Genomic DNA, 144,179 nt, shown 5'->3' with positions numbered 1-144,179 from the left:
AGGTATACAAACCATGAGTGCTAAAAGTAATAGAAACTGTGTATCAACATATCTTAAATCAAAATCATAATAAAATATTTAAAAAAACAATTCTCAGCAGTCTTATTTTTGTAGTTTTGGGCATGGTCTCTATTGGTTATGATAGCCTTTTGCACAAAGTGATTGCCAAGATCAGGGAAGAACACTGTTACAAGTCTGATAGTCTACTAGAAATGTTTTGCACCCAGTAATGTTTGTCCAGTAGGTCCAACAACTATTTTTACTTATTTATTTTACTTTTTTCATATTTTTCATTAACAGTTGTGTTTGTATATGCTAATGAGGGCTAGAAATATTTTCTAATATTTTATATGCACTACACAGTTCATTAAATTTCATTAAATCATTAAAATTAACTTATTCTGGGAAGTCTGTCAATTTTTGATTTTCTTCTTTAGTTTATCTCATAATGAGCTAATCATGCTCATTACTCAAATTGTTTGTCACATTATAAAATAAAAGCAGCCTATAATTAAGCCTTTTGTATAAATAGCAAAATAAATATTTTTACATCATGATAATTTAAATGAATGAATCTGAAAACTTTTTACTGAACCCTTGGCAGAGTGCCATGGACCCCTGGGGGTCTCCAGACCATTATTTCAGGAATCACTGGCCTTGCAGGTGATGTCAGTGGGAGAAGGAGACTCTTAGATCAACCTTCTAAGCTAACAAGAAGCAAAAATCAAAGCCATCTCCAAAGCAACACAGTTACTTAGCTCATTATGCCAATTACTTAAATTGTCCAACATGCAACTCCTAGCAACCAAACTTAATCTCATCTGATGAGCCTATATTTTAATTAGTTTATGGGAAATAACATTTCTGTGTTTTATGTAGGCCATATGATGACTGACAGATTAACAAACACAAGTCAGTTGATCAGACAGGTTGTTCACAAGCTGGCTAATAATGTTACTATACATGTTACAAATAAGTTTGGCCAATTTCAATATCTGTTATAAACCTGTGTGACTGTCTTATGTCTCTTGCCTGATTGGACATCCACACCAGCAATTCCACGTTTTGATTTTTAGTTTCACACAAGACACAAACCCCCGTCCATCCATCCATCCATCCATCCATCCATCCATCCATCCATCCATCCATCCATCCATCCATCCATCCATCCCAGCCTCCTCCCTGCAAACCTTGCTTTTTATACTACTCCCATCATAATTACTATGGCCAGTAGAGATCACTGCTTAACAATAAAAGCAAAGAGTTCATCAATGACTGACCACTTTTTGAGTGGCTGCGGCTGCATAAGTGAATTTCCTATTCATCACCATAAAAACATTTGATTCAGAGCAAATAAAATGGAAAAAAGGTAACGGTACAAGACTATTCATTGCATAAATAATTTCAAATCATATCGCCTCATCTTAAGTTTAACATTTGTTATTATTAAGCCCGCTACTCTGAAAACAAAACCCCACTGCTCTGAAATAACACACTCTGGACAATGAGTTAAGTGTCTCACTGCCTGCGAAACTCCATTAATATTTTGCTCAATTTAACAGTTAGAAACATCTATGCCTTCTACAAAATTATTAATGATCTCTTATGACTCAGGAACACACGCTTACTCATTCGGCAAACATTCACTATTAATTTGAACTCTGATAAATGTGAAACAGATATTGAAAACAGTTATTCCAGTCTGTAAATGGAAATTTCAAAGGAGGTGGCTGCAGTATTTTAAGTATTTCAACAACGTAACACGTTTCCTTGACCACTTACCTCTCATTAGGTATAATAAAGATTAATGATCCAAGAGCTACTAAACAAAGACTAAATAAGTGCTGAAACAATGTCAAAACCATCAAAATGGACCAATGGAATTAGCATGAGAAGTCATTCATTTTTAAGAATAAAGTTAGGAATTTTACTGAACTAAGTCAGGTTCTGCTAGAGCTTCAGGTTAACAGATTTATATGAAAATGCTAGGCTAAATTAGCATTTCCATAATGTTAAGTGACTTGTTCCTCCCTGTGTAGATGGGCGTCTGACAGTGTATCTGCCAAACAGTCTGTCTTCCCTGACAGAGAAACAGCTGGTGATAAATTCAAATATAGGAAGCAATAACCTGCTGGCTGTGAATATGGAGTATACAGAAGAGCTTTGGAGGTATGCTCATACTGTAATTATCACCATTGATCTCTGATTGCAAGATATCCTCTCTCTGGGATATTACTGCAGTATATTAAACCAGATCAGATTAGAGATAACGGGCTGAAATGAATATAGAAGGTATTGAAATGCACTGTTCATATACAAAGCCTGTGTTGTGGATTTTCATCACACCAGCTGCTTTTCATTTGAGGATTATGTTGAAGAATGAAGCAGATCGTGTTGACTGGAAACTAAGAGTTACATTTTGAAAGCGGTCAGCGTATTCAGACGATTCTGAGAAATGCAGCCCCTAATTATACCTGTCAACAGCTACAGCAAGGCAACGCAGAGAAAGCAGAGCGAGGATCTGTCCCAGGAAATTCATTCTGCATCGGGCTGGGCTTTTAACAGAGAATCATCTAGCTTTAAAGTATGGACTGAACCTTGTCACATTTAAGCCAGCAAGCAAGACTAATTAAAGAAACATAATGCTTGGATTTCCCATACAGATGTGTCTTTACTGTTCATCCAAATCCGTTTACTACATGTATGAATCAATTTAGCCTTGTGATAGCAAACAATTGGAGATCTCAGCATCTACTGATCATCAGGGGCCAGTATTTTAAAAAAAATAATCTAAATCAGAATTATCTAGATAGGATTAAAACTCAAGTTTGGGTATTTCAAACCCAGGAGATGTGATCCTGATCCTACAAAACTGGAACATGGATTTGAGATTCCAATCCTACCCAGAATCCAGATCAAATGTTGTTTTGATGCTAAAAATCAGGATCATCCTGCTCCCACTGGAAGGATTCATGGATTCAATATGGATGTAGAGCAGTGGTGGCCAAGTTACTGAAAATTAGTAACTGGTTACTTTTTGAGAGCAGTAGCTAGTAACTGTAACAGAACTACTAACTGGGTTACTGCATTATAAAAGTAAGTAATTACTATGAAAAGTAACTTCTGTGTTAATACTCTTATTGCACACATTATTATAGTGTTGCTGTGTCGTATTGTGAGACAAAACACCTCAAATATCTTATCATTGTAGCCATTATCACTATGATGAAAAGTAAGTTGTGGACCAGTAAAACACAATAGATATGTTTTAAAAGTTTTGATATTTTTGGCATATTTATTGTCGCCTCAACAGGCCTTCAAATCAAGCATTAGTATTAGTTAGAACTGGCTAGCTTAGCGATTCAGGCTAATCTTTAGCTAAATGATTCACATGGTTTTGTATATTAGTGAGTCAAATCATGTATAATAGGTATAGCAACTGTCAAATCAGAGCAAATTTATCCTAAAAATGACAAATGTGCACAATTCCCTAGAAACAGGGACTGGGACAGCATACCCACACATTCATCTTACCCCACTCTCCCCTATCTAAGAAATTTAAACCACGTACTACATTATTATCACACATTTATCTGTTAGCACACAGTATCAGCACTAATTAGTTTTTTGGTATTTGATCACTTTAAACAGGCTGCTGTAGTGCAGTATGACATCATATCCAGCCACAGTGTCATGCGTAATGACGCATCGCAGACCCTCATATGCACCCCAGTCGCGCAGCACAGTAGAATATCTAACATTCTGCATGATAGGGATGAAGGCTGAGAACAAATAACGCAGACTGTGCTGATAAAGCTCAGTTGAAAGTTGCGCACTGTAACAGTCCAGTGAAGAGCAGAGTAAGAAAAACGCAGCTCTCCATGCGCCAACAGAAAAGTCATTTGGTTCCGCGCTTTGCTGTCCCTCCTAATGTTAATGTCAAAACACTCGGTACAGATTGAGTCACAGAAAAACGGAGACATCCCACAGATAAAAGCTAATGCAAGAACAGGTGAAGACCAAGAAGCTGCCGTCATTGCTCCGCGCAAAACCGGGGAAGATTAAATTATTTTACAGTCACGGCAAAATAGCGCTCTCTGCGCAAAGGTGTACCAAACAGCTTGATATTTTGCAAAGTTGAACGAATGTTTGTCTAACATCATACAACTGATCATAGTAAGACAAACATGTTTGCTAACCGTCCAAGGTGCTAACAATAACTTTCACATTAACTTACAAAGTGACTCACCATCCAGGTGTGTCCAGGTGTCTGATCATGTTTGATGAGGTCGATCAGCATCTGTTATCCCCGCAGACGTTACATTTAGTCATTCTTTTGTTTAGGTCTGGCGTTATTCCCAACACTGCTTACAATCCAGTAAAACCTTTGAAACCTTTGATAAACCAGTAACATTCTGATCCTTTTTACATCACTGATGGAACAGAACACAGCTTTCATCCATCAGATATGACATCACCATTGTTGTGACATCACCATTCTAACATTCCATCATTTGAGTGAATTCTTTTAAAAATTCCATAGCAAAAACAATATTTAAAAGTTCCTTTAAAAAGTAGAATCTAAGGATTCAATTAAAGTCAATTATTGTATTGTGTCACACTCCTTAACCTCAACCCCGGTGAAACTACTGACAATAAAAACCTTTTATAAATAAACCATTTTATAAAAAAAAGTAAAAGTGGTCCAAGGCAATGTTCCAATCCTTAAACACATCACAGATCATCAATATTTGCTTCCTCCACATGAAAATGAAATGGACAAAACATTTAAAGAGACAGGGGACTCCACCAGCCACCAACTACCACATACCATCTGGTAGAAGTTTCCTTCAAAGGTTTTTGGTTTTATACTTTGGTAAAAGTAGAAGTACTGATTCAACATCTTTACTCAAGTAAAAGTGAAAAAGTACAGGCTCTGAAATGTACTCAGAGTTGTTTTTTTCACAAATATCTGTACTTGTACTTGAGTACATAATGTGTGTAATTTTTCCACCCCTGGTCGAGGGACAAAAATGACCTTTTAACAACACCAGTACGATAAATCAGGACCTGAACATTAGAGCCCATGGTGACGATTAGAAACCTTTCAGATTTGAATATGGAGTGTGTGATGAAGCAATCCTTCATGTGTCATCAACACACAGCAGATAAGGCACAGGCTCAGTACTTTCTGGCTTGATGCAGTCTGTGCTAATGTTAGCCAGCATTAAATCAATAAGCGATGGATTGTAATGGCTTGAATCTATTAACCATGACAGGCAAAAAACTCCCCAGCTTGCTTTTTGCACTCTCCCTTCACTCAGTGCAGGAACGTCGTGTGCAACCCTCCCCCAAAACACAACACTGGATGCTCTGAGCTTGATTAATCAAGTATTAAATAGGAATTATTTAAGCTAATGGTCCATTAGTAGGGACTTGACACACTGCTTACTCTCTGCTTCTCTCTCTTTGTTCGTCTCTGTGATGGACAGGGGAGGAGGCAGCGCAATCCAATTAAAACAGAGGAATAACAGGGAGAACTCTGTCCAGGGAAGAGACAGAAAAGTTTAATATCGAAAAAATTATTTCATCAAAACCATCTCTTTCAATGAACAAATTATTGGATTTAAAATCAATACCAATTTCATGGGCTAAAAAGGAAAATAAAAACCAGGCGTTTCAAGTGAGAGGGTGAATAAAAGAGATCAGACAACTTAAATGCACAATTTTCTGTTTCTGCCATTTAAGCAGTAACACTGTCTTGACCTAAAAATAACTTTAATTCTAAAAACTGCAAGTACAATACTAAAGGCAAATAAATGATACAACCCAAACTGGGCATGACCAAGTAATGTGAACACTGGAATAGCCAAGGTGGTCATTTTGACCATTTTCAAAATCATATGTGCAATAACTTTGTTGAATTAAAAAAAAATACAATGCTGCTGGTAGCTGCCTTAAAGTATCTTTTTTAAATATACTAATTACACAAAAGGCAACAATAATGATATCACTTTTACCTATTTCAGCCATAGGTAGTCATATTGACCCCTGGGAAATTGCCACTGTTACAGTGTTACTTCTAGCACAGCTGGAGATACATCTCGTTTGCTTAGCAACTATCATTGTCTCTGTCTATAAAACTTCACAAGTGGTCTTGATTTCCAGTTTCCCAACATTAAAATACAAATATTTAATACATTAGACTCAAGTAAAAATAAAGTAGGGGAGACCAGTGACGGTTGTGACACTTCGTCTCCGCAAATATAACTCACTGAATTTTTCTGTTAAAACTAACAAATTTTGAAACGCAGTACCCTTACTTACTAAAAATAGCAATGTTCGCAACTTTTTTGGTTTTATTTTTATATACGTTTCCAACCTTTTCACATAAGCCAGGGATCTGCAACCTTTACAATCAAATGAGCCCAAAAAGGGGGAAAAAATCTGTCTGGAGTCACAACTATTAAATTCTCTCTTTTCCCTGAAGACTTTTTTTTTAAGGCAGCCATAGCTTATTATAAGACTCAAGAAGACGAGCCACCATCACAATTTAGAGGAAAAGACATTGAGCCACAGACAGTCTTTGATATTTTAGTTGATGAAATATGAACACTTTTTTGAAATTTGCTGTACAACATACTGCAATAGATTTTTGAGTTTTGTGCCCAATTCAAACTTTTACAAACTTTTTGCGGACCTTTAGTTGAGATAATTTACTATTATAAATTTATAGTAAAAGTTAAAGTTAGAGAAACTCAAAAATCTTGTTTTTCAAAATTTAGTCACAGTTAACTGTGAACCTGATTTGTTACTATTTTGTTGCCTTAAAATGAAATGGTTTATGCTATAATTTGGGATTTGTAAAACTCAAATTTTTAAGTTAATCTAAAGAAGAAAAGTGAATTATTTCCATAAAAGAACAGTAGTTGGTAAAACTTTTTCAAAACTGAAGAATTTGACTTGGGCTCAAAACTCAAAAATCTATTGTAGTATGTTGGCTTAAAATTTTGAGCTTTCTCAACTTTTACATAGACCTAAAACAACGAAATATGATAGATATTTAAAAAATATAATGTTATTCATTTCCATATCATTTTTTGCCAAAGTCACAGGGAGCCCCTGGAAAAGATCCACATGTGGCTCTGGAGCCTCAGGTTGCAGACCCCTGTCATAAGCCTTAGGAATTCTGGTATATCTGGAGATATGAAGGACATTAAAGTAACTAAATTACCTCTATAAACACTACAAAGGTCATATTAGGCTGCATGTCAGTTGCAGAGGTGAAAGCAGGCCGGCAGGGTCTCATGCTCTGTACCACAAAAAGATTTTAACGCCGTATGCAGAACCAGGAAGAGGTTAACAGCAGCTCCTTCTCAAAACCCACACCATGTCACTATTGCATGTCCAACAAAAAATAGGTCTTATAACATCTGATCATATAAACAAGTCTGTTTTCTTACAAATCGATTCTGAAAAAAATAAAATAAATGTGTTTTTTTGCTCGGCACAGACCTGTGAGGATTTATTCTGTGCCAGAGGGAAACCAGCTGCCTTTCCAAAACTGTTTAGTTACTGCTGGCTAACCTCAACATCTACTACAGCTGATAGAGACTGTGGGGTTTTGGCAGGCAGCCGTTTCTTGCAAAAATCTCCCAAGTACAATGACAAACAAAATATGTTGTGTTGTTTCATGATGTTCAGTTTTATTCCAGCAGCACAGGCAGCAGGTCAAACAGATGACTTCCATGGGTTGTTCTGTTTTCTGGCACAAAAAAAACATCCACACTGAGAACGTTTGGTGCATCTGGAGTTGACTTCTCCTACTTTTTTTTTCTCTGAACAGAAAATTAAGATAAAATATAACGGAAATCTTGAAGAACGTTTCTGCACAAGACCCATTGTTAGTCTGGTCATGAAAAAAATAGTACAAAACAAACGTGTTTTGCTTTGATTGAAAAAATGCTTTGAAGTTACAACTACTGAGTGGCAGAAAGACTACTAAGTGGCAGCGATAGCTTTCAACTTGAATGCTGTGAAAAGATAAAAACATCCAAAATGAGACAGAGCTGTTGTTTGATTAACTGCACAAATAGATTCCACAGGAAATCAGAGCGATCTTTTTACAAACTAAAGCTAAAGAAAAGGGAATCAAATGAATTACTGCAATTCACTGAAACAACAAAATCCTGGAATCCAGACACTGAAATTGTGGATTTGCAGTTGCCACATTGTGTCAGGTATTTGGATTTTTGAATAAAATTAGACCTTGAATTATATCATGTATTGACCAATGATAATATTTAATATCTTTCATTTTTATCTGTGTAATAATCACAAATCAAATTGTGCATCCTCAGTGCTGCTGCATGTGAACGTCTCCTCCATAATGTCAACGCCAACAAATCCTGGCATGCCCCCCTTTCATCAGCCAAAAAAAGTGCCAAAAAAGTGCCCTCCACCCCACAATTTCTATCAATCATTAACAACAATCGGGGCTGGAAAAAAGGATTCAAATGTTGAATTTTAGTCAAATAAAGCTTAGCAGGATAGAATGACCAAACTCTTATTTGTTATATGCCTCCCACTGGAACCACTGCTCTATTGTGAGAGACATTTTGAGACATTTAACTCCTCATCATCTTTTCTTTCATTTATGTGCCCAATGTTCTGAAAATTAAAAGAAATAAAAGACTTGAAAACTGTTTAATTTTTGCTGATTTATTTAGCTTTTGTTAATTTTATGATTTTGAACATTTGGTCAACTTTCAAAAAATTGTTCTGTGGCATTTACACAGTTTAATTAAATCATTTGCTCCACATGATGTTCTTTCTGCACCAAAAAAAGAATGCATGTGTTCAGGGATACAAGAAGCTGGGGACAATAGGAGAACAAAAGTTTGGTTGGTTCCAAGAACTTCACTCTAGTTTCACCTCTGATTAGCAGTATCTATCAGTCTTGTCTAGCAATTAAACAGATTGACTTGAAGTTCATGGAATAATTATTTAATATCTCTTTTCAAATTCAAAATGATTTGCAAAAGATTATTTTTTGACAAGAAAATAGTGCTGATGATTGATTTTCCCTCTGTGTCATATGATGGCAGTTTTGTAATTGTAGTTAAACTAAAAGATTCGCTGAAATGGGCACCAATTACTTTACACGCCAAAGTAAATGCACTAACAGTACCACTCAGCCTGAGAAAGTAGCTGAATAATGTCTTTTGTAGCTCTAGAGGAGCTTTATCAAGGCTGAGAGACCGCTTTAGTTTTGGCATGGAGACTGCAAATTAATACCAGAAAGCCTGTTACAAACTGGGGTCAGGGAGTTGGAAACATGTGGCTGCTCACCAAGCACGGTCTGATGAAAACATGCTATCACGCTGAATTATGGGAAGCGAGGGATTCAGTGATTTTGGAGGCTGACCCATAAAAATCAGGATCCCTCAGCCTCTGCCGTTTTCAGTTTTATGATTCATTTTTAAATTTGTCTCTTGTGAGTCCTACAACTTTATGGAAGGGCAACACTAAATGGCAGGAGTGGCCCTTTAAAGACGAGTGTGTTTTGGAGCACTTTTGACAGCTGAGTCAGCCCACTGTCAGCAGTTGTGTTGCTTCAGCTGCACCCAGGCTTTTGCCTTTTCAACAAATCTGGATCTTCTGCCTCCTTTTTACTGAGCAAGTGATCCTTTCTTTTGTAAACAGGCAGTGGTTGAACCTTCCCAAGATGCACCTCATTCAGCACCTGCTAGAGGTGGGAAATAATTAAGTACAAATACTTAGTTTGTGCACTTAAGTAGAGATACCTGAAAAATCTACTTGAGTATTTCTTTTTAGAGCAACTTTAGATGTTTATTCTCTCCATTTGAACACAAATATCTGTCCTTTCTACTCCTTACAATTTAAAACTGACTTATTACTTTAGTTTTAATGCATTTGAGGAGAACTATTGAGAATTTTCATTTTGCATCATTCCACACCATCTTCCCAACATCAAGACTGATTTCAACCTGAATGGATGAGACACTGACACATAGAAAAGATAAATTCTTGATGTATCGGCATGATAGACATAACAAGATGAAAACAGCATATGGTGAAAAGATGTAACAGGACAAAAAACAATGTCAAAGATGTAACAAGGTGAAAACTGACATTAACAAGATACAAAATATTGTTAAAGAGATGACAGACGTAACTAGATGAAAAACAATCTAAAAGATGCAGCAAGACAAAAAAGAGAAGACGAAATAAATGAATTAAAGCTAAAAACAACAAAAGACGTAACAAGTTGAAAAAGAAACAGTAAAAATGTCCTTCAGAGTACAGCTTTTTACTTTTGTACTTTGAGTACACCTCAGTGCCTGTACTTTTTCACTTTAACTCAAGTAAAGAAGTTGAATAAGTACTTCCACTTTTACCAGAATCTTTTTTTAACACAAGTATCTGTACTTTTACTTGAGTACAGAATGTCTGTACTTCAGCCACCTGCTGATCAGACTCTTTACACGAAGAAGTTTCTCTTAATTCCGAAATTTATCCCAGACATCTCTAAATGATAACCTTCTGGATTTCGATCCTAACACCAAATGTCTAGTCTAAAGTTCTATCTACACTGTAATTAGCCTCATAAATCACCAAATGCTGGACCACCTAAGGAAAGTGTGGGAGCAGGATCTGGATGTGCACTTCTCTGAGGCTAATGGAATACTTGATGGAGTGCACAGGACTTATCCTGTTTAAAGTTTTACATTAAGTCCACATTACTTATTCTAAACTAGCTATCCAGATGTAAACCCTGCCTGCAGTAGCTCTATGTTCTCACCATGTCTTATGGCTCATATGATCTGGCTTTATCCAGCTCTAGAAACATTCTGGGAGGGTTTTTGTATTGCTGTTGTGTTGTTTTTACACTGCCCAAAATAAGAGAAAGATTATTTTAAAAAATGATCAAATGATGAGCAGTAAACAACAACTAAAAGGAAGAAAACAGGGCAGATGCTATTTGCACCTGGGGGGATAGCCAGTGTGGCCCTTTAAACCTGGGTCTGTATAGCCTAGCATGGCAGAGACTAACTAACTAACCCTAACCTTGGTGTCTGTAGACAGCAATGCTATTTGGACAGTGTCACTCTGATTTATCCAGAGTGTAAATAGCCAGCAGGCTGATCTATCTCTAAACCTAACCAAACAGTGGACTTATTATCTTCAGGTTTCAGGAACAGAAAGTCTAAAAATAAAAATCAACACTGACTCTATAACACCAGACTCAAATCCCAGTCACTCAGGTCATGGCTAGAACACCAGGGAGTCCTGTGTTTAACCCTTTCATCACCACAACCTCATCCCTACAGAGGTGTTGTCACTCATTATAGCTACACTAGGGACCAAGTGTAGATAGCTGACTAGTGACTAAAAAGAAAACACAGTGTACACAAAGAAAGTTGAAACTGGCTCAGTTTTTGCAATGCAAACAGCATTCAACAAGATACGTCAGTGTCAAGTACTGTACACTCTATAAAACCCATAAAGGGTTCTTCAGCTTGTCCCCATAGGAGAACACTTTTTGGTTCCTGGTAGAAGCTTTTATAAAGATTTCTACCAACAGCCCAACATAAAGGGTTATACCTAGAACCATCTGTGAAAGGTCCCGCCCAGAACCCCCTAGAAGAGGTTCTACGGAGAACCTTATGGTGTAATGGTTCCACCCAGAACACTGTCTATCCAAAAGCTTTCCACCTTCTAAGGGTGCCAACAAGAATCTGCCTAAGGTTCTACTGAGGCCCCATCAGGGAGCATTCTACCAAGAACCCTTTTATATTCCAAGAATTTCATCTAGAACCCACCCAGGGGGTACTACTGAGAACCCGTTTATACTGCAAGGGTTTTGTTTGAAACTCTACCAGGGCAGTTCTACTGAGAACTTTTTTATATTCCAGGGATTTTATCTAGAAGCCAAGCAGGAGGCTCCAAAAGCCTTTTCATATTCCAAGGGAGTCATCTAGAAATTACCCAGGGGGTTCTACCAAGAGCCCTTTTAGGGTTATCCAAGAAGAAAATAGTTCTGGGTAGAACCCAGCCCTCCAGGAAGAAATCTTTTCAAAGAACATCCCTGCTTTGTAACATCAGGAGGGGTAACTCTACAGTTTAATTTAGGAAATGACTGTCGTCATGACAACTTTCCACAGTTGTAAGATAGACAGTATTATAAACTGTGCAGTGTTTTTTGCATCTGACAAGCCTTTAACCTCTTTTTCATATTAAACTTACTGGACTCCATCTCCTTTTTTATAATGCAGGAATATTTTCAGACTGATTCCGTTACAATAGACATCACTACAGTCAGAGTATGTGGATGGGAGTTGCATTTCAATGGCAGCTATAAAACCAATCAAACTGTCTCATTACAATCAGTTCAGGCTGAAGGCCTCTCATACCCCACATACAGTATACAAGACCATTAAACAATTCTGCAGTAAACAGAGGCAATTGAAGCAAACCTGGTTAACATCGTCTTTATGGCAGAGTGTTGCAGCAGAAACAGACTGTGGCAGTTCTTTGTCAAATTCACTCATAATGTGACGTATACCTTTAATGTACCTTGTAATGTGATGGGTCTAGTCATCAATCATTTCATACCATATGTTACACACACACACACACACACACACACACACACACACACACACACACACACACACACAGCTTCCAGTGAAGAACTGAGGCAAATAGCGCATGCAGCTATGTAATCTGTGGTAAACACTTAAATTTGATTTGTGGAATAGAGTTTGAAACCTTTTTAGGCTGACAGAAATATTTATGAGGTCCTGCATAGATTCTAGCAAACACTATCAAAGTGATGCAGCCAACCTGAAGTCCTGTAAAGGAGTTAAATGGAAAAAAAGAAGCTCTTGAAAATACAGGGGAAGGAGGAACATCAATCCCAGTTTAGATCAGATTTACTAAACAAGCGCAACTTTTCATGTTTCAAATAAAGAGTCAGTATTGTGATTTAAAAGACCAATGTGCAGGATTTAGTGGCACCTGGTGTTGAGCTGATAGACTGTAAGTGACTTAAACCCTTTGCCTCACCATCTCCTTCCAAGCGTATTGGAGAACCTATGCTAGTCATGAAAAATGTGAATGGCTTTATCTAGAGTTAGTGTTTGGTTTGTCCACACTGGGCTACTGTAGAAACATGGTGCTGCAACAGGAGGAGCCACATCCTCTGTAGATATAAAGGGCTCATTCTAAGGTAACAAAAACACATTGATTCTTATTTTGAAGTAATTGTACACTGATGAAAACATACTTATGAAGATTATATTCCTTCTCTGCCATATTTTGCCAAATCCCCATAAATCTGACACACTGGACCTGTAAGTTGACGTGAAGACTCCTGCAGTTCAAAGTAGTCTGAGTAAAGGAATTTTGAAAAGACAAAAAACAAAGGAGCAGTAATACAGTATGATGAAAATTACAAACTAACATAGGTGGGGACTCAAGTGACAAGTCTTGCCTCAAGAATTTGACATCTTCGACTCTAAATCCAATAACTTGTGACTTTATGTGAAGTCGATCAATTTGACTTGAAAATACTTGATACCTCCCCAAGCTCAAAGATTAAAAGTGTGTTTTTCAAAATGTGTGAATCCACAAATGTATTCATTTCCTGAATCAGCTGATTTCAACACTCTTCATCCCCAGCAAGTCAAGCCTTAATTCTCCAGATCCACTTTGTTTGAACCAGTGCAACAGCATCATCAAGTTGCAGGAAAGACCCGTAAAGATCTAATGTTACGTTACTGAGCTCCATTAGTCAAAAAATTGTACCGTAGATAATTTCATTTCATGTAGTGGTCAATAAAAAAATAGAATTGCAGTATGCAAAACATGCATGCCAGGAATTACAGATGGAGACACAACACCTTCGGACTTTGTTCCACATTTAAAGTTGCACAAACACCACTTACTTTACTTGTGACTTGCAAAACAATGACTTGTGCCCACCTCTAAAGGCTGTACTACGAAGTGAGATTAATGTGTTAGCAGGTAAGCTGAGTCTAAAGCCAAGGCTTCTCAGTGTCATGAAGGTGTCTCTTTTTTAACCTTGCTAGATCACCATGGTAACTGATGCTGAACTCAATCTGGTCAGGAGCAGGTTATATTCTGAGTTTCAGATGAAATCAACTGGTTAAAGAGCAATGCTTTTTACAGCTATTTTCCTAACGAGGTTCTTTATGAGTGACATGGATTATAAACTGAGGAAAAACTTTAAAAATGAAAAGTTGCCGAGGTTGTACATTCATAATATCAATCAACAGAGCCGTATATTTGTAGATGTGTAACATAATGTAATGTAACAGCAGCACAAACTGTTTGCATCGCGCTGTCACAGGAACCTCCGTTTGGTGATTTTTGCTTCAGATCATATTAACACTTTAAATTTACAAGTGTATCATCTAAATAGTAAATAGTGTTTGAAGTGGTCTCTAGTTGCTTCATCATTTAGTGTATAAAGTCCATTTGCATCACAGGTATTGCAGCTCAGAACACTGATTATCAAGTTCATCAGTCTATCTTATTTATCACAGAAAATCATTGATTAGTTACATTCATTTTACTTTGAAAAACTAAAGTGATCTTCACATCTCTGTCATCATGGGACAGTGTCAGACTGACAGCATCATGTTTAAATCTGCTGTATGAAGTTTGAATGCGATCATAATACTGCCGTTTAATTCTAACATGACAACTGCACATTAAACAATCAGTCGATCAGTAATTTTCTGCAGCATTCTTCTTCTCTTGCCTTATTTGCTGCAACAGTGGTGCTTTTTGTTGTGATATATTTTTTGCATATTGTCCACGGGTCTTCATTAGAAGAACTTGATTAGCTTGACTGAAGTAGACAACTCATAATCACTTCACTTTGGTGTGTCATTTGACTCTTCTTCTGCACAAACGCCCCTTTTTATGTGTGCGCACACAGAGCCTGAAGAAGAAATCCTGGGTTAACAAAGCGAGCTGATAACCACTGTTGTGATACAGGTTATCTCTGACTGGGGTTTTCAGTTTTGTCAAGCCAGTTTATGCAAAGAAAGCCTGACTGTGTTAAGTTTCCTCTGTAGTACAGCCCTCTGGTGACTTAACAATGTCAACAATGTTTTAGCTTCATGAATGATTGTTGGTTCCAAAATATTGCCCACCTTTTGGCAGACACAATTTTCACCCTTAGAGGCTGAAATTTCAAGCAAGTGTATTTTCCAATATTCAAAATGTTACCAAGTAAATTGCAGCCTCTCTGTTAACTCCATTCTACATGCAGTATGTGATTATTGGTTCAATTTAGTTTTATTCTGGCGTGAAATAATACATACTTGCAAAAATATACACAAAAACACAGATTTCTACAGATTAATTGAAGTGAAAAGAAAAAGCCAGGACATAATCATTGTAAAATTAAAAAGTTTTTATATGCTCTGTTTCCTGAGGATTCATTACGTGTAGTGATTTCATACAAATCCTCCATGAAGTCGTGTATCTGGCTTCCATTCAGTCATGTTTCATAAAACATGGTAATAAGCAGAAGTTACCAGAATCGGTCTCTTGCCAAAACTCTCACTGTGAAACACCTCTGTGATGTTTATTCAGTGTTGCAGCTTGTTTTTCATTATGATGATCAGCAACTGGATGTCATAGTTTACCTCATTTTCATTTAGCACTACATCACTGAGCTCATCTTCCTCCTAACCGTCGTCACGCTTCCTCACTCCGAGCTCAGTCATTTCATCTGTTCGGAGACCCACAGGGGCAAGACGCTAAGCATGGATAAACAAGGAGATGCAAAACCAACAATCAAATTTTCATCACAAATTTCTTTGTAGAAACATATCGTCGTAAAAGCAAATGCAAGATTGCTCCTCCATGGGGCCAGCTGCCCTGAAACAGGGTCAAATTACAGGTGATTGTTGAGATAGAATCCTAAAACCAGAAAGGTGGGAATTCCTGATGGAATCTGACAAGACTTTTCTTTTTTGGGGGGGTAAACTGCTGTATATTTGGAAAACAGGAGTCTGCTGAACGCAGCAGCAATTTAGTCCAACAGGGCGGAAGAGATGAAGAGAAACAAGGCCAGCTGCTACCCACCTCACTCTCAGCACGCCAGTGAAGGATACATACAATTCTACATGAATGTAATTACGGCACACTGGCATTTGCTGTCATGGAAATGCACGCATTAGATAAGAGGTCTATCACCTGTCTTTCACATAAAATTCTTTACAGGTGCATATTTAATGTAGGACATAAGATGAGGGACATTACACAAAGGTCAGAATGCATACATGTACATCTAAATGGAGATAATCCAAATATTCATTTTCTAGTTTGGTGTCATTGTTTCAGATACATTTTACCAGGCCTGGGATTTTTAACCAGGCTAGTGACGTGACTTGATTGATGGCATCGTCACCCTGCCAGTCTGTCAGTTGGTCCACCAGTCTGGTCTAGATTGATTGCCTTGACATTTGATATAGAGATTCATGGTTCCATGTCAATGTGCTCTACGACTTTGGTGATCCCCTGACTTTTCCACCAGCACCACCAGATTGACTTTCATGGTCTTGGTAAACTTTTGTGATCTTCTGACAGAGTTTCAATAGCTTTGCAGAGGGAATTCAGACTGGCTTCTTGAGCAGCTCTTGTACAATTTTTCTGTAAAATTTCATTAACTTTGGTGAGCCTTAAAGGGCAGTTCAAACATATACATGCTTGTCTTTGGTCACATAATGAGTTTTTATGCAGATGATATGTAATTATATCGTCCTGTCAACCCTCATGATATTAATGGTCTGGTTGCCAGTCAAAGGATGGTTTAGATATTGGATATCTTGTAATTTTCTCCAGCTTAATGAGTACATGACTTAGATAATTGTATTGTCAGTTAAACATCAGCTACCACTTTTTAATTGACTTCTATTATTTTATGTCTTTTGCATCCATTATGCTATTTAAATTACTGTATTTTTCTTACCTTATCTTTATTTTTCAACATCATTGCCCTTTCTAATGTTATTTGTCTAAAGCTGCATTATTTAGCAGTTATTTTGGTAACCTGGGGGAGATGTAACGCATCGTAAACCACTGCACCTGAGGGACACATCCGTCTCTTTAGCTGCTAAAGTTGTGCTAAATGTTCCACAATGTTCAACAGCTGGTCATAATTTTGTCTGTCTGCTGTTTGGTCCTGGGCAGGTAGTGTACAGCCATTTTATCAGAGTTTTTATACTAAAGCTGCCTGCTGCTGCTCGAGGCAAAGTTGATGAGAGTCTGGGAACCATAAAATCAAAACAATGAACAATAAAACAGTGAACACATTAGTCATAGTCTCTTTCACGCAAATACTCAATTTTAGTATCATTGGCTGACCACTTTAGTGTATTATCTGGTGGTATCAATAATGCTATTTCAACATTAATCAACATTATAGTGAGTATAAATATAAACTGCACATGCTGCATGCAGCTTGACCTTCACCACAGCTGGAAGGATAAAGAAATTTATTGCCTGTGATCTGTCACTGTCTGACTGAACAGCCTAATAGAAGGGATATTTTACAATTCTTCATATTATAAACAAACAAAATTTGTTAAGACAAGTTATTTGGCATTTTTAAAGTCATTCTATTAAGTTGAGGTGGATTCCATATTCTGTTTGCGTTCAGAGGCTGCCGCTGCGACTCAAGCAGAAGGTTGGCACAGTGTGCAAAACAGTCAGCGTTACAAGTTCAACTAGGAGGACCCAAATGCAGACAACAGGAGGCAGAAGGGAGAGTTCAAAAGATATTTAATTAACTAAAGACAAACAAAAGCTTACATGAACGGTGCAGGGGAATTCAAAATCCAGGTAGGGAGAAAAAAACAAAAATCCATACACAGGAGGAATCAAAGGGCACACACAAACTGAACTCCAGGAAACACTGACAAAGACGGGACCAGACGAGTGAATAAACCAACAAACTAAGGAGGACAAGACACAGGATTAAATACACTAGGAAGGGGAAGGAAAACAAGACGCAGGTGAGGGCAGTCAAGAGACAGGTGAAAATAATTACTGATCACAAAGGGTGGGAAAACAGACAAAGACAGGAAGTAAAAACAAAGACACGAGGGAGAACCAAGACTACAAAATAAAACAGGAAGTGTCCAAAATCCAAAACCATGACAGTCAGCCTAATAAATTCAATGATCACTCAAAATTAAAAAGCAAAACTCACATGGTGTGAGATTTTGGATGGGTTCTTCAGGAACCTTTGGCCATCTTTCTGCAATGAGGGGCGCTTTTTCCTGCCACCAACTGTTGGAGGTAAATCCGCTATAGACTGCCATCTCTGCCAGTATTTCTCCCAGAAGTGTTTTGGATAAAGTATGGAGTGTTCGTTAAGCTTTGGGCTTTGTCTGATGTTCCAAATTATGCAGCAAACCTCAGTCCAACGCATTTTATCCCTTGTTAGAACGTGGCGCACACTTTGCATCCTCATTGTTTAAACTTTGCAAATATTCCCATGCAGAGCCGGTGGCAGACGCTGTATTGTCTTAGTCTAATTTACATGTTAGAGCCACAAGTTACTACGCTAACTCCATTACCAATTTGTGCTTGTTAGCTAATTAATTAAAGCTCTTGCTCAGCCAGTAACACACAAGATGCACAGTACGTCTCATCATGTGAATTAAATATGAAAAATAATGCAGCATATGCTATGATCCTGTTAGTGGTCCTTTCAAACAGTGTCAACATTTACAAATCTAGAGCAATTTTACAACTGCTTTTTTCTACTTTGCCTCAGGACTGTGGTGTCATTGCACCCCCATTGTGAACTCTGGGGGCCGTAAAACCCAATGCCCCTCGTAGATGTCGCCTATGGCTGTTGAAAATAATGGTGTTGCTTTGTGATGCTATGAGCGTTTGGTGTGCAAGCAGGGCTACACACTACCTGATAAGATACTGCGCAGACACTTCCTCAGACAAAGCTTCCTAAAAAGAATTCTCCAAACTGCGTCATCCATCTTGTTGAATGAAGCAGCATGATGGAACAACATGGTGGCACTGAAATCAGTGTTTGGGCCTCAATGGACAGGAGGATGCAGGAAAGTTTGAAGATTTTATTCACAGCACCTTGATCAAAGGAAATAGAACACTTTAAATTGAATTTTTTATTGCTCTGCACTTTCTGTTTTAGACTGATTTGAACAGAAAACTTTAAGACAGAGAGCAATGTAATGGCAGAGACAGAAAGAGGAGGACAGACTGAGAGAGATGAATAGAGACTAAAGCTCCTTCCTTTTAAAGAGCTGTGAATTTCTTCAGAAGGAACATTCTTTTCTCATTTTGCTAATGCAGTTACATAACACATCAGTATATCAGCAGTGTGGAGCGCTGGCACAATTAGCCCTCCTGTGGAATCAGTCACAATGCCGCTAATGCCTCACACATTCATCTGACTTTCACTGACTGATTTTTTTAATTAGAAGTAACTGACAAATCAGCTCAAAGCCTCCACCAGAAGAAGCTTGTGTGCTTTTCCTTGAACACATTATGGACTACAAGGTGATGCTAGGAGAAGATTTTTGTGGACCTGAAGCTCCGTCTGTGCCTGTTTCGCAGAGATAGCGGTGAAGTCCAGAAACCCATCTCACTGCTATCTGTGCCCAACACACACACGCTCACACACACACACACACACACACACGTAGACAAACAGACAAACGCACACAATGATGGGTTGTTGGAGGCAGCATTTACACATGGAGGGCAGGCTGCCCTGGACACACAGTGAGATTGGGTGGGTCACAGGGAATAAAAATGAACGGGGGAGAAAGGAAAATTGAAAACTGAGAGAAATGGTCGGGGGAAGCAGGAAGGCAGAGTGATGGCTGTGTGATATGTGATAAGAGGAGCCATGCTGAAAAGGCTTTTGAATTGACCAGTGTGAGGGCAGAGGAAGGTCTGGAGTGAAGGTTTTAGGACGGGGGAAGCCAAAGGACGGAGGGTGAGCGGCGACCTCACGATGAGGGAAAGCGTAGAGAAAACTAAACGGCAAAGGATGAGGATGTTGTGAGTGGAAAAGTCATTTCATGATGAAGTCTGTCTCCTAGATTGATTGAAGGAGCTATGGATGACATGGTTGACAGAACTCAATCATTATGAGCAAATTACTTGGTAAATATCAAAGCTCAGTTATGCAAAGCAAAGCGGAGACACAAATGTGATGCACCTTCAACGTCTGTCTCTTTGCTGCATTACATTTTGGTCTTTTTACTACTACTGACAACAGTCCCTGTAGTTGAGACAACTGCAACGTTGAGGCAACGTACTGCAATAGATTTCTGAGTGTTGAGACCAACATGAAATGAATACAGTTATAAACCAATTTATAATCTTTAGTTGGGATAATTCATTTTTTTTCTTTAGATCAACTTGAAGCTTTATTTTGGGAGTTTCTAAAACTCAAAGTGTTTCAAATGTTGTTCACAGTGAGTTCTGAACCTGACTTGTCATTATTTTGGTGCCTGAAAATCAAATGGTTTTAACTGAAAATATTACATTACAAATATTACATATATTTTCTAACTTTAATTAATTTACTTAATAATGTATAAATACATTTGCTTGAGGTTTCTAAAACTCAAAGAATTAAGTTTATCCAAAGAAGAACAGTAAATCATCTCAACAAAGGATTCGTAGTTGGTAAAACCTTTTCAAAATTTAAGAATTTGTCTCAAGTCTAGTGCAGTATGATGTTTGAAAGTTTAAATGTTTGTGACATTTTAACAGTCAATACCCCGTTAATCTGCTTCATGATGGCTCTGATAGTCAGATTGGTTCGATCAGATTTGATTGATCAAGGGAAAACACAGGCAAACAAAGACAAATTCATTTCTGAGTCATTGACAGTTTGTAGGACAGACGCTTTGTGAAGTATTGACTTGTGCTTCTGATAATTTTGCAAAAGTTTAAAGACTAACCTAAAATTAAACCTACTTTGCAAATAAATATGGGTCATGGACAATATATGTCTTATCTATATCAATATTGTAAAGCCAGTTGTTTATGAGAAATAATGTGCACCTATGAATGTTCAGAAGAGTCCAGAGTCCACAGAATCCTGGTCTTAAAACATGATCCCCCTCCTGCAAAATGACACAAAGCTTCTTAAAGTTTAATCAAATATTTGCTTAAACTAAAACAATCTATAATGTTCTTTGCATCTATACTTATTTACATTTTTCCAGAGAAGTAATCCCAATCCCAGCTGCCATCAAGTAATACCTAGAAATCTAGTAATGCTAAAACAATAAAGAAATGTCTGAAAAATGTATGACATTGGCTTGTAGTCCACCCCTACAAGTTCAAGGCAACATCTCGCTCACTTCACTTTATTCTCCCCCAACATATCACAAAGTCCCCTCACAGTTGCCATAAGCCAAGAGTTGTTGGTTCCACTTTTAATTTGTGGGAAAGACGCTGTTAATACTGGCCTTTATGTCTCCATGTCCCATTTATTACTTCCTTTTAAATCTGACCAGTAAGCTGAACCAAAGACACTCAGTTATATTGGAAGAAACACACTAAAATCAACCCGCAGAGAAGAAACACAGCTACCAACAAACATGTTGCTGCTATTTGCCTTATTGTTTTCTTGACTTCGCTTCTTTAGTATAGCTAGGCAGCTAACTTTGTTTCAAGCTTCACAGCCTGAACACAACTAAGTTACAGGCATGTGGTGTGGAGATAAAGGCAGGGGGGTGTTAATTACGACTGGTGTAGTTTAGTCATTTGCTGTTTCCTTGTTACATTTTGCTGACAGCTCTGTTCTGAAACACGGCCAGCAGTAATTGAGTAAAACACTGTCGTTGCAGATTGCAGTCAGATTGGATTGGATTTTTGCTGCAAGACAGATATGCTAAAATATCGTTTAATGCTTTTAAGCCTTAAAATGTGGTGACTGTTGTGGAAATCACATGCCCATCCAGTTTCCTCATATCAGATAACCAAAAAATAGGCAGGAATTTAAAACCAAAGCGGTGAGACAGAAAGAAAATGACTTTCACTTTCTTGCCTGTATTCTGGTGTTCTGGTGACTTTTATAGAATGAACATAACAAAATAATAAGTATGTATTTTTGGCAAACAGATGCCTGCTGATAACCTGTAACTGACACCTAGTAGCTGGAAAACACAACGGGACCGTAGCAATTAGCCTTGCCCAGACTGAGTTCAAATTTGATTACAGTGACACAGACAATGAATATTTTGCAGTTTACAGTAACTTTGCAAAAAGGTTGGTTAGTTAGGAAAAAGTGTGCTCCTTTCCTTTAAAAATGTCCCACTGAAAGAGGGACTGTTCTGTCTTTCTCTTCCTACTCTTCACTTCTCTCTCCGTCTCTCACTCACGGCTCTGTCTAGAAGGGAACCCCAGATTTGCGAAAGATCTTCAGAGGGCAATCATTGTAACACAACAACTTAAACAACACATAAAGATCTAGAGACGGTTTCGCAAATCAAGGGTCCCCTTCTAGACACAACTCTCACTCAGCAGCTCTCATCTGCACCACAAAATGTCATTTGGTGTAGCTGTATTGTTGCACAGGTGGAAACAACAGATTTTTAGAGGCTTTCACAGGTTGTATAGTAATGGAAGTATGTCATAAATCCAGAGAAATACAGGACAGTAGTGGACCAGTGAGGAAACTGGGAGAGGGCAATAAAAAACAAGAGTCTACAGGGAAAACCGGGAGGGTTGGCAAGGACTGTGATCAAAACATCACTGCAAACATACTCTACTGACACTCATGGAAATTCTTCTATGTGATGTCATATCATTTACCTTTTGGCCACAGAAATATGCCAGCAAACAAAAAAAAAAGTCCAGGAATCTAAGGTACACCTGCATATATAAACCCCAACACAGCAGAGTGGGTTACTTGAGTCTGCTATGTGCAAAATCAATCAGATAAGGAGTGAAGAAATTCCATCACAGTCTAAGCTATGAAGTGGTGATGTGAATTTAAAATACTGTGAGGCAATGAGGCCATGTCGAGGATCTCTGTCCTCGGGGGCTAAGCTTTGGCTCGCTTCAAGAGCTATCATGTTGTGCCCAATGAAGGAGAAATGATGCCTTTACTTCCACTTCCTGTCCTGGCAGTGTCACGCAGCACTGTCTGTCTCCGCTTCCCAGTCCCGCAGTCCTTCCAGTCCCCTGCTGGAGGGCGGTCAGGGGGGCTAAAAGCCTCTTCACATGAGGAGATAATACCCCCTCTAATTGGCTATCGCGTTGGGAACGAGGCTCGCTGCCCCCAACACCCCCCCCCACTGAACATTCCCTCCTGTTGACTGTTCCTCAGCCAACTCCCGAAGATTATTATAGATGACAGATGCCGCCATCTTATGGGAGACGGCAGGATTATCTTGTTGTGGCAGGCGGAGCATGGAGAGGCTGTCGGAAAATAGTTTGAAACAGAGCAGAGGAAACAAAGAAACAGGCCTGCGCCAACAGTCATGTGAGCCTATATACGCTGTCCAAATACACACACGGAATGGTGGCAGCGCTCGCACTCATCATAACAAAGCATTAAAAGCCACCACTGATTAAAACACCAGACTGATAAATAGAGCCTCAAGTGGTCATTAGCGGATCCAAGCCTCTGGGACAAATCTTTTGACACTGAGAATATAAGCTCCAATTCATCAACTGGGAAAGTTTTATAGCCATATCTCAAATTTGTGACTGATGTAGTAATTTGAGAAATGGCAGATTTAGGCCTGATGCTGGTGTTACTGAGAATGACCAAATGAAATCTGAGATTCAGACAGAAATATTCAGGATGGTTTCTGGGTGATGTTATTTTGAGTGTAAGTAATTACAGATGAACCTGAAAACAAGAATTATTGTCTTTTCATTACGTTGACAGAGTTCTTCCCGGGTTCAGTTTTGCAAATCTGCCCCAACCCACACAAGTAAAGCTAACCAAAACCGGCCTATTACCGACGATTATCTATCTGTTATTTATTAAGACCCGCACCTGTAATTAAACACACATACACAATTATTCGCTGTCCTCCTGCAGCTGTTGATATGCTTTATTCTCACAGTCTTTGAATGCACCAGAATTCTACTAAACTTCTGACTTGGCCTTCAACAACATATCGTCCACAATTTGGTGTCCTCTGCTGGCTATTTTTGCCGTAATGTCATCTATTTTAGCCAGCAGCTAGCTGTCATCACTGTCAAATAGTAAAGTCCCATTTTGGTTGACAGTCGATTGCAGGATGTGGGGTCAAAGGTTGTGTCATAGGTTTTCACAATAAAATCCTGCCAGCTGATTAGGCTTGATATTACTGTATTAGTGGATGTAAATGTTAAAAATACTGCACAATCAATTTAATTTCAGATTTCCTCATGGATAAAAAGCATATTGTTGCATTGTTATATTATTGTACTCACCTACTGTGGCACACAATTATTTTATTTTTACTTGTGTCCACACCTACGAATTTACATAAATATATCTTTTACCCATTACACGTTTTTGCATGTCACTCATCAGCTACCCATTGTGCAGGATACTATACCTTATTATGAGGCCTTGATATCTAGGAAGGGAGTGGCTCATCTATTCTCACTTCATCTATTCTCTTTTTTACATCTTTGATGTAAATTTATAGTGAATTCTATAGTATCTGCAGTATTCTGCTGCATTTATGTCATGCTGTGTGCAGAGAATGGCCTTATATACAGGAATTGACTCATTACTTTCTGGCAATGGTTTTTGCAGCTGTCATTTTACTTTTTATATATATACATATATATATATATATATATATATATATATATATATATATATATATATATATATATATAGTCTCTGTTAGCGCAAAAGCACAGTATATAAATTCACACATTTTGAACACCTTCTTTCGTACATTTTCTCACAGCAACCTCATTATGCGCTTTTCAAATTTTAATACAAATGTTCAGACAGTTATATTGTTGTTGCCTATTTACACACTGTGTGTGTGTGTCTCTCTCCCTAGAGTCAGACAAGTCCAGATTTTCAAGGAGCAATGAGCAATTCTGGAGAAAGATATTTGATTGTTGAGTTTCATTCTCAGATCATCACATACGGAGACTTTGGGTTGGTTGCTTGAGCTGAAATAAGAAGCCAAAGAAACCGAGGCACTAAACCTTCACACTCCAACATCTCAAACATGCAGAATCAACTTTGTGTGAAAGAGCTCATGGACCTCTGGCCTGTTCTTCATATGCAGTCTGAGGTCATGTGGTTCAGCTCAGTGTAGTTTTGCCTAATTTGATTATTCTTGAAATAATTAATTGGTTTTACTGTGAATGATTAATTTTTACTTTATAGATTTGTTCACAATAAGATATTGAGTTTATGTAGTGACTTTTATGTTCTGAACAGTACTAGTACTGCTACAAACAACATTTAGTCATAATTAGAATATTCTGTTCTAATCCTGTTCTGAATTTATTACTTTTTAAATAAAACAATAATTTAACGATACACAAACCTAGAACTTACTATACCTTTTCTTTTCTTAAATGTAGCTGTATGCAGAGTTCCAACGTCTACCAGAAGCATCCTAACACACTTTTACACTGAGCTTGATTGTCACACTCCTCGACTGATGACCTTATTCAGACTGAAGGCTTCCAAAACACGATGCACGATGAACAGGTGATTATGCATTTCACAAGTTCAATCTTTGTGTAATGTTTTATTTTAATGGTTCAATGGGTTTGGCAGTGGGTTTCATGAATAAACTTGTCACAGAATTTACACTATTTTTATCTTCTAAGGAACTTCATGATATCAACACAAGTTGTACCTCTGTTCTCCCTGCCCTTCCTGTTTTTTCTGTGTGAGGAAGTTTTTATAGTGTGTGGTACGAAAAATCAGGCCCATTCTTTATTAATACATTCGTATTTTAATTTATTTCTAAGGATAACCTAATCGACATTTCTGTACATGTGCCAATGTTAGCCAACCAGTAAGCAGGCTAATTTTCAACTTCCAACATTTTAATGACAATCAACCGTAATCAAAATTCTATGCTCACCACAGCCTTAGTTTCCATGGTTTTTCAGTGGATGTGATTAGTGAATGATGCTTCTTTCATTCTTTTAGGATGAATTGGGTGAGCCAGATCTTTGGGATGCATCAGTGGGACTCCGTACAACTGTTAGCAACAATGCTATGATTACCACCCTGTGAAAATCTGTCATGCTTTCATTTTATGTATTTCCTCCTTCTTGTTAATTGTATTTATTATATGGATCTTCTGTTTGAAGCACACTGAATTGCCCCTGTGTATGAAATGTGCTATGTAAATAAATTTGTGAGATGTTGAAGAAAGGTCGCAATTTCAACTTTGATTCATCTTTCAAAATCAAAACATAATCCAACGGTGATTCAACAGTGAAAAAATGCCAAAAATGCCAACCACCTTTGTTCATCCATAAAGCATTAAATATGTTAGGAAATCGCATTCCATTATCCTTGTTAAGGAAAAGGAAAATAATAATTATGAGGCTTTTTCCAGTTCAGTTCAGTTTCTAAAATTAAAGCTGTTAAAAAGCTTCATATTTCATAGTATCTTTATAGTGTCCGTTTACAGTAACATTAAAACACTACTGCTGCTTTTGCTGGAAGATATTTTAACTGTACTAACTTGTTTTTTTTGGTGTGTGTGTTTGTGTTTTCAACACTGGAATAAAAAGTTGCAATGTCCCAGGTTGCTACATTAATCCACACTGATGTCTTGCTTGAAGATCATTTAACTATAAGGATGTAGTTACCACACTGGCAAAAGCAGCCATGCAAGACTTTTCCTTCACAAACCTTGCTGTAGAATTCACAGTTTATGTTGTTTTGGTCAAATTGTTGCAGAGTTAGAAAATGTGACTTTGTTTTTTTTAATAAATTAGGTTACCGTTGCCAGCAAGTCAGGTTTCTTGGCCACATAGCACTAATGACAGAGAAATGAAATTTGCATTTGTGAGGCACGAAAATTCATAACAGTATCTGGAACTTGACCCTCAAATGTGCTCTATGTGAAGTGTTTTTAAAACACAGGTGTACAGAGATCACCCACCAAAGCACATGGGATGAAAGAGTCTTTCTCAGCCAGTGCACTGTCAATGGGTTTTTGCTGTGTAAGTGTGACAGTAGAGCAGTTATGCAGATAGAGTGTGTGGCTGATCATACTGAGAACACAGGTGTGCAAGAGAATGTTGAAGATGATGTTGACAGAGAGGAAGAGCAATCAGATGTTTTTTTCCCTTGCTGCTAAATCCCTCTTCTTAAACAGTTTGGCTTTAGTTTTACCTTTAACTACAGGTAAAACTGTTGCTGCCATCTTCAGTAATCCAGGCCATTATTGAGGATTTACAGGACATGCATGCTGTCAGCCAGACTCATCTATTTCATACACTCAAAGAGAAGCTGAGGGTAGTATAAATAATATTGTGGATGTCTTGAAGATCTTTTCTGGGCATGCAACATTGGCACATCAAACTGATAAAAGGAGAAAATCAGCTTTTAAAAGTCACTTCAGATACATTGAGCCGGTTCCAATGTGCCTTGGACAGAATGAGTCAGGAAAAGAATGCTTTGCTCAGTATGTACCAATTACAGAGACTCTCATACTGTGTAAATCAGGCAAGCAACAAGTGTATGCCCATAAGCAGCAGGTGTTTTCCCCAATTCAGCCTACAGACACACTAGAAGATATATTGGATGATAACTATGTTCAAGTCCTTAGGCCTACCTTGTATCAGGATGCCTTTGAGGTTACAAATCTACTAGGAAGAGCAGGGGTCTGCAACCTTTACAATCAAAAGAGCCATTTTTATCCAAAAAAGGTGGGGAAAAAATTACATTCTCTCTTTTCCCTGTAGACTTTTCTTTTTTCTTAATTCGGCATCCACAGCTAGTTTATGTATGCTCAAGAAGATTAGTCACCACCAGAATTTAGAGGAAAAGGCACCAAGCTGTGGATGTAGGCTATGACACACACTTCAACTGAAAAAATATTACAACTCTTTTAAAATTTGGTGTATAGACTACATATTTTTGCAGTTGGAGAATGTAAGAGTGTTGCCAACCTATAATCTTTAGTTGAGGTAATTTAATTTTCTTCTTTAGATTAACTTCTTTGAGTTTTAGATGTTTAAAAAAACAAATAAAAGTATTCAAAAAATTCATCACTGAGCTGTGAACCTGATCTGTCATTATCTTGGTGCCTGATAATGAAATGGTTTTAATTGAAAATATATATTTTTTAAACACCATTCACTTTTACTTCAATGCATTTACTCAATATTTTTTAAAATCTAATTTTGAGGTTATTCTAAAACTCAAAGATTTCATTTTCTTTAGATTTTTTATCTAAAGAACAAAACAAGATTATCTCAACAAAAGTAATTGTTAAAACTTTTTCAAAACTTTCATTTAAGTTGGGCTCACAACTCAAAGACCTGCTGCAAGACGTTGCCTTGAAATTGAGTTTTCTCAACTATTTCATTTTTACAATGTAGACCTACAACAATGATAAATGAAAATTAAAATGACTCAATGAACGGCTAGAGAGGTATGTGTGGCTGCAGCCACAGGTAGCAGACCCCCGGGCAAGATGAATCACAAAGTGGCACCACACAATGAGCCAAGTGTGGATCAAATGCAACTAGCTTTATTATGTTGAGAGCAGGATTATAAATATGTTAGTCAAGACAAGGTCTTTAGCTGTCTCGTAAGAGATCTGAAAGATGTAGGAGAAAATGGTTTGGTCATGTATGATGGACAGCTGTACAGATTCACGCTGTGTGCCATCACTGGAGACAACTTCATCATCATCATCTTCACCAACTCATAGTTGTGTCCTGAGCCCCTTACTGTTGACCCTTTACATTAACAACTGTATCAGCCCCTCACCTATCAGAGCACACTTCAAATACTCTGATGATACTGCAAAACTTGCTCTCCTTAATGAGAATAACTACGTTTTAGGTTATGAAGTCTCAATCTCCCACCTCACCTTGTCTCCCACAAAGGTGTACTGACAATTATCTGCAGCTCAGTGTATCTAAAACAAAAGTACTGGTAATCAGTGCTTCCAGCACACACAGTACAGCCCACAGCTGTCCCACCTCCATCAATAATGAAACTGCTGAGATGGTGGAAAAAGTTCAAACATGTTGGACTCACCTTGGACAAATAAACTGAGCTTCAAACAACACACAACTAACATCCACAAACGTTGCCGAACAGAGACTCTCTGCCATCCGTAAACCAGACAATTGGACTCGAGTCATAGGGACTCGGACTCGAGTCGACTCGAGTCGCAAATTTGACGACTTGCAACTCGACTCGGACTTGGAGAGTCAGAGACTCGAGACTCGACTCGCCTTGAGACAAGATGACTCCCCTCGACTTGAGACAAGATTGATGACTCCCCTTGACTTGAGACACGACAAACGAGCCCCTCCCGCATCACTCTTTCACCTGACTGCTCCTCTCTCTCCTCCCCCCGCGCGCGCCCGCTTCACCACGGTGCAACGAGCCCCTCCTTCACCTGACCGCAGCGCTCTGCTCTCCTCCTCTCTCTGCCTCCTCTCTGACAGTCAGTCAGCTGTTCCTGTCAAAAACATGACGTGTCGTGGCTTTTATACCTATGGATGTTAACATTAGAGCTGGACAGTATTACGTTACAAGGCTGGTAAACATATAGCTTCGCTGTTTGTTTTTGTTTTGTTAGTTTTTTTTTTTTTACCCTGCGCTACGTTGACTTTGCTCGTCTCAGCCATAGACTGTAAAGGTCTCAGCTTTATGGTCATCACCTTTGTAAAAAATATTTAATAAATCTCTAAAGCCTCTATTTTCTTTTTCTCTTCTTCTCTTTTATTTTCTTCTCTGTGCATCGGACTTCTACCGACCGCACATAGAGCATACTGAACAAAAAGAAGACAATGTCAAAGTTTGATGGCCAAACCATTTGTGTGTGTTTTGGGGGGGTTCACTATATTAAGGACAACTAGGGGGGGAAAAGCTATTATGAGAACTCAAATATTAGATTTTTTTTTCCACAAATAGGCCTGTTTTGAAATATTTTAAATAATTACTCCAAAATTTAATGAGGTCACACCCATAGATATAGAAATAGAAGTATATAGTTTCTTTATCTATGGTCCTGGCACCCCCTGCACCCTCCAACCTGGGCCCAGGACAACAGACCTGACTACTGTTAGTCTCCCCCCTTCAGCGGGAATCATGGCAACAGCGAATGTCCCAAAAGTGGTCAACTTTGGATACAAAAACTACAAGTCTGACGGAAAACGGCGAATTGCAGAATGCCAAACTTGCAACGCCTCAATCATGGATAAAGAGGGAACCACGTCAAACTTTATCCGCCACTTGAAGACACATGAGGCCAAGTAAGTGAAACCTGCAAACAGTAGCTAGGATGTTACCTTGACTGCACGACCAGTAGCTAGCAAGATAACATTATTTTTACAAGTGTATGTGAATGTGTAAGTTGGTTTTGTTTTGTTTACCCCAGACCCCAGAAAATTACAACAATTTTGGTTTTGGTTATCCCCAAAAAACCTTTTTTTTTTTTTCAACCACATTAACATGATCATTGGGGTCATTGGGTCCTATAGTTTGTTCTCACAATGCAATTGGATCCAACATTTGTATATAAGGCCCGTCCTCAGGTCAAAAGTCACACAAACTCCAATTTTGTCCAATCTGGTCTTCCTCAAATGCAACAACCTGTAAATGTTTGTATTCAGCAAAATGTTAACATAAACAAAATAAACATGTTTTTGTTTGAAACATGTCACATCTTTATTGGAATGTAGCCTTTCCCCATCTACCTTGGTCTAAATGATCAAACATGTAATGTAAGAATAGATAAAATTAACAGCTTTATGCTTTAATCCATGCAGACTAGACTGCATGCTCTTTTTTGGATGAGGAACAATAGTGAGAGACTTGACTTGACATAATCTGCGACTTGACTTGACTCAACAACCTTGTGACTTGACTCAACTTGACTCGACAACCTTGTGACTTGACTCGACTTGACTCAACATAACCTTGTGACTTGACTTGACTTGCCCATGACAAAAAAACTTGGGACTTGCTTGAGACTTGGACCGAATTACTTGATACTTGCTTGGGACTCGGATTGGAGGGACTTGTGCAATTGTCTGCCGTAAACTCAGAAGGTGGGGGGCAACAGAAAGTGCTCTATTGCTGCTGTACAAAAGCATTATTCAACCCATTCTCCTCTAAGGTTCCCCCTGTTTCTTTACCAGGTTATCCACCCCTAACAGGAAAAAACTCATACAGATCACACACAACCCCTCCAAAATTATAGGCCTCCTCACCCCCAACCCCTTACACCTCAACAGTACACCCCCACATGCAGAGCACACACCAGAGCAGGAACCTCGTAAACCTTTTTCAAATTGTTTCCATCTGAATGTAGACACAGATCACTGGCTTGGAGACGGCAGACATTTTGTTCCCTCTGACATAGCATCACTAAACAAAATACACCAATAACTACTGGGTGTTGAAGTGTTTTGTGACCTGTGTGCAAATGTGAATGGAGTGATATCTGTACTTGTAATGTGTTATGTATATATTGTATATATGTATCTGTGTTCTGATCTGAGGAGCTGTGCAGACTGGCAACAAATTTCCTTCTATAGGGACAAGAAAGAATCTAACTTGGGATCACACAGTATTGATGGTTTCAGAGAGAACCCAAGCAAGGTTTCTTACTTCTATGGATTCTTTGATATTGATCGTGAAACCTTCACTTCCTCTCCCTTGGCAAAAGCCTCAGTCAGGACACCTGACCATGTGCAGCAGCTGGTTACAGAAGGCTTACAGGCATCAAATGTCAATAAAAGTTCAGTGATCTATCTTTCTATGTGTGTCAATGTGGACTGCCTCCTCATTTAGGCAATGACTGGTTCAAAGGTAATATGTCTTGCGATCTGGCCCTCATCAGCCACCATATTACAAAGCAAAAGGAGTGAACACAGCCATATAAAACAGTTTTGTTACCCTAGCAGTGATGCTAACAACAAATCAAGTGATGTAAATCCTGGAAGTGAGAAAGTAAGTTGACATTCTGTGCAGACCTGGTGCCTGTTGAGAGTTCGGCCTGTCTCGACTGAGGACGAGATTCACAACCCAACGTACGATGATGTCTGGCAACTGGTGCTGTGTCTCAGACAAATAGTGGAGCTGATTTGTGCTCCAAAGACAACCACTGGTCGAACAGCATACTTGAAAGTTTTCATAGAGGAGTACTTACAAAGCAGAAAGTAAACTTTTCCAGATCAGCCACTGAAACCAAAACACCATTACTTGTCTCATTACCCAGAGCTAACCATTCGCTTTGGGCCTCTTATACATTTATGGACTCTATGATTTGAGAGCATGCATCCATCTTTGAAACAGTGTGCTCGCAAACTCATGAGCATCGGCTTATGCAAGCTTACCTTAGTGCTGGTTTTATTCTCCTAGTATGTGTTGCCATTGAAAGAGGCACAGACTTTTTTGTACAGTGATAAGATATGAGAATCAATTGCCGCGCTTAACTCCCAGCCAAGCAACACTGTTGTACATCAAGTTAAAGTGAATGGCACACTATAAAAAGTGTGTTATCCTGGAGAAAAATAATGAAAGATTTGTCTTTAGCAGGATTTGAATTAAGGATTAAGTTCATTTTAATTCACAATGCCACTGCTATCTACTTTGTCGCAGAAAAATGCCAGTCTGTCCATCTTGTTTATTGGGGGTTTATTGTCTGACAGGAAGTATACGCTGTCTGCACTGATCATAAAGAGCTACTAGACTACTGTCCTTTGGCAGAGTGTAATATGCTTGTCAGTGATCTCACTCCACCACTCTTTTCCATTTCTATGGAATGCTGGAACCTAGTGATCTGATCAGGGAGGCCATCTTCTTTATATTTCCCAGTATCCCTGCAGAGTCACTAGGTTGTATGGTGGAGCATCCGATATCGCAAGGAGTAGAGAATGTGAGAGAGCAAGAAGAAGAGTTCACAGAGCCCATTCATTGCAGAAAACATCTGGATGCTTTGGAAAATGATGGTCATTAAGGTTTCAGATGCAAGCAGTGGTGGACAGGCCGTCTGAGGGGCAGGGGCAAAAAAAGACAAAAAGGGCAGCAGCTGTATGGGACACCAAAAAGTCATGATGCACTCTTTCATGATTTATCCAGTGGAGGGATGTTTGTCCACACAAAGGGCACTTAATCTCTATTTATCCACTCAAAGAGCACTCCAGAGGGCACTGTTAGAGGTTTTGTCCACTTGAAGGGCACTCTAGAGGGCACTGTGTCACGTTTTGTTCACACAAAGGGCACTTCATAGGGCACTATTAGATGTTTTGTCCACTCGAAGGACATTCTAGAGGGCACTATTGGACATTTTGTCCACTTGGGGGGCACTTTAGGAGGCAATTAATCACAATTTAACCAGTCAAAGAGCACTCCTGAGGGCACTATTAGATGTTTTGTCCACTCAAAGGACACTCTAGAGGGCACTAAACCACATTTTGTCAACTCAAAGGGCACCATAGGGCATACAATAACATTTTGTCCAATCAAAGGGCACTCCAGGGGTCACTTTTTCACATTTGGTCTGCCCTAAGGGCTACTCTAGAAGACACTTTTTAGAATAATCTTGCAGTTGGCAACTGTAGAGGGCATTCATCATGTTCTATCTACCATAGGGGCATCCTGGAGGGTACCTGTACACATTTTTTTCAAACACTGGGGCACTAGAGGGGTGCCACCATGCTCCATCCTTGAGCCCATTAGTGGTTACAAGTCATGTTTTCTTGTTTCAAAAATAATTTCTATGTGATAACATGAAGGGAAATACATATTTACAATAACTTGAAGAGCACATATGCTAGGAAAAATACACTAGGAATGGATGCAATAAAGAAACAAGATCATGTGGAGAACATTAAATATGATGAGAACAACTGCTGTCAGTTAATTACTGTAAATTTACAGTAAAAGGTTAACAGTGTAAAATTCGTATTTTGTTTTATTTTTATTAGCTATAAAAACATGTAGTGTATTGTATTTAAAGCTGTGTTGCAAGGCCAAAAGAATTGAGGATAGAATGAGAAAAAAAGGAAAATTAATTACCATAAAACAAGTGTAAAATATGCAAATTTGCATTTAGTTTGAATGAACATATGTGCATTTTAATTATAAGCGAAAGAACCCAGAGTGTGACATCACTCTGCAAAAGCACTTTATCAGCTCCCATTACAAGCTGTGTTCCTCTAATATACTCCATGCATCCATCAGTCCTCATCACCACACACACACACACACTCACACGGACACACACTTCACTCTCTGCCTGACTGATCCATTTCAGTCCCGACTCACTGCTGTTAGTGCCCACAAAAGGTCAAAGACTGACCTTTACCTCCACTCTCAGGTACCACAAATCTCCACTGAAAAGCTCGCTTGCATGACTGTGTGTGTGAGTGTGTGTGTGTGTGTGTGTGTGTGCATCCCTGTCCGTGTTCCTGGGTTTATGTGTGTGATCCAGCACTTCAGCAGAACGAAGCTGGCAGGCTCATTATCATAGGCCTACTCTAAAACAGATAAGGTAGGGATCTATCGGACTGAAATGATGGGACCTGAGTGGGCTTCTAATGGCCGTGGCGTTTGCCAGGCTGCCCCTGTAAGTGGATTTCTACTGCAATCTGCTGTTTGTTTATTGGAGTGCCTGTTGTTTTGGATGCACTCCATAGAGGATACAAATTGCATTATTCACGGCAGGCAGGCTGGTAATGGCAAGGATGAATGATGGCCCCTATTTCTCTCCTGACAGAGAAGGTCGGGAGAGGAGCTCTATACAATTACACACAAGTTTGTGTTCGATCAGCGGATAGCTACGGGTGAAGTGCTCACCACACGCCGGAGGCCTGGAGGAATGGAGTTTAGGGAAAGGAGGGCTGAGTTTGACTCTCGTAGGGATTTCAGGGGATGAAGTGTAGCGTTACTAAATGAATTTGCCTTTGCCAAATTTTATTCTGAACTCAGATGTCAGGGGATGTGTGCTATTTTTTTAAAAGCCTGACCATTGATTTTTATTGTTGAGTCAATTTAGTATCCACCAACAACAAGCTAACATAGCAAATTGATGTAAAACATATAATCTGCAGAATTTTTTTTACTTGCTCCTCATTCTTCTTCATTACAGAGTACAAAGTGGACAATGACAAGGCTGATGTGACACAAATTACGATTTGGATTAGACCCCTATGCTGGATTACCTTTACAATGGACCAATAACTGCCTGTTACACATATCAGATAACATCCCTTCAGAGTCATCCACTTTTGATAAGATGGATGTTCTTTTCCTGACCATCCCTGTGAAAAAACAAAAGGGTCAAAACATCATTTTCCTTTTATCAGATTTTTCAGATGTGAAATATTCAAATTGAACCTCTGTAGACAGGATGGAGCTACATGTGAAACCATGACAACTTGTTTCCAATTATGTGGGAGAGAATTTTTGAGATCATGTATATGAAGAGAGCAAAAATGAGGCCAGCAGTCCATATAGTGAGTCGGAGCCATAGACTGTATTTAAAAGGTTTGCAATCCTGTTTTATATACAGTTCATGGTTTAAGTGAGTTGTTTCCCAGCCAGTCCCTCCTCCCCAGAATCAGGGAAGCTCATTGGCTGCAGCGGCTGTCATAAAGGAATAAACAAAACAGAAAATATTCATGTGTAAAAAGATGAAATCAGAGAATTTTGACCTTTGTTGTCTTTAAAAAATTACTCAGACCAACTGATTGATTATTAAAATTGTTGGCAATTAAAGCTGATTAATCGTTGCAGCTCCAATGTACTTAAAAGAGCTATACTCTTAACATGACCACATTACATTTTGGAAATTATTTCATCCTGAACAATAATGACCAGCTTTGGGGAGAAGAAATGTCTATTTCCATCACATTATTTGTGCTTTCCCCAGGAATGTATTCAGATGCACCCCTATTCAATTATTTACAGTAAAAATGCAGAAATGAGTTTAAAATTCTGCAAAGTAATGAAACACAAGCCGATTAAAACATGTTCAACAACAAAGTGGCCACAGAAAGAAACAACAAGTTTCCAGGTAAACCGATGAGCCAACATGTTAACTTTAACAACAGACGAGACAGAGTTGATTGCTAAGGACATCAAATTGTTGACTTTCTTAATTTGCTTGTGTTTTGCTTATTTGTGTTTTCTAATAGTTCCAGAGTGTTGATCTTTCTCAGGCACCATGGGAAAAGGCAAGATTTCAAGAGGACATGTCACCTATTTTCCTGCATTTTTTATAAAACTTTCCAAACCAAAAAAGCCACTTCCCTTCCCTGTCCAACAGTAGTGTTCTCTTACATCACCTGCTCCCAAGAGCCTAATCAGCTCCCTAGTCTATATAAACCTGCCTTTGAGCAAGTCCTCCCTGCCTCATCATCCATGTAGCTTCATGTTCACCAGCTATTTGTTCTGCTTCCTCTTTGGTGTACCTTTACCTACCTGCTTAGTAGTAGTTCACGTGCGCCACCAGTGAAAGTGCCAATGGACTCTGCGAGTGCAGTAGAAGGATGGTAATAAGATATCAGTTTCTTTGCCACCCCTGTTTGATTAATGGTCTCAGTCTGGCCACCCCTATGAAAATTGTCTGGTTTAGCACTGTCCAAGACTATTGTGATTGGTTTAAAGAAATATAAAGAAGCCAAATAATGTGTGGAGCCAGACATTTCTCCAGTGCTGACATAGTACTGTATAGGTCTGACTAATGACAATGTAAAAATACTCACTTGGCATTCAACAATTTCTAAAACTGTTTCCTTTATACTTAACTGATGATATTATTTACGGCAAGATGCAATTAATACAAACTGATTTAAAGTATTTTATATGGACTGTAAAATGTCAGCAGCCTTTTATCTCCTGCAAGTAATTTCATTCTGTTTGATGGATACTAAGTGGCAACCTGACACATGTACTGTGCAAACATAAAAGCCTTTATTACTGATAGTGATATGTATATATTTTAATGAGTACCTGTAGACAAAGTATGCATAGAAGATTTTTTAACAGCATGTGATGCTCTGTCAAGAGATGGTATTGCAGAAATCAGATGTAGTATAAGTATTATTGTGTTAAACAAGAAAGGTCTCCCCAGATGTGAAATGGGATGAAACCATGAATGCAGTGTTCTATCCATCCATCCATCCATCCATCCATCCATCCATCCATCCATCCATCCACATGTTTAGATGAAATACAACTGACTTGAGTGATGAGTGTGAAAACACAAGACAACATCACTGAAATTTGAAAGGAGATTGAAACCTGATACAAACAAAGCTGAGGTTAAAACTGACTTATGGTTAATTTTCAGATAGTTGTAGCAGCAGCTGTAGTAGTAGCTGCAGTAGTACTAGGTGGGATTTGGAGGACCTGGATTAATGTCCTCAGCAGTTCAGAAATCGATGGTAGGGTTACTGTTGTTGCCCGGGTGGTGGTGGCAGCCTTCAAGAAAATCAAAAACATACATTGTCAGATATGCAGCAGAGAAGTTTCTCAGGAATTTTACAGTGATTGACATTCAGGTGTGTTGAATGTTGAATTGTAGAGAAAGCACTTACCTCATTGGACTTGCTGGAGCCAGAGTTAGAGTTAGAGTCTGATCGAGCAAGTCGTTTGTGCTCTGCCTCCATCTGGAGAAAATACGTCACACAGTCTGATATTGGCTGAGGTATACTATTTCAACATTATATGGTATGAACATATAAGAACACTGGTATTGATATTGAGTATGAGACTGTTACACTTACAGGATGAGCCAGAGTGAGGCTCAGGAGGCATCCAAGCACAAAGAAAACCTTCCTCATGGTTACAGAGATCACACCTGGTGAAAAGAGAACATTCAAGACTTTTTCACATCAACAGCTTTTCCAAAATATCAGCAACATCACCATTTCACCAACCTTACACAAAACCAAACATTAATATATTTACCTTCAAGTCTTCACAACTTCAGCAGACTGTCTCTCAGACGGTTGAGGAGGTTGTTACTGTGTTGCTCTGAATGTTGAGCTTTTCTTTTATACAGTTACAGGAGCTGATGTCATGTCATCAGCATAAAGTATTGTTGGGAAATTGCAGCTATTAGGAAATCTTCCACCTCCTTATTTTGAAGTGAGGAAATAGGCAGAGCTGGTGATGATCAGACACACCTGTACAGTATGGTAAGAGCAATCTGTTCAAAAACTCATAAATAACGAATTTCAGCATAGTCCCAGCTCTGTTTGATACAGTTTTGTGACTTTTTAAGTGTTAATTTGAGTCTTTTTTTTTTGCATGTTATGACCTGTACTTAACACACCCACATCCTATCCGTTTATTCACCACAAACCCAGCTAAGAGTTAGGGTTAGGGTCTTACTTATCATTTTGACAAACTGCCATGAACCCCAAAGTGAAGAAGGAAAATGACACAGTCACCTATAAACACTGTTGTGGATTTTATCCTTCCCCCATACATCAGAAGAAGGAAATACACAGGAGTCCAATATGTCTTATGCTTAAACTGGTTTAATAATACTTGATCAAGGAGAATGAAGTAATAACCAGTGCACAGTTGGTATTGATGTTCCCTTCAGTTCTGGAGCTTCAGTCCTCTGAGATTGTCTTTAATCAGTCACGGACAAGGTCATGTTGAACCTATGCCCAAATAAGGTCAGACCCAACACACTGAATTATTGTCTCTATTGGTCTGTAAATCCAAAAACAGGAATTATGAATACACAAGGTCTGAGACCACAGGTCCATGCCCCTGGCTCCACAACTCAGGGTCTGTGTTATCCAAACCAGATTACAGTTCCGTCTTCTCCGTTCAGAGAGACAAGACAACGCCTCTCCAACCTCAGCCGCCATAGCAACACTATCAGGTTGTTCCCTTGTTTATCTGAAAGGAGAAGACGGCTGCATCTACTGTCTGAAGGAGAGACAGTATGTCTGATTTTTTTTTTTTTTTAACAATATTTTTATTATTTTTTTAACTTTTACAAGTAAAGAATGGATACACAATATGGTCCACAGAAATAAAGTGCAAATCAAGCAAACAAACAGACAGAACAAAACAGACAAATCAAAAAACCAGAACACTAGCTCATATCCATATAAATAATACCCAGGGTTACAGTAAAAATGTGCAGTATGAGCAATCAAGAAAATCCCTGCAACATGATATTAGAGACCCCAGGCTCTACGTAGTTCAAATAGGGTTCCCAAACATTATATAATTGATCTGTTTTTAAATGTAATGTACATGTAAGGTACTCTGATGGTACTAGATCAAACACCACTTTTTGCCAGCCTTTAACAGTTGGTACTTTTTCACTGATCCACTGCAATATAATATTCTTCCTCGCTGCGTAAGTAAGAAGACAATATAGCCTCTTATTATGTTTAGATGTTAAACGTCGGCTTGGGAGACAGTATGTCTGTTAAAAGTTAGTGTAGGTCTCTCAATATGTCCAAGGCCTTAGCATGTTGCTTAAAGATTGGAAAATTCCCTAACAAACATGTACAAATAAATCTGCCTAAATCTATCAATTTATCTATCGATCTACACATCTTCATTAATGTTTCTCAAAGATATAGATTTTATCAAAAACAAACACATTTGGTCCATGTTTTGCATTGGTGAAGTTTATTTAGCAGATAGCTCTACAGAGAATACAGTGATTTTGTTAGACATGTTTATTGCACTAAAATGATAAGTGTGTCAGACAACATTTTTGAAATCTGAACCTAGGATGACACATTTTCACAGAATGATAACGAACCAGAGTGAGACTCATAGCATCGTTGCTAACAGTTGTACGGAGTCCCACTGATGCATCCCAAAGATCTGGCTCACCCAATTCATCCTAAAAGAATGAAAGAAGGATCATTCACTAATCACATCCACTGAAAAACCATGGAAACTAAGGCTGTGGTGAGCATAGAATTTTGATTACGGTTGATTGTCATAGAAATGTTGCAAGTTGAAAATTAGCCTGCTTACTGGTTGGCTAACATTGGCACATGTACAGAAATGTTGATTAGGTAATCCTTAGAAATAAATTAAAACATGAATGTATTAATAAAGAATGGGCCTGATTTTTCTTACCACACACTATAAAAACTTCCTCACACAGAAAAACAGGAAGGGCAGGGAGAACAGAGGTACAACTTGTGTTGATATCATGAAGTTCCTTAGAAGATAAAAATAGTGTAAATTCTGTGACAAGTTTATTCATGAAACCCACTGCCAAACCCATTGAACCATTAAAATAAAACATTACACAAAGATTGAACTTGTGAAATGCATAATCACCTGTTCATCATGCATCGTGTTTTGGAAGCCTTCAGTCTGAATAAGGTTTTTTTTTATTTAAAAAAAAAATTCAGAACAGGATTAGAACAGAATATTCTAATTATGACTAAATGTTGTTTGTAGCAGTACTAGTAATGTTCAGAACATAAAAGTCACTACATACAGTCAATATCTTATTGCGAACAAATCTATAAAAGTAAAAATTAATCATTCACAGTAAAACCTGTTAATTATTTCAAGAATAATCAAATTAGGCAAAAGTACATTGAGCTGAACCACATGACCTCAGACTGCATATGAAGAACAGGTCAGAGGTCCATGAACTCTTTCACACACTGAAACACTGATCACTGACCTGCTGTGATGGAAAAAATACTCACATTATTTATTTAGGTATTTTTACATTGTGGTATTAGTGTTTTTACTTAATTACAATTTAAATATTTTGCATGTTATTGTTTCCTTTTTTGAAAAATCAACATTTTTATTGCTGTTGTTGTACTTTAATGGTATTTTTATCTTTATTTTTTGATGACTAAATACAGACCTGCAAACTCATAAGAGGAGAAAAAGGTGTCATGTTGGTAAACCAGTCCTCTGTCCTCTGTCCCCTGTCCTCTGGGGGTCTGGGAGCGTCTGTCCTGCTCCAGAAGAAAAATGTTGTGATTTCAACATGTGAACAAAACATTCTGGTGACTGTTTCAGTTAAAAGAGTTAGTTCACTCTTCTGTTTGTGGTTTCTGCAGACATTACTACCTTTACTTTTACCTTTGTGCTGAAGTAAAGTAAATACAGTAAAAGTAAATCTACATTAAAAGTAAAGTTACTTTACTGAGTATTTTTACTTTTGCAATTTATAGTTGTTCATTTAATAGACCTGTCTTATCTTCTCTTTTGTATATTACCATTGTTCTTAAATAAAACAAAAGTAATGTAATAGAAAAAAATGCAGAACATGCAATATTTCTTATCTGATTACTTAATTAATCGGCAGAATAATCGATAGATTATGCTTTAATTTTACTGGTTCGGCCCACTTGAGATCAAATTGAGCTGTACGTGGCCCCTGAACCAAAATGAGTTTGACTACTACACTACTTCAGTATATATCACTCATAACACAAGTTAGACATTATGATGTTTTGGACCTTTACTTTAGCAAATTTTCTCTAAATGGACCTCTTTGAATTTTAGTTGAATACCCCTGCGATATAATTAGGGTTTCATGTCATGACAGCCGAGCCCTGTTCATGATCGGGTCTGGGTGTATGGGCGGGACAATAATATTGCAGCTCCAACTGTCATCACCAATGCAAGATGGCAGCACTGTTATCTGGGATATTTTAGCTTCATTTTTGTACAGTGGGAGGAAGCACAGATGTGTCTTGACCAAAGAGACCAGTACATCACTATCCCTAGAAACATACACTTTATATTTCAGGAAAATAGGCCCTGATTATGATATAACTCATTTCTGATATTTCTCATCTCTTGCAAATGGCTCTCATTCTCCTGCATATGGACCTAAACCTCCCTCCTGTGGAGTTAGGAAGTTTTATTTTTATTTGCACACATAAATCTGCACTAAAATACAATACCGAAAGGAAAAATAAATAAATGCGTCAGGAGGTCACTGGCTTATACAAGGGACTTCCCCTCCTTTTAGGTAAAAACAAACAAAAACAATGCCAATCAAAATTAGCCCAAATATAATTTATGAAAAACATAAAGTGACAAACACACAATTAGTAGAAAGAAAACTCTCAAATGATCCAGTGAAAACAAAAAATACATAAACAATATGTTAAAAAGTAACATAATTGTGTATATGTCAAGAAATAATTAAACATCATGAATTAAATGTGATGCCAATTTCCTTTTAAAAATCTCTAAAGTAGTCGAGCTCTTGACAACATGTACTTTAGCATTCCATACCTGTGCACACGATGTCTGAGGAAGAACTGGCTGTGTGTTGTTTTATAAAAATGAAGGTGAACATGATCGACCTGTCTTGTGTTATGAGTGAACTTGAGAATTTAGTTAGAAAGGACTTATGAAAAGAAGACAAAGGCAAAAACAAATATTAAAACAGACACACATATCTGATGAATATGTGTCATAAATTCTGCAGAGAGGGATGGCACGGTAAGAACACACACTCACAGCAAGAAGGTCCTGAGTTCGATCCCCCGGCTTGCTGGGGCGGGGCCTTTCTGTGCGGAGTTTGCATGTTCTCCCCGTGCCTGTGTGGGTTCTCTCCAGGTTCTCCAGCTTCCTCCCACAGTCCAAAGACATGCATGCTAGGTTAATTGGTGACTCTAAATTGCCTGTAGGTGTGAATGTGAGTGTGAGTGGTTGTCTGTCTCTATGTGTCAGCCCTGTGATGCCGACTTGTCCAGGGTGAACCCCGCCTCTCACCCAATGTCAGCTGGGATAGGCTCCAGCAGCCCCAGCAACCCTTACGGAATAAGCGGTTACAGAAAATGAATGAATGAATGAATATTCTGCAGAGTCTGAAAGAGTTGCCAGTCTTACAAACTGTTTTTGCAGCAAATAAAGTTTATTATATTACCATAAATTAAATAAGGAATAATCTAAAGATTTCACCCTGAAAATCAGAGACCATCTCTCAAGAAATGTATTATAACGTGACAGTCTCCTGTACATTCTGATATCATGTCTATTTGAAGTACATGCTCAGCATGCTTACTTGTCACATTCATCTGATTACTGTGTTAAGTGCAGACACTTACTATGCATTCTGCTGTCAGGGACTATTTGTTTCTAATCAGGATGAAGCAGACTGTGCATATTGCCATTTGAAGCATATAAACCTGAATATTAGTTGCATTTCACCTGAGGGCTTATATTCTAAACAGCCTCTTAACACTGTATCCGTTTTCAGTGTCATGAATGCGGGGGAAATAACAAAATTGGTTTTCTGTACATGACCACCACCAGCCGGAGATAACATGAAAACAATACAAGAAGGGAAATTACATTATATTCACAAGAACGTCATTGCTAATATTAAAACTCCTCTCCTTGAAGGGGCTCTTATATTTCAACAGACCAGATCAGCACACAGTCCTGTAGTTTTATTCTCTATGTCTATTAGTGCCTATTACAGCAGTTTCCAAACTTTCTTGGCATGAGGAATGTAGTTACATGAAAAATCAGTCAGGCATTTTGTGGGAGCCATATGTCAATAAAACTTTGTGGTTGCCCTAAAATTCAACAAGACACCTGGCCTTGTGTCATGGGACATAAATGGCGGACTATAAACCCGCTGGTCGATTTAAAATGTTTGTCCAGCAGAGGCACCATGGCTGTTGCAGAAATGAAGTCCTTCAGGGAGTTGTGCAGCTCTTTACTTCGAAAGCAGATATTCCATTCTTATTCTCTCTGGCACTGATGCATCACACTTTGACCCTTTCTTCTTCACATAGCCTTCACAGGACTGTTGTTGGCGTGTGTGGGTGAGTGCGTGATCAACGGACCTGCTGCTTGTCTGGAGTTAATGTTTCATACATCCCACTCTCATCTCATTCTTGTGAACACGACATCTCAAGAACTCCTTGAGGGACGTTCTTCTAACTTGGCACAAATGACCAGTTAGACTCAAAGATAAGATTTTGGTGAACTAATGTCAAGGTCACTGTGACCTCACGGAATACATTTTTGGCCAGAACTCATGAATTCACACACTCACTATGACAAAATTACACACAAATCTCACAGGATAAAATGATGAAGTGATGACATTTTATATCCAAAAGGTCAGTTTCGGGTTCAGCTCTCTATCAGTCCTCTGCCCTCCTCCTGTAAATAGTCCCCAAGTGAAGACAGCATGTTTCTACTCGGACATTATTCACTGGAATCATACATATATGATGAGAACTTTCATTTTACCAAAACATACACTTAATACCTTTCAAAGTCCTGTATTAAATACATTATGAAGGTGGTGGTTGCTGGTTGGTGGCAATAAAACTGTGAGGTAGTAATTCTATTTTTTCGACTGCTCTGTTTTATACGACCATTGACTTCTCACTCTTCTTAATTGGCCACTAGGGGCCGCAAGTGATCTGCAAGTGAACTGCTTCAGATTGAAATTTTGTTTCAGCTGGAGGTCATGTTTATGCTGGACTTTGCAAATCTCTGCTGGATGCATCCAGCAGTTGTGGTGGCATTGCAGTAGATGCTTCACCGTTTGTTCCGCAGCGAGGATCTGCACTCTTCTAGTTAGTGTATGCAATCTTGAGGTGTGGCTAAAAATATTTAGTAAGTTCAAGTCACCTTGACCTTCGACCACCAACTCTAATCAGTTCATCTTTAAATCCAAGCCACTTATGAGATACCATGTTCACAAGAATGAGATGACCTGAAAACATAATGCCTCTGGCCATAAAAACAAAAAGGTATAAAAGTCATTAAAAGGTTTTTCAAGAATTCTGAATCACAGAGGTCCCTCAGCATACAGACATGAATGTGCATAAAAAATTAGGCTGATTGGTCCAGTGGTAATTGAGACTAGTTGTAGACAAGGTTCCAAAAAATTTACGACATGATTCTAACAAAAATATCAGTAGGGGTTGTATAGGATTACGAAAGAGACTCAACAAGTACAACATACATTGGTAATGAGGGGATTTTCCAGCTCTTCCAAAAATGGTCTTTGAGATTCCTGTTGTTGGTTGGCTCTTAATAAATGGCCTGTATTTATATAACACCTTTCTTATCTTCCAACAACTCAAAGTGCCTTACAGTACATGCAAACATTCACCTATTCACCTATTCACCCACAAACACACATACACTGACGGTGGTGGGGGGTATACAAGGTGCCAACCTGCTTATTATGTATGTAGGTGACCAGATTCAGGCATTGGCCTATCCCTAACATTAGGTGCTGAAATTACCCATAAAAACACAGGTCTGTGGTTGTCTTGTCGCAGCCCCTGGAGGAATAAAGTGGAGCTCCAACCATGCGGTTACAGGGCTACTAATGAAGAGTCTGCAGCTAGCTTCTTTTTTAAGCTCTAAATTCAACTTGTATTCACAGATTACCGGTAAGCTGACATAAGCATCATCAAATACTCAATGCCAAAATTCTGTGTTAAGCACTACCTTAATGTTCTGTTTTTTCCTCCCTGCTCCTCATGCACACCTGTCTGCAATCATCACCTCCCAGGCTGCTCACCTGCTTCCCATCAGTTCACCAGCCCTCCTGTGAAATCAACCGCAGCTCTTCTGCTCATTGCTGGACCAATGCCTCCACTAGAGAGGCTGTCTAGCTCAGTATAGTTTCACACCATATACTGTATTGTATCATGATTCTCTCTGTGGATTCCTAGCCTGTCCTTAGCTGTATTTTCCTGATCTTTTTAGGACTTTCCCTCATATGACTGCCACCCTGGATACTCGACCCTACTCACGCCATCCCCCCTCACTCTTCTGGCCTCACCAGCCATTCACCTCCCCATGCCAACTCGTTCCTGGAAGTAAAAGCAATGAACCTTCATAACCTCACCTTGCCCCGGAGTCTGTCTTGCTGTGTCAGTTCAGATGTCTCGTCTGGATTGTGGTGTGCTGGACAGTCAGGGGGTGGGGGCATGTTTACAGACAAAGAAGTAAGAACATCAACTTGAAAATCCACAGTGGAAAATACCCACTTGCTGGTTACAATAAGTGGTCATGATGTGGTTAAGTGTTCATTAAACTGTAATTGTGGAATCTGATCCCTATAACTGTATGGATGTGTCCTAAGTATGGATGAGAGCAGCTATGTCACGTCTCTGTCTTGAATGACCACGCTGCCCTTTGACACTAAGTGAATGGCTGCTTTTCCAGAGCCTGTTTTCACTCAGAGACTTAATCACAGGTTAGTTAATGATGCAACTGAGTAAATGTCATGTGTGACTGTGGGTCAAAGTAAATCAGAGAAGAGTTTTAGTGATGGAGTTTTTACTGTGAAACAATATGGCCCAACCACAAAACACCCTGCTTTTAGAATGAAGTTTGGATCAACAGCACCAAAACAGCAAAATAAAGTGTCTGAACAATATAAAAAGTAACAGATATCTGAACTATATTACTTGAAGATTGAATATGGTAATACGGTTTTACATGTCAGGACCATCCTGTTTGATGGAAACGGACTGAAAAGGAATCTATTTCTTAATTTCTTAGCACCAGCTGTTGATCAGCAAAGACACTTCACCCGATTTGCGATACAATGTGAGCTCCTAATAACTACTCTAAGTACTCTTAGAAATAAAGGTGCTAACTACAACCATACAAAGTTCTTTGGCTTGTCCCCGTAGAACCCAACGTGAAAGGTTATACCTAGAACCATCTGTAAAAGGTTTCACCGATAATATCTTATGAGAGGTTCGACGCCTCTTCTGTGGTGTAATGGTTCTACCCAAAACCCTCTCTGGGGGTTCTATCCAGAACCTTTTGACCTTCTAAGGATGCGAATAAAAACGCACTCATGGGGTTCTACAGAGAACCCTTTTATATTCTATGGGAACACACACACTGGGAACCTTTTTATAGTATGTTACAAAGATCCCTTGACGGATATACAGTGTTCTTCATGGAACTCTCAGTCTTACAAAAAACCCTTGACAAATCCTTTCTTCAAAATGAGTTCTTCAAAGGCAAGTGGTTCTGGGTAGAACCTCAGCCCTCCAGGAAGAAAACCTTTTGGAAGACTTAGATGAACCCTAACCCTTATATGGCACTCTAAGAGTGTAAAAAGCAATATGCTTTTCTTATTTTATGTGTTAAAACTGGCAAAGACCTCAAAATTTGTATTGACTACCAGTCAAATTCAAGTGGTTGTTTTCACCCAAAAAGGGGTGGCAGCATGATGAAGCAAACTACCCAGATAGATTACTCTCATCCATCCCGAGTAGATTTTGGGGGCCAAAAAATTACTCCCTAGCTAATGACATTAAGCTATGATATCCATATGGGTGAGTCCTTTAAATTTTGTTTGCCAGAAAATTGGTTACATACATAATCTCACATGCTCTGTCCAGCAAATTGTGGTTTCCTTGGCTTTTCTGGCAGTTACTCATCAGTGAAGTTCCATACTTCACACTACACTGTTAGAACAACAAAAGAACAAAAGAGTTGAAACTAACTCATACTCTTAATGTTTTAAATACACTTTTAAAAAGTTCTGCTGACCTTTAATCTTTCTTTGAGATACATTTGAATCTTTAAGTTTTAGAAGCTAATTTTTTTTTTTTTTTTTTTAAATTGAGAGCTGCAAACCAGATGTCTCACAGTTTTGAATTTTAGAAACTCTAAGTAAAAAAAAAAAGTTTATCTAGAGAATCAAAGTAAATTACCTCAACAAAACAGTATCTGGTTAAACTTGGTCAAAACTCAAATCCATCCATTGCCTTGAAATTTTCAACTTTTTCATTTTTATAGTACATGGAGCCTGTGGACAGCATTCAGCACTCTGTGGCATGTTTGCTTACAGCTGACCTTGTTTTGGTCTTGACTGCTTCCACATTTTAACTGCTGTGTTGTGTTCCTGCAAAAGTTATCTATTTTTGATTGAAGAATTCAGGGCTCATGTCTTCATGTGTCATCTAGTTTGAGCACCATCTACAATAAAGGCTTGCTGACAAGAAACTCATAAATTGAAACTACTTTTCGTGAGTGAGCCTGACTTGACAAGTCACTGCATCTCAGTACATGTTCACTGCCAACATAATGCTGCGTTAACCTGCCAGCCCCCCCGAACCCGACGTCGTTACCCGTGCCCCTGCATCCCTAGCGTCTTCTCAAACCAGAAATCATGACAGAATGTGGAAAGTCCTCAGCTGTGTCAGCCCCACTGTTGGAGGTTGGATGTAGCAGGCAGGGGAACATTATCCTTTTACAGAAATGTATTGATTTATGGAGTTCATAATCTGCAGTGGCACAGAAGGGGGAGATGTGGCTCATTCCAGCTTTCTGAGACTTACACTTTAATGAAGTCATTTATCTCTGATCTAAGGCTCTCCTATCACACCATCCATCCATCCACACACACTCTCGCACACACACATGAGCAGCACCCTCTTCTCCTCTGAGTACATAGCAGGATGAGTCAGAACAACTGCAATATTAAGAGCACAGATGACTCCTCGGTTTTTGATATCTGCCATTAAAGTTTACCTTGTCCAAGCCATTTTATGTGTAATGAGATGATACGGCGCACTCGGTCACTGATTTTCTCCCTCATTTTGTCACGGCATGATTTACAGATAGGATGTATTTTTAACTTGCTGGTAGATAGCACAAGTTTATTATTACACAAGTTATCTATTATCATTTAACACTACAGGCAATAAATCCACCTCACACAAGGGGGAGATTTCGCTACGAAGTCAAACGTTCTTGTTCGAATGGGGCTGGGCGAGCGTAACAGCGAGGATAGGGCACAGCGATTTATTTATCTGGGTTACCTCATCTCTTTACCATTTTCTTCATTACACACTTTGTGCTCTATCTGGTGCCCCAGGTACTCCCAGTCCAAGAAGCTTTTGTGCGATAAAGAAAAGAATGAATTTGGTAAATCTCACTCACATATCTTGTAAACCTCTGGCACCCACTGTATCCTGCAAGTCATGAATAATGCATGCTATTCTGAGCTCCCCATCTTGTTCGCATATGACCTATAGCCAAAATGATTATGCAGATTTAGGGAAATAAATAAATAATCAAATGTTATAAATGGTCACCCGGGGCATGGAAGACTACTGTGCATTTATCAGTCTGTGGGGGACAGAGTGAAGGCTTCCTGTTATTTCGCTTTTTTTTTGTTTGTTTGTTTTTTTTTTCGTCAGTAGAAGTGATTGGCCTGAATTAACACGCTAATGTGGTGGCTGTTGTTTGCACAGCCATTTAAAATGTAATTATTTTCAGCCTAGCGGACTGGCGATGGCAGCTGAGGCCTGCAGCTCATGGATTAGCTTGCCTCAATAAAGCTTCAGACGCAAGTCCTGCAGTTCTAGTCTGAGAGCTGAAAACACACACACACACACACACACACTCTATATGCGCGGCTTAGCGAGTGCAATGGCACCTACAGTTGGTTTTGTTTGTTTTGAACCATGCGTAATTGCATTCTTGTTAGGTTCAGTTTGCCAAAATACAAGCACACCAGGCCTGTAAACACGTCCCCTGCCTTAAAATTGGCTAATTATTGGACAGAGTGGTGAACAATTCTGTTGCTTAAACATCAAGCTTCACTAATCAATAGTTTTTATTACCAATTGCCCAATTGACTGTGATTTAAAAAGGCTTGTTCATAATAACAATTTCCAGAGTTTTTTGGGGGTGCAAACTCTTATCAGCCTCTCCTCCAACCAGCAGACAGCTGTGTTCAAGGTAAAGCAGCTGGTGAACTTAGTGGCTCATCTAGCAGGTGAAGAGCCAGAAAGAAAAAGGAAGAGTGAATATTGGACAGACATTGATCAAGTTGCCAGAAAATTGATTCCAAATGAATGATAATGTGTGTCTGTTGAATATGTGATTAGATGATTAAATGAGGCAGTAATATCAGGGGTCTGTGTTCTTTAGCTTTTGGGGTTTGTTGGACCCATAGACTGTATATAGAAATGGACAACATGTGTCCACTTCCTGCCACTGTACAAAACATTAAGCCAAAATATCTCAGCACTGTCATCTTGTGCTGGTGGCGTCATTTGGAGCCAGAGTTTATCTTAATATAAAATATAATTCATTTTTTTAGCCTAATGTTTTGTGCTTGTTGTTTGATTTATTAGTTTGTCCATTCCGTCCTTTGAGGCCAAAATGGGCAAAATTTCCACCCAGTGAAGCATTTTTTAACTACCAGTTGTGATGGTGAATTTGCAACTGTAAGATTAGCTGGTTTCACTGAGACCAGAATAACGTTGTGAGACTCCTGAAGTCTTGTAATGTGTGCGCACTGTGCATGGTAGCATGTGGTTCTTTATCTTAGCCAATGTTAGTGGTTGGTTGTGTAGCTAAAGTTATCATTTGGCTTGTGTTGCTAACCTTAGCTGCTGTTTTATGTAGCTAAAGTTATCATTTGGCTTGTGTTGCTAACCTTAGCTGCTGTTTTATGTAGCTAAAGGTAGCATTTGGTCTGTGTGGGTGATGTCAGTGGTTGTTCTGTGTCTGTAATATTAGCAGTTGATCTGCGTAGCTCTGAAGCTAGCAATGACAAATCTGCCAAAATCTTACTTGGTTAGTTTTATGTTTATGATAGCTTAAGAAAAAAATATAAAAGGGAAAGTAATTTATTTAATCATATTTTATCGGTAAACTTAATGTACGATGGTCAATTTGCCTCCTGACTTAGGTCAACTTATCCCTTACATGGGGCAAGTTGAACCACGGGAGCACTTTTTTCTCAAGGTCATCTTTTCAGGGCCCTTTGTTGTAGATGAATTCTTATAATTTCAATTTATCTGAGACATCTTGAAATAAGAGGAAACGCTTTTATTGTATTTCTGTGTAATTTTTCCATGTCTGGAGGGCAACATAAGCAAGAAATGATCCATCTTACCCCACTCTCCCCTATTGTTCAGCTGTAGTACAAGATAGGTTGCTAATTAGTCTGCCAATGCTAGACGCCAAATGAATGCTAATGTTTCTCCTTGTCCATGCTGGTGGTCGTACTGACCAAATGCCATTTGTCTATATAATGTGTTGTGCTGTGATCTGTCAGCGTCTTTTTCTCTCTCTGCAATTGCAGACCTGCAATGATGGTTGTGTGTCATCTGGACACCAGGTGAGCTGCTTTGATTGGTAGCTGAGTTATTGTGCAGGTGGTTCCTGAAAGATGAGTGGTACCAGCAGCTCCAGCAGACTCCTATCTGCAAATCAGTCAGCATGCACATTTTTGTTGCAGTTTGAATTTTATTGTAAATTGCCTGGAAGGTTTTTTTTTTCTTGTTGTGCAATTTGGCTCCTGTTTTGAGTTATGAGCTCAGGTAAACAATTTCTATTTTGGTAGGGTTTTTTTGTTGTTTGTTTGTTTGAATAATGGGTTTGATTTGGTTTCGTTTCATTTTTGTTTATTTAGTTTCAGCCCACCCTGGAGCCAAATTTCCCATAAAATCTGAGCAATTTGGCGTGCTGGGGAGAAGGCAGTGTCATTTTCATGTTGTGCCAGGGTTTGGTGTAACATACCCATAATGCCGTCTGATAAAAGCACATCGCCAGTCTCTTGAAAGTGGACAGAGAGCCAGCCGTCGGCCAGCTCAGCGCAGTCCAAATGGCTTTGCACTAAACTGAAGGTGAAAATGCTCCAAACTGCTGCTTGTGAACACACCTATACAGCTCTGCAGAAAACAAACTGACAAAAAGCCCTTTGTCAAATAGCTCGTTGGCTGTAGAACAGCTTGGCCTGGTGACAAAGCTGTTGGGCCACGCTGTTAGTTTGTGCAACCAGGTAATCACTGTTCAAAAGTCTGCAAACATTTTCTTTCAGATCATTTACTCTGTGGAGGATTTGAAGCCGAGTTGGAACATGTAGTGTTTCCAGGGATATAGTGACTGTAACATTTGATTTTTTGCTCAGTGAGGCTAAACGATGACCATCAGTAAGTTTATCTGTCCATCCATCCAACACTTTGAGCCACAGACAGATGTCTTCACAACTACTAAGAGCACGTATATCACCATGGTTGAGAAGGTTACTTTAAAAATGTATTGAGTTGTACAATTATGAATTACCTTACTTTCCGTTCCTTTTGGATTCCTGTAATACCAAATATGGAGAAATAGTTCATGTTTTAAGGGTCTTTGTAGAATTAATAATTTCTCCAGCTATTCCTTCCTTTATGTGCAAATGTATGCTTAGATTAACAGATGTAATTATACATATTTATATATTAAAATGTACTTGAAGTTCGAGTGTAATGTGTGAATAGTACTCTTAAAGTAAAACTGTGCAGCTTATGTTAGCTGTTGGTCTGCATAGCTAACATTAGTGGTTGGTCTGTGTAGCTAAAACATTAGTGGTTGGCCTTACCTGTTCATGTGTCTACAAATCAAATGTTGAGGCAAGATAATAGCATCATTTATATACCTAGTGGACACCAATACTCGACGTTGACTTCTTTTTAAGAGATGTTACAGGACTTGCATATGTAAACTTGTGTAAGCATCACACTTCTTTAACCCAAACCGAGATCTTTCCTTTCACCTATCCAAGTAGTTTTGATTCCTAACCTAGTTTGTGGCTTAATTTTAAATGTTTACTCACTTCATATTGTTGCTAACTTGGCCAGAACCTGCTTGAGGAAAACCTGATGCTACAGGCTACCTACAGCATCCTAACTTGAAGTGTAGTGCCACTGCCGTTTGTGAAGAGGTGAGAGTGAGAATGTGCTGACACTGGATACCAGTGGCTTCTCAAATGTAATCCAAGTCCAGCACTTATCTTCAGTGCTGCGGATCGCACAGGCCTATCCTACATCCAGGACACCAGCCGCACGTCCGCTGTAGCAACACCTGTGAACTAGTTCAGGCAGTCAACTCGAACTGCACCGCAATCACACATTACACACCTCACAGTCTATCGTACATAGCAAATGCACCATCCCAATCTGGCGGTCTATTTAAACCGCTAAAACCAGTGCCTGGTCATTCAGCCCCACCACCACCCCAGCATCCACCCGCAGGCTCCGACAGGGGGTCCAAGATAAGTGTTCATCACTCCTCACAGATTATGTTTACACAGAGATATTGAGGAGTGATGAACACTCGGAGCCCAGACACCAAACTAACTATGTTCTGCTGCTGCAATAAACATTTGTAAGCGTGAGTTGTCTGACTCAACTGACAAACAACTTGTTGCTCCATCCCTACTGAAGAGGGCATACCTACTGCAATAAAATCCAGCATGTTTGATGTCCTGGCTCCACTCCCCAATGACATCAGGACAGCTGAAACTAGACATCTTCCATCACAGACTGAAAATTCATCTGTTCAGATTGCACTTTGGCCCCTGAAAAGAAAAGGTAAAAAAAAAAATCTCTTTTTCTCATTGTTCCTAAATGTAGCACTTGAAGCAGTTCAGCAGCTTATTTGACAAAGTTGATGTACTTGCATGATTCTTGCAATTTTGGGGTTCATCCATATGGTTGAATGGACTCATTGTGAGTCGCTTTGGATAAAAGCATCATCTAATAAATGTAATGTAATATCTCAGAACCTTACTGGCAGATTGTAATACAATTCACTGAGCACATTCATGCTCCCAAGGGGGAGACCTCTTTATCATATTAAAATCAATAAACCATTACAGTATCAGTGTTGACATGTTGTCTAATTACCATAAACTATTCAGATTGCTGGTGATAAGACTGAAAGCCAGCTTTTACATTGTATGACAGGATGTTTGTCTTGGCAGAAATCTTACTGTATATTGTGCAGTTCAATACCAAATAAGTCAATTTCTAAATTGTACAATACTCTCTTTGATGCTTAAAATAAAAACACTTTGCACATTAAAGAAAAGTGGGAAAAGAAAGCAGGAATAGGGATTTGAGAGGAGGCATTGGCAGCTTTCAATGGTCCTCAGCTATCTCCTTGCAACATATGTAGCTCAGCGTAAGTTCAATCAGGAAGACCTTCTATTACTCTGCCTTCATTCATAACTTTCCTTTACTCCAGCTCTCTCCTCCTATTCCCTCTAATCAGCTGTTTGTGGGCGTTCACCTCCGTCTTTACTATCCAATCACTTACTATCCAACTATTTTGCCACAGTCGCGATAGCCAGTCAATTTGCTGCTGCCAAAACTTTAAATCGTCTCTGTCTTTGCTCCATCAGTTGTCATTCAGTCAGTCGCGCGACCTTCCTCCACCCCTCTCTCCTCCAGTCAGGAGGAGAGAGGGGTGGAGGAAGGGTGCAGTCCCAGGTAGCCACAAGATGTTCACCTCGATCCTCCCCGACACCCTCTCCTCCAGTCTTCAGGTCCAGGCAGCAGGAGTCTGGAGCCACTTCACCTCACCAGTCTCTGCTTTGCCTTTGCCCCTCATCATCACCACCACCACCAGTGTCTAGACCCTGGGGGTTCTCTTCACTACAGCTTCATCACCCCCATTCATATATATATATATATATATATATATGTATATATATATACATATTGTTTCACCTCAATCGGGTCTAACCGCCAAAGTCATATATGTTTCACATATCATGCACGTGCCAACAAACCATTTCTCTTTTACTCTTAGTCTCTCCTGATTGAAATAAAAATAATGGTTGCAAAATGGTTCTTTCTGCAGGGCAGAGGTTCTACCCAGAACCTTTTGTGCCTGTAGTGTTTTGAAGACAGGGTTTGCCACAGTAAGAGTAGGGGTTGCATTAAGAACAGTTTTCACCTAAAGAAGAGAATTCTTCACAGATTGTTAAAATCTTTAGTCTTTCATGAAGGGTTTGTCAAAGGTCCTTAGTACCATAACAAAAACTTTCTCAGCCAGAAACCTTTGTGGTTCTAGTTTGCACCTTTATTTGTAAGAATGTTGGATGGCGAAAACAGTGCTGGGAAAATATAATAGTATAAAATATAAAAAATATTGGAATACAAATTTGAAGTGTTGGAGACAGTGTGGTTCAATAGGGGCAAACCACTTCCAGATATTCTAGGACTACCACAAACTGAGTTTATGTTGGAAGGCTATCCAGAAAACACTGTGTACAGTGTTCAAAACTCTATAACTACACTCCTGCATTTGAAGACTCTTTTTTTTGGCCACGTTTTATTCATGAAACAGAGGAGGGATACAAAGCTGCTGCAGGCCCTTTTGGCGGAGAGTCAAAAATCAATCACTAGAAAGTGGTTACATTCAGTATCCACCTACAGTGGAATCTTGGAACGGTATAATTTTGGAAATATTTAAAATGGAAAAATTGACCTATTCTTTCAGGATTCAAAAAGACAGATTCTACCAGATTTAGAATAAATGGATTGAATTTATAACTCCAGTGGGTGCAGACTTTGTACGACTCCACTAATGTTCCAAGCTCCCTTCCTTTTACTGATGAGAACAGTAGAAATGTGAGCTCATTTGCTTCTTTTGCATATCATTACACTTTTAAAAGAAGATAAGAAGGGCACATGTAGGAAAGCGGAACACCTAACTGATGGCAGATTGGTGTAGAAGTTAGCTTAGATTTGTAAGATGTTATAGAGGTGAATATTACTGGTGTATCTAGAGGTGATAAACCTGCATATGTCAAAAAGTACTCATGTATATTCACTTCTGGAAGAGAAGTAGGAGGACTGAAAGTACTGAGCTATGGTACACAAGGACTGTGGCCTTTAATTACCGCTTTCTGTGCATATGCACACGTGGCAAAAAAAACTGGAAAAGGGCTTTATGTGAGAATTTCAAAGGCTCTGTACACTCTGTGATAAATCCTTTTCCAAATGAAATACAAAAAATAAAGGACAGGTCAATAGAAGAATCTCCTTTAACATATTTATTCTGCTCTATAAATACAGTTATGTTTCTCCATCTACTGTAGATGTTTCATTGGTTCTGGTGGACAATGGTGTGGGACCTGTGTTTAGATTTTTACCTACAGATTGCTGTATCCATACTGCAACATTACATGGGTGTCTTGTGCGTTGTTAGGCCATTTTGTGTATTCACTCAACTCTTCAAATGATCCTGTAGGAATTGGTCCAGTGGTGAAAGGAGACATGAACTTTTGGTTTATTGTTGACACCACTCAAAGTGCAAATTTCAGTTGTGCAAATGTGTGTGAATTATCAAAAAAAATGAAAAACTACAAAAAAAAAACAAACAAAAAAACGCAAAAGTCTTCAAACTACCGTAATTTCTGGACTATAGAGCGCACCTGATTATAAGCCTCATCCAGTACATTTTTAAAGGAAAAACCATTTTGTACATACATAAGCCGCACCTGTCTATAAGCCGCATGTGCCCACATTGAAACATGAGATATTTACAAAGAAAGACGGTACACAGAAAGAGTTTTCAAAGTTTTAATAATATACCTTAGCTTTTCTTTCCAAACAGTGCCTGTGACGCGGCAGTAACACAGCAGCAATACGGTAGTAACACAGCACTAAAAGGGCTGGTTAAAAAAACATACCGGTAAAAGTCACTGAGACGCGGCAGTAACATAGCAGCAACACGGTAGCGCAGCGAAGTTACATTAAACTTGCGTCTTCCTCGACACATATATTCCACCTGTCTCACTCTTACCTTTTCTGCTCGAGCGCCCCTGGCGGCCGTTAGAAAAAATGCATAAATTAGCTGCATCATTACATAAGCCGCAGGGTTGAAAGCGTGTGACAAAAGTCGCGGCTTATAGTCCGGAAATTACGGTACTGTAAAGAAAAGTATATCCAATGAACACAAGAAAAACAACCAACACTAAACCTCTGGCTATGTGGCTCTAGTACATGCTGCTCTCAAATACCCCTGACTTACAGGATGTCCCTTTAGGGCATTTTCGCGCCCATCTTGTTTGGTCCGGACTTACAGACAAGAGAGAAAGAGAAAAGAGAAAAGAGGTGATCTCAGTCCATATCAAACTGAACCATGGTTTAGTTTGGATGACATGGGCTTTCAGACCAATTACAGGACAGAACCGAAAGAAGGAAAAGCAATGCACCAAAACAAAATGAGCCACGGGAGCAGATGGTGACAGGAGGAGACCAGATGATTAATTGGCATCTGATCTGATGATTTTAACTAGAAAAATGCAGACACGTTTCAGCTGGTGTTTCACTTTGTTACTGCTGGTAGAGGTTCCATAATAACAATATGGTGAGAATGATGTGAATCTGTTCATTCTCTCTCTGTTGAAGTCAGGCTACCTGCCAACATCAGATACACATCCGTCGACAAACCAATCAATGTCAAATCTAAGGAGACATAGATGATAATTACAGGATGTAGGAATGACACGTAAAGTTCTTCAGTGTATCAAAAAAATGAACCCTGGTTTGGACCTTGATCCTGACTTTTAGGTGTGAAAGCACCCTAAGAGGCAAACTACAGTTATTTAATTAAGATCAATAAGTCAACATATACAATACACACATATAAAACATTTCTATGCACATCAACACATCCCTCAATCTATCCTGACACAGAAATATCATGATTGCATACTTCTTAAGGGTGTTTGTGTGTGTGTGTTTCTGCAGTACTAATGGAAACAACCCTCTGTACTAGTTTATATATCCTGCTTTCTGAGTATCAGCCCCTATAAATTACTTTGGACTCTCCCACTTCCAGTTTGACAGAGGGACCAACTCTGAATCTCATACATGTCAGCTGGTCCGGAGACTTATTGATCAAACCACACCCAATACAGTTCAACATCAGAACAGCACTGCTCTCCAACCACCAATCAGAGTAAATCAAATCACTAGATGAACAAAAGATACCTATCTGGAACACTGGATGGATCAAATTAAACTTGCTATGTGGCCCTAAACCATGGATATAAACTGGCAGATTATCTCTTACTGTCAGAGATACAAAGCAGAGATGGATACTGACCAAATACAGATTCAGAGACCCCAGTTTGGCCATAGAGAGGGAGGACGATAGAAGAAGTCCTGACTGCCAGGAGGGGAAACAGTCTGTCATTTACTCATCTGTCATGCAGTGACCACAGAGATGCACTTCCTCTTAAAATGTAATACAATAAAATCAGAGCAGAATAAAGAAATTTAATTTCAGTCCCTAATTTCAGAGAAGTAGATGACAGTATAAAGCTAAAGGTACTGCTGGGAGAAGGAAATGCAGCACATTTAGCTGCACAATATGCGACATGTCACAAAATGAGGGACACATGAATATTAACATCATCGGATGTGACAAATATATCTTGATCTATCTAACGCACATATAAAACAACACATGCATGGATACACACACACACAGTTACTGGTTTCACCTTTTATGTGTTTTATATGTCCTATTTTACTTTTCCTTAATGATTATTTAATTGAAATAATATGTACTACTCTTTTTTAAAATTATTGTATCATTAATGCTTTGGCAATATGATGGCATACAAAAATTCATTTGAATGAAGGTGATAATAATATAATGAAGGTGAATGAAACCAAACTGTGAGGCATCCCTCCTGAGGGGTATATATGCGAGCTGAAGGTGAGACACAGAGAGAGCGATGTTACCTTACCTTACGGGCCCCGCTGAGGGGCCTGCATGAATGACCAGGAGGGAACTTAAGAGTGAAACAAAGTTGAATGAATATAATCGATGTCAGGAGGATAAATAGGGCAGCAACTACTACTACTACTACTTATTAATCTATTGATTATTTTCTTTATTAATCAATTAGAAGTTTGTTCTATACAGTGTCAGGAAATGGTAAAAACTGTTGATCAGTATTTCCCAAAGTCTAAGGTAACATCCTCAAATGTCTTGTTTTGTCCACAACAAAACCAAAGATTTTCAGTTTACTGTCACAGAGGAGTAAAGAAACCAAAAGGCACCAGAAAATATTCACATTTAAAGACATAATATGCAAATATTTCCTTAAAAATTTCACATTTAAAGACATGATATGCAAATATTTCCTTAAAAAACAACATATTGACTAATGAACATACTCCCTTTCAATCACCACTTTTGACCAACTAGAAGTGTGTGGCCTGTATTTCCTTATTTTCTATTTTTGCTGTAGGATGTTTGGGACATTCTGGTGTGTTTAGGGACAACTTGTTTCTCCTCCTGTGATGAACTCCTGAACAACTAAAACACTGATTTTACCTTTCAATCAGTTATCAAAATATTGTTGCAGCTCAACAAACCAACAACAGTTCACTGATGCCTAAATACTACTTGACTACTTTTTTTTTTAATCAGTTGCTTCCCCACTTTACTGTTAATGATTGATAATAATGAATGAACTTTTTTCAGCTTCTGAGGGAGGACGTGCCAGAAAAAGTTTGAGAACCACTGGTTTATATCTACAGAGAGTGCAGGCCTTCTTCCACAGAGTTTTGCAGCCACTGTAAGTTTCCTTTTTCACACTTGGAACGGAAGGGGGATGCGACGTGTTTGTAATAGAAGTCACGAAATCCTACACACTGGTCCTTTAACAGTGAAGAGCTAAAGGACACATCTCAACTATTCATTTATTATATTTATTGATTGGTTCATTCATCAGTGACAGTGCAGTCTGTAAACATTGCTGTAAATGTGCTAGAATTAACAACAGGCTATTTTTGTCATCTGTTCCTGCACCGATGCTACAAATTATACTAAAATCTAAATCACAAAATGGTTAATTATAGGAATTAAAACATTTTGCCAAACACAGCACTTTGAGCAGCAAATGTAATGTGTATTTGTTTGGCAAAAACAAAATTGACTGTGCAGCGAGAGGAAAGTGCACTACAAGGTTAAAACATGATGAAACATGATGAAAAAGCACTTCTTTCTTTGCCATTGCCAAGTCAGTCACAAAAGGTAACCCCGGGTTGTGATATCACTCCTGCTCCTGCATTCTGAAAACCCGAGTTCTATTCTAACTCCATGCTCCCTTATAAAAAACCCTCTGGGCCTGCTTTGGTGGAGAGGCTGTACAGGCTGACACTGAAGGACCTCTGGACTCAGTAGGACTCCTCTTACTCTTTGGCAAATGGCCCGACAAGGGCTCTGTTATGAATGTTTGAAGTTATGAGAGGGCATGTTTTTAGCTCTCATTTGCAGCCGGTGTAGAGATGCTGTTAGGGAAATTAGACCTCTTTCTGCGTGTGTGTGTGTGTGTGTGTGAGAGAGAGAGAGAGAGAGAGAGGGAGAGAGAGCAAGAGAGCCGTCTTAGTCCATCACGGATGAAGGAATATCTAATTCTATCTCTCTGAGATAAGAAGCTGCTGGATTTCCAATCTCTAGATGAGCTCAAGAAAGGAAATGTATACTTCTAAGCAGCAGAAAGTAATATCCTGTCCAAAGGTGCACCAGAGCAAGAGATGAGGTTTAAAATCACTTTCTTCCCTCTCCCCAACAGATATCAGTGTCCCCTTTATTACCATTTTCTCAAAATTCTATTCTTTCCTGTCCTGAGCTCCTGCAAACTCTTTTTCGGTTGCTTTTCAGATGATGTGTGAGTGAGTCTGCGACATTCATTATGAGCAAAATTAAACTACATATTATGAATGAGGCAGAGATTTTAAATGAGGGATCCAGGAATTGTTCTTGTACTTTTAAAGTTGAGGTTACAAGCCAGCAACAATTTAAGAATCTCTTTCACATTCTCTCATTAAGCGGCTGTCACACCACAAAATGAGATTTGCTCGTCCACGACTTGGTGACATAGTGACTATTCGCTGGCCTGGCATTACCAGATGGATTTGCAAATTAAGGATCGTGTAAAGCAGTTTTTCTCAAACTTTTTACACCATGTACCACCCCAGAAATTATTGAGCGCTCCAAATACCACCTTACCCTTTTGTGCTGTTTGGTTCTAGCTGGTGCTTTGGACTCCTCTTCGATTTGACTTCATTTTCAGCATGGCTGCTCAAAATATCATTATCATAAAATTTCCTCGTAATAGTTCTAGTATTGCAGTGTTTCTCCGTTTACTATTTTGCCATCACGGTTTAGCTCATAACTAGTGGTTATCATGAATGATGTTAGCAGGCGTAACTGTGACAACATAGCTGGCTGATATTAAAACAAAAATATGGGACAACATTTATTTTAACTCACATTTTAGTGATCTAATGTTTCATGTATTTTCATTTTCATTTCATTTTGTTAGATTTTGATTGTATTGTGTTTTTAAATCTTTTTTTTTTTCATTTTTAAAAAAATATTTCTGACATTCCTCCACATACCACTAGAGGGAGCATGTGTACCACCAGTGGTATACTAAACACACTATACATGTTAGAAATAGTTACTGAAAACATGAAAAGACTGAGAACGATGTAGTACTGAATTGTGAATTGAGTTAGAGCATTAACTTGTTTTTTGGGGTATTTTTGAGCAGACCTGAAACATGGCTCCGTGATGTGCTGAAGCCGTGGTCCCCCAACAATATTCTACAAACCGACACGTGAACAAAACTGCTTCCCCCTCCCCTCACCTCCATAACGGTCAGTTATGAACGTACCTCCAATGATTCTTTCAGTCCAAATCAGCCCAGCAGTTCACTTCAGCTCACTTCAGTTCCAAAAACCTGACTCAGATGGATAAAACTATGTGCGAATTTTCTTTTTTCCTTCTGACTGTGCACTAGCACATGTATAGTGAAGTACACTCCACACATGAAGATGTTGCATGTTGTTGCTAGCTAGCAATGCATCAAGAGTACATGAAGTTGTCGTATAGGCTTGAATAAATGTAGACTGCAATAACACTGCAGCAAAATGAAAGTTAATTTAGCATTTAGTGTGAATGCACTTTTAATATCCATCAGTACTTCATCCAGTCCATTAGTCTTGGCTTTTGAAGACAAAGGCTAACAATATTTTAAAATTTAATTAAGCAATAAGTGTGCTTTAGGGTGACTGACCTGTGGTAATAAACAAAAGTGGTACAACTGCAACCTCGCACAGGTCCTTCATTTACAGGTTATTGTTGAGGCACCGTGTCTCAAGCTGCCGTCACGTGTGCCTTGTCACCAGTCATTGTCTTTGCTACGCAGAGGGTGTGTTTGATTTTAACTCCACCTCGGTCAAGTGCGTGGGTTTGTTGACGGTTGCGCTGTGCTCACATGAGGATATCATGATTCAGTGGAGACCAAACAAGTCAGCTCTGTATTTACAAGAGAAAAAGGTCAAGATCGTGTGCTAACCTGTGTAATTACAGCATGGATGCCCAGGGGGATCTGTGCAAACACTGTCTCAGATTTGGAGAGGTGGCCTTAATAATTGTTTGTCCTTTACTACACCCCTCCTTGTTCAATAACAAATAAAAAAAACAACAGCTGAGAGAATTTTCCTGACATGCATGCACATTATTAAATCACAAAAATTATAGATTACACAGCCATACTTAAGCCAATATTGCTGCTGAAGCAGAACACCACCTCTTCCTCTAATGCTAAGCTTTTGGTTTGGTCCAATTTACTGTGTGTACTGTAATGCTGTAATGTGTAATGTATTTGTTATGAAAGAAGTTAGTTCTCCCAGAAAAAAATGTAACTGCTTTCTATGCTAGCACTCAAATGAAACAAGCAAATTTGAACACACTCAGTTCTTTGAAATCCAACTTGAAGGTCCAACTGAAATACACTTTTTTGAATGGATTATTCCGTGACTGCAGAATATGACTGTTTGTGTTAATTTATGGTGTCTTTGCTCAGACTGCGTCACTCTCCACAAGGAAGTACCAAGTTCAGCAGAGTAGGAACCAGGAAGTGGTAGTCCATACTGCACTGAAACAGCCTGTTTAAAGCGGCAAAGACCGTGACTTGGGCTCACATCTCCTCTGTGGAAGTTGTGCTAATAGGAGCCAGAGCCCCTTTTTATACTCACACTCAAGTTCCAAGGCAGCCTCTAAACATCCAAACTCAATGAAACAGTTTACAATCGGATCGGGACATCCCTACTTACAACCCAGTAAAACCTTTGACACCTTTTATAAACCAGTAACATTCTGATCCTTTGTTACGTCACTGATGGAGCAGAACACAGCTTTGATCCATCAGATATGACATCACCATTCCAGTGAAATCACCATTCCAACATTCTATCATTTTAGTGTTTTTTTTTCACTTCCACAGCAAAAATCAAAACAAGATTAAAAAGTTCTTAAAAGCAAAGTAGAATCTAAGAAATCAATTGAAGTCCACTATTATATTGCATTGTATTATACTCACACAAAGTTCCAAGGCAGCTTCTTAACCTCAAACCCAATGAAACCACTTACAATCCAGTAAAACCTTTGAAATCTTTAATAAATCAGTAAAAGGGTTCCAAGGCAGTGTCTAATCCTTAAACACTTCACCAATGAAACAGAAAAGCGTTCTCGTCAATATTTTCCTCCTCCACATTTGAAGATGACGTGCACACAACATTTAAGGTTTGCTTTGGCCTTAACGTTATTACAGCCAAAGGTTGTGAGAAATGCCGCAGCAGCTACAGGTGAGCTAACCACGGTGTTGTTGCTGCAGCAGTCGTCTGTGGCCACACACTACAGATCCATACGGTTGCAATAATAAACATCAAATGATAATAAACCTTATCCCCATAAAGTAATGAGTAATGAGCCCTTTTCAATTTCAGTAATTGTAACAGTGTTGAAAAGTAACTAGATACACTACTACTTACTAGTTAAAATAACTATGCTACATACATCAGGTAATGCCATGTCCACAATGGAATGTCCATAACAAAACTTAAGAAACTTTGAAACTTAAAATAACTCTACTTTTCATTTCACACAGGGTTCAAACCCGACTGTCTAGATGAAAGTCTTGTCATACTTAATTATACCCACTAGAGGTTACCACCCAACAACAAATGGATATATGAGTTAGAATAAGCTGAACAACTGACCAAAATGCACATTTTTCTGTTGAGGTCAGGCAGTCCTGCCAGCTCACTTCAGTTTTCTCCAAATCATCAAATGTGGAAAGTCTCCAGGTGTTTTTTGGCCTTCCCCAGCTTCTCTTTCCCTGCAGATTGTACTCCAGGGCTTCTCTTGTGAAATTATTTGTGTCCTTCCTGAGGACTCTATTATAGTTGATGTATATGCATGCACTGACAGCTGCAGACACCATGGGTGCCTAATAGTTTTGTTTATATTACTTTGTGAAGGACAAGTTTTCTGTCTGCAAACTTTTGACCACTACAGACAAGTCTTTGCAGTCACAACAAATTGCGACTGTACAATCAGAGCCGACACATACACCCTCTGATGATGAACTTTACATCACACAGACTCTAGCAGGCCCCTACCCACTTGAATACTGTATTAAAGGCAGTGTTGGGCGGTAATGTATTACTTAGTACTACATTACTGTAATATTATTACTCTTCCCAGTAATGAGTAATGTAAAGGGACTTTAATTTCCAAAGCAGTTACTAATCTAAGTAACTCTGAGTTACCCTCCTTGGTCTTTTCTAGCCTTTACCTTTCGTCCAAACTGCTCACTGCTGTCCTGTAGTCGGTCTGTCCTCTGCTGCATGGGTTGTGGTTTTTAGGGACTAGTGCTATTTGCTAGACTTTTAGCTGGACAAGCTTCACTGGATTCCTGGCCTTTGATTTTCCATTGTTTTTCTGATCCAGTCCATGGCAACCAGGGAAAATCAACGGAGACAACCTTGCCATACGAGCTTGGACATTCAAACAAAAACTGAAAGTAAAATTCTGGTTTGTTACAACAAGGCTCTGCTTTTCCAGGTTTTGTCCTTCCTTTCTTTAAGTCTTTCCCCATTTCAGACACATTTCCCTGCCAATGACGAGACATTGCATCAATTGCTGTTTTCACTGCCAGGCGGTAGGGGATGCTGTGACGGATCATCTGACAAAAACTTGTCACTCGAAGAAGAAGAGAACCACCAGAATTCTGCAGCAGAAAGAGAAGAAGATGATGTTATGTAGCATGAAAACATCAGTGCTCGGCTGCAGCCTGAGCACAGAGTGAGGCTGCTTTCTGCAGCCCCTGGGACTCACACTGCACCTGGGGCAGAGAGCGCTCCAGCCCCGGGCCTCGTGGACAGAGTGTTTCAGCCTGGGGGGCAGGGGACACACAGCTAACGTTGACCACACTGGTGACAGTGATATCACACACGTAATATGAAGTGAGCAAAAAAAATAAATAAAATAAAATAAAATAACAATATGAAGTTGATATTCTGCTTAAACAATGTCTCTTCCACAAAAAGGTATTTTGTGGATTTTTTTGATGTAGCCAACAAGTGGTTATAAAAGAAAAAAAGAGCGAATGAAGCAAGAATGAATATATTTTTGTGTGTGTGTCTGAAAGTATCAGAAAGGAAAGAGTTAAGTGCCACATAATTTAAACAAGGAGGCCAGGTTGAGACCCACTTTTTCAATAATTTACTCTGCTCTGAAAGTAGAACTGCTTTTACTTGAATCAGCTGTAGTTCGACCTCTTCGACCCGTCCATTTTTTGGGCTGGAAGAAACAAGCCTCCTGTCACACTTAGACTACATGGAACCTCCAGTGGAACTGCTCCGTGGCCAGCAGTACATGACTGCAGTTGTAGTGGGCAGCTCCCAGTGGCCAACAACAGTCGCCGTAATCTCCTGGCGCCCCTCTTCCTCCCCCCCTCCTCTCCCTCCTTCAGTAGCTGTGAAGCCCGGCAACAGAGGTTAATGGTATTTTCCCTGCAGTCCACGCTGAGAGCTTGAGTGGTGTTAGTAATTACACATGGTGCTTACACACACTGACACAGAGCCAGAAACACACGTATAGGTTTACACACACAAACATGCACAGCCCCAAAGTAAACTATATGCATTAACACTCAGTCAAGCTTTCTTTTTAGCGCAGTCTCACGCTCACACATTTTTTTCATCTGTTTTTCTTTCTTCCGCACATTCACACACATGCACACACACACAGTGGAAAAGGTAGCCAAGGACTCACACACAAATGCGCTCGCACAAACTGACACACTGCTGGGCGCCGTGATCACTGAGACTGTGTATTGATTTGCTGTCGCTCACGGTGGAGATGCGATGTGTAAATTGGCTGCTTGTCACTGTTATGAGGCATTAGCCTGCTGGTCTGGAGGGACGCTGCTCTGCCAGATTATAACACAGCAGCCAAACACACACCAGCCAGGCCACACACATCCTGTCGAACGCTGTTAACTGAGGAAGTTTTATGTTATCACAAAGAATGAACCATTAGGAATTTTTGAACCCTTTTAGCTTAGTACAGAAAGAATTCTTGGAAACGAATTAAGAATGTTATTCTGTGTAAATCACCAGATTTAATAAATGGAGAATGTCCATCCTAGTATTATGGCAGTTCATGAAATAGTAATCAATAGATATGGATGCATTTTTCATGACAGTGAGCACAACTTTCAAAGTAATAAAATACAACCAGTATAAAAAGCAAGGAAGTCCATATAGAGAGAAGGTCTGGATGGACACTGGGGTTTGGTTCCCATGTGAGACACGATTTTGATTTTGGGAAGGAAACAGTTATTTAAACCCAAACTGCAATCTTTTCCGAAACGTAACCAAGTAGTTTCAGTGCCGAAACGTACCCAAGATATCTATTTTTAAAGTTATTGATAACTTGACCACAGAATGAGAAGTCGTGTTGAGTGTCACTGGAAAAAATAAATTGATGTCAATGCACATGAATGTAATAGATTTAATTGTGTGCATTTCGTAACTACTTCACAAACTGGGCACTTTAGTACTACTTTAATATCTCTGCCATATGGGCTCCAATATTTGTTACCAATCATCCTGTTGTTGCTCCCAACATGTGAAATAAGCAGCTTGGTCAGTGCCCCCATGCTTCAAACTTTGACACTGTAGACACGCCTCTACGCCTCTTTTGATGGGCTGTTGGGAAGCAGGTGACATGTAAAAGGTGAGAAAGTCTGCGGATAAATCGAACAATCATAGGACTCTTACTCTGGAGATTGGGGTTCGTGTCCCACGATAAAACAATATTCACCAGTGAGTTCTTAACTAATGTAAGATACATAAGTTACATAACATGCATAAGTAACTTTCATAAAAAGGTGATGTCATGTACTTATTTTACCCCAAACCTTGATATTTTCCTAAACTTATCACTTATTTTGTTGCCTAAATCTAGCCAGGTAGTTTTTGTGCACTTATTTTTTTCAAATTCTACCCAGATGTTGCATATTTATCATTTCTAACTTGACCACAGAGCCTTGCACATGCAAAACTGACAAGAGGGACACTTCCAGCGCTATAGTTTTAAACTGTAGAGCCACTGATCAAGCTGCTGTATTTAACAGGTTAGTGTTGCTTTAGGGAGTGTTTGTGTCTGTTGTAGTCTCCTCTTCATGGGTTTTGTGCTTTGATAGTTAACAGAAATGATTCAACACATTATGAGGCGTTTAGTAACACCACATCAGTTTGGGTGAAAACTGCAAAAAATTATTCTTCATTAGATGAAAGGAGACCAATGTTCAGCCGTAGCCACATTTCTTTGCCTTTTCCCAGTCTCAGCCTCTACAGACTTGATGTGACAGCTCCAAATTTTCCAACAACTGAGTCATCCCCTAATCACCCTTTATTGTCGTCTGCTCTGGCCTTTTTTCTCTCCCTGCCGCTCATTTGAGAGGCTGATCGGTGGGAGATAATGAGGGCTAATGGCCTGTCTGAATGACTGAATGACTGTGGGAACATACAGCATAGAGTGGAGCTGTCTGTCTGTACCTCTCCACTGTGGCTCCACTTTAAAAAAAACACTGTCATTTACAGAAGAATGTAACTAAGTACAAATACTTAGTTACTGTACTTAATAAGTATATTTTTCTGTAGTTTACTTGAGTATTTCTTTTTCTTTTTTTTATTTTTAAAGATTATTTTTTGTGGGGGCATTTCTACCTTTATGTGATAGGGGCAGCTGAGGATATGACAGGAAAGGGGGTTGAGAGAGGGGGGATGACATGCAGCAAATGGGCCACAGGAGTCGAACTGGCAGCCGCTCCAGAGGACTAACAGCCTCAGTACGTGGGAGTATTTCTTTCTCTGAAAACTTTTTACTTCTACTCCAATAAAACAAAACTTAAAATGGCATGATAGACATAACAAGATGAAAACAATGTAACAAGATGTCACAGGACAAAAACGGCATCCGGGATATAAGAAGATGAAAATGACACAACAAGATGTAACAGACGAAAAACAGCCTAACAATGTGACAAGACAAATATGACGAAACATGATGAAAATGACATAAAAGACGTAACAACACGAAAATGACATAAAAGACATAACAACGTGAAAATAATGTAACAAGACGTACCAGACCGTAAAATACATAACAAGATGACAAAGACATAAAAGATGTAACAAGAAAAATACTATGTAACAAGATGTAACAGGACAGAAACAACGTAACAAGATGAAAACAACATGTCATATTCATCTTGGTACAAGCTGTACTACATTTTTGTCTTGTTATGTATGGTTATAACAAGACACAGACAGTAACAAGATGTAACGGACAAAAGTGGCATAAAATATGCAACGAGACAAAAATTACATAAAAGATGTAACAAGACAAATATGATGTAACAAGACAAAAACAACATAACCACACATAAAAAATATGTAACAACATGTAACAATATGAAAATAACTAAACAAGAAGTAACAAGGCAAATGTGAGGTTACAAGACAAAAATGGTATAAAAGATGAAAAGAGACAAAAATGATGTAAAAGAGGTAATAAGGTGAAAAAAAAATAAAAGATGTAACAGGACATAACAAGACAAAGACAACATAAAAGACGAAACAGACAGGGAGGGAGATGCAACAGGAAAAGATGAGGTTCAGTTAGCTTTGTACAGAAACAGTCAGTAGAAATGTCCTCAGATGACTTTTCACTTTTATACTTTGAGTACATTTCAGAGCCTGTACTTTTTTACTTTTACTTGAGTAAAGAAGTTGAATCTGTCCCTCTATAGTCTTTTTTTACACAAGCATCTGTACTTCTACTTGAGTACAGAATGTGTGGACTTTTGCTACCTCCTGTAATTTATGATTAGAGATTAAAGGAAACCATTATTGTAGCTATTTATTTATGACTCTTAATCAATCAGTCTGATGCCTGGAAAGTGTCACATCTCACTGCAGTCGCACCAAAATTCTGAGCGAGTTCAAAGATGAATCAATTTGAGATACAGACACCGTGCACCGTGTCAGCCTTGTCAGCTGGAAGTGACAGGACAAAGATTTGCTTGTCTTAAAAAGTGACACCTGTAAAATAGACTTCCAGTTTGTGTTCCAGCAGAAGAAACTTGGGTTTTTCGTGGTGAGTGGACGGCAGTGGGTGGTAAGGGAATCAAAGAAGTAGTGAAAGTAATAGAGAGTGAAATGAAAAGAAAAGTGTGTGAGAGTTAGACGATAGTGACAAGCGATCACTGCAGTGTCCATTACAGAATACTGTATTTTCCTCTTTCAGACAAAAGCAATCTATGGTGCCCGTCACACCGGGAGGCAGGAGTTGCATCTGACAGCGTTAACAATTAATGTGTGAGGATGGTGCGGCTCTCCATCAGCCTCCTGTAAATAGCTGGCATGTGGAGAGCTCCTCAGCAGATGTGATACAAGAATTCATTAGCGGCCCCTGTTCCTCATACTTGTCCCCAGAAAGCTATTATCCGCCAAGCTGAGCCTCCAAAAAAAAAAAAAGAGAGAGAGAAAAAAAATTAAATCCAGTCACCATCTCACAATGTGTGTTCCTGCTTCAAAACACATTATGGTTCTTTCTTTCTTTTTTGCAAGAACCTGAAACGCTGTATCGCTATTATGTTTTACAATTTCACAAATAAGTTGCAACTCATTTGCTGCGGGTCACAACATCCAGCGAGGGGAAAAAAGTGCTCAAATGTTTTTCGGAGGTGTGACATTTAATTTTGTTTTTGTATATCTGTACAGGAAATGGAGCAGAGACCTTTAATCCCGTGCCGCAGTCAGAGACGGTCTGGGTTGTGTTTACCTCTGACCCGTCTGCGCAGCTTTAAACAAACTGATGGGTCCTCACAAATCTACACTATTTCATGTCTAACACCTTGATTCACTGACCATGTCACATCTGCAATACATTTCTTTCATGTTTTGTTTGATTTTTGTGATTCTAATGTGGGTAAATAGAATACATCGTTGTTTCTTTGTCTGGTTTTATGATCAAGAGTCTGCACAGCTTGTATTATTGTGAAAATTGACCAAATTCTCTATTCAGTTCCTGTCTGACTTCCTGCCCGTCTTAATCTGCTCTCTGCCACTTGATGCGTCCTTTGTCAAAATTAGACTTGGTGCACATTCTCCAGAGCAGAGCAGAGAGCAGCTTCTGGGATGGGCTTCTGGTGTTTCTGGCATTTCCCAAACTTTTTTTTCCTGGGGAGCGGAGCATATGAGCGGAATGGAGTGGTGAGAATTTCCACTCCTTGCTCACGGAGCCGCAGCTCAAAGCCGCACCAGGCTGCTCCGCTCATTATCGCTCACTGCAAAAAAGTAAAATGTACATCGTAATTCAGCTTCAGTTTAAATTGAAACCTGTCGCACACACATTAAAAGCTTCAATATTTGTGCGTCAGTTCAAATTTCTGTGATGCACTGCAGGCTTCACACCACAGAACAGTGTTTTTGGAAAAGGTCACTATTCATATGTATCTATTTATTTCTTTGCTATTATTATTGTAAGTAATAGTTTATAAAACACTTTACTCTGAGGGGAATCATCATCACCTTTTTTCAGTTCAGTCTATATAATGACTGGGCGGCGCACAATGTTTCATTCAGTTTACATCAGTGAGGACGTTTTAGAGCACAGCAGACAGCAAACTGAACACTGACACACATCCAGAAGATGAGAAGGGAGAGACAGCGTCTGGACAGTTCATCAACAGGACAGTTCAAAACAGTGTGGGTGTTTGTGCAATGGGCACACGTCAGACTTGTGTGAGCGGTACCTGAGCCAAATTGGAGTGTTCCATCATTTTAAAAAAGCCGCTCCATGCTCCATGCAACCCACCCTGCTCATGCACCCTGCTCGCTCCGGCTCTGCTCGGCTCACATGCTCTGCTGGGGACCCACTTTTTTAAAAATGACAAACATGACCCAATTCACAGTATGTGTTATCAGTAAATCTTAGGTTTGTTAAGTTAATTTGTGTATACTGCCATTTTCATCTTATCATCTTATATTATCTTGACGGGTTTTCTACACACATGTTTATTAATGGGTAATAAATGCATTTAGGCATTTATATTTTCACAGGCCGTCTTATTGTTTTAGTTTTTTCAGTATTTGTTTTACAAAAGGTGACCTACATTTGGCGACCCAAACAAATCCTCCTGTGATCCACCTGTGGGTCACGACCCAGTCTTTAGCAATGACTGGTATAGACTGAATGCAGTGTAATCGTGCTTGGTGGACTGATGGGTGAACCATGGTTAGCATAGCTTAGCATTAAAACTGACAGTAGGGTGAAACAGCTAGACTGGCTCTGGTCAAACAGAAAAAAAAACACTTTTTGTTTATTCCTCGGTGTTCAAATGACTCATTCAAACACAACGAGATGTTTAAGTGTACACATTTAATGCAGTACTACACAACTTGTCTACATAGAGTTTATTCATTTTATCATAGCTATTCACTACAGTATTATATATTATTCCTATCAACACTTTTGCACTGTTTTATATCCCAGATTTTCTTTTCACAAATATTTGTATGAGCTTTGTTGTAAGGAGCCTGAAAAGAAGAATTACATTGCCGTTGTGCATGTGGCAAAACTTTGAGTTTGTTGTCAGTATGTAAGACAAAATAAGCTCAGTTTAAAGTTAAAGTTAAAGAACTATTTTGTCACACAATATACTAATATACTGAATGTAATTTCCTAATTTAACACTTAGCAAGGCAGCAAATAAGAGTGTCCTGCTCCTTTAAAGAAGTCTGTTTTGAGGAATGTTAGCAACTGAGACCAAAGTCATGCAAGGAAACAAACTTAAGCTTAAAATAGAACACAGATTCCAGTTTAGACCATTTTAGATACAATTTTGATTTGATTTCAGATATATTTAGATGAATAGCAAAGCTCCAGTTTGCAGTTTTGGTGTGTGTTGCTGCACGGCTGTTCAGCTTTAAAAATGTTTCCTGGAAAAGGTTCTTGCAGATGTGAAGAAGAAATTAATGAAAGACACTAAACTGGACAGAAAGTGTTTGTGCGCACCATTCAGAAAGTATGTGCACTTCAGCCTTAACTGAGGCTGACAAACACACCAGACAAACACATTCTGAGAAAACTGCAGTTGCCTGCCAGTGCAGCAGGGTGCCATCTGCTCAACTGCAAGACTGTCCATCACCAAGAAACAGCCAATCAAGCAGCTCGACTGTGACGAGGTGACACCCTGGAGGCTGCAGTAGCAGATGGAAGAGAACAGCCCTAAATATATGGCGCTGAAAAGCACTCAGGCACTCATCTACAGCTACATACTGTACATTAAACAGCATGACGACACAGCACAGCTCCACTATGGCCCATCTGGGCTGTCAACGCTGGACTGAACAGTGTAGGTGTGGATGTACAGTAGGAAGGGATGCATTTGTGCTGTATGATGCATGAGGCATGCATGTCCTTGTGCATGAGTCAGACCGCAGACGGTTCAAGTGATTGCATATCATTGAAATGAAACTTCAAAATGTCACTGATGGGAAACCTTAACTGAATTGGCACTAATTAAACATTTGGACCAGATTCCAGAAAACAGCCTGCATGTAGGAGACATTAGAATTCTTGTCAGATGGTCTGCCAGTCATTCAGTCTGTCCATTCCTTTGTCATTCCATCCAACAATTTGGCCCAGAGCGAGAATTCTCCAAATCTACCGGCCAGATTATGAACACAGAGACTCAAAATGTCCACAGGGAGACTCAAGTCTCGCTCTTATGTAAGAGAAGTGGGTTAGAACCCATGCTGGACTGTTCTCGGGACTCCTGCTGGACTTCTGACCACTGCAATGTCTGTGTTCCAGACCTCAAGCTCCTGCCTGCACCAAAGTTTGAGCTGCCCACTAGGGCTGAACAATTAATCAAAGTTTTATCAAAATCACAGTATGGTCTACTGCAATTTCCAAATCACAGGAGGTGTAATATTTGATAAAACCCAGCGACTGTTTGTAAAATTATTGTGGTGATGCAGAGACGTGCTGGCCTACACATCAGATTCTACAGACTTAAGAAAACGTCTTTGTAGGGAAATCATTTTTATGATTAATTGATTGGTTGTTTTGTCCATAAAATGTCAGAAAATGTTGACCAGTGTTTCCCAAAGTCCAAGATGACGTCCTCAAATGTCTGGTTTTGTCCACAATTCAAAGATATTCAGTTTACTGTCAGGGAGGAGTAATGGAACCAGAAAATATTCACATTTAAGGTGTTGAAATCAGACAATTTGGACAATTTTCTTAAAAAAAAAATCCAAATTGATTAATCAGTTATCAAAACAACAAATCATTACAGATGTACGTCCGCAAAAGTCAGACCTTTGACAGCTTTTTCAAGGAACATGAGAACAATGATGTACCCTAATATTGCAAATCATATTGCAGTTGCAATATCAGTAAAAACTAATCACAATTAAATACTTGTTTCAAAATTGTTCAGCCCTACTACCCACTCCCACAAGATTTGTGTTAGGACCTGCGTGATCCTGATCTCTATGCAGTCTTCCAATTCAGCATTTCCCAAACTTTTCAGGCCACACACTGCTTTCTAGATCCTGACCAGGCAACGTAGCCGTTGCTGTAACGCTGTAATATGAAGCTTGCACGTTTAGATGCTGTGCTAAAGATATTGCAACAATCTGAATTAAATTGCAGACTGTTACGTGCCAGGCAGGATATAAGGACCTCTTTGTTGTTTCCCCCCCTGCTTGTCATTTCTCTCCTCCTCCATTCTTTTGTCTCCAGCTGATAACAACTTAATTGGGATTCACCCGTGAAGACCTGGACAGGCTGCTCATTGGCCTTCTCAGACTGGAGCTGGCCAATCAGGATCCAGGGCAGTCAATAAGCGGACCCAACCTGAGGTGCTCAAGTCTCTCGCTGTGCTGCTCTGAGGCTGCCTGTGGCTGCTGGTTGCTTTTGTTTGGGGACCCTGTACATTTTCCTAAACTTACGTAGTCACTTTCTTTCTAGAAACACTAGATTTATTGGTTGGTGCCAATTTTTGGTGAAGTTCTTTTTATAGACAGTATAGTTAGGCTTTTTGTTTGCATTTTGTTTTGGAGGTGGAGGCTGGTCAGGCCTAGTTTTGTTATTTTCTTTCTTTTATTTGGCACATCCACTGTTCCACCTCCCCCGCATTTTGAGAAGCTTTGTTTGTGAATATCATGATATGATGTCAATAAAATCTGCTTAAATCTTGCCACCACTACTCCCTCAAGTCCCTCAAGTTCTTTGTTTGTTGTGTTACTGTCTGTCTTAACAAGGGTATGTAACAAAGGCTGACAGAGATGTGTGAGTGGGCCCAGTAGCCTAGTGGTAATAATAATAATACCAAAGTTACACCATTATACTGTCATTACATTTGTCTTTTTGTGCTCAACATAGAACCATCTGGTGTACCCTACTTTGGAAAACCAACTCTCAGTGATTTGAGGGAGAAGGCCATCCCCCTTTTTTTTAGCAGAAAGACCAAAATGCATCCCCCTTGTGCGACTACGCAATTTAGAGGGAGGGTGGCTGGTTAACAGAGTGCAGGGGAAGACTGTACTGTGTGTAAAATCCAGGGCACTGAAATATCAGATATGTAATTGGGCCTTTTTCTTTCAATTTCACTCTCCTGATAGAGTCATCTTGTACCTAAAATACTCAATTCTGTACTGTATTTTAGCCTACACTGATCAGGCACAACATTTTGACCACTGACAGGAACACTGATTATCTCTTCATCATGGCACCTGTTAGTGGGTGGGATATATTAGGCAACAAGTGAACATTTTGTCCTCAAAGTTGATGTGTTAGAAGAAGGAAAAATGGACAAGTGTAAGGACTTGAGTGAGTTTGACAAGGGCCAAACTTTGATGGCGAGACAACTGGGTCAGATCATCTCCAAACCTGCAGCTCTTGTGGGGTGTTCCTGGTCTGCAGTGGTCAGTATCTATCAAAAGTGGTCCAAGGAAGGAACAGCGGTGAACCAGATCCAGCTACTGTTGCTACTGTTGCTCAAACTGCTGAAGAAGTTAATGCTGGTTCTGATAGAAAGGTGTCAGAATACACAGTGCATCACAGTTTGTTGTGTATGGGGCTGCATGGCTGCACACCAGTCCATGTTGATCCCTGTTCTCTGTCGAAAGGACCAACAATGGACACGTGAGCATCAGAACTGGACCACGGAGCAATGGAAGAAGGTGGCCTGGTCTGATGAATCATATTTTCTTTTACATCACGTGGATGGTCGGGTGCGTGTGTGTCGCTTACCTGGGGAACACATGGCACCAGGATGCACTATGGGAAGAAGGCAAGCCGGTGGAGGCAGTGTGAAGCTTTGGTCAATGTTCTGCTGGGAAACCTTGGGTCCTGCCATCCATGTGGATGTTATTTTGACATGTACCACCTACCTAAGCATTGTTGCAGACCATGTACACCCTTTCATGGAAATGGTATTCCCTGATGGCTGTGGTCTCTCTTTCAGCAGGATAATGCTCCGTGCCACAAAGAAAAAATGGTTCAGGAATGGTTTGAGGAGCACAACAATGAGTTTGAGGTGTTGACTTGGCCTCCAGATTCCCCCGATCTTAGTCCAATCGAGAATCTGTGGGATGTGCTAGACAAACAAGTCCGATCAACGGAGGCCCCACCTTGCAACTTACAGGACTGGATCAGGATCTGTCAGGATCATCTTTTACAGGATCTGCTGTTGACATCTTGGTGCCTGAAACGACAACACACCTTCAGGGGTCTAGTGGAGTCCATGCCTCAACAGGTCAGGGCTGTTTTGGCAGCAAAAGGGGGACCAACACAATATTAGGCAGGTGGTCATAATATTATGCCTGATCAGTGTGTATACTCTATTTCTAGACTCAAGCTGTTGTACATGTACCACTGGTGATACGCAAGCTCCCTCTAGCGGTACGTCAAAAATGTTTTAATATAAATTAATTTAAAAAGATATCCTGCCAAAAAAATTTTTAAATTGCATTTTAATTCTCATGTTTTATGTAGTTTCATATGAAATTTTCTAGTATTTTGTCTCCTGTATTTTTGTTTCAATATCAGCCTGCTACCTAGTCACAATCACACAGGTAGCACACACACGTCATCAGTGATTACAAGCTAGACTGTGATGGCAAGTCAGTAAGTAGAGGTATAATGTCAGGACTGAAAATGAATGGTTCAAAAACACTGTGATCACAGCTCTAAACTGGAACTGTTAGGAAGAGAAATGCACATCGGTGAGAAAATATTTCAAATAGCCGTGCTGAAAATGAAGTGGATGACAGTGAGCCGAGCATGAGTGCGAGTGGCTACTTAAGAAGTTACCTCAACTTTGGACTCAGTTTGGGCAAAACTTATTCAGGATAAACTTGAAGTTACAGCTACCTGCAGTAATGTCCTCTGGGAGAGGTACATGTGTGATTGCGTTGGTTGGTGCTGTTGGGGCAGAGGGGTGCTCATTGGACCAACCCCTGTTAAAAATGAAGTCACAGATTGCATTTGTGACAGTTAAAATGTAGTGAAATTACACTCCACTCCTCTGCATTTAAACAACTTATTTGTAGATCTGTTGGCTAAATGATAGTTGTGTTTGGTCATTATGAGCCACCGTACCTTGTATGTGCATCCGTGACAGTGGCCATAAACATGCTTGCATTCAGTCTAATTCACAGTCCTGTAAGAAGACTTGTCCAATCTGTTCACTTTGTGTTTATTCTTAATAAATCAGTGGTTATTTCAAGAGTGTGATCATTGACACGAAAAGTCACAGATATCTTCAATTTCATCCGGCAAAAATCCTGCGCTTTATTTTTGCATGTCCATTCCTCTCCACAGCAAACCACCTGCTCCTGCGACATTTACGCTGGGTCCCAAGGGACCCCCCCGTACTGCCCTAAAGTGGGGGGCCTTTACATGTCTGTGCCCAGGGGCCTGTTGTTTTAAAATCTGTCCATGGATGATCGCTTTCAATTTTGGACACCATGTACTTCCCTCAGACAAAAAATATAACTGAATACACAACACTATCTAATTACCCAATCAGGATATTAAATATGCAGATTACGAAAAATGTTTCTGAGAGTATTTTGATTCTTGGGCAACTTGGGAGAATTTGTAGCTGAGAAAAATAATTCATAGACCATACGGGAGAGAGTAAAATCATGCAACAACACTTTAGAGATAAGGGATATCCAGAAACATGTCTCAAGTCAACTGTTGAGCAGATGTCCTCATTCTTTTTGAAAACTTGCTCAACAAAAAGCAGAAACCCATCAGACCACATTCTGTAAACTGCACTTTAAGATACAGTGAATGTGCTTGAGACATAAAATCCATAGTTTGTACAAATTGGGGAAGCCTCTGACATGTCAAGATCCACTATTGTTTATTTCAAAAAGAGGCACAAATTTAAAGGACTGTCTGGCAAAAAAGCAGATGTATCGGCACATCATCAAAAAACATGGTGTGTACTCATCATTTCATAAGTCAGTGTTTTCCAGCCCTGGTCCTTGGAACTCCCTGCCCAGCATGTTTATTGTGATTTCACACCTTTAGTTCAGGTCTTTCTGTCTGGATCAAAAGAACAAATGATATATTGTTGCATTTTAGTTTTGTTACGGTTCCCGTTCATGCAGACGTTTTTACAAATGAACCATGAGGAGTAAACACAAGGTTTTTACAGACAGGTATGTTGATTGGACAGTTTTGGTGATTATCAGGAATAATCAAGACGATACAGATTTAACACTAGACCAGCGAAGGCGGTCATTTTCAAATGCGTATGTGCAATAACTTTGTGCACTCCACACATGGTCTCAATTTACAATTTCCCAACATTAAAATACAAATAATTAATTAATTAGACTCAATAAAAATAAAGTAGGGGATACCAGGGATGGTGATAACACTTTTTGTCTCAGTACCTAAAACTGACTGAATTTTTGTGTTAAAGCTCTCAAATGTTCAAACAAAGTGCCGTGACTCATTAAAAATAGCAATGTTTCCATTTTTTTTTTTTTAATTTTGGTTTTATTTTTGTACTTCTTTCCAGCTTTTCCCTATAGGCTATGATGTTGTGTAATGGTTCTGGCTGGTAATGTCTTCTTAGTAATGTTAAAATAACATGTTTCTGATGTTATGAAATACATTTAACTGTTTCTCGCTCTGAGTAATTCTAAATTCATCTAAAATTTGAATCAGATCATTGATGGTTCATGTCCTACAGAAAAATACTGCTGTGAATATAAGCAGTCATTATGGTTTACTACCACAGATGGCTGCATATTGATAAATATATAAATATGTTTCATAAAAATTACACGTTATTTAAATTTTTAAAACATAAACTAAGAGAATAAATGCATTAATCTCTTAGGGCCCTAACTTACACATGCGCAAAGCCGTTGTGGCGCCAGTGCAAGTGGTTTTGCTATGTTACACCAGCGCAAGTGCCATTTTTGCCATGTGTGTAAGACAGCAAATGCACTTGCGCCGGGTCTGTGCCACTGTGGACGGGAGGTCTAAACATGAAGGCAAAACGAAGGCGTGGCCCGGTGCATTTGCTATCTTGTGCTTAGCGCACTGGGGTAAAAACGCTTGCACTTTAGACCAGCCAAAACCTGGTCGAAGGTCTTTCAGCGCCTCGCGCTTACCATTTGCGCTTTAGATCAGCCTAATATAGCGGTCTTGTAATATAGTCTTGTATTTATCATGAGAGATAATAAAAAATTGGAAGTCAAAAGTCAGAATGACCTCTTATGACCGTTTTTGTAGTTCTGGAACTGGCGCTTCTGGTGTTAAAGGACTGGCGCTTCTGGTGTTAAAGGAAGACTGAATGAGCATCATCCAGGAGAAAAATACATATTCCTTCATCAGTTACAAGACATTTTATAGATTTCAGATGTCAGAAAATTGGAAGTCACAGGGGTGATCTAATGAAAGTGAATGTTTCAGAAAAGGTCGGCCTGTACTCATTCCCAGGTCATCAAATACCTATGTTTTGTCACGCCCCTGAATATATGTTGTAGTGACGCACAAGGTACCCTCTGTATTAGATGCAGATGGGTTTACACTGAAGTTACTTGAAAGCCTGGTGCGTCTCATACAGAGGCCACTGTAAATCTTTGATGCAAAGTTACAGTGAAATCTGAACACTATTCTGTATTTATCTCATACAGTGTCTACTGTAAACTGCAATGCAATCTGGAAGAAAAAAAAAAAACATAATCACAGCACTTTAAGAGAACGCTGATTCTTACAGGACTTTAACATAAATAGCTGAGCATCTGGGGAAGGTGAATGAAAAGTGTGGGAAAAAAATAGCTGCTCAATTTTGTGGCACATCTGCCAGCTAGTCGGCCCCTGTCACCACAAAAACAACCACACAACACCCTGCTCAGCCTGTCGTCACATGTGCTGCACTGATGAGGCAACCTCCACTGAGTAACCACTTTTATTCTGCCTTAAAGAATCCAAATGTTATGAAATGGCATGCCATTATCCTCGTCAAGGAAATAAGATTATGATTGTTTCTCCATTTCAGTTCAATTTTCTGCCATATAGCAGTATCATAAGGCTGTTCAAAAGCTTCATATTTGCAATGTTACAGCCAGCTAAATTTAGTGCATGTCAGCTTTTTGTCTCAGTTGTAGTTCTACTATGAGGTAATAAATTTAATCTCATCCTTTGTGTCCACATGAGCAAAAACAGTCATACAAGCCTTACCTCTGAAGTAACTGTGCTCTAAAAAGTAGACAGGATTGGAATTATTTCTTATTTCCAATACTGACGACCAAAAAAAATCTAAGAAAAAATCTAAGAAATCATAACTGTTGCCTTGTTCTTGTTGACTGGTCAGACATGCACATTCTTTTCATGCTGTCAGACTGAAGTTGACTTCCACACATTGTCATACATGACATAATAAAACAGAAGAGACTGACTGCTACTTTTTCCATTTCTATTCCCCTAACTGTTTTCTAATATTTAATTTTCTTGTCAGGCTCAGTGACATACAAACAAACTGGTGAAGGATGATGAGCAGGGAGGCGGGAAGTGAAGGTTTATTCAGATCTGGTTTTGCTTGAGTCACACCAGTGACATATTTATTTTGATTAAGTTTTGAAAAGGAACCGCAAAGTGAATATTGTCATTTTTTCATTCTTATATTTACTCTTACTGTTATTATTATTAGCAGTATTCTAACAACATTATTTAATCATCATTAAATAGAGCATATCAGTGTAAAATCAAATACATACTGTAAATATAAAATAATTTACCAACACTGTGACCAGAATACAGTACTTTGCAGGTGAAATTGCTGCCAGTTTATTTCTGTAAATGTGACATTTGTGATGGAACATTTTTCTTGTTATTTGAATAATCCAATCTAATAATAATAATTTAATAATCCCTAACCTGACCCAGTAGTGTTGTTGCTTAAACCTAACCAAAATGCACCATGTTAACCCCGTGTTAGAAAGGCCTCCTGGCAGCGTCTCATACAGATGCTAAAGGATACTTTGTGCATCAGTATGAGACGCAGAGGGGCGGTGACAAAATCATTGACGATCTGTGATAACAATATGGGTATTTGTGCAATAATTCAACTGTTAAATACTCCGTGCAATAATAAGAATTCAATATTGGAATACACTGGTACAACATTACTGTGTTTATTTATTTATTTATACTGTGCATTTAAAACAACCTATATTCTTATTTATAATACTTGCATCCTAGCAGTTATTCTCCATCTTCACCATTATTGTTGCTTTGACACTATTATATGTATCACTTGTATATTTTGTTGTTTACATATCTTAACACCTATTTCTATTTTTTTATATTGTTGTATATAGTAGTATAATTCCTATTTGTTTTTTACACACTTATGATTTCTATTTCCATTCTTATGTTTTCTATATGCATATTTATAGTTATGTTCTTGAATGGGAGCAACTGTAGTGCGAACAATTTCCCCTGGGAGAAACAAAGTATTCCTGACTCTGATAAGAACAGGTTGGATAGGTATACCCTTAAAACTGAACACTCCTATGGCCTGAGGGAAGAATACAATCTGTTTAAAGAGCCACTCTGCCTGATGTCCACAGTGTACTTGAATAAAAACAAGACAATTTAGAGGGATGTAGATACTAGATACAACAAGTCCTCTTCTGTTGACTATGCAATGTCTGTTTGTTGTTAGGCATGCATTAAGAGGAGATTCTGTGGAGTTTTTTAAAGTGGACCAATCATCTTCTCCTTCCTCAGACTAATGCTGTATGTTGACTGATTGCTTTGTAAATATCTGATCTCCTTGCGAGGTGCAACATCACTTCACCTGTCTGCACCCTCTGTGCTGTATAGTTGTGATTCTGCTTAAGTGTGGATGGCCGGGAACATTTGGTCTTCCTGTTTTCTGTAAATAACGTGACTTATTGAGAAGCTGAAGGTCGGCGTTGCATCGTAATGTGATGCAGTTCTGCTCGGCTGCGTTCATTAATGCTAATGAAGCACAGTGAGATTTGAAACAGGTTTAATCTGTGTTTCAGCTCGGTTTCAGCCGTGCCCTGCATGTGGGTTTGTGTGTAAATCCAGTTGTTCTGTCACCTCTCCAGCTGACTCACCGCTGTCTTCCTCATCAAATCCCATAAACAAGGGAAGCCAGGGATTAGTCCCAGCTAAATACACTAAGCTCATTTGATAATCACGGCTTCTCCCCAATCTCCGCTAATTAACAATGGATGTGACGAAATTAATCTACACGAATGGCTGCGAGTATCCATCTGTGTTATCAGCATCACATGAACGGATTTTGTTCCTGGATTTCACGGCCTCTGTGCCATGAAACTGTTTTGATCTCATTCCAGAACTCTGATATGCAGGTGGCTGAATATCACCACAGGGGGCCCTCGAGACCGTCAAGGACGATACGAGTGACCATGCAAGTGAGATGAGATTCTGAAATGACCCTGCTGAAACATTGCACAAGCTAAAAACTTCTTTTTACCACGTTACATTGATATGACATAGGAGTGGGCAGAATGATTTATTTAAAAATTGAATTGAAAAGATATAGATACATATGAACGCATGATAATATTGGCATGTCATCAGTATCAGCCTGATATGAACATTTCTGCTGATATGACAGGCCAGTAAGATGACACTTTAACTTAGTTTGCCTGTAGTGATGGACTTTTTTGTTAAGTATTCAAAAGAGATAGCAAAGTTGCTATTTGCAATGATCATTGCTTGTCATTTGTCACGCTCGGAGGAGCCAAATTGCATTCCTTCAACACTAATGTGTTATTTCTGTGACAGATGATACTTCCTGTTCTCTTCAGTTAGGTGGAAAACATATGTGAATTACACTGTAAACCCAACAGAGGCTATCGGTTTCCACAGTTTGTTTGAGTTGATAAACTCAAAAGTTGGTGTTTATCAAAGGTTAATATAGTTCGTGCTACATGTACTCTTTGATAACTGTTCAATTAAAATGTTTGATTAAGCCAACTCATTGCAATAAGTTAACACACTATAAAAATAAAAAAAGTTGAGAAAACGTAAAATTTTAAGCAAATTTAATTCAATAGATTAGAGTTTTGAGCCCAACTCAGGTTTTCTAAAAGTTTTACCAGCTAATCAGAGCTGGTCCAGACCTCCATGGGGCCCTGAGCAAAATTCTGCCAAGGGGCCCTCCTAACTGACCAGAGAGCCGTGTAAACCATTTGCCACACAGTCACACTCCAGTGCTCCTACGACAGTCCTCCCTCCTTTCAAATAGTTTGCTCCATCAGTAGAAAAGAAAAGTAAATTATCTCAACAAAAGATTATAGGTTAGTCAAACTTTGTTTATTTCAAAACTTTCCTAAAGTGAGAGTTTGAGTTTGATTCAAAACTCAAAAATCTTGTGAAGGCAAATACCCTGAATTTTCTCACCTTTTTTTTTTTTTACAGAACAGAACTGATTAATTTTAAGAATAAAATATTTCATGTTCTGTAGGGCTTAAACTTTGAAATTACAATTAATTAATGTGAGCATTTGGTTTTACAGTGTATCAGAATCGACAATCAGCCAGAATGAATTGGAAAATATTATTGGCATATCAGATATTGACTAAGAGAAGATAAATAGCCAGAGGGAAAAGTCTGTCCCATACTGTGATAAGAAAGTCTTTCATTTGCAAAATTACCATGATGGGCAAGTGGAAAGTGCAAAGATTCAGCAGAAAGACACTTTACCACAAATGAATATGAGCTTCAAGTCGTCACTATTGTTAACATAAAAATATGAATTATAGTATCTAGTACACTTCCAATATTAAAGGCAGCACAAAATGTCTTAGCAGAATCTCTGACACTTGAGAGATTTCTGTCTCCTGTCATGTTGCCCAGCATGAATATAATTCCTCCTCCTTCTCCTTCTTCTCTGAGGAAATCCCTCATTTGTAATTAGGTTTTAAACAAACAGAATCTCATGTATTTGTCTTTTGTCTCCTCTTTTTCTTCTTCCTCCTCTTCTTCCTCATGCTCAAAATGGCATATCTGCATACCTTTCCATATGTTCATTTAGCTTAGCTATTAGCCTTCATGCATAATTTGTTCTTGGGGGCTTTCACAGCTCAGTAGTTTTATTTTACAAATGTGTTGCAGTTTCTGTCATGTAGCTGAAAAATGTTTAGTGCAGCCTTAAGCTAGATCAGGCCAGCCTGATAAGACTTGCTTGCAGTTACTATCTAACTTTCTTCATCTTGCTCTTTATTTTTCTTTGTGCAGTTTTCACATTTCTCTTGGTAGCTCAACATGACCACATGCCATCAGTGGCAAAGGTTGTAAGAGAAAGACCCGGCTCATACCGGCTCAGTCTTCCTCCTCTTCCTCCATCCACTCCTTCCTCTTCAAAATGCCCGGCCGTCGCTCTCCGCTGCCAGCAGCCATAATTTCAGTCTGGTCTTTACTGAAATCCCAAAGAGCAGTTTGATGGCAGCATGAAGCTTCAGCTCTGAACAAGTACTAAATATCACAGCAGAAGCCAAAAACATCAGAACAAACGTCACAGAGAGGAAACAGCACTACCACATAAGACTGTTTCCCTCTAATACATAAAGCCGAGCTTTGGCAAATCCTTTGATCACGGCCATGACATATTAAATCACTCCCACATGAGCCTTTGAGTTGTCACTCAGTAATTTTTACAAACATATTATTAAAATGGAAGCCTGTCTGACAGTCTTACAAGATTCATAGCCTCTCCTAATTTAGACTCCATGACTTCATTGACATCTGTTTTTCAAAATATCCATGTTTGAGAAATGCAGCATGGCATCTCTTAGATGCCCCTATGGTAGATAAAACAAAATGAATACCCTCTAAAGTGGCCTAATGTCCATAACAACGTGATACAGTGCCCTCTGGGGGGCTCTTCCAATGGAGAAAATGACGTATATTGCCCTTCTTGTAGACAAAACCTCATAAAGCACCCTCTAGAGCAGGGGTATTCAACTAAAATTCAAAGAGGTCCAGTTAGAGAAAATTTGCTAAAGCAAAGGTCCAAAACATCATAATGTCTAACTTGTGTTATGAGTGATATATACTGAAGTAGTGTAGAAGTCAAACTCATTTTGGTTCAGGGGCCACATACAGACCAATTTGATCTCAAGTGGGCCGAACCAGTAAAATTAAAGCATAGTCTATTGATTATTCTGCCAATTAATAAAGTAATCAGATAAGAAATATTGCGTGTTCTGCATTTTTTTCTATTACATTACTTTTGCTTTATTTAAGAACAATGGTAATATACAAAAGAGAAGATAAGACAGGTCTATTAAATGAACAACTATAAATTGCTAAAGTAAAAATACTCAGTAAAGTAACTTTACTTTTAATGTAGATTCACTTTTACTGTATTTACTTTACTTTAGTACAAAGGTAAAAGTAAAGGTAGTAATGTCTGCAGAAACCACAAACAGAAGAGTGAACTAACTCTTTTAACTGAAACAGTCACCAGAATGTTTTGTTCACATGTTGAAATCACAACATTTTTCTTCTGGAGCAGGACAGACGCTCCCAGACCCCCAGAGGACAGGGGACAGAGGACAGAGGACTGGTTTACCAACATGACACCTTTTTCTCCTCTTATGAGTTTGCAGGTCTGTATTTAGTCATCAAAAAATAACGATAAAAATACCATTAAAGTACAACAACAGCAATAAAAATGTTGATTTTTCAAAAAAGGAAACAATAACATGCAAAATATTTAAATTGTAATTAAGTAAAAACACTAATACCACAATCTAAAAATACCTAAGTAAAGTAAAGTGACTGTGGATCAGTGAATAGTGTTTTATTTATGGCAGTCCGCCACATTAAAAACATCGGCACCATGACATGACTTTCTATTTTTGGAGCTGTGCACCTTTTTCGGTCGTGTCTAGAAGGTAACTCTTTATTTGCACAACTCTCGCGAGATTTGTGTTCATTATTTCTACTAAAATAATCAAACGCGCGCGATCTTTCGTGGGTCTAGGGTTCCCTTCTAAACACGACCCTCTCTGTCTGTCAAACTACAGACAGCAGACTGTCTTTAAACAGCACGATGTTACACTCTGCAGTGTTTCACACAAAGACTTTATGTGTGTGGACACACAGGTTTGGTTTGTCACCAATTTTGGCATTTTTATGTTTTTAATCAGTCTGAGAGGACAACGGTATCAGTGATTGATTAGTGATCAGTCTGCCCTCCTCTCCTCCCTCACCTGTTCACAGACTCTCCTGTTTTACGTACAGGCCTCCTTATACAGTTGTTTTATTTTATAAGTGCATCTGGTTGGTGTCGATGTCATTAACCATCATGTTAGTTTCTGTTGTAATAAACTCCGTCATTAACAACAGTCTCCTCCACACGCAGCTTCTCTGCAATTCGTCTTTGCGTTTCCTGATCAGCTAAACCAGCACCGGAAAGACTAGAAAAGTTGTTAAAATAGAAGCGTCCCGTCAAAATTTAAAATCTCTTGATAATTTATTGGTTATAGGTCCAGGTCCGTATAGGATGGCGTGTGGGTCCGGACTTGGACCGCGGTCCGCCAGTTAAGGACCCTTGCTCTAGAGTGTCCTTCCAGTAGATAAATGTGAGAAAGTGCCCTCTTGAGTGTCTTCCCAGTGGACAAAATGTGATGAAGTGCCATTTGGAGTGCCCTTCCAGCAGACAAAATGTCATGAAGTGCTCCAGTGTCCAAGACAAATGATAAAGTGCCTTCTGCAGCGCCCATCCAGTGACTCATACGTGATAAAATGCCCTTCAGAGTGCCCTTCTAATGGATAATACATGACAAAGTGCCCTTTAAAGTGCCCTTCCAGTCGATAATGTGATAAAGTGCCCTCTAGAGAGCCCTTCCAGTAGGTAATAATGTGATGAATTGCCCTCTAGAGTAGCCTTCAAGTGGACAAAGTGTCATAATGTGCCCTCTAAAGTGGCCTAATGTCCAAGACAAATGATAAATACAAATAATAACGGACAAAACAGACATCATGATAAAGTGCATCACTAATGTCGGAGTGATGCTGGTGCCCTTTATCCATTTTTTGGCCCCTGCCCCTCAGATAGCCTGAGTTTGCCACTGCATACATTATATTAAAGATTGTTTTCATGTTTTAAATGAAATTATCATCTGTATTTGAGTTGGAAAATCACTATAAAACATAATTTACTGAATCACAAATCCACACAAATGAATCATTAACAATTTGGCATAATAGGAGCTAATGATACTGAGGTAAGAGGAGAGGCACAGGGAGGTGTGATCCAGATTTCTGCAGAAGCCCTCAGTGTAAGAGAATCCACTTCATTTCAATTGGAGCTGAGAGTGATAAACAATCTGAATAATGTTCCTGAAGTGGTCTAATCTCTTTAGGACAGAGAGAGCTGGAGGATGGAGGGCAAGACGGGTGAAGAGGATTGTTAATTTAATCAAAATGGTGGCTCGAGGAGTGGAGGAGTCTGGAGATTCGGCCCACAGGGAAAAAACTCTCCCTCCTCCTTTATCCTGTTACATATTACACTGTCTCCCACTGCTCAGCCTAATGCTTAAACTCAATTATTCTTCCCACAGTTAGACAAACAACCACGTCAGCTGGGGAGTGTTCACACTGTCCCCGGGTGTATTTGTACCAGCAGCGCGTTGCTATTTGGGGCCAATATTAGCCTTTTATTAAATCTGGTCCAGTCAGTGTCATCCACCTTAGATTTGATGGATATTATGATGCAGTTTGTTTGGTTATATATTTACTGATAAATTAAAAAAGGTGCTGACAATCCTGGAAATTCTTCTAAACTGATCTGATGAGTGATTTGGAAAGAATGAATGAATCACTTAAATATGTTTCTAAAGAAGTATCTCAGGGTCTCACTAAGAATTAGATGGACTGGGGATCGTCTGGTGGATTGGAGCAAGGATGCCAGCAATGCACCCAACTGTCATGGTGAAGAGGGAGCTGGGCCTGAAGGCGAAGCTTTCGTTTTACTATTCAGTCTACGTTCCAACCCTCATCCATGGTCATGAGCTTTGGGTTGTGAATGAAAGAATGTGATTGAGGATACAAGCCGAAATTTAATTCTTACATAGGGTGGCTGCGCTCATCCTCAGGGAGAGGGTGAGGAGGTCAGACGTTCAAAAGTAGCTTGGAGTTGAAGTGCTGCTTCTTGGCATTGAAAGCAGTCGGTTGAAGTGGTTCAGCATCTGATTGGGATGCTTCCTGGAGCCTGACTCTGGAGCTTTTCCAAGAATGTCAAACTCGGAGAAAACCCTGGGGTAGATGCAGAACGCAAAGACAAATTCTATATGCCCTAACCCTAACCCTGGGTACGCTGAGGGACCCCCCAGGATGATGTGACTGAGCCTCCCGATGGCCAAACAAGAAGGTCGATAAAGGACGAATCTGCAAAACACCAGATTACATTAAGTGTCAAACTAAGGTTAGAGTTAGACAACAAAAGACTTTTTTAAGGACGGAAATGTCATGGTTTTTGGTTTCACTTTTGTTGTTCCCGGTTTTATTTGTTGCAGACGTAAATCATGATGTCAGGTTCGTCAATATGAATGGAATTCCTTGCAATACTGGACTGCATCATGAGCTTTGGGTCTAAAATTCAAGAATAGGATCTTTAGATACAAGCTGCCAAAATTAGTTTAGGTGTTGCACAATGGCTGTGTGTCTAAATAGAAAGCTATTTCAATTGTCGGTTGTTGATTTCCTGCATGTCTGGCTTCTATTTTATTCTGATTTCTATGTTAGCTCATATTTTACTCGCGCTAAACATGTGTGAAAAATTCCATCAACACTGTCTTCAAAACATCTTAAATATCAGAAGAACCAACATCAGAGTGCTGAATAAAGAAACAATAACAAGCATTGAAGCCTTTGTCATCAAGAACCGAGTAAGATGGAGCGGTCAGGTGAAAGATGAGTGTCTGCTGAACCAAATGTTTTTCTCCTAGCCTAAGGGCCTACTGACAAAGTGTCCTAAAAGCCAATGTGAAGAAATGTAACATGGATGTCAACAACTGGAAAACCAAATGCCAGAGACAGGAAAATCTGGCAAACAGTCACTCGAGAAGGAAAAACAACTTCCTAAGCAAACAGAAGAAGAAAAGAGAAGAAAATGGAAAGAGGCAGCAACAACCAAAGTCCAATCGACCATCTGGAACTCCCTATCCTAACTGAGGAAGAACTTTCATAAGAAACCTGAGAGGCCATAAATAGTTCAATCAGGAGAGACTAAGAGTAAAAGAAAATGGTTTGTTGGCACATGCATGAGATATGAAACATGAACAGTCTTTGGCGGTTAGACCCCATTGAGGTGAAACAATATGCACATATATAAATGGGGGGTGAACATCTTGCGCTACCTGGGTCCAATGACTGGAGGAGAGAGGGGTGGAGGAGGGTCGCGCGACTGACTGAATGACAACTGATGGAGCAAAAACAGAGGCGATTTAAAGTTTGGCAGCAGCAAATTCACTGGCTATCGCGACCGTGGCAAAATCTGATTGGATAGTAAAGACGAATGTGAACGTCCACAACAGCTGATTAGAGGGAATAGGAAGAGAGAGACGAGTAAAGGAAAGTTATGAATGAAGGCAGCGTAATAGAAGGTCTTCCTGATTGAACTTACGCTGAGCTTCATATCAGTGGAACAAAGACCATCATCCTTGACCTCACAACGACAGACCGTTTTGCTGTGAGGATGATCTTTCCTGAACCTTCATCATACTGTGGCTGTCCAGAAAGACTTGATTTTCAAAATTGGCATTAGATATTAAAACAATCTTGCCATTGAACCTAATCTGATGTTATCCATAATTTTGGAATAAACATTCCTTTCTTGCAACTGAGTTGGGCTTTCTCAGCTTAATGCCAGCACAACCATTACTCAGATAAGCATCAGGAAATGGATGAATACATGATCGTAATAGGAGTAACATTTGTGTTATCCAGTGTTTGTCACTATTTTGGCTCTCCTTGTCTTCTCTGACCTTTTCTAACAAACCACCAACAAGTCAAAAACTCTCCTTGACCAACATTTAATGTAAAGCATCTGGAAACCAACTGGTCACATTGTCATGAAATGTGCTATGGACATCGATGTCCCCAGAGGATCAGTCCTAGTCCTAGTGCATTGGTAACCATGTGGTATTTCCTCTAGTGTCATCTTGCCAAAACTTCCACTTGTACATAAGAAATAGCAAAACCCAACTGACAGATTTGCACATTTGTGGTCCTTAAAAGATGAGTCCTTTCTATTTTGGACATTCCATTTCCTTGAGCACCACCCACAGACAAAATGTTTGCACATTATATATCTCATATTTTATCAAGCAAATTGCCATGAAAAATAAATCTGTTTGATTTGAATAAACTTATTCAAATGCATTTTCTTTCCTCTAGTGCTACTCTGCAAACTTATCGTTTCAGGCCAAATTAATTTAACTGATATTAACTCAGTTGAAATAAACTGAACTGAATCAAATTAGAGTTGAAATGAACTGACAGACTTAATCAATGTTGTAAATTCTATTAACTTTTTTAATATCCATCACTATTAATACTGTGAAATTACTGAGAAAATATGCTGTGCTCTTTATTTCCTCATCAGATATGAACTAGGTGATTATTAAAGTGATTATTGCTTTAATAGTGTACAAAGCTTTGGTGTTGTTTCAGGCTTCAAAATTCAATGGTTGTTCAGCAATTTAGTGGATTCATTTAATTAAAGTAATGTTCAACCAGCTCAAAACAATGTGTAATTTATTTTTTTTACTTGTGCTTTTATTAATAAGAGGTGGTCATTTAATAATTTCTTTCAGAAACATGTAAGTTTATAGGGGATTACATTGGTTTGTTTTGCTTAACCAATTTGAAGTGAGTGATAAATCTGTACCAAGAATTCTTATTACTGAAGTTATTATTAAGTGGATTTATCCCCATTTCATTGATGTAGCTAGGTTGCTAGCTTCCTGTGAGGATGACATCACCATTCTTGACTGTTTCTCCCGTTGTGTTTGAATTCCAATTAGGGCACCAATTTAGAGCTGTGGAACTGTGCTGAACCACCCCTTCAATGAGTATATGGCTGTGAAAATGAATTAACTGCAACTATATGAGCAAAATGTTGTGCAAATTTGCAAATAATATAATTGATCACAAGCCTTGTATTGAGATTAAACTGCTTGGATTCACTGTGCAGCAGGATCTCGACAGATCGGCCTAAAGCTAGACTCAAAACTTCTCCCAGTTCTCCCTCTCTCCAGTGTGCATGCTGTGTTGAGGGTTGCTTACTTTAGGTTAATTACTGTTTGACATTTTACCTTCACTGGGTAACTCCACACCAGCAGGAAACATGGGAAAGAGGGACAAAGGTCTGTAAGCCAGACCATGAACCCGTGTTCCAGACCACTGGGTAACCAGGAGGTCCCAGATGTGACCAGCTTTTATGGACCAAGGAGTTCACAGTCAGTCATTAACCTCTGAGACCATGTTGACACCTTTTGCAGCTGCTTCTCAGTCGCAGCCTTCAGATGCTTTACAACTGAAGACTTCATTAGAGCCCTGTGTTACAATATTTCCAAAAGCTGCAACATGCATGTTGAAGAAGTTTACTGGGACTTTGACATAAAATGACAGAGGGAAGGGGGACGTCACAGACCAGCCCTGTTTGGGAGCAGAATCAAAGTACTGCAGGGTCAGAGCTGTCACATGCCAAGAATACATAATCAAGAAGTGAAAAACCTATTTAACAATTGTTTAACCATTATTTTGCTCAATGTTCTGTGGTTTATTTTCTCATTCTGAGCGTTACGGTCCATTTTCCTTGAGTTATCTTTAAGATTTTGCATTTCTGTTGAACCAACAGAGTAGTGGAGTACTTGTTTTGGATTATTTTGTGCAAGTCCTTTTTCTCTCAGAAGCAGCCATGTTGTCGGAATCCATGGCGACGTCCCTTCACTTTTTGCACATGAGTAAATGCACTGGGACACAATGTGGACTGCAACAGTTTTGTTGTGAGGATCATTGCAAGTTTGCTGTGTTTCAGTGGCCTTGGCTTAGTTTCTCTAGTTTTGGGTTACTTTATGTTGAACATAATTTAAAATTTTGTAATATTCACTTAGGATTTTAGAATTTATGAAGGCCTTTTTTTAAGTTGATTGTAATAAGTTATTTTATCTACCAAATTCATTTTCAGAATATTTCATTTTAATCTTTTTTACTTTCCAGCAGTTCCAGTCCCTGTCTATTAAGTTGCTTTGATTATTATTAAAAATAAAGCATTTAACTGTAAAAATACATCTCTGCCTCCTCAGTAACAAGCCTGTGTGATTTACTATCTTTTCTCCAAACAATTTTCAAGGTTCTGTCGGTATCTCCCCATATTGCATCACTTGCCACATTCACGATAATAAATATGCAACGTCTGAGTAGACTTTCAAAGTAAAGGTACAACAACTACTTGGTTAGGGTTGGGAAAATATCATGGTTTGCGTTAAAATTCTAAACGTATATAATATGTTATGTACAGGTGATGATATAGAATGGGGTGTATGAATGTGAAGGTCTACTTTGTTTGACACATCCACCCACCATCCTCCACACGTGGACTTTCTGGCTCTTTATACCACACCACCAAACTCTGATGGCACATCAAAACATAACGCTAGTGGTGCAACTCCATAAAACGGCACTCGAGAGGTACCAAGAGCGTCATAGTTTGAAGCATAGGGGCAGTTCTGCTCTTAATGACTTGCATCAGATGCAAACATTTAGTGTTAGTGCAGAAAGTCTGGCTCCTGTTGTGTGGAGAGGTGAAAAGTAATGGTGCTGAAGTCAAGGTGCAGGGAGGCAATGCAGCAAGTCCAGCTTTCATGCAGAGTTTTAGAGTTGGCATCAAGACAGAGCCGCAATTTGTGTTTATTTTTCGAGCATAGCCAGGATCTTTCCCAAAAATGAGAGGAATACAGCTGCTTAACTCAGCATTAAGGCTAGAGCTAGAGCACTCAATGTCTTATCAACACTTCACACGTCTCAATAATTATACTAATTACCTCCACCAAGAAAGTTTTGTTTTTGGTTCGGTTTGTTTGCTGGTTGTTTGCCTGTTTCTCAGCAAGATTATGGAAAAACCGCTGGTCCAGTTTTCATGAAACTTGGTGGAAATGTGTAGTACCGGCCAGGAAAGGAACACGTAACATTTTGGTCTAAATCACAGACCAGATACACAAATAATTTTTCGCTTCCATTAATATTGCAAGGTCAATAGTCTTTGCAGAGTTCCTTTGCAGAATATAATGGGTATATTATTTGTTCATGTGTCTTAATACAGGTTTGTTTTGTAGTTCCAACATTTGATATATCTATGGAAGTGCAATATGTGTAGTTCAACAAAATGTTTTCTGATTTCTGCACTGTGGCAGATACTACAATTATTTCACTGTGGGTAAATATTAAGTTGCTAAATTATTACGATTTATGCAATATTTTTTTTCTATATGCAAATTTAAGTTTGCCTCAAGTAAAAACATCATGTAAACATGAAGTTTTTCATTAACCGTTGATGACAAGCTGCCATGTTCAGCTGAAGCATTTGATATTTATTCTGTATGGACATGATAATTGAGTGTTTTCTTCACAAACTTAAGTATGTGAAATATTTCCAATTTAGAAGTACATAACTAATGCACAGCTGAGAAGAGGCTTCAGCCAGGCACAACAATATTTTGACATAATTCTGATAGATTTGGAAATGTATGCAGACATACATAGCAGTTGTGCTTGCAGATTTGCATATCATAGTGTTGCAGTCACCCATCCTTTGGTACTTTGCATTTTCTCCTTCCCCAATTCATTTTAGCTGAATGTTGAAGTTCCTCTGAGTTAATTGGAGGGTTATTCAGGACAACTGTTGTGCAGGGTGTGGGGACTGGCTTCTAAATATTGGAGAACAGTGCGGCGCATTCCCCTCTTGGCCAATCAGGGTGTGCAACACCTTCTGTCTAGGGCTTAACAGAGGTGGGGAATTACACACCCCGGTTAGTTTGATCCTGCCTCAGCTTACTGCAGACTTCACTTTATCAGCCGGAAACTCTGGTTCTCTAGGCCTTTTTTAAACTTTTTTTTTTTTTTTTTTTGCTGTTTTTTTGTTTTGTAAGAGTTTTGCTTTCATAACAATATGCAATCTATTTTGTTGACTGGGTTATTTCCATTATAAACCACCATCTAACACACACAGATGTCCTTAATATCAAAGAGCCATTTTATTATTGAAGGCATTTTTCTTTATTTTAATAATAATAATAAGTATTATTATTTTTATTATTAATATAATTATTATTATTATTAAGAAGACATATTTTCATTGTGAAAACACTTGTGAAATTAGTTTCTCGAAGTAAATTATTGTATTATTGTTATTATTATTATTATTATTATTATTATTATTATCATTATTAATATTATGTGTGATCAGCTGAAGTCAGGGGAATCTATACCACAACATATATCTCTTGCATATATTGACAAACCTTGGAGATAAATTGGTGGATTTTTCAAATACACGTTGAATATTAAATATTTAAAATTGTAGTCACCATTATTGCTAAAATTAATTGTGTGTTCACAGTTGTACAGGGCAAGCTAGCTAGGCTAGCTAGCTATGTTAAACTTAAACAGTGCAGTTAATTACTTAAATGAGTCTTTACCAGCGTTACAGCAGTACAGTGAATACACTTAATATCACCTCAACAGTGCAATATCATAAACAACTGACAGAGTGTGCAACATGAACCTCATTCAGTCAGTGTAATGTCTCATAGCAAGAAAGAAAGAGGAGAAGGAAGCTGAAACAAACTCGCAATTTCAAATTAAAGGTCTCTGAGAATAAACTTCTGAACCAAGCAGCAAACTCCAGGGAAATGCCAAAAATTGCAGTTCCTCAGATGACCACTTGAAAATGGTATGTCACATCAATATTTTTCATAAAGGTTTAGGTCTTAGTGTTGCCGCGACACTGGAATTTCTGAGGCTACAAGGGGAAAAGTAAAGGAGAGGGATGAAGGCAGACAACCACATACAGCTCTTGCCTTCACTCCTCTGTATTGAGTGAGGGAGAGGAGCACAATCCCCCTACAGGAGTGCAGAGGCATTATCAACAGATCAACGAATAATCAACTCACACAGACAAGCATCTGTGCCTGTTTTTGTGTTCTTCTTTATTATCACTGGCTGCCTAAACAGTGCAAACAGTGACCAACACCAATACACACAATACTCTACTAAAAACATACAGAGCAAAATATGTTCTGATCATATAAAACTGAATTCATTCTTTTTTGCTACAGTAATTTCAGTTTTTCAAATTAAAGACTTTTGTCTGAAAATGAATTTATTGCAAACTACTTGTCACTTGGTCACTGTATTTTAACCATCTATCCTTCAGTGTGAATGCCATTTACTAACTGTCCTCAGACACAAAATATAATTCTCATATTTTCATAGTCTTTTGTCTCCCACCAATAATCAACTTATCTTCCGCTTCTAATAAATTATATTTTTCTGGATGTTTCTGTTTTTTGTCATCTAACGTTGGTGTGAATAATTTAGCAGTCATGAAATTTTTAGCCTCCTTCTCCTCGGTGGTAACAAGAAAAGCCACTCTGTGCACAGGATGCAAAGTCACAATTTATTCATGAGGAGACGCCACACGGCCGAGGAACACGGTGAGATTTGGAGCCGGACAGAGGAACACAGGCCTGACGCGGCCCATTCATCAGGACCGAGCAGTGTGTTCTGTATATGTTTTCATTAGCGGGGTCAAAGCTGCGTCTCGTGTTGGCTCCCAGTAGCAGGTTGCTGAGTGACTGGGAGTCCAGCAGGAATTTAATGAGGTTCCCCACGGAATACAAGCAGCTGTTCCGAGTGACAAACTAGACACTGGAATCAGTTTATTCTTTCTAGAAACTTCCATCCTGCTTCTTGTGAAGGTTGGATAGATTCTGCGAGGTGACAGACAGACAGTGGCGTAGCATGGTTCTTCCATATCTGTCCACTGTGAAGCCTCGGATGACAAAAAAAAACAAAAGTAATTGCTTCAGAGCGGAGTCGACACAGTTTTGATTATTCTTGTCCTCCCAGCCCCGTAGCACAAAATGACCATATTATATCGAGCATGGCTGATAGCAGCCGAACATATCATTGTTGAGTCACTGGTATTGATCACGTCCCTGAGATTTCTGGCTGTTCAAAACTCACTTTGCAGCACATCTTTTGGAACAAGCTCGACAGTACCCCTGACAGTTACAAGTTAACACACTATTTCAACTGCTTAGTAATGCATGATAGTGCTATACAGGAAGTAAAACTGGCTTTTTAGCAGAGGCAAAGACACAGTAACACAAATAACATTGCCATTTTAAAAAGCAAAACAAGTGAAGCAAAAGCTGTTTGTGAAATATATGTTTGAGGATGACTGGGAATATCAGTCATAGAGCCGTCCACCTTCTCTCCAATATATAGTAATAGAACTAGATGGAACTCAGCTGGTGGTGCTTAAAGCGCTAGAATATGCATTTGAAGAACTCAAACGCAATGTCTCTTTGCAGACATCATGACCCAGTTACTCCAGATAATCCACAGACCTTGTTGTGAGCAGTTTAAATTTCTTCTGTGGCCTGTAGATCGGGAACTTTTTCTGATGTCATTAAAAGGAGTAGATTCTTTTGTTCAAGTGCATTCGCAATTTCTTCCAAAGCAGATTTCAACGTAATGCTCTGAGAGGATCTCTTTCAAACTGTTCAAAGTCTGAACACTGGAAAACCACAGCAGGTTATGCATGTCCTCTACAACCTTTTGTGTTGCACTTCTAGTAATATGTAAAACAGTTTGCATGTGCACAAACAGAGATGCTAATTTGTGCTGGACTATTGTGTTGATGTTCCTGCTTCACTATCAGATTTGTCACCAACATTTGCCTCATCTTCAGTATTGCCAGTTTGAGGCTGCTTTTTTAATATCATATCGGCCAGAAATGTACATTTCTGCCAATATGACAGAACAATATAAAATGATGCTTTACTTATTGCATTCTTTCAATGCTACAATGATGAGCCGTCATCCCGATCATTATGACAAATTTGTGAAGATAAAAAAGAAAAGTTTGTTAAACAGAACCGTGTGGGAGGTGATACTTAGACATGATAGACAGAAGGTTCATCCAATCACCTGCAAGTGTTTTTTGAAACTACCTGCACTTTTCCAATCATTTTCTAACACGGACTAACTTCAACCAATCAGATCAAACTCTTGCTAAAGAAAAACATCCTTCAGTGCCTTTTTTTTGCTCTTCCTTCAATGAAGAAATACTCTCCAGCTCTGATATAACTGATGCTATCACAGTATCTATGCTAACCTTTTCAGGAGCCGCTGTTGTTCATTTGAGACGAGTCGCTTCCATGGACGCCTCTCGTTGTTGTCACACCTAGAACCACTCCCATAGCTGCCACTAGTCCCTCCAAGGATGCTGACTGGCTGCACCACTTTTGGTGCAGACACAAACAGATAACTTGAACCCTGGCAAGGTGGATTTTTGCGTGATCTCATGAAGCCAATTGCCTCGCAAGGTAAAGAAAACACACACACACAGAATATGAAGACATACAGTTTGAAAAGCCATCACGATAAGAATAGATATAACATGTTAATTCTACTGTAGGAGAAGTCTGATGTTCTCTAGCAAAATGAGAGAAATTATAAGATATCTGCAAAAATCCAGTGTGCATCCACTGGGCTGTGAGCACTGTAGCATCAAAGAATGTCCTGTCATGTCTAGCTGACTAATCTGTCTGTCTTAAGGCATGGTCAGACATGGGCAAACGCAGGGGAGTCATCATCAACTGTTGAGGCAAACGCATGTGGTCAACCACACACACTATTTTCTATGGACTGACGGTGCAACTTTGCTAGTCAAAGATGCAAAACTTTAGTTGAGTTGAGTTTATACACACTCAGAAGACATAAAAGCGACTTGACTTGTGTAAAATTACTTTTTCAAATTGGAAACAGAACAGTCAACAGAACAGAACAATCAATCCCACCTGTAGCTGTGGGTTTTTAAGTAAGCTTTTTTCTTGTGATGTATATTTTTTAGTTTGAATATTGTTTGTGACATGTATCTTGTTAAATATTTATGTGTATAGTCGCTGGTTCTGGTGTTTGAATGTTTATCTTTTTTTTTTTTTTCTGTGGCTATGTGGTGTAAAATTAAGTCAATTGATTGAACTGTTCTCATGCATCATTTATAGAGGTAATTAATGAGAGTGCATCTTCATTCAGTTGACCTTGTCTGGGAATAAATGATCAGAATAAATGCTGCAAAAAAAAAGTTGAACCACTCAAGTTGAAAGGATGAAAGTGGTAAGACGGAGGGGAATTTCTTGCAGTGATGACCTGCTTGTGGTGGGACAAAATGCCATGTCAGATCATGGTAACCACTCACTTTTATTTCCTTTAATATATGTTGGGCAACTTATTACTGCACGGTTAAAGCACTGAAAATACAGTTTTTACATCCCTGCTAACACTCCCAGGTTTCTCCTGTATTTCTTGACCACTTCCTGGCGCCCTGCCATAACTTGCATGGCTCTCAAACTTTATAATGAATAATCATCGTAAACCATGAGTTTTGTTTATTTGTCTGACACAGGCCTTGTTCAGGTCTTAGAAGCAGGCATTACACTTTCAGTTTAATTTTTTGCACCCTCAGCTTAAATTTGAATGATAAATGTGCATGTGGTCTCTGTGGTGCATGGGCCGTGCATCTCTATGTGTATCTCTGAAACAGCTCAGCCAACAGAAAGATTTACCTCAAGGAAATGTCCATCATGGACGTTTCAGAGGATAACAACATAACACCATAAATATGCACCCAAAGACAAAGGATGAGTGTGATTTGGTAATAATGATGAAAATAAAAAGTAAAGAAATGGATTTAGTGATCATCACATTGATCAAACACTGTTTTAGCATTAATTCTGATGTGTATAACTTCATACATGGTCACATAGTTTAGTAAACAGTGTTTGTACTGTGATGTGTTTCAAGGATAAAAAGAACGTTAGAAAACAGATGTACCCTTATAACCAGACATCATAAAAAAAAAGCAAAATACTGAGTAACCAACCAGTCTGATGTGTGTAGAGGCCTGTATGACTATAATGTATCAGCCTGCTGTTGTTTCCAGGCGATTTAATCAAAGTAAACACAGTGAATGGTCGTGCTTAATTGCACTGGGCTCTGGTGTGGACTTCTCAGAGGGTTTTATCAACATGGTTTTGGTCCATTATGTTTTGTCTAAATTGTATCTTATCTGAATTTGGTTTACATTAACTGATTTTATTTTCTTTGTGTGTTGGTCTGAGGGACATCACTTAATGCCAAGCTGTTTAAAGTGATAGTTCACCCAAAAATGAAATTTCACTCAATATCTACTCACCCCTGTGCTGATGTGAGGATGGGTGAAGATCTCCAGTTCACAAAACACTCCTGGAGCTTCAGCAGAAAACAGCATTGTAGCCAAATCCAGTACAATTGAAGTGAATGGTGACCAGTTTTAAAATGTGAAAAAAACCACAAAAAGTCTCCATACTACTTGTGACATTAAAATTTGACCCATAAAGACATTATTTACACCATGTTTTTAGCCTAAATGTCAACTGTAGTCTCTCAGACCAGAGCCACATGCGCTCTGAAGCGGGTACACAGGCTCTCGCCCAAGTGGCGCAGCTGCAGCGGAGAAATGATGAAGGGCAAGTGGGTTGTAAAGCCCTCCATCAGCACCGATGCAGGCTCACAAACCACACTCCTCTCAGGTGCAGCACCTCTGTTGTGTCTTGGATAGAGGAAATTCTACCAAAGTTAGTTTCGATTGAGGTGCAGTTTATTTTAATAGACATTTTTTGGGCACACATGGCAGAATGACATGACCAAAAAATGCGAAACAGAGATGAGGCCAAAGAAGCATGGGAGCAAGTTTTTTTAATTAATAATTTTTCCTTTGACTAGCTCATTATTGTCATCCTGTTTTCGTCAGAGAAAGTCGAGGGCTTCCCAAAGTTGGTGTATTTACACCTGCCCCCTTATTTAAGTGACCCTCCGCAGCCGCAAGTGTGACTCCACAGCCGTCATCTGTTCTTTGTTTCAGGAAGCTCCCAATTAGCCAACTCCTTCTACCCAATCAGTGGCACCTGATCCACCTTCAACAGACCCTTCCTCTGCCTCGCACACTCCTGTTCAGCCAGCCAAATCTGCAGGAGAAAAGTCTCTCCACACCACTGTGTTTGTTCTTGCCTTTTATTCACTTAATAAACCCAAAATTTGGTCTGTCCAAACTTGTTTTCTTCCTCCATGTTGCTTCCCTTGAGTCAGGTCACCAACTCTGCAGTCCCTCTCAGCTTTTCTCTCATCCCGACCCACCCTTTCCCAATCACCTGGTGAATATAGTGGAACATCTAACAGCTTAAGACAGAAACCAAAATAGAAACAAAAACTGAACCAAAAGACAGTGAATAGGACATTAATATTCATCAGGTCAGAAACACAACTCAAAATGAATGCTGTTGATCAACAAATTGATTGTAAATTAGCCACTGTTCACGTACACATTTGCAATATCAACTTCACAAGGTAATATAGGTTTGACTCCTGCCTGCAGCCCTTTGCTGCATATCATCACCTCAGTGTCTTTCCCCTGTCTTTCCCCCTCACTTCTGCTGTCTTGTAAATTAGGCAATAGTAGTTTTTGGATCTTATTTTGAAAGTCTACCCTGTTGCATATTCATTACTGCCTGCACCTGAAGATCTGATGGCAGAAGGGTATAGAGCCACTGACCAAGCTGCTGTATTTGACAGCTTGGGAGTGAGAATGTGTTTCTTGTTCACCTCTTGTTTTTCAGCAACTGATGACAGTCCTTCATCACATTTTAGTGCTGCAGAACTCCCTTAAGAGAAGGCTAGGGCGGATATTTGGATGCACAAAGTGTCTGACTTTGACATTTTGTGATGCTGCTTGCATCTCCTACCAAAACTTAACCTTGGTTGCTTCTTGCCCTGACCATGATATTTCCAGAATCTCAGTCCAGTAGCTTTAGTTGCTGAAACCTAGCAGCCAACTTGCACAATAGAAGCACCCTGAATCTGTTCGACCTGAATGGACAGAATCTTGAGTAATATTGTTGGGAACACCTAGGTTAACTAAAATGGCTGCCACGAGAAAGATCTATTGGGTTGGTTTGAAGTGACAACTGAAATATCCTTTAGGACCATCATCTCCACTTGATACCATGCTTGCCAACCTTGAGACCTCAAAAGTAAGGACAAAACAGATGCCTTAAGATGACCTTTAACTGACACAATAACTGGAAATCAGTGGGATGATAGCATTTAACCTTACCTGGTCCAATTTCTTATTTGAGTACAATCACACAGAAAATGTATTTTTTTAGAAAATGTGTCCATTTCCTTCAAAACTTTCCATAAGAAATGTCTCTATTAGTACTCTACATCTCTCTCTTTCTCTCTCAATCGCTGAGGAGGCGGAGGAAGACGAGATGCGAGCATTATACCAATTAGACCAAGTCATTGCTTTGCAAGTCACAAGTAAGTCTCAAGTCTTTGCGCTCAAGTCCCGAGTCAAGTCCCAAGTCAAGACAAGCAAGTCTCGAGTCAAGTCGCAAGTCCTACACTTTGAGTTTCGAGTCCTTTTGAGTCATTTTAACAACAAAGTAATATATTAAATGTACACAGATCATGTATGCTTTTAAAATCTATATTTATTTATCAAAACAAATTTGATAAACAAGGGAATTTAACTTTTACAAGAAAACTAGTGCTGACATTGAACTTTTATATTGTACTATTAACCAGTAACATTTAACATTTAACTCGTAACATTTAACATTTAACTCTGCAAGAATATTCTTCCTTTTCAACTATTTCTGCACAGAATAAACACATCTGATAAAGTGCAACTGAAATTATTTGTAAAAAAAAAAAAAAAAGTACAAAAAGTGCTGACATTGTATTTCCATAGAATATTCCACTAGAACTAGCACCACAGCAGTTAACCATTGAATTCACATTTTAAAAAAAAAAGACTCAAAACGATAACTCAATAATCAAAACAGATGGCAATTAATCCAAAAATCAATTAATCATCAAACCATCGATTAATCATTGCAGCTCTAGAGGTAATATTGTAAAAAACAATTAGAACATCAAATAATCTTCTCTTGTCCCTTCAGATCTGTCTTGCCTGGGAACCACTGCCCTAAATTATCAATAAATTGATAGGTTTTTATATTGAGGAACATTTAGGTTATCCTTAAAGGACTAACACAAACAGGGTTTTGTGTGTGTGTGTGTGAGTGTATGTGCGTGCATGCGTGTGTTTGAGAGAGAGGGAGAAACATAACAAATACATGAACATAACATTGAACAGGGTTGTGCACTTTCTGTTATTTCAGGGCCCTATGCTGCGTTGCATTTGCAAAAGACTAAATTGGCCAAAAGTCTGTCAGTCATTTGTGTGCGATGGGGCCGTAGAATGATGCCACCATGGCTGAAAACTCGCTCCACTGGAGCACTGGAGGCAGGCACTAGGGGTGGGGGAAATTTCTGATTCTTAGATGCATCGCGATTCGGACGTGGACGAATCTGAATCGATTCACAAACGTCCAAATTTCGATTATTTAAATCTGTTAATTAAAGTGATACAGAAGCTTCTAAATAATGTGGAACTAAGAAGCGCGGTACGCGTCATCACCGGGACACTTTGGGACGCGCACCTGGAGCGACACGCGCACAGCGGAAAACAAACATGGCCGACCGACAGCCACCTCGCCATGAGGTCCGAACAGCTCCTTCTAATTTAAAAGCAGCCGTGTGGAAACACTTCGGCTTCTACAACGTCGACGGCGGAAGCGAACTGGACAAGAGCCACGTTATATGTAAGCTGTGTCAAGCTAAAATAAAATACTTTGGCAACACAACAAACATGAGAAGCCGTAACTCGATTCCACCCGACGGAGGAGTCAGGGAGACGGCAGGCTGCTGTTGCTGCGGCTACTAGTGGCTACTGTTGGTACTTTCCAGTTTGCACATATTTCCAATAGTTTAATAAAATATAATCGAAATGAATTCTTATTACAAATGTGCTGTTTTTAAAAATTGCAAGTGACGAATGCTTATTCAGTGAGACAAAAAGAAATGTGTTTGTGAAAAAGTGCATCAATATACATAAAGATGCATCAATAATCGTTTTATAATCGAATCGTAGCCCCTGAATCGTAATCGTAATCGAATCAGCAGGTGCCCAAAGATTCCCACCCCTAGCAGGCACTGCCAACACTCTGATGGCCACTCGGAACGGTGAAGGAAGAGTCGTCATGTTAATTGCCCAGAACAAAAGAGCATTCTGTCCTTCGGTTATGTCAAGGTAGTGACTTAGCTGTAGTGCCGGAGTGGTCCCCACATCCTTCTTCTGCCTTTTACAGTGTGCAGCAAACAGCACTTCTCCTTGTCCAAGCTCCTCTCGCTCTTCTTCATCAACAAGAGTCACAGGTTGCTCTGTTTGTGCTGCATCTTGCAGGATCAGTTCTGACAATCAGCAGAAACAAAAGAGCCCTTATTACAATTAGTGTGGGAGGTCAAATGTGTTAGACTTAACAAACATTATTGTTGCAGTCAATTAGATCAGATTATGAGAAAAAAAGTTACATTAAACTCAATAATATTTACCTTTAACTTGTTGTGCCACCTCTGCCTTGACGTCACAATTGACCAGCACATGGGGCTCCACCCACAACAGAAAACAAGCTGGATCCAAGCTGCTTTGAGGTAGACTGGGTCTGCAAAGGGAGCAGTGACCCCATCTTGTGTCCTGGCCATTTTCACATTGATAAAGATTCCAAGAAATCTTTTGTTCAGGGATGCCTGGAGACTTCTGACCATGCCGCTCAAGAAACAGACTTGAGGCTTCAGCTTCTCAAGGTGGTGATTGAGGGACAAGACAGATGGAACAACAGCACTGATTGTGACTACCTTCTCCCCCTGTGTCAAATCAGTTGCTTCACCAAATGGCTTCAAGATATCCACCAACTCCTTCAACAGGTTCCACTCCCGTGCTGTGAATGACAACTCCTCATGCCCAGACTTTTCCAGAACTGCACAGAGCTTTAGATGATCACACTGGAGAACTGCCTTCACTTGCCTCAGTGTTGAGTTCCACCTTGTGTTGACAGCAGCAGGAATGCTTTTCTGTTCCCCAAATTCAGCACTGAATAAATCTTTGAATGTCGTGCTTATGTACAGCAGTGAGCTGAGTTTTAATAACTTTGAAAGAGAAGGAGATGCCACTTTTGCTTCTTTTAAGCCATCTCCCACCACCAGCTGAAGAGTATGCGCAAAACACTGCAAGCGCTGTTTGCTGGTCTTCCAGGGTTAAGTCATGCCAGAGCTCTGGGTCATCAAGATGATCCCCGTCATCATCATCTTCTTGTTCAGTAGGGAAGCACACAGTGAATGCTTTGTGCATGTTAGCAGTGTTGTCACTAATAATGTAGTCCAGTTTATCTTTGATGTTGTATTCATCACATATTACCTCAAATTGGTCACATATTCTTTCAGTGTTAGCCTTTGAAGCGGTTGCAGGCCAAGAGATTGGACTTCAGCTGTATCCTCTCTGCTTCTTTCTCCAATGCACAGTGACTCCAAGGAACCTCCTCATCTTTTGGTCAGACCAAATGTCCACAGTGACTGAAACATGGTCAGTGCTGCTCAGTTGAGTTTTTAATTTTGAACGTCTCTCTGCAGCAAGGTTCTCCGTTTTTTATGTCAGTGTTCTGCGACACACTGGACTGTACTTACTGTCAAGTACTGTCAGAAAGTGCCGAAAGCTCTTGTTTTCCACAATAGACAGGGACAAGTTGCAATCAATAATCAAGTCGGACAGTATCACATTGATGATGGCCTTTTGTTGTGGATGGCTCATACTGTAATGCCCTACACGAATGTCCAGGAATTGGGCGATTGTAGGTTGTTGTGGTTCATTGGTGATACTTTTGGTCGTCTGGTATTCTTCATATCTGTAAGATGCAAGCATATTAAACAGATGTCAGAAAATCCCTTACAGCCACACATGAATTACCTTTTAAACCATGATTCCGGGAGTGAACCCGCAGTGGACGCAGCAGATCATCATCGTGTTTGTAATGTAGCATTAAAGGCCAAAATGCACTGCAGGCTTCATTTGAAGTCAAAAGACAAATGAAGCTTCTATAGTGCACAGCAGGTGTCAGACTTAATATTCCATCACCATAAAACCAGCAGAATTTTAGGAAAAGGTCGCTATTTATATGCATCTGTTTATTTATTTAGTATAACTATTAATTATAGTTTATGTCTTTAATTAAATATTGTCCTCTGATGGAAACAAATCCTCATCTTTTTTTCAGGTCCATCGACATAATGACTAAATGGTGCGCGATATTCATGTTTTTGTATTAATGCAGCAGGATAATTTACATCAGTGCCACTCAGTTTACATCAGTGAGGATGTTTTAGACCACAGCAGACAGTAAACTGCACACTGACACACACCGAGGAGATGAAGAGGGAGACACAGAGTCTGGACACTTCATAATGATTTAAAATAATGTTGCAAAGTGACAAAGCTTTCATGGAGGAGACGAGCGTCTGTTTGTTACTGAGACAGATATTTTAGTTAAGGAATTGTACAGTAACATCAGGATTTATCTTAAAAAAAAGTTTTATATCAGTTAGCATTTCACACACGCTCCCTCTCCCTCCTCACTGCTATCCCTCTGTCTCCTCCTTCGTAGTTGTAATCAATTGGCGGGGAGTAATTAAGTATTTAAAAGTAAACAAATTGGACTTGGAGCGAAAAAAAAAAAAAAATCACCCGCCACAAAAGTGTTCAATATTATGATTCATGATCATAAAAAGTTTTTATATCAAGTCGGCGGGTCTGTCCCTATTCACACGCTCTCTCTCTCCCTGCCTCTCTGCTGCGGGTCGTTTTTTTTTCTTCTTCTTTTATTTTACCTGGTTTCAGGTGGAGCTAAAGCTCCATCAGCACTCGCTCCTCACGTCCATGCCTTTTTTTTATTCCATTTAACTCTCCGCAAACACCAGCTGCAGGGAAAAAAAGCCCTGGTCCTCATTTGACGCTCGAAAATCGCAACTGGTACAGAGTGTGAGCATCAAGGCAGTTTGATGGCGTCAAGACACTTTCAGTGCGCGTTCTGCCATTCAGAACAATGGGTGTACTTCAAAACGCAAGTGTCACACGCTTTAAGACACTTTTTAGACATTAACTACACAACTAGCACAGTTACTTAGCCGATAAGCTAACATTAGCTGAGCATTAGCTCACCAGCTCTACTTACCGTTCTTTGTGCAACTTCAGATGTCGAACGAAGTTTGACGTTGTTGCCTCTCCGTCTGTAATCCCCAACCTGCATGTTTTGCACACTGCAGTCCATTTTCTGTTGACCACCTCGTAACATTTGTTCCCGAACAATATTATCTTTGGTATCATTTTTGAAACTGGTGCTTTGATTACCATTTCTTCTTTGTTGGTTGTTGTCCTACAGTTTGATTGGATGCTGTCAGATCAAAACAACGTGGATCTAATTTGATTGGATGCTTTGCCTGCAGCTTGCACACACACACACAAATGTGCACAGAGATAGAGAGAGATGCAGAGCGTTCGTTCATAACATACATTTTAATCTTTTTGTTTTGGTGAAAGTAGCAAGTCTTTTCAAGTCAAAGGGCTCAAGTCCAAGTTAAGTCACGAGTCATTGCTGTTCAAGTTCAAGTCAAGTTGCAAATCTTTTAACATTTTGTCGAGTTGAGTCTAAAGTCATCAAATTCATGACTCAAGTCTGACTTGAGTCCAAGTCATGTAACTCGAGTCCACACCTCTGTTGGAGGCTATCTGGATATCATACTACTCACTGTACCTTTGGCTGAGAAAATGTATAAAAAAAAAAGAATCTGACCTGGTGGCAGCCATTAAGAACATCTTTACAGAATCAGCTGGTCTTTTCACTTATGGTCTTATTTGCTTGTGTTCGTCATACAATGGCATCAGTATTGAATTGAGACCATTTCGACACCAGTTTAAAACTTCTTGTTGTAGGTTTAACGTTTTAGCTTTGTCCTTGTTTCTTTATTGTTCACGTTGTACAAATTAATGCTGTTTTATGTGACAACACTGTGGTTAAGATCTGTGTAAGTTTAGGCACATAAAACACCTGTTTAAGGTTATGAAAAATTATCATGCTCACAAGATTTTTTGTGGGTGTGGGTTTCCCTTGACATGACCCACAAGCATTGATGTATTAACTAATTCTGGAGCCGTACAGTGAAGATGAGCAGCTCTCAAAGGCTCGCATCACAAAACATTTGGTGTAGCCGTATTGTTGTGGAAGCAGTAGACTCCCGTCAAAAATCGGGTAAAGTACAGGAGAAGTGTTCCCCCAGGAGGAAACCAGGAGAGGTCAGTGAAAAACAGGAGGGCTGGCAAGTATGACTTGACAGAAAAAATGTTGTCATCGGCAGATACTTGTAGAAATTTACTCAGTAGATGAACTGCTTTCATTTTTGACATCCTGTGACCTTTAGACTATATTGCATTTTAACATAAATGTTCAATATCCAAGCTGCTATGTGACTGTTTCAAGAAATTGAATGATATCTGATGGCTTGCTATATATAAATGTTCAGCTATATGTTATGTGATGCCACCATCCACATTTCAAGCCCCATCAGCCTGAGACAGCTGGGATGTGGCTGCAGATCCTGTAGTGTTCTCTCTCATATTAATCTTGTCTTTAATGTATTTCACTGTGATAAGAGTTGAAAGCCTCAGAGGCGCTCGGCACCACAGAAGATCCAGAGATAGAGATGAGCCAGTGGCGGCCCAACAGCCGGCCCTGATAAAGCCACAGGAGATCCAGCCGAGTTTCCCATGACACCAGCTCTCACTGTGAAAAGCCCAGAGGACAGCTGCAGAGCGTCATCAAGTCCTGCCCATTTCTGATAGCAAAATCAATCCCACAGCAGCAACAGCAGCAGTCTCTGCACACATGGCATGTCAGAGAACCTTACAACGTTCATTTAGTCTGGAAAAAAGGATCTTCATGTATGTGACAGCAGCCTGAGGTTTGTCACGCACACATAGTGTACACACTGAAGGAGCGTTCAGCAAAAAGACTCACATGTCACGATTCTTCCACCTCCTCCCTGATCATCTCTGCATGTTACAGAGATGACATCTTTAGAGCACGCTGCCTCCGCAGAGCCAGCAACGTTGAAAGATGCAACTCACCCCTATCAACACCTTTTGTCTCTGCTGCCATCTGGAAGGCGCTTCAAGGGGCTTAAGACCCAAACTTCCAGTTTTAAAAACAGGTTTTAGCTCTGAGCCATCCTTGAACTGAACTCTACCAAAGACTGTCCGCCAAAAACCATCACAATACCTCCCAATACAGGACTAAAAACTGTTAACTATATTTCCATCAAATGAAACACATGCAACTGTTTACAACTGTGAAAAATTGTCTATAACTTAAAAAAAATGCGTACCATTGTGTAAAAACTGTCTGACACTGTACAAGAACTGTTTAACACTGTGCAAAAACTATTTACTACTGTGCGGAAACTGTTTAAGGACAGCAGGCTATTTACAACCTGCAGTAATATCTCATGATGAAGGAGTGTCTGACACAATGCACAATGGTAGCCTCAGACAATTAATCTATATTTTTATATTTTGCAACTTTTTTATGCCTTTTAATATTTTTTATTATTATGCAGATTTTTTTGTATTTCTTGTTTTTATTCTCTTATTATTGTTCATATTTACCTGAGTGTGTGTGTGCATGTGTGGAATGTAAATTTGTTTTTGAGATGCACAGTAAAATGTTGTACAAATTGCATTGACAAAGACTTTCTATTCTATTCTATTCTATTCTATTACACAAATAGTTAAAAACAAGCTATGGATGGTCAGGGTCCAATGTAATGTCTCCAACGACTCAAGTGACAGAATTTATCACTTTACAACTGATATAACAATTAATCTAACACAGTGATCATCTTGAAACATCAAAGTATCATATTGGTTGTTGCTGCTATTATTTACAAAAAAAAGTTGAAGGAAAGAAGTCAAAGGAAAATTCTTTAATGCCGGGGTCCAGACCTTCTACTCCTTCATAGCCCACTCCACTGAGTTGACAGATTCTCTTGGTTAGGGGAAATCTAATCTAATCTAAAAATGGAATCTAAATCTAATCTAAAATGGAGAGTATCAAGTTGAAATTCAGTCTGTTATCAGGCTAAACTATTTAGGGCACACACAGAAACAGATTTATTTTGAAATGGTACCAGAAGTCACTGTTTTGCAAGTCACAAATAAGCCTCAAATGTTTGCGCTCAAGTCAGAAGTCAAAACATTCAAGTTCAGAGTCAAGACTGACAAGAACCAAGTCAGGTCTTGTGTCCTAAACTTTGAGTTTTGAGTCCTAAACAAATCATAATGTAACAGTAAGTCTCCAGCCACATTGATTTACAAAGTTAGCTGAATTAGCTTGCTAATTATTAGCTTATTAATATTAGCCTGAACTTGGCGTTCCTCATGCAATTTCAAATGTTAAGGTAAGTTGGAAGTTGTAGCATCTCCATCTGTAATTTTTGACCCACAGGTTTTACGTGTTGTAATTTGTTTTTTGATGAGTACCATATCGTTTCTGCATGTGAACAGCATTATCTTTGGTAATTATTTTTTACAGCTGGAGCTCATCTAGGCAACATTCTTCATGTGTCTCTCCTGGAACTTGATTGGTTCATCTCCACTCGTGCTCTGCCAGCTTGTCTTTGTGTCATGTGCCTTAGCTTTCCAGTTTACTGATGTTGTCTGTTTTTTTGTTTATTTTAATCCTGATCTTGTTTTTTGACCCAGCCTGTATTACTTCAGTTTTGTTTCAGCATATTTAATTTATTTATCCTTTATTTAATCAAGAAGATCCCACTGACATAAAAAGGTTTCATATATAAGTATAGGTGACAGAGTAATCAGATATAAAATGCACGTCACTTAAACATCCCAAAGCACAAGAAATGGGTAGAAAACATACATGGATTAGAGACTAAACAGCACTACACCCTGTACAGACTGTAAAGCCCCCTAAAGCAAACTGTGACTTGTGATACTGGGGTAAATAAAATTTGACTTGAGAGTAGAGTGACTACAACCAGAGTTTGAATTACACAGTGGCTTCTGGGGGGGGTTATCTTATTTTCCAGTGTGCATGTTACTGGTGGAAAACATTTTATTTTGTTGTTTATTTTATCTTTATTTAACCAGTCAAGTCACTAAGATCAAATTCTTATTTATAATGGCTGCCTGGCAAAAGGCAAGAGTCCCTTCAGGAAAGGGGGACAGGACTAAAAGGGTATTAAAAGTTAAAATAAATAAATAGAAAAATATTCTATTGTGACTACTACAGATAGTTAATGCTGTCAATAACATTTCATAGAGGCTAAATAAGAATATTATAAGGATACTGTTTCAAAATAAAAGATTAACCTATTCATTATCCAGAAAAGAAGACAACTCACAAACTCAACAGGTGGGCACACTCAATGTTTTTTCTCCTTTTCATACACAAGTCTTTGTCATCTTTTATACTACAGAGACATTATGAGACTTCTATGCTGTTTCAGGCTTTTACCGAGCCTGGTATCAAGTAACACCATCATCATCTGATCTTTTGTGAATCTGAGTTCTCAAACTTATCTCACAGAGACTTAACATAAGGCAGGGGTCTGCAAATATGCATACGGCTCTTTTGCCCCTCTCCCTGTGGCTTTGACAAAAAAATTAAATCAAAATAAATAATGGTCCCTTTTGTTAACATTTTAATTTTCATGTGCCATTGGCCTAAAGAAATTTCTGCATTCTCCAGTTGTAAAAATGTATAGCTATGCATGGAACGGGGGGGGGGGGGGGGGGGGTTAATATCTTATCAACTAAAATGTGGGTCATAGCCTTCGTCTACAGCTCATTTCATTGGTTGCGAGTCTTAGTCACCCAAGGCTAGCTATGGATGCCAAATCAAAAGAAGTCTGTGGCTCCAGACTACTATTCAAAAGAGCTGTTTTCAGCTGAAAAAGCAAAACTGAAATCAAAGGTTGCTCACCCCTGACATAAGGTATCAAAGGCACATAGAAACAGCTGTTGTGTGGCTTATATCATTCTCTTTCTGTTATTTCCTGTCTGTCTGTGAATTTTTATAATCGAGGGAAAATAAAATTAGAACCAAAAGTTACATTTTCTACCATGAAAATCTGAACAGGGACCAAAAGTACATGTACCTGTCTATGTTGTGTGTGTCCCATAGTTCAGACACAAAGCAGGGAGACAGATAGTGTTAATTAAAGAAAACAAATTTTTGCAAATTATAATGTTTTTAATGAATAAATACAAAGCATTGGCATATTTTTACTATTGTTGGTTTCAGGACCATCATGTTTTAGAGCTCCACCTAAATTTCTCAAAGTAAGCTTTCAGGAGAGCTGAGCTCACCTTAGCTCCCCTGCAGTTTGACCCATGCTTGCAATTAAGCCATCAGGCTGAGGTGCCCTTAGTTGTTGACTCCGTTTGTGTTGTCTTCGTGTCCTTTTGTAGCCAGGCCAATGTTTGTGTAAGGTTATTGTAACGTTATTTAGACTAGCCAGTGACAGAGTAAAACAGGAATGCAAGAACAGGAACAGGTGACCATCATGGAGTCTTTTTTTTATGTGTGTGTGTGTTACTCCACTGGACTGCTTTCTTTACGAGAGCAAGTAGCAGTACAGACATACAGCCGGTAACTGACTTCAGACTTAAAAGCTGTCGCTTATGTTTTCTGGTGTTAGCATGTTGCAGTGGTGATGTTGTAATACTGAAGGACAGTCAAGAGAAACTGTGAACATTAAGCCTGATATGAATCCAACCAAAAAACAAAAGTAACCAGTCAGATGCCAGTAATTATTTTTTCATGTTGATTTGTTTTGGTGGAATTTATACCGCAGCATTTCATTGGCTCAGCTACAGTTAGCATTGTTGTTATACAGAAGATGACCAGCTCTGCTCTGTGATTATCGCCACTATGTGTGTGTGTGTGTGTGTGTGTGTGTGTTTTGCTCCTGTTTGTAAATTTAGGCCTACTTGATAGCCATGACCTGAATGCAACACTACCTTTGAAAAAAAAAAAAATGCTCAAACAGGACTTAATTTGCTTTTTTTTTTACCTTTGACTAGCACCCATTCGGACAAGAAGGTAGAGTGCACTCAGCAGATTTGATTGTTGAAAATAGGTAGAATTTCAGGTAAGTAGTCTTTGGTTGATTAAGGCCCTAATATCCAACATCTCAAGAAGCCTTGTTCAGAAGTGCACTACAAAAACCACAAAAGATCTGCTTAGAGTCCGAGGTTTTGGGATCTTTTTTCAGTATGTTATAAATGTATACATAGCATCTTAGATAAACATGTAGCACTCATTCTTGAGAATTGGAATCTTATTTTGAGGAGGTTTTGATTTTTATTCTTCAATTATGCTGTAACATAAAAGATCAAACTCTTGGCTATTTAACCTCATAACAGGCCGACCTCCTAGTGATTGGATTTTGTAGTTAATGTAGACATCATCTCCATCAAAATACTCATTTTTAAAAAATATTTCTTATTTAGCTTTGATTTAGAAGGGCTACAGACTTAACATGTTATAGTTGAGACACATCTGATAGCAACATTATTTAATGACTTTGTAGAAAGTTTACAAGTGTTTGAACAGTATTCACACTTTTTAAAACCAGGAAGTGAAACAGGTCCTCAGGGTCTAGCTACCCATTTTTTATGCTGGACTGAATCACATTTTTGTAAAAATTTGACAGTTGACATTAATCTGGGACAAACTTTAAAGGGTCAACCCCTGCATAAAGAACCACCTTGAAACAAACATGACTATACCAGCAAATTTCATATGTTATCAGTAGGACTTTTAAATTGTTTGAAGTTGTGAATTTTTGTCTGGGACATGTCTGTTTTCTGACACAAGCAAGGCTAGAAATAAAATAAATTTATTGCAGGCCAAATAATTTTTGCATGATTGATCCTCATTCTCAAGAATGGGTGATACATAGAGAATAGAAAGAGTTCAGTGAAGCACTTGTTCATGTCAGTAAAGGAAATCTGGAACTAATAGTTGGACCTCTGGATTAATTAACCCCAAGCATACAGTTACCTGCAAACTTAAGTCACTTTGAAGGTTAATAGATGAAATGGAACATGTACTTTTTCCACATACAACACATATTAACATTCACCTATTCTGTCACCTTGTCAAGATGTTTCAAGCCCAGTTTGTTGTGGATTGAAGGTGACTTCAAAATTTTTCTGTTTACTGGCTTTAGTACAGTGATACGAGATAAGAAATGTGGAGGGGAAAAAATGTTAGATTTTATTATAATGACACATCAAACAGTCTGGAAGTCTGGGGTCTGGAAGACAAAGTCAACAAAATAAGACGATTAAGTGACCAAGCGTATATTTATCTTATCAAATGAACAATTCTGATGACTACATTTGGCATTAATAAATTCAGTCGAGCAAAAAAATAAGCAGCAATTACTTTTTAATCTTTTTCACTTTAGCTGAATAGAATTACAGCTTTGTTTGTGACTGCTTATTTCTTACTTATTGCATACTTTATCAGTGAATGAAATGCTGTAATTTTTTCCCATTGTAAAGCACTAGGTGGGGGAAGTACAACAGATGTGTGTTGACCCCAACTGAACTCCCCACTTCACTGACAATCGTTCTTTTTAAGAGTGCAGTGGTTGTTGCATAAGCACAGGATTTCCAACAGCATGACACTCACGCAGGAACATACATGTGTACACACACACACACACACACACACACACATACCCTTCACAGGTTAGGCCCTGCTGGTGTGAGGAAAAGACCACTGGCTCCCTCCGGTGGTTGTAGGGAGAAATGGAGACCCAGGAGGCAGGAGACACATTAGGTTCTGACCAGAGGACGAGTGCAACCTTCAGCAGCGTTTCCCAGCTTGAAAAACCAACATGTTTTCTCACATTGATGACTGAGTGACATTTGCTGAGAAGGGAAGCACGCCTGTATGTATATGACATAAGTTAAGTCATCGTCCCTGTCTCAGTCATGAACACATAAAGAAAGCATTTTTTGAAACAGATCAGAGGGAGTCTCTGATGTACAGCGGTGGTGGTTTTCTGAGGAGGGTTTCCTGAAAGGATTCTGCAGGGAGAGAAGAAGACTAAGCATATGGTGGTAAAGTAAAGAAGGTGGTTTGCAACACAGGATATTTGTGGGAATGTGCTATAGTTAAACATGTGAGATGCAACCACTCACAAACGTGCACACAGATGTAAACATGACAGCAGCCGTGTGACCTCATGTCCTAAAAATCATTGACATGCATTATATCCTGATGTATAAGATGTTTTGATATTTGTCACAGAATGTGATTTATATGGATTTTCACCTTGCTGTAGGAGAAGGTTTTTATTTAATGCTCTGAGCAAACAACAGTGCTGTGGACATGGTGTCATCAGTAGTTCATCGCTATGAAAACTGACCTTTCAGGGGTGGCGGCAGGTGAACTGGCTGCACAAGATTGTTTGCACGGTCCTTCTTAAAGCCATCTGAAGCTATAGCATTCATTCTTCTTGCAGCAGAGAGCTAAGGCCTCTGTCTTTTGCTTGTGGTGTTGTCATTATCTCACGCTGCGTGCTGTACAAAACATGGTGACAACATGCGGGTCGGCGAAGGAGCAGAGAGGCAGGTTGATAGTTCATGTCAGAGAGAAAGTGAGTGAAGTAGAATTGAGTCAGTCATTTGAGCTCAGGTTGAATGGATTTTAAGGATATAAAGCTTTTTTTGTGACTTTGATTTTCACTTTTCAACAACACAGAACCACAACAAATCAACACCTACAAAACAGTCCCCAATCAATGAGGCTGAACGACTTAAAAAAATATATCTTATTGGGATTATATTGACTGATATTGCAACAGTGACATGATTTGCATCATCATTACTATTGATTAACAAACATGTTAAAATGTGGTGTGTTTTTTTGTTTTTGTTTTTTTTCCCCAGGAATGTGCACTGAAAGCAGATGTTTTCTTAACCCGTTTAATCCGAAATTTTTCGCTGCAAAATAAGTGCGTGCATTTCACTCCAACTGCATTTAACTTTTCATTTCATGTTGGTTATGTTAGTGAAAGTTGTAGTTATGTTAGTGCAAGAAGTATTAGTGACAAAAATCAAAATATTTATTTCATAGTCTCATGAACTGGTTTCAATAAATTTGATTTACGTAACATAGGAGCAAAGCACACCTCAAAGGCTTATTGGTTAGAGATTGATGGGGTTTTTTATACAGGTCACAATAAGTCAGGTTTATTTACCCAAACTGTACTCATTTAGTATCGACTCCCCTTGGCTTGGACGCATAATAATTCAAATTCATCTTATTTAGCAAATATTCAGCTCAATTCAGGAATAAAAACAGCTGCTTGTTGATGAGGCAGGGTGCTCAAATTAGACTGTAATGCTCTGTCAGTCAGTGGCTGAATCCCATATCTTTCCCCTCATTTACTTGTTCTGAGGGGCGTTTAGTACTTTATCAGACAGTTTACTATGACAGCTAGGCTACGCTTCTGCTAACACTATGACTATGTGTTATGCTAGCTGCAACAAATGTTGCCGTGCTTACATTTACTCTTCTTATGATCAAAAGATGCATTCAGGCATATAATTCTCATTATATATCAGTAGTAGACCCTGTTATCTGTTAATTAAGGTATTTTACTTACTTCCTCTTGTACAAGTTTGAGGCAGACATCTCCTTCCTGAGGTGCAGGCAGGAAGTAAAGAGAGCTGATCATGTGATCGTTCACATTAGTTACATGGCATTGATACAATTTAGAGGAGACAACCTATTCTTTTATTTTACAAATTGCATTAGCTGCCCAAAGCCAAAACAACACAGCTTCCAGAAGTTAAAAGAAAATGACCGGCAACAATTGTTGCCAGTGGGATTGAACAGGATGTGTAGAACAGGACATCTCTGCTTCATGATATTCACTCATTAAAATAGTTTTCGACACACATTTTGCCTTTAACAAATATTGCACATCCTGCTATTTGAAAATCACAGAAAGCCATATTGCAATTTCAATAAAATTTTTATTGTTGTATTGTATATTTATAATTTTATTGTGCAGTGCTACCAAACAGTACCAGATGGGGGAAATTAAATGTAAGTGGCAAAATATTTGGTAAAATGGACTAAAATAAGAAAATAAATAAATAAAATAAACAGGGACACAACAATAGCAAAATGGACAATTAACGACAGTAAATGAAACAGTTTTCACATGTAACAGTGGTATGAAGGGCATCAGTCAGATTTTCTTTCCGACTGTTCGTAGTCCCTAAAAGACAGGTGTTAAAACAGTGTTCACGTGTTTCTTCTTTGCCATCCGACCTCCTGCATGAATAACAGTCTCAACAAGATACACTACAGAGTCTATGTATATTTACAAATGCACATAACGTGTGGTAACATACAGATAAACAGGAGCACCGCACTTGACTCCACCTATTACTCAGAGAGGTATGTTTGGGATACGAAGCATTTTCAGATAATATAGGAAATCACATGTCAACAAGCAGAAATACCATATAGGCAGAGGGGAAATATTTTTATTGCAGATGAAACCATCAAAACACCTCCGCACACTGCTCATAAATATGATTTTGTTCATATTTCTATATTTAGAAATCTTTTGGATCAATATGTTTCAATGTTTCATGTGTTAAATAAAACTTGTAAAAAGAAATGTTTGTTTTTTTTATTGCAATACTTTTATCAGTTATTACGGATTACTGATTGTTGACTTGCGTTCCCTTTGACTTACATAAGGATTACTGACTTAAATAACATTATATCTTCATTATTGTTATTATTATTATTATAATTATTATTATTATTATTATTATTATTATTATCATTCATAGTTTCTCTCAAAAGACTGGCCCTGACTTCTGCCTAGAGATGATGTGACCAATCAAACTCGTATGTGCATATGTAGAAAGACATCTCCATGCATCAGAGTGTCAGAGAACATTTGCATAACACATAATCACATAATTCCATAATTCCATAAATGCCACTGACAGCTGCCTGCTGGAGACTCCAGGACAGTGACCGTCTCATGCTCAGTCACAATGAAGAAAAAAACATGTAGGATGAATCAAGACATTACAGGTATCGATTTAAAAGAGGAAAAGACAAAATGCCATAATGCATCAAGATCTGTGTTCACACTGCAACAACAGACACTGCCAGTCTCACTGATTACTGCACAAAACACAACTTTATTCACTGATTTTGGTGAAACCGGATTATATTTTATGGTGGAAATAATCTCTGGTCTTCCCTGAGACGTCCTCCGGATGTTCTGCCTCAACTTTTGGCAATTTGCACTACAGTTTTGTGATAGCCAGACCAATTTTACATGTTGTGAGCGGCTACTTTAACCACTAGCTGGCTAGTTAGTGCAGAGATTGGTCTGGCTATGCAAGACTTCAGCAACCAGTGCTTGCTGAGCATTGAACATAGTGATATGAGACAAGGAAGGTTATTAATTTACTGTTTATCAGAGACAAGACAAGAATTTAATTGGAAAAATGACAGAGGCAGCTGAAACAGAGTGTTTTTGGGGACTGATTACTGTACACAAGCACACAACTTTAAAACTTTATTCACTGAAAATGGATGATATTTCACTGAGAGAATATTTTCTGGTTTCTGTCCTCTGGCTTGTCTGCCTCAGCTTCAGTGATTTATGGAGTTTACTTGTGAAAAAAGGTTTGCTTATTGATAATGGTAGCTACTTTAGCCACTAAATGCTATTTAGCCCCATGCAGCTGACTCTGCTCAGACTGTGAGCTCAAAACACCCAGTTGAGTGCAGGCTAACTAGCAGTGGCGGTTAGCTACATTTGCAATAAGATAACTTTGAAGTAGAAATTCTATAAGCAGAAGCAGCAGAACATCAGAAGGAAAACCGGAAAATATGAAACAATTAATAAAGTGAAATTGCTCCTTTATGTGAAAAAGAAAAACGTTGAAAATGCATTTAGGACAGTCGGAAACCTGAGCGTTTTGCTTGTAGGCATTACTTCAACATATTTTCACCTCATTATTTGACCCTTTGATCATGTTTAATATGAACATCAAATATTTTAACATTGTGTTGATGTCAGAAAGTGAGGAAAAGCATAATAGGTCCCCTTTAAAATCTTTTTCAAAGGAATCACTGTCAGGTTGCAAATTACACATTAATTACATAACTAATGGGGTAGAGGTAGAGGTAATTTAATATTTTGCTGTGATGGTTGTTTCTTACAGTTTGTTTGCCTTGGTGAGGGTTAACTTTAATCCTATCAGCTGAGGTACCCGTACATCCCAGAGGATTACTTTTTCTCATATCTCACAGGTACTGTATTCTGTCTTCCCAATTTTTCATGACTTTGGCAATCAATTTCACTTTATATCATTTTCTGCATTGATTTGTGCTTTTTACTCAATTTCTTACACTTCTGCTTTTGTGTTAATAGTTTTGGAAAGGCTAGAAATAAGAGGACATCATCCACCAGCCACTCCAAACCGAGCACTGCTCTCACTACAGCCTCCTGCAGTCACTTCAGCATAGAAATGTAAAGCTGGACAGGCCTGCCATGCCTAGTTACAGTTGCTAAACTATATTTGGACAATCCGTACAGAGGAGGGTTTATCCAACGGTCAGTTTGGCGGTGACTGTACCTTTACTCATTCACTTTCCCCCTGCACGTCTTCTCAGTCAGTCCTGGGATTTGAACCAGCCACCTCCCTGTCACATTCTCCTGTTCCTCCAGTGATTTATATAGAAGTAAATAAACCACAACATCACAGGCTTTCTGATTATTCATGCACTGTTGTTTCTGCTTTTGTTCTTTTTCCCTTTCATGCTGTCTCCCCGCCCTGCTTCATTCCACAGAGGAAACACCGTAGTGAATTTTGTGGTTTCTCTGAGAAGGTAGGACTTGATTTATTCATGCATTTATATTTACATTTCCCTTTTGTGTGTAAGTGCATACAAGTACATATATGAATACATGTATTTTATCTTTGTCTTCTTCTTTTGCTTTTTTCTTTTCTGCTTTTATCGTCCTGTCAAGACAAAGAAGACAAAAAACAGCTAACAGCCTAAGAATAAAAAATATCTGACAGTAATATTTGCTTTATGTTTGCTTTTGAAGGCGCAATGATGCATAAATGTCAGCCAGTATGAGCTACAATTGATCAGATGTCCAGCTAACTAGCCACCAACAGCAGCTGAGCATTGCTTCCAAGGACAAGGGACTCATCTTTAAATACCTACATGTTTGTGGTGTTTCGGGGTATGCTAAAAAAATCCCAGGTAGTGTATTTCACCACTGTGTGGAAGCCAGTCCTGGACTTAGGGAAATTTAGGCTATACTTAGGTGATAATCCAGCTGCCAATGTTGCCCAAGATTGTGTTACATTTGCCATCAAATAGTCCTCATCCTAAAAGTCTTGTCTCTTGTAACATTGAAATTAATATAGTTAGTTAAAGTTGTGGTATGCAGAACTTTTTTTGGGTAATTGGTGAAAAATTCCATAACCTTTCAGCATAGTGCAACTAACCTTGAGTCCCACCCCTTTTTGTGCTCCAGTGACAGTTGAACAACTTGTCACCTCAGTCAACCTTCTCTTTTCCTGTTTCCTGTAGACTCAGGATGATTTCATACCTACCTTGTTTGGTCAGACTTTTCAGTTTCATACGGACTAAAATTACAGGTGTGAAACCTCCACCGGACCATGGTCCAGACTTTAAAGCCTCTCTTTGGTCCAGATCAAACTGAGCCATGGTTTAGTTTGTCTCTAGTTTTAAACAATATTTTTTGGCTGATTTGAATTTTTGGACCAATTACAGGAAATTGAGACAGGATATCATCAGAGCTGGCAGAATGAAAAACAATGCACCAAAACAAAATGAGCTGCCGCAGGAGCAGATGGGGACAGGAAGAGACCATATGTATAACTGACATCCGGTCTGACAACTTCAGAGTCAACTGGAAACAAGTCACAAATATATGGACACTTTACAGTTGTTGTTTGACTTTGGTTCTGCTAGTGGCAGTGCCACCTTAATAATATTTTGGTGATAATGATGTGAATCTGTGGATTCATCTCCCTCCATACACAGTCACTGAAGTCAGGCTACCTGCCGAATTGTAACTATGCTGACGTCAGATGCACGACCATCTAAAAAACAATCTAGTTCAAATATATGGAGACAGCCCACGTAATGATGCCAGGACATAGGCATGACATGTTAAGTATGCTTGGATAACTAATGGGATCAAATGTAAACAGTGTCTCAAAAAAAAAGGAACCTTGGTTTGGACCTTGGTCTGGACATTTAGGTGTGGAGACACCCTTAGACATGCTATGTGCTAATCTCATCTATGTAGAAAAGAGAAGCACATTTTGAAGATGATTAAAACATGTAGCTGGGGCACCTGTAAAAGCCACATATAATCTCATTTTAAATTAGCTTATGTTGCAAAATGCTAGCAAATCTACATCAATCATTAGCTAACTGGTTAGCTAATATTTTGCTACGTTAGCTAACTTAAGATGGGGGCATATATTTTACTTTTACAGGAAAACAGGAAAGCTGACCAAGGTTGCTCAACTGTTATTGGAGCACAGAGGAAAAAGGGGTGGGACTTAGAAAACTGGACTTATGCACCTTTTCTTGACTCTAATAAAGGTCTTATTTCAGGGGGGGTTTTCCTATTGGCAGTTCTACAAATGCTTATGCACATGAAGTTCCTTTCAGATGGTGAAAGCATGATTCATTGGGTGGAAATCCTCCAGAAATTTCTGCAGCTTGTGATAGATTTTCAATAACAACACTGCCTACATTGTATTAAACACTTCACTCCACATGGAGCTCAATATGTTCCATAGCACTTGTAGTGACAAGTGTCAAAAACAGTGGAGGATAACTTTTGAGGTTGTGTGCATGTGTGTTCAGTGTCTAGTACACTCTTATCCTCGCTGTAAGATAGCTTCACAGCTGCCTCTGAAACCTGGGACCACAAAGCAGTGTAGGGGTGTCTTTAAGAAGACAAATCACAACAAGAGGGACCAGGGTCTTGGCAAGGCTTAACCATGGAGAGCAGACCCTACAATCAGGTTTCACCTAGAAATCAACTCCTTCTTCTGCCATTCAGCCTCCTATTTGGTAGGAGGGGCTTAGTGGACCGATACAGGCACCAGAGAGAGTCATTGTGTCCACTGAAACTCTAATGAATGTTCCTTGACCTTGGAAGTAATACTTAGTCAATAAGTTACTTATAGATTAATCCAGTGACCACTTTGCGTGGTCTGTCACGTAACAGCACTGCCATTACTGCTGTGCCATGTCATAGTGTCTGCTGGTTGCGTCTGGAAGGGGACCCAAGATTTGCAAACCGCAGCAACGGACACTTTTTAACTGCCGGTACTTTGCCAAATTTGTTTAGTGTTTCATTATCTTTCATCTTTGCATAGTCGGTGCATTTTTAAGATCCCTTTACAGGGCTCTTGTATTATGAAAACGAGTCAGCTGGGACCAAAGTCAACCACAGACAGTGTTTTCAACCAACTCATGGAGTTGAAGTTAGCTTAATTAGCTAGCATGCAAGTCAAGACTATCATCATTTAAGATGCTAAATCCCTACAGTGATCCTCAAGGAGAAGAAGAAAAAGGCACTCGGCACAATTTTCAAAGACAACGGCAAAAGAGATAAATGTTGGGATGCTGTTGCAACAGCTGTTGGACCGACTTGTTTCTACTGAGTCAACAGGTTTCCCACGAGTTCAGTGTATTTTCTATTTTCTAAGGGTAGCTCAAACAGAAGACAGACTGCTAAAGAGGCTATGTATTTAGTCAATATGCAGCATACTGCCAGCATAGATTCAATAACAAAACCGACACCATTTACTCCTTCAGCCACATTTCCTCGCTGCTCAAGCGCCATTACCAGATCCTCAGGAAAACTGACCTCCCTAAACACACTGCCCAAATCCAGAACAAAAACCTTTAATGTTGTTATTGTTGTCATATAAGCCACAGAATTACATCTTCCATATTTCTGTAAAAGAAAAGAAAATTGTTGCTAAAAATACTCACATGAAGCACTTTCACACCTGACATTTGACCTGACAGTATTTTCTATTTGTGGCAGATTGTTGATGTGGGAATGTAATTATAATTTTTGGGCATGTGGTAATAACCTGATTGTTTTCCCACCATAATTAAAGTGATAGTTTTATTGTGTGTAAATATAATATTGCAGACCTAACCTTTACTTCAGTACATGCAGTTCCTAGTGGTTGATGGTACTGTACTGGAAATAATGATTAAGAAAAGGATTTCCATTAAAATGTATTTAAAGCACATAATAAACACAAAGGAGTTATTGTTTGGCTTAACAAAATGTTATATACACGTGTCCATGTACATGTAGCTAAAACTGGAATATCACGCTACACCATGTGGTCCTTCCAGGGCGCTTTTCCCTCAGGGGAGCTGAAGAAGGCACAGAGCTCCTCTTCACCACCATATGCTCCTCTGGATCCTCCGTTTCCACCCATGTTTCTTGCGTCCCGTAGGCGTTTCCCTTGTTCTTTCTAATCCAACCACCTCTGATTCTCTGATGGGTTGAGCAGGTAGTTGTGTAAAACGCACACAGCCATAAAAACAGACTTTATATTCTCTGGCTTCATGGCGATTCGTGCGTACAGCATCCTCGGTCGACAGCCATTCCGGCCCTGGGCAGCTGGTAGTTGAAGATGTCTCTCCACCTTGACGGTGTATTCCTGGAAATGTTTGCATGAGTTAGTTTTTCAGTGGTAAAGGAAAATCTTCCACCATTGGCAGAAGACAGTCTGTAGTTTTTCAGAAAACGAGCATACACACCTCCATCACTAGATCATCTCAAGTCTTCCACCTGGATGGTAAAGAACTGGTAGTTTCAGTTACAAGCGTTAGCAGAACAATAAAAAAATGTTTTATTGCAGTTAAAGTACAAACTTTCTGGTGCCATTATGGTCACATTTTCCATCTATAACCCCTAAGCAGTTTGGATAATTCCAAATGGTCTAGATTTGACCCTTTGCTAAGCTCTGCCCTCCTTAGTTACTGATTAGATTTCAATGCAGATTTAACATAAAAAGTGTAGCTGGATAATGTAAGCTAATGCTAATGCTCATTGAGTGAGCTAGGAAGTCTGCCTCCAGGGTACTTCATAATGTTTCCGTCTGACACATTTTAAAACAAGAACCCAGTAAAAGTGTATTAAATTTGTAGTTTGTCATGCACTCTGCTGGAGCTTCCTGCTCCTCTTAACCCCCACCCTGCTGCTCCTCCTGCACACACCCCTCTGCTCATTCTCCAGTCAGCACCTGTCAGCTTTTCCCATCAGTACACCTTCCACACCCACTGGCACTCCCCTTGTATTGGCTGTCAGCCTATCAGTGGTCAGTCTGCTCAGTCTGCCACCCACCTGTTTGCTTGTCTGCTCATTTACCCTTCAGTACTCATACCAGTCAGTTTGTCTTTGTGGTTTGCCAGATTGTAGTTTGTGTTCCGGCCTGCTTCATATTCTCTGTTTGTGTGTTCTGCCTTTTATGGATTTTGATCTTTGTCTGATTCCTCTTTACCTCTAACAGGTTTTTTTTGGTTTTGACCTCTGGAACGCACTGTACTTTCCTCTGCCTGAAAACTTCAGTAAACTCTGAGTTTTTGCCTTACTCCTGCCTCTGTCATAAATCAGAGGGGACCCACATGCAGAATCACAGGACCAAGTTACAACTGTGCATAAGACATAACATTAATGCTAAAAGACTGCAAACACGGGTCTGATGGTGAAATAGGACAAGAGTGTGTCTATTCAAGAGAGCGAGCCAGAGAGAGATACATCGGCAGCAGCCCACCTTGATTCTGCATCAGCCCACATCCTCCTCCTCAAACCCCCACACAACAAATGCAGATGCAGTGTTATCTGACAAGTTTGGCTGGAATTAACATTAAGCTAGCGTTCATTAGCTGGACATGCTCGAATTTGCAGCTTATGTTTGAGCAGATAAAAACAAAGTGTGATCCATTTCCCATATGTGTGCTCCTCTGTTTCATTCAGATTCTTCTTACAGCACCACACCGCAAAGCTTGCCGAGCCTGTGGCGCCCTAGTTACAGTTGGTAACCTATAATTGCTGTTTGAAGGCGGGGCTTAGCAAAGGGTCAATTTTGATGCTATGTCTACACATTTCCACTATGTTGCCATCATCCATGAGTGTCTCTCTATAGCTCGGCAGGTCATGTGTATCGACTTGCAAGCAGCACTACTCCCTTGTTGATATTGGAAGAGCAGGCTGGCAAAACTTTCTCCCATGCTTGCGAATCTGTGAAAAGTTGTCGCAGTTAAAGTCGTCTCAAGCCTCTCGATCTGAGTGAAGACACCCCCGGTGGTCCTCAGCTGGAGGGAAGATGAGAAGGTGAGAGCAGCATCTTGAGGCCCGGGCACACCTCTCACTCCCACGCTGATGTCCACATCCTCCTCTCCTCATCCCACAGGAGTTGGACAAAGGTCTGCCAGGACTGCTGGCCATGTAACCACGGTCTGTTACACAACGCACACAGACCAGCAGAAAGGAAGTGTGCGGCACTTTGCAGCAGCTTTAGCTTGAAAGTTACCATCCATTTGTTAAACATACATTTCCGGCCATGGTTCAGAAAGTGTTGCAATATGGTGTGCTGTGCATCACTGTCACACAATGAAAGCAGTGAGTGATAAAAAGCTGCAGACAATGGTCAAACAACAACAGCAAGCAAGCTACATGCTTTTCTGCTTTGATTTTATATTCATCATTCTGTTTATGTTCACTGGACAACATTTCCATTCCTCTGATATGTCACCCATGGAACAACTACACAACTAGACCAGAAAAAGACAAAACTATCAGTGTAACATTTGACAATGACGCAATGACAGACACAATTGACTACAAAAAGATACAAAATGACTACAAAGAGACACAAAACAATGACTAGGAGACACAAAATGTACACAAAAAGATTCAAAACAATGAGAGATGGAAAACAAAAAAAAACCTGCAGAAAAACAAAACAATTACAATGAGACACAAAACAGCAAACAAAAACACAAAATGGCCACAAAATGACTTCAAAGAGACAAAAGGCAAAACTACAAAGACACACAGAACAACTACAAAAAGACAAACAATGGCAAATACACACAATATGACTACATAGAAACACAAAATGACAGAAACACAAATTTACCACAAAATAGCTACAAAGAAACACAAAACCATGTCACATAGACACAAGATGACCACAAAAAGGTTGAAAACAATGACAGAAATGGAAAACAAACAAACAAAAAACGCACAAAACAATCACAAAGAGACACAAAACATCAAACACAAAATTAACATAAAGGGACAAAAACCCCTGGGAAGAGACACAAAATTACAAACAAAAATACAAAAAGACAGCGGAGTCACAAAACAATGACAAAGATACATAAAAAGACTACAAAGAGACACAAACTGACAAACAAAAACACAAAACAACTACAAAGACACACAAAACAATGGCAAAGAAACACAAGACAGCTACAGTTACAAAATGACGGCAGTCTCTTGATCCGAGGGTTTTGCCTTGATATAAGAAAAGTTGGTCTTGTATTCAGTCTATTGTGGGGCAATTTGCTCCAATGATGGTCAATACTGTTTCTTCCCCACACTGTTTGTTCAGATTTCTGCTGCTTTTTTCAGACTATTACAAATTTGTGTGTGTGTGTGTGTGTGTGTGTGTGTGTGTCTGAGCGCTCACTTTAATGTGTACAAAGATGAAGGGTATGGTGAATCAGAGAATGCATCTGCCCGGCGTCTGAATAACAAATAACACCATTAGTGAGACAGGGGTGTTCTCTGCCAGGTCCTCCAAGATGAATGGCTATGTCACTGCCTCACACACACACATCTAAACACACACACACAATTGCATGCACGCACACACACACACACACACAGACACACGTAAGTAAGGCTCTGGTATTGTGTCATATGTGTAAAAGGTACCAATCAGACTTTCAAACTGATTTGTTTGCCATCACTGTGTTTTGTCCCTCTGTCTGTCTGTCTGTGTGTGTGTGTCAGTCTGTGTACCTTCTTCCCTCTGTTATCCAGGTCTCTGAGGTACTGTATTTGTCCTAAACTGTGACCAGTTTGACTTTGATGAGTGTGACTTTTACGTGGTCAATTTGTGGAAAGAGTGGTGGTGGGTTTTGGACTGTGTGTTTGCAGAAATGAATCTTCCTTGCACTTTTCTGTTTTATGCTCGACTCCAGACTTTCATGCATCTGTTTTGACGGAGGTGTTTGAAGCAGCATGTTTAATCGTTCCATTTGGTGCCATGCCATTGTTGTGATGGCTCATTTTTCCAAAACCCCAATAGTCCGAAAAATGTCACCAGGCTGAAGGCCCATTTGTCTGAAAGCCTGTCATCCTGAAAACAAATGTCCATCACTACGAAGGCCCATTGGTTTGATAATACACACTCTCCCTGAAGTTCAGCGACCGCTGCCCAGTCCACAGTGCTGAAACAGTGGGGGTTTTGCCCTTAATGGGCTGTCTTTCTGGCCTTAAACAAAATGACCTTTCAAGCAGTTTTACTGGCGGAGTTTTACCACTGTTGTCATAAAACCTAACCTAACCCTTCCCCTAACCCAACAGCAGGGAGACTGTGTTTTCAGAGCAATGGTCCTTTGGGGCAATGGCCGTTTGTTTTCTGGATGACAGCCTATTGGATAAATAGGCTTTTGATCCAATGGAACATATCCAATGTCGCACACATTTCTAATGTCAAATAAAACTAGTTTTACCTCTGTTGACACATGCCACCTGAGCCCAAGTCATAAAGGATAACCCTAACCTAACGCTATCCCTAACCTAACTGCAGGGAGAGTGTGTATTCTCCAAACAAAACAAAAAAAAGAAAAAAAAAAGCCTTTGGAGTAATAGGTGTTTTCGAGATCACAGGCTGTCAGATAAAAGGGACCTTGAAATGAGACAATGAGACATTTGCAATGTAGGACTAAAATTATGAGAATTTTGTTGATACTTGCCACATTAGCCCAGTCATAAGGGTTAACCCTAGTGTTATGACCCTGTGGGTCATTTGTGAATTTGTTCTTGTTTTTTCCTTTTGCTATAGTGTCTCCTCTCCCTAGTGTGTGTGTGTGTGTGTGTGTTGCTGCTCCAGTGTGAATTGGGAACAGGTGGCGCTGGATGATGATGATGATGATGACGACGATTGCTGCCGCGCGATTGGTCAGGGGGCGGAGCCCTAGGCCTACATGAGCGCCGACGGCCTGCATTCTCCCTCCTCCTCCAGCCTCCCCACCGCAAAGAACCGCCAGCACGGTGTTACCAGTTGTTTGGTTTTGGTAATCTTTGTAGATCAGTAGATGACTGTAGTAGCTTCGAGTAATTTGTTGATAGCACTGTGAGCATATTTCGAGTAAGCCTCGAACCTTTGAAACCTTTTGTAAATACGTGTAAATAGCAGGGCAGTTTAGTAGGGGGGGAGCAGCCTTTATTTTGGTGAACCTGTTTTCTCCTGTTTATGTTTTTGTTAGGAGATCAGGTTAGTATTTTGTCATTCTTTTCCCTTTTGTTTTTCTCCGTTAGGTAAGTTTAGGGTTTTCCTTAGATTGTTTTGTTTATTGTTTTGGCCTGTGTTTCCCCCTGAAGCAAAATAAAAACTGCTCCTTTTTTGAACCTGTAAACGTGGTTGCTGGCCTTCTTTGGTGTGGGAAGACGGAGGGAGCACATTATCTGTTGTGTCCAGGGTTCCCCTAGACCAGGACATAACACTAGCCAAACCCTACCCCTCGCATTTGCTGTTGGGATGACAGCCTTTCGGATAAATGGGCTTTTGGTCCGATGAGACAATTCCAGTGTCAAGTAAAATCATCTCCATTGATGGATACCACCTTAGCCCAAGTCATTAGGGTTAACCCTAACCTAACCTTCCCCATAACCCAACTGCAGGGAGAATGTGTCTTTTCAGAAAAAAATGGCAGTTTTTGGGATGTCAGACAAATGGACTTTTGGTCTAATGAGATTTTTTTTTTGGACTATTGGGGTTTCAAAATAATTGGCAGTCGAAACAATGGGCAGTCTTCGATCCTGTCCTCCATTCTGGCCCTAACGTGATTAGAAATAATTTTTTGTTATCTAACTTTTAAAATGACTTGGAATTTTCTATAAATTCCAATCAGGCTTTTGTTTATACATGGTACAGAGACAGCTCACCTTAAAATGACTAATGATGTTAAGTAGTTGCAGCTAAACAATAACAAAACAGAAATATTACTAATCTGTCCATACTGCACAACTGAAGTGTTAAAAAACCAGCTGGGTTCCTTTGCCTTTGAAGAGCAGGTCAAACGAGTCTTTCAAATTTGTTCCCTTTAATTAAGAACCATTTCCAAAATAAGCTGTTTCTGTCCTTCATGGATATGGAGAAGGTGCTTTAATTTTTCCTACACTCAACTAGAACTATTCCTTTCTCAGAAGAGGACTAACAGTTCAAACCAACTTTCAGAGTTACAATTGATTTAGAATTCTTCTGCCAGGTTTTTTCATTAACTAATATGAGTGCATAACACCAGCCTGAGCATGATTACACTGGTTCTCTCTACATCTTTGATTTCAGGTAAGCAGTAATGCAGGGAACTAAGGTCATTGGTGTCATTAGGGATGATGGGCACATATGTTATGTTTTTGCATTGTGTGATCCAATGCAAGCATATGAAGTGAGAAGACGACTTGACCCAAAATGATACCTTGTGGCCATGAAGAATGAGGTGCTACCAAGCTTTTACTTTAACTTCAATAGTCTTGCTTATATCATCTTGTGAAGCATTTTGTTTTTTGCGACACCATTGTGTTTTCCCTCTTTTTTTTTTTTTTTTTTGGCATGTGTGCCTTTTTATTTATGCCATGCTATGTTCCAGGCTGCCTATAGATGAACCTGGCAAAGTACCAGAAGTGAACAAGCCACCATTGCTGTGGTCCCTCCAGTGTGCACACAATTGGATGCAAGCTGTCATAAGTGTATAATTTTCTACTTTACATGTTTTTTTGTTGTTGTTGTTGTTGTTTTATGTAACAATACTTTTGACAACAATGTCTAGGAAGTTGGGAAGAGCCTGTGCAATTCAGCTGCTCAAAGAGTGGTGTCAAACTTTACAAACTGAATGCAAAATACACAATCCTTTACTTCATGAAGAGTCCTCCTGTCTGCAACCATATACTCTATATAGACTGTGTGCAGAAGATCACAATGTTTGCCAGAAGTCAATCAAGAATATTAACAGAGAGGACTTTGTTCTTGAAAATCTTGAATCATTCATATATTTTTAAAAATATATAACACAGTACTTCATCACTTAAATGTGGTGGAGTTGGTCCGTTTTTTCTCTATTTGTCCACTATTCATCTCTGGCTCATAACAAATGTCTACCTACAATGTAAAATCTGAATAATTTTAATATCATCCAAAACGTACCTTCATCAGTTAATAGGGGCTGCTGTCTAATATTGTCAATCCAATTATCCATTTTGTCACTGTCAGCAGGCAACAGCATATCTAGAAAGTAACCCCAGACCCACGAAAGATCTCATAAGAGTTCTAATTTTAATGGAAACCTTGAGGAAAACCTTGAAAGAGTCATAACATTTTTGCGTTCCCTTCTAGACATGCCACCACAGTAATGAGGTGCCACAAGATAGCAAACCACACAAACCGATTGCCAGATTGGTAATGTGTCACAAGAGACACACAGTCTCTTTATGTCCAATCATTTACACACACCTCATGATACACTCACCCATACACTCCTGGTACTACTTAACTTACTGATTTCCATGGGGTTTTTTTTAGCATTGAGCTCAAAGGACTTCTACATACAACCTCACAAAGCTGCTAGCAAGACTGTAGCATCTTCCAAGGAGGCCAGAGACATGCATGTCCTGGCCTTTTGGCTGTGGAGATGTTTTGTTCTGGTCTTCAGCAAGGCTTTAAATGGTTATTAATTTGTTTTCAGTGTGACAGTATTTCTATCATTAGGCCTGATAGCACACTTTTCTTTTTAACCTTTGATGGCCATTATGAGTAGAGTGGTAAGGTATCATCATGTGGCTCTTTTTAAGGTAAATTTACGCAAGCACACTGAATTGATTTAACGAGATTGTAATCGAAAACTATCATTGGTATGCAGGGATGTCTTATAGTTGCATTAGTGAAGGTTTATTAGTGTCCACTTATGGTCTAAATTCTTTTTAGAAACTTTTCAACCCTGATAAAATTACATATCTTGAAGAAACACAGAATATTGGTTATTTTTCTCACATTTTAGGCAATCAAAATATATTTGAGAGGTGACTCCTGGCATAAAAATCTGAGTTTTCAAGAAGCCAATCTCCTTCTAATGTCAAGGGAACACATAATAAAACATGAAGTGATAGAAAAAGGTAAACTCTGCTGTTTTAATAATAAAGCCAGAGTGGTTTCTCCGGTACTTGCAGATATTATATGTGAATGTTTAATGCTGCAGGGAGACAGGCAGGATGTTATTAACATTGTGCCTTCTGACAACAATATGAATTTGCTCCAAAGCAGAGTGTAACTTCTTTGACTTATTATTTGACTTTTTCTTTTTGCATCACTACTTTGTGACTTACCACATTTGTAAATTATTGTTTTTTTTTCCCCTAAAGCAAGATCTTACAGGACGGAGGCAGCATGTTTTTTGGCCCCGTGAATCGTCTGGATTTCCATCTCATTTGAGATTAGCTGAGAAGAGCTGTTTTGGATTAGCTGAGCTCCTCTCTCTCCCTCTGACACTCTCAGATAAGAGAGCCTGCAGTCGCTGAAACACACTAGTCGAGGAAAATGCCCTTTTTCTACATGGTTAAGACTGCTCTGCCTCTCTCTTGTTGCCCAATGCTAACTCTTTGTGGAACGGATTATTGCGACAGACTGTGGAGAGCCGTTATCATGCTGTCAAGTGAATGGTGACTGTTTTGAGTATTACACAAGGGTTAGACCAATATACAAGGCCGATATTGGTCTGTTCTTAATAATGTGGCATTTTCAGTGTATTATTGTCCACATTGGTCATAATCGAGGGTATATCCACAGTTCATCAATATGCTGTAATTATCTTACTGACACAGTTTTCTTGCCCAGTGCCCATATGTAAGTAGCAAATGTACTTGCACCCACCTGTGCACTCATTGATGTGTTGGTCTTAAAATGATGTGTGGTCAGGTGCATTGCTACCTTGAGCCAGTAGCAATCGACTGCAACCAACAAAAACCTGGTCTAAAGTCAATGGCACAGTATTTTTCTGTTATTTAACCCCCAGAAAATATGCATTATTCAGACAGTAAGATGTACTTTCATAGACAGGCAGATGTGATTTCTTTATTGTGTGCTACATTATTTTTAACAATTTACTTGATGATCAGATGCTGCTTTCAGTAATTAGTAAGTAGTAGTAACAGTAGTAACATTTCCATGTGCACTGTAATGTTACAGGAGTCATCCTTCTGCACACACACAGCTGGGGCAGGGAAAAAAACGTCACTAATTTGCAGCCCATTCACTATTAATCATAATGATAATTTTATACATATGGTTTTTGTATGTAATTTGTATGACCCAGCCTGCCTGACTTGTGGGTTAATCACAGTGCATGAATCACTACCAGTGACTCTTTTTAGCATCTCCATTTGCCTTTCAAACTTGGCTCTTAAAGGGAATGGGAGATGATGATTGGTTTCTTTCATGTTACACCCAAAGCAAACCAAAGATTAATTAAGACACTAAATACAACCCCTTTGCACCTTGCGTCTCACTTTGCATCCAGATTGTGCAATAGAAAGGGGAGTAAGACAAGCCCTAAATGCCCATGTGCCTTAGGGAAAAGTAAAGAAATTATAAAAAGAGATGTTTCTATTATTTAGCCTACCCTCACAGCAACCATACAAAAACATTATCAAATTTGCTGATGTGATTCTAAGTCTTGAGGAGCTTCAGCATGGGCCTGTGGTCGATGACTTTGAATCTTGGTGTACTGAGTCTTTCCTCCAATTAAATGTGTCAAAAACTCAACAGCTCATACAGAGGTGGATAGTACTCATGCACCGGGCTTTTCAAGTGACCTCAACAACCAACACAAAGTCTGTACAGGTGGCTGTTCATGTAGTAAAGAGATAGAAAGTCCACATATGGAGCAGGTGGAGTGGATGGATGGCTCAAACAAGCACAGGACCTTCACCTAGGAGACAGAGGTTCATCCTAAGTGACACCAAAATGTTATGTAAGGTACATAACATCATGTGCGGCATGTGACCTTCGTAGTCATGATAACCCCCAAACACAGTGTTATCCTAACTCTAACCAAGTAGTTTTAGTGCATAAACCTAACCAAACTGCAACCCTTTGACAGCATTAATCACATGCTAAAAAGCTGTTTCACGTTGTTAATCACTAGAAATGGCTGTCTACCCTGTGGCTGCAAGTCCTGATATGGTCAAAGGGTAAAGGGCAAAATTTAAGGGACTTTCTACTTGACATTTTGTCTGTATGTGACAATTTGGGATCAGAATGCGTTGATCAAAATGGCCAGTAATATTTCAGCTTACAGACATATAGTTGGTGTTTACGAAGGCTACTTCCCTCCTGGATGCCAAGATCCCCGTCCTTTGACAGAGTTTGAACTGTTACCCTCAGGTCTTCATTTTAAGGTGCCTGTTGTGAAGACCAAGAGACACCTGAAGCTATTCACATGTTATATGGTAGAGAGCAGTAAACTGTTGCCTGTAGATGGCTTATATGCACTGATTGCTTAGATTTGACCTGTAAACCTCTGTAAACTATGTCTTGTGTTCAATAAATCCTGGCTGCAAACCATTTTCTCTGTGGGGGCAATAAACCTATTTTGAACTCAATCTTATAAATGGGATAGACAAATAATAGAAACACCTGTTGGTATAACACAATGCCATTCAAAAGCACCAAAAACTACATCTTCGAAAATGAGCTGAAGTTAGCAACTCTCGAAGACAGTTTGAACAAAAACTCTAACACTATAACCTTCATGAAGGTTGAATTCATTACAGGGCTTTTTATTAGTCTGCATTAGTTTCAGTTGATTAGTTCCAGCTAGGTGTACCCAATAAACTGGCAAGAGAGTGTGTATCTTAACAACAATTCACTGGCCATAACTACCAGACACTGAGTGTGTATTAATGGTCTGTCGAGGATATTTCCTGCCTTTTATGTATAGCGACATAGACCAAAATGTTCGCCAAGGAAAAATTCTGACCTGACTAAGATAAACTTAATTAAAGACTGTAATTATTGTGGGCATGATTAAAAAGAAAAGAAACTTTAATCCCATCTGCTTTAAAGAGTACACAAACCCAGGATGCCATTGTTTGAAGAGTTTTACTAATCCACCTTATTTTTCTACTGCTATATGAACATCATATTGCTCTCTATATTGGCACTTGGGGTACAAGGTACACTCAGCGCGCCACTGAACGTAAATCACTAATGCAGAATTGCTCCCCATAAAACATAATTCTCAGAGGACCGGCATGAAAGGATGCCTCTCTCACTAGATTTCCAATTTCCTTCTTAAATCAAACCTAAGAAGATCAGTGCTCAGTGACAGGGCATCTTCTTCAACAGCTTGTAAATGTCAGGAGTAAAGCAGCTGTCAGTCACCTCTAGTGACACTTTAACAGCAATCAACTTTTGCCAGAGGCACTTATTAATGCATGAGGACAAAGCCAGCTGAGAAGACTGCAAACAAGCAAGAAAACAGAAGGTGTGTGTGTGTGTGTGTGTGCATTTGTGAGTGTGCGTATGTGTGTATAAAAGCAGATAAAGGATGTCTGGAAAAGAAAATGCTTGTAAAAGAAGCATGTGGGCTGCTGAGGATCTGTTCTAACCACTTAAGTATGGTGGCTGCTGCATGTTCTTCCTGTGTTCCAGTGGGTTCTTGGGTTTCCTCACACACTTCAAAGACTGAATGTTATGTTTGTTACAGCTGTGATAGAATGAACTTGCCCAGTCTGTGCAGGGGTAGCTCTGGCCCTCATGACCATGAAAATGATAAACTGATAAAAGGAAATGGTGGATGGAACTGCTAAATGATTAAAGCAGTGATGGGCATTGGTTGCTTTCACACCTACCTTGTTTGGTCCAGACTTTCAGATGTTAATTTTGATCCAACCCGAAATTACGAGCCTGTCCTCACCAGAAAAACATGGGTGTTGGTCGAAAGTGCAGCCAACTAATTCCAACTGATATGCAGGTTTGTTCTTAGGCAGCAGCCCCTTGTGGACATAGTAAGTATTACAGGAAAGGTAGAAGGAGCATGAAAGTCTGCATTTGGAGGAGGTGGGATAGATATATGGCTTGGTGTGGTTATTTTGTCATCGCCATTAGTCTCTAGCAGTATTATACGTAATTTCGGGAGTAATTGAAAATCAATCTAGTCTGTCATTTAGGTATGATGATGTGTTGAAAATTGCAGGTGTGAAACCTCTGCTGGACTACAATTCAGATCAAAGAGTTGAACCTTGGTCCAACTAAAAGAGTCCAAGAGTCAGTCCAGATCAAAATTGAACAGTGGCTTGATTCATTTCTAGTGTGAAAACCTTTTTTGGATGGTTTTTGACTCTAAGACCAAACACAGGAATTTCTGAGACTGTGGTAATTGTAAAATTGTACAAAGAAAAAACAACAAAAAGAGCCACAGTACTTGTGTTTAACAGACATTTGGTCAGAGGACTTTACAAAGTCAGTTGGAAAAACTAATGAAAATCGACGCTGCAATTATTTTCCACGAGAATGAAAAAAGAAGGCATTCAACTGACAACTCAATTAATTGCAAGTACAGGGAGATGCAGCTCACATAGGTGATGACGACAGAACTTAGCTATGTCTCATATAGTTCTTTAGTGTGTTCTCATAATTGCAATGTGAATCCAAAACTAACTTGATTAAATGTATGCAATTTTAAAAAAATGCAAACTTTGGTTCTGACCTAGGTTTGGACCCTCAGATGTCAAAACACCCAGAATCACGACAAAGATGCACATTTGAAAAAGTGACCGTAACTACTGACTTTAACATACTGTGAAAAAATAAAATAAAAAGTCAAAAAGGTTTTATTTCAGATGAGAAGTTTTGAAAATAAGTTAATATAAGAGAAGATTTTTTGGAGTAATCAGTTACTGCTGTGGCCATGAGCAGTGCTGCTGAGGACACCACTGACATTACAGAAAGAACGTCCCCAGTGTGTTTGCAGGTACACTTCCTTTTTTATTTAGCAATCATGTATAATTACAGATAATTGTATGTGTCCATTGACTGACTACAAGTACAGCTTGGTGGAATATTAATATCTGGACCTCACCAGAACAGTAGTAACAGAGAATGACAAGAAATTTCATTTAAATCCTACTGATAATCTGTTTTTTTATGTGTGAACCTGACCCAAGCCCGATGCAGTTAGTGTAAGCTGGAGCACTGAAGTTGTGTTACCCTGTCATGTAGTTGTTAACATGGCAACAGCTTGCCTGTTCACACTAATACATGTGTGGGCAGTGGACCTTGAAAATTACTGTCTAAAGGCATCGTCTGAATATGAAAAATATTAACTGTAGTCTACAGCAAGAGACAAATTATTTTTTGATACTGTTTGAATTGTGCCACAAGTGGAGCTCTATCTTACTGTGATCTAAAGCACAAGTTGAAAGCGTAAGGCGCTCTGGATTTAATTTATTCAAGCTGTGTCCAAATCCACCTTTGCCGTCTTGCATATTAGCTTTATAATATAATAATCCGTTATTAATCAGAATAATTTTATACACACTCACACACACACACACGTTGTTCAACATAAATGAAAGTGTGTTTTGTGACAGTGTGTGTGTGTTTCAGCCAAGTACGAGACATGCATGCTATTAACTTTGTGTGTGTGCATGTGTGTGTGTTTGTGTGTGCTTTGCCCAAACGCACTGGTTGCTATCTTGTGCAGACAAACCTATTGTGCCACAGACTTTGTGCTTCGACCAGGTTTTAGTCAGTCTAATGTGTAAGTGGTTTCAACTCCAATGCTCTGTGCACATAATAGCATATACACCTGGCCACGCCTTCATTTATTGTGCACAATCTGTGTGATTAGGTGTAAGTTCATTTGCTATCTTGCAGATGTGGCAAAAATGGCAACTGTGCCAGTGTAATAGAGCCCATGATGTTTGTCAAGTTGAAACATAATTTTAACATGACATAAGTCAGAAAAGTCACTGTTTGCCATTAAATTGTTGAGGTAGAAAGACTACACATGCAGAAGTGGTACTAGTGAAGTCATGACATTTTTCCCTTCAAAAGCTAATGTTGAAGTGCTGCTGAAGTTACAATGCCTGTGTGTTTTCGTACAGGGATGAAGTTATACAACAATGGATCTTACTCATTGTTTTGTTTCCTGCATGATACAGACGCTGTATAAAACATTCCAGGTAAAGATGTTAAAAACTGAATTATACTACGACAAACCTAACACAAAGTACAACTTTCTTGAGTTGTAAAATTCTGTTTTAAATTGACAAACATCATACGTGTAATTTGTGACACAGTTCATTTGTCTCTCACCATAGACTACTGTTCATATTTTTACCAAAGGCCCATGGAACGCACTGAAGGAGCGTGACCTCACCTCTTGATGACATCAGTGGCAGCAGTAGTAGTGTATCTATGCTTTTAACACTCTGTGCACCCTCATACACATTTTTGTGTTTTTAAGTTTTGTTTTTACGACTGTTTTGGCTGTGTTCATGCAAATGGCATAAAATTTCACAAGGCTGTGTCTTTTTTGGTCAATTTTTGAAATTCACCATCAGCTTTTATAATAGGTCTAAAATACATTGCGTCAGAAATTTACTCCCTTTCAGCTCCCTCGACACATTTTTGTGCTCATTGACTTCCATTAAAACCACAATTCTTTGATCCCCTTAAAAAAAATCTTAAAAAGTGATTTCTTTCAATTTTTTTTTTCTGACCAGTGTGAAAGAGGATTAAAAACGCAAAAAAAATATTTACTACTAGATGACACCATTTTCCCATATTTGCCACTGGTTTCCATTACAGCCCTGTTTCAACCATTGAGTTGAATTGATTCTGCGAGCTCCTGCAGAACAGCTGAAATAATAAATTCAACTTAAGTGGTCTCTATCTGTTGCCAGTGATGTCAGCATCTAGTGTATATGTATGTTTAACAAATTAGTTTGTGTGTGTATCCAAAGTACAGACACTAAAATCCATGTGGACAAAAATAGCTCACTGTAAACCCATATGTGAAATGTAACCTGAGCTTGAGTTTGACTTTTGCTTTGAAAACAAGTTCAACCCAAGTTCATCTAAGTTTAGAGTCCTGTGATTGGTCAAGTAATAAAAACATTGCATTTTGCAGCAGCACATTTACATACACACACCCACGCACACACACACACACACAAACACATACACACACCTTCATGTAACAACAGCATCATGCATCAAAGATGCAGAAGTGTGGGAAAAGTAATATAAAGTCTGATTTGTTTAGATTTTGAGAATAGTGACTTTGTGCAGGTGCTCTCACAGAAAAACTAAGTAGGTGAAGGTGTGGTAGGTGTAGGTAAGTAGGTGTAGGTGTAGGTAAGTAGGTAAGTAGCCAGCAGTCGTGGATGACCAAAAGCGCAAATGCCAGCTGATCAAGGATTACAGCTTCTGGAAGGGAGGGGTCGACACCCTGGATTGGGTATTTATTTATTTATTTATGTGGTTGTCTGTGATAAATTTAGTGTTTTTATATTCAGTAGTCTATTTCTTGCATTTATATAAAGATTGAATGATATATTTGTGTAAGCTGAGGAAGAAGGTGAAAACTTTTAAGTGTAATAAGAGTGATAAAAAACAATGGTCATTTTATATGGACTATATACTCTAAATCTAATACTGCACAAAAAAATAAATATGAATCAAAATAAATATTGTTGCTAATTGCTGATATATACTAGACAGTAATAATCCACCATAAAAAAAAATCCACTTTGCATTTAGTATATTGATTTTAATTCATAGGGCGGCACGGTGGTGCAGTGGTTAGCACTGCTGCCTCACAGCAAGAAGGTCCTGAGTTCAATCCCCCAGCTTGCTGGGGCGGGACCTTTCTGTGCAGAGTTTGCATGTTCTCCCTGTGTCTGCGTGGGTTCTCTCCAGGTTCTCCGGGTTCCTCCCACAGTCCAAAGACATGCATGCTAGGTTAATTGGTGACTCTAAATTGCCTGTAGGTGTGATGTGAGTGTGAGTGGTTGTCTGTCTCTATGTGTCAGTCCTGTGATGAACTGGCGACTTGTCCAGGGTGAACCCCGCCTCTCACCCAGTGTCACCTGGGATAGACTCCAGCAGCCCGTGACCCTTTGGGAATAAGCGGTTACAGAAAATGGATGGATAGATGGATTTTAATTCATTTATTGTATTTTTTTTTTTTCATTTTAAAAAAACAGTCGCATCTTGTAAACCAACTGGTATATAAAGGGTTAAAATCCTAAAAATGATGATGGAAATGATTTTTATGATTAAAACTTGAGTTGGAAAAAAGAAAAAGAAAAAAAAATGGAAAAAAAAATATTCTTAATATGTTTATTTTTATAATCATTTGGATATACACAAAAATGTGTATGAGGGAGCTTAACGGGAGTAATTTATAAATCTGACCCTGCACAAAAAAATACAAATGCATCTAAGTCAATGTTGTTGTTAATTATTGACATATACTAGACTGTAATAAACCCCCCTCAAAAAATCCACTTTGTATTTAGTATATTAATTTTAATTCATTTATTGTGTTTTTTTCATTTTAAAAAACAGTGGCATCTTGTACACAAACTGGCATTTAAAGGGTTAATATCCTAAAAATGATGATGGAATGATTTTTATGCTTAAAACTTGAGTCAGAAAAAAGAAATAGCAAACAAAAATTGGGAAAAATCTATTCTTAATATGTTTATTTTTATATTTATTTGGATATACACAAAAATGTGTATGAGGGAGCTTAACGGGAGTAATTTATAAATCTGACCCTGCACAAAAAAATACAAATGCATCTAAGTCAATGTTGTTGTTAATTATTGACATATACTAGACTGTAATAAACCCCCCTCAAAAAATCCACTTTGTATTTAGTATATTAATTTTAATTCATTTATTGTGTTTTTTTCATTTTAAAAAACAGTGGCATCTTGTACACAAACCGGCATTTAAAGGGTTAAAATCCTAAAAATGATGATGGAAATGATTTTTATGCTTAAAACTTGAGTCAGAAAAAAGATATAGCAAAAAAAATTTGGGAAAAATACATGCTTAATATGTTTATTTTTGTATTTATTTGGATATACACAAAAATGTGTATGAGGGAGCTTAACGGGAGTAATTTATAAATCTGACCCTGCACAAAAAAATACAAATGCATCTAAGTCAATGTTGTTGTTAATTATTGACATATACTAGACTGTAATAAACCCCCCTCAAAAAATCCACTTTGTATTTAGTATATTAATTTTAATTCATTTATTGTGTTTTTTTCATTTTAAAAAACAGTGGCATCTTGTACACAAACCGGCATTTAAAGGGTTAAAATCCTAAAAATGATGATGGAAATGATTTTTATGCTTAAAACTTGAGTCAGAAAAAAGATATAGCAAAAAAAATTTGGGAAAAATACATGCTTAATATGTTTATTTTTGTATTTATTTGGATATACACAAAAATGTGTATGAGGGAGCTTAAGGGGAGTTTTTTTGAGGGTGCACCAAGTGTTAAGTGAGAGTTTTTGAATATCATTATGTGCTGAATTCTCTTTCAATCTTTTTGACCTTAACAAAAAATGAAATTCTTTGTTCTCAAATATTGTATATTATTTTAAAACTCTTATGTCTATTCAGTCATATTAGCTAGTATGCATTGGGGAAGAAAGTGTAATTAAATACCTGACCTTTGAAAACACAAGCAAAGCAGTTGCAATGGAGTTAAAGTTATTTCATGATACATAAAATTGAGAGAAAAAGCACCTAAAGAGATACCAAAGAATTGCACCAAAGTGTTGAATTAAACCAAAAAATGAGGGTCAGATATTTAATTAACATGGCAGAGTCTATGAAAAGTTTTAACTGGCTTTAGAAGCCTGAAAATCTAAGAAGTCCAAATCATTCAGGTCAGAAGGTCAAAAGATGTTTTTTTCATTTGAGCTCAGAAATGTGCTGTATGTGCTTCAGAAATCCTCCATCCAGTGCAAACCACTGAAGGCTTATCTGAGAAAGAATTCCTCATCGTCACTTCTGTCCAATAAGCAACAAGCCCTGCGTGTTAAAATGCAAATAGATGTCCTGTATTGGTTCATGTGTGCGTGCTCTTCCTCTAGTCTAACAATTTTATTTTTCTTTTTTGCATTTATCATTCTTGCCCTTGTCATGAGGCTAAATTGTGAACACCGCCTTGCAATTGGTACATAATTGCATCCCTGCTCTGCCACTTTTCATCCTCAGCTCCGCTTGATCCTTTACCTGTGTCATTAGATGTGGAGAGCTCAGGGCACAATGGCCTGGCTTTGGAAAAAAAAAAAAAGCACAGAGGAGTGTGTAATTACACTCGGCTTTGATTACCTCTCGTTTGGAGCAGCCTGTTCAATAGCCATTACATGGAGACACTCCTCTGGCCGCTGTTTAATGGCCCACTGGCCCAGTTTTCATTTGCACCCCAACCTGCTGTCGCTGCTAAGCTCACAAAAGGCTGAGCTTCAACACACCGCTGCTCAGGTCCATTCTCTGACCGCTGCTTATCGATCGACATGCAGGGCAGTTCACACCACCAGACTACGAACACACACACACACACACACACACACACACACACACACACAACTCAACATACAGCTTTTTTAAATAGAACAACTCCAAACTGGAGTGCTGTTCTTGAACAGCTTATCAGGTGAGAAGAGAAAAAAAACAGAGAGCAGAGAGAGATTTAATGTTGGTCTCAGTTTAACCCATAGTTGAACTCAATAGAAGACCATCAGAAATACTGTGATCTTTCTGTCAGAGATACCAACTCTTCTGACTTTTTTTTTTGGTGCACAATTTTGACTCAGGAAGTGCCTGACCCCTACTCTGGGAAAATACTGAACTAAACTACCAGTGCACTATTTAATAGGTGTATTTACATAAAGAGAAACAGAGTGATAGGGATGTGTATGTGAGAGAGTGTGTATCCTATAGTGTCAGAATTTAATCTACGCAGCAAACAGTCAGTTTTGTTTGCCCCACAACCCTAAAACAATTCACTCCAACCCAGTTCAAAATCAAAAGACAGCCAAGGCAAAATGTCCGCTCCAGGTTTTACTGTAGATCTACACAAAACCAAACCAGATGAGGAAATAAACTTTGTTAATGAATTGCATATTCAGATGCTGTTGTTCAAAGATTATGTACAATATATACACATATAACATATAACAGTGGGTCAGTCAGTAACTCAGGTCAGTCAGGTCTGCAGTGTTGTCCTAAACACCGGCAACTCCAAGATGAAGTCCAGATTGGAAAGATCACCCAATTATTCCTTCTCCTGACACAGACTCCAAGGACCTTCTGCTTATTACAAGCTCAGTATGATAATGCAGACTTTGCAATGTGATCTGATACCGAGGTAAAGTTGGCGTTTCTCTTACCTAGTGACCATAAGATTTGGTGTGTGAAATGCTGCTGGGAAGCAGTGGGGTCTTGTTTCTTGGGATAAACCATACCTGTTGCTGCATTTTAGCCAATATTGGGGAAATTTTGCTATACTAGTATTGGTATCGCAACAAACAGTTACTAGCTCCATCTAGATCAGCATGTAGATCCACAGTAAAATGCAACAGTAGCAGCAATCTACTAATAATAATGTAGGTCTATCAGTTACACAGGACATTTTATTTTTATATATATCAACATGTCCTCATACCTAAACAACAGACTAGGTCCTTTGCCTATGACTCCCAAAACAACTATATGGCCTTTCCCAAAAAGCAACAGGTACCCAATCTTTGTCATGATGTGGTTAAAGTTATGAAATGGTCACAGTTTGGTTTCTGAAAAGACCAAGGTTTGCATGAGTTCAGCTATGTATGTCGTACGCAAGTTAAGTTGAAACAAGAATAAGAATAAAATAAGAAAACTGATCCAGCCCTATCCCAGCCCTGTCCCATGGTGCTCAAGCCCAGCCGCCGTCTGACAAAATCTGCAGGAGCCTGCCCAGACCCAAGACCGAGAGCGCTGGGTCTGCTAGGGTCCGTATGGCATAAATTTTGTCACCAGAGGCTGTACATGTAGGGTCTGTGTGGACATCCGTGTACCCCCTGTTTGTTGTGGCCACATGTGATCAGACCTTTCCATGAGGCCACGACAGATGCTACTGCACATGTATGGAGCGTGTCCTCCAAGTGGATACCAGAAAGTAGTATGAACATATCTAATAGGTGTCTGTGGGGTCCACAGATGTTCAAGTATGCATCCATTTGGGACATTAATAGAGTCCTGATGCACCTCTCTCTGCTACATGAAAAAACATACACATATGCAACTAAGAGGTAATATTAACTACCAGAGTCCCCAACAGTTATCCCTGGAAATATTAATACCAACTGTCCATTACTGAGAAAAACAAGCAGCGTGAGAGAAAATGGACAAGCTACATGATCCAGGAGTAAATAATAAAGATTTATTCTTACTTTTCTTTGCTCTGCACCTGACCCTCACTGTTTGCAATGGCAATCAAGTCAAACTCTTCCAAAATGCATCTTTTCCCAAAGGATTAGAAACTTTTAGGAACTCTCCAACTTGTCCCTTCTTCTATAGTCAATATGCACAGCCACTAGAGGTCGCCACCTAACAATATACGTCAAGATAGGTCGTAATAAACTGCATGCACAGATGACTATATACAATCGTTCTTCTTGTGGCACCCTAGTACTGTATGTATGGGAGTATATATAAGTATATACTACCAGTAGTAAAGGCACAAATGTATCACCAGCTAAACATAAAGTATCATTTTCAATGCAGAACCTTTACTTGCTTTTAACTTTAACTTTTTTTATTCAAATGTGGGAGGTGAACACCATCATGAAGTTGAAGGATGTTTGAGGAGGGAAGGCCACAGACGAGTTGAAGCAGCCTTCTGCATTCATATTCTGAAAGTCACATTTGACACATTTATTACAGTCCAAAATTAAACAACAAAATTGTGTAGTTTGTAAGTGCTTGTTAGAATGACATGTAGAAGCAGTTCTTCATCTGACAGGACATAATTTGTCTGTGCCTTCCAAAACAAATCACTGTTGAAAAATAAATCAGTTTTATAATGTGAGCAGGACATGAGGACACAGAGGACATAAGCTTGTCTATTTGGGTCAACTGCTGACCCAAAACCTTGAGTATTTTAAAGAACTATGTAGAGTACAACCATACAGCCAGATCCATCTCTCCATTTAACTGATCCTAGTGTTTGGAGCAGTGGGCAGCCATTGTAAACCTGGTTGCTGTAAAGATTTCATGTTTTGCACATAATATGTCACAATGTATGTATGACTATACTTAACAAATTGAAATGATTTTTATATAGATTTTAGGGCTCAGTGTTCTCCCTCATAGTGACTGATTTTGTGTTTGTGTTTGGTCATTGGACTTTGTCCTTCTC

General features: G+C 39.0%; 1 pseudogene; it reads right to left on the bottom strand.

Annotated features, from left to right (window-relative positions):
• Nucleotides 1-35,788: 35,788 nt before the first annotated feature.
• Nucleotides 35,789-122,885, bottom strand: LOC146320987 (uncharacterized; annotated as a pseudogene).
• Nucleotides 122,886-144,179: the final 21,294 nt, after the last annotated feature.

The sequence above is a fragment of the Lutjanus erythropterus genome, chromosome 9, assembly GCF_056507025.1.
Source record: "Lutjanus erythropterus isolate fLutEry1 chromosome 9, fLutEry1.hap2, whole genome shotgun sequence".
Lineage (NCBI taxonomy): Eukaryota > Metazoa > Chordata > Actinopteri > Lutjaniformes > Lutjanidae > Lutjanus > Lutjanus erythropterus.
Note: the sequence above shows the minus strand (reverse complement) of the source record. Positions and strands in the feature narration are given on the sequence as shown.